Source organism: Engystomops pustulosus, chromosome 7 (genome assembly GCF_040894005.1).
Source record: "Engystomops pustulosus chromosome 7, aEngPut4.maternal, whole genome shotgun sequence".
Taxonomy (NCBI): Eukaryota; Metazoa; Chordata; class Amphibia; order Anura; family Leptodactylidae; genus Engystomops; species Engystomops pustulosus.
The window spans coordinates 113028667-113150562 of NC_092417.1; the positions used below are offsets into that span (position 1 = coordinate 113028667).

Sequence of the window (121896 nt, forward strand, 5' to 3'; positions counted from 1 at the left end):
CCAACAATGTCACTATTGTGGATCCTTGGCTGTGTAACCCCTCCAGCTCTGCATGCAGTATAGCAGAGACTTCCAGACTGCAAACACATCCCCCAGCTCACCTGAGCTTCCTGGCTTTATCTCTCAGCCAAAACCTGGCCTGGATATGTGGGAGTAGTCACCCACCCTGCTCTTGACTACTCCAATGAAAGCCGGCCCGGATCAACTGCATTAAAGGCCACCTACCACCACAAATCTACCTATAAAGGTAGATTGGGTGGTAGGTGGATCAATGGGACGTGAGGATAGCCCTTTTTTGATAACTTTTATTACACATATATTCAAATTTACTTATGTGGCTACTGGGGCGTGGAGTAGCCGCATCTGAGGTTACACGAGGCGGCTACTCCACGCACCGGTAGCCACTTTACCCCTCCTACTCACCCATCTTCGGCACGCAGCTCTGCGTAGCTGCGCGCCCTCGTCCGGCGATCCTGCCGTCTGCGCATGCGCAGAAGAGCAGGCCCGCGCCTGTTTTGGAGCAGTGACCGCGCAGGCGCGGTCATGCTCTTCTGCGCATGCGCAGACGGCAGGATCGCCGGACGAGGGCGGCAGCTACACGGAGCTGCGCGCCGAAGATGGGTGAGTAGGAGGGGTAAAGTGGCTACCGGGGCGTGGAGTAGCCGCCTCGTGTAACCTCAGATGCGGCTACTCCACGCCCCAGTAGCCGCATAAGTAAATTTGAATATATGTGTAATAAAAGTTATCAAAAAAGTGTGGGGACGTGAGGATAAGCCCTTAAAAGAGCTATCCTCACGTCCCATTGATCCACCTACCACCCAATCTACCTTTATAGGTAGATTTGTGGTGGTAGGTTTCCTTTAAGCAGCTTTGCTACATTAACAATTGTCATAAACCTAAGGTTCCTGACCAAACATTAACCGGCTCACTTCACTGAGGCCAGGCACCTCGGTGACACATATCTGCCATCAATAATGGCCCCTTGTACCTTCTCACAGTGGATATTGTTTTGCACAACTATAGTAACAAAATTGCTATATGTCAGTTTGCATTTAACCCTTTTATTGGCTTTGCAGCTTTGAGGGCGGCAGGTATACTGTGTATAACATGTACTACTTGAACCATATATGTTTATGATTGTTATGATTATGCCACGTAGATTTCAGGCCTTGTTGCAAGGAGTGGATTGCAGGACATGACACCACACATTTCCTAAGAAAACAGTTGGTTTAAGGGTGTTAGCTACCAACTAATTTGTACCTCATTTATGTACCTATTCCGACACTAACCCTGGTGCCTGTAGCCAGGACCGTGGGCAGTTTGTCTCCCCTACACTGCACATAACCAGCACTTAAAATGTAACCATCATTCTGAGCCAAAAAAAACCCTAAAATACATAATCCTGCTCCAGGTGTCCCTGGGAATCATTCCTCAAAGTATTTTGCCGCTCAGTCCTCCTTTAGTACCTTTTTTGTCCCATAGCAACCATGGTTTCCAGCTCTCAAAAAACTACAATCAACAAGATGGACCTGCCTCCTGTGACCTCATCACAAGCACACGCTACTGACCCATGATGCCATATCTATTTATCTATCTATCAAAGTGAAGAGGCAGCACTCCAAGCAGTGTTGAAAGGGGGTGAACCATGAACCGCAACGTTTCGGTGTGAGTTTACACCTTTCTCAAGCATGCTTTCTCAAAGTGTAAACTCACACTTGTGCCCATTTGTATATGAATTATGCTGATTTCTGGAATACCCCTTTAAGTGAGAGGGGCAGCTGGATATTTTATTAGTAGGGGGAGGCTGCTACTGGACATTTTATAAGTTTAGGGAAACTGCTGCTGGACATTTCATTGATGAGGGGGCTGCTGGACATTTAATTAACCCCTTAAGGACATTGCGCTTTTTAATACATTTTTCATTCTCCACCTTCAAAAATCTATAACTTTTTCATTTTGAGCTGGGTGAGGGCTATTTCCTGTGAAAGAAATTTTACTTCTCAGTTATTTATTATTCCATGCTGTGTACAGGGAAGCTGGAAAAAAATTCCAAATGTGGTGAAATTGGCGAAAAAACGCATTTGTGTCAGTTTTTATGAATTTCACTGTGCGTTTCAAATGATAACTCTACTTTATTCTTGATGATACTAAATTTATATAGGTTTTATTGTGTTTTACTACATTTTCAAAAACTAAAATGGTGGGGTACATTTACTTACCTGTCCCTGCGCGATCCCCGATCCAGGCTGTCTGACGTGGGTTAACTTAAATCCCTGTCCCAGCGGCGCAAAACGGAAATTGTCGGGATGTCCTACAAAAGTGCGGTCTGTGGGGCCCTTAGTAAATGAGCCCCGATGTGTATGAAAAAAAAATTCTCCTGTATTGCATTATATGGCATTTTTCCATAGGATATTTACAAATCTCCAGAAGAAATACAGCCTTGGGTCTGACATGTATGGCACAGAGGGTGATGGAGTAAAGGAAAGATTGGAGGAGTATAGGAAAGATTAGCGACTGCGTTAGCAGCTGCATTTTCCTTCGGCTTAAACTTGAGTCAATAAGTTTTCCCTGGTTTTTTGTGTTAAAATTAGGTGCCTTGGCTTATACTCAAGTATGTGCGGTATGTTTTTTTTTTTTTCCGCATAGACAAACGTACATTATAAGTGTGTGGATGCTATAGAAAAAGGTATTATAATATCCTTCTTTCTGTAGACCTCTTCTTGTATAGACAGACAACAGAAAAAAAAGCATCAGGAGGCGGCTGAAGAAAAGGGGGAAGCTGCAGGAAAGACAGGGGCTCCTGGAAATGGCAAATTATATGGGTTGGGGTTAGATATATGGGTATATGGGTATTTGTGGGGCAACCAATTTCTTTTCCTAGGGAGCATGATAAGGGGTTACCTGACGGTCATTGAAACAAAAAAATTAGGTGTTGCTGCTCCCCGTATACAAAAAAGTTGGAGACCACTGATTTGGATTGCTACAGTCTTTAATTAAATTATGGCAAACCTTTGAACTATAAAAATTATTTATCTCAAGCGAAAAAATGACTTCTCTGCTCAATTACTTTAGAGATGATTTTTAATGGTTCAACAGGCAAATTTTTACATAAATGGGGAATTCTAGAAAGCCTCATTCACACCTGAGTTTGCTGTTAGTTTAGTGTAAAAGCTGGTCCCCTTTAAGCTACACAATTAAGCAGATCATGAAAAGTATTTCTGGTACATTAGTGTACCAATGTGTAATAATTATGTGGACCAGACAAAGAGCACAGCAATAACTAAAATGACTATAACCAGGAGGTACATTACAAGGACGATCCGATCCACTACAAGGGCTGCGGCATGCCATTCTGTCTTGATGTCATCCATTTCCTTAGACTCAACAATTTTCTTGTGGATCTTCAAGACCTCTTGCATCAGCATCTTCATCAGCTTTACCTCCATACTGTCATCCTTGGTACTTTCAATCTTATTTTCTGTTTGCAAGCTTTGTTCTTCCAGTGCTCTCTTATTAACATCTAAGAAATATACAGTCTGTTAGTCTGTGAGATACTGGTGGTCATTTACTAAGGGCCCCTATCGCTATTTTTTGTCGGGTTTCCCGAATATTACCGATTTGTCCCGTTTTTCCCTGAATTGCCCTGGGTTTTTGGTGCATGTGATCGGATTGTGGTGCATCAGTGCCGGCATGCATACAACGGAAATGGGGGGGGGGGGGGGGGGCATCGGAAAACAGGACGGATTCGAAAAAACTGCAGAATAAAAAAAAAAATGTGTTGCTTGACACGTGCTTACATGCACCCAGGATAGGATGGTGAACTCCGGCAGACCTCGGTGCAACAGGAACACCTGGTGGACATCGGATGCACTACCTTCGCAACAGGACCGGGTAAGTAAATGTGCCCCACTGTGTTATCCCTTCCCTTTACCAATATATAACTACTCACATGTTTCTGTTGATGAAAGGTTCATCCCAAACTTCAAAAAGGATTTTTCTTTAAAGCATAGGGCACGTGACAAGAATCTCAAGATCCAGAATTTTATCCAGGGAGGCATGGAACATTGAGATTCAGAAAGCACCAACATATAGGAGACAGCAATACATCCCAATATACTGAACACCATCACAGCCATACACACACAGCAAAATATGCCTAAAAAGAGAGAATTCCTCATTCAATAGAAATAGAATAAAAATAATGGAGCGCTTATGTTTTAGAATTGATAATATGAGGTTTCTTAGCCAGAGCTACTATTTCACAGTTTATTTTCAGCCTATTTTACCAATTACAAACTGAACTTTAATGACCAAATATGGACAATAAGGAAACTACACCAATTACTAGTTCATTGGTTCATAATCATTCCAAATGCACATGTGGAGCCAAAATCCTCAGGGCAGGCAATTGCTATGTTAATCTATGCATGCCAAAGTTTTGAATGGGTGGTCAAGGGACCCATTTCAATCTGTAACAAGACCATCATATGCTTGTGGTGGCCCCTCTAGGTTAACAAATAAGTATCAAAATGAAAGCATACCTAAAAATGGAGGGTCCGCAGAGTTTGGAAGCATGGTGTTAAGGATTAGAAGGAGCACAGAGAAGCCCAACACAATGATTATTTTAAAGCCAAGTCTTTCTCCAGAATCCATCTGTATGAACATACTGATGATATCCAAAAGAACCATAAAGCATGCTGGGACAAGTAGTGTAATGACATAAACTATAGGTGATCGCTTTACAGTGATCTAAAAATGAAAAATAACAAATAAGTACAAATAAAACTGTATGTCCAGTTACATGACCTTCTGTTATTGTAGCCTGTTATTATGCTGAAGGATTGTTCTCTCATGCTACATGCAAAGTGATTCTACTAAAAATATAAATTATGAATCTCTCACTTACTGCTGTATACTGCTATGATCACTTTTACATACTTCACTAATTACTTCACCAAATTAAAACATTTACAACACAAAGTAAAAATTCATAAGCACTTATGCTGCAGATTTCAGCCTCCATGATATACACTCACCAGCCACTTTATTAGGTACACCATGCTAGTAATGGGTTGGACCCCCTTTTGCCTTCAGAACTGCCTCAATTCTTCATGGCATAGATTCAACAAGGTGCTGGAAGCATTCCTCAGAGATTTTGGTCCAAATTGACATGATGGCATCACACAGTTGCCGCAGATTTGTCGGCTGCACATCCATGATGCGAATCTCCCGTTCCACCACATCCCAAAGATGCTCTATTGAATTGAGATCTGGTGACTGTGAAGGCCATTTGAGTACAGTGAACTCATTGTCATGTTCAAGAAACCAGTCTGAGATGATTCCAGCTTTATGACATGGCGCATTATCCTGCTGAAAGTAGCCATCAGATGTTGGGTACATTGTGGTCATAAAGGGATGGACATGGTCAGCAACAATACTCAGGTAGGCTGTGGCATTGCAACGATGCTCAATTGGTACCAAGGGGCCCAAAGAGTGCCAAGAAAATATTCCCCACACCATGACACCACCACCACCAGCCTGAATCGTTGATACAAGGCAGGATGGATCCATGCTTTCATGTTGTTGACGCCATATTCTGACCCTACCATCCAAATGTCGCAGCAGAAATCGAGACTCATCAGACCAGGCAACGTTTTTCCAAACTTCTACTGTCCAATTTCGATGAGCTTGTGCAAATTGTAGCCTCAGTTTCCTGTTCTTAGCTGAAAGGAGTGGCACCCGGTGTGGTCTTCTGCTGCTGTAGCCCATCTGCCTCAAAGTTTGACGTACTGTGCGTTCAGAGAGGCTCTTCTGCCTACCTTGGTTGTAACGGGTGGTGATTTGAGTCACTGTTGCCTTTCTATCAGCTCGAACCAGTCTGCCCATTCTCCTCTGACCTCTGGCATCAACAAGGCATTTCTGCCCACAGAACTGCCGCTCACTGGATGTTTTTTCTTTTTCGGACCATTCTCTGTAAACCCTAGAGATGGTTGTGCGTGAAAATCCCAGTAGATCAGCAATTTCTGAAATACTCAGACCAGCCCTTCTGGCACCAACAACCATGCCACGTTCAAAGGCATGAGTAGAAAAGCATCAATTCTATCCTGGATTTTTAACTTTTTTTTTTTGGTGCTCACCATATAACCTAATAATCATGTTATTTTTATACTATGTGTCAATACGATTACGGGGATACCAGACTTGAATATTTTTTCTTATGTTTTACAAAATTTGCCAAATAAAACCATAATGTGGGAAATATCATTTTTGCATTGCCATCTTCCAAGTGGCATAACATTTTTATTTCTTTGGCTAGGGAGCTGGTTAATTGCTTTTTTTATGGGACATATTGTACTTTGCCTGGTATCATTTTGGAGTACATACGTTTTTGCCCCGGGATCCGGCCTTAAATTGGAAGTCTAGGGTCAGGTAGGACATATTGTTCTCCTGTGTGATGCTGCAGTGAGCTCCTCTCTGTACTCCAGCCCCCACCCTTGCATTCCTAGATGAGCTCACAGAAACAGACTTCCTGCCTGAAAAAAGCATTGTGAGGAGACTTACTCTACAAACTACAGATAAGATGAGGTCTTTATCCAGGGTAGGGGGTGTATGTTATGGCTGAGATAGCAGAGCTGAGAATGTCATTGTGCGTTATATGCATCTCATGGATCTCATCATTTCTCATCTGTCTCATCTCTCTTTCTATGTGTCAGATACTAGTGAATGTTCAGAAGCTAAATGAGAGTGTAGATAAACATGTACCCTGATAACCTAACCACATTGTCAGCATACATCTCGCAGCACTAGAGGGATCATGAAGTGTCTGCTTAGAGAGACTCTGGGATCTTACACTGACCAGCCTAGGGAGTGATAGGAGCTAAAACAGCAATAAAACTGTAAAGTAAAATTGTAAAGTAAGGGGTTTAAAATTATCCTTTTTGTATAAAAAAATCTCTAGGGGATTGCAATTTGAAAATTTATTTGGGCGAACCCCTTTAATGGGACATTTTCAGGTTGGTGTGAAGTCACCAGTGGGTGCCATAGCAAGTTTGGTTACCACTGGGGTGCTCATAGAGGGTTTACACTGTAGAGTTTCAATATTTGCAGATACATAGCTCTGTAATGTAATTAATACCTAGGCCAACAGTATAACATTACAGAGGAATTTGTGGAAGCCGAAGGCCTAGGCTGACAAATGGCTAATGAGGTTTAATGTAGATACATGTAAGGTAATGTACTTAAGTTGATTAAATGCAAATTATAATAATGTTTTTAATGGTACATTTCTAAAGGAGAAAAAGACTTGGGGGTGGATGGTAAACCTAATTTTATTGATCAATGCCAGGCACCTGCTACTAAAGCAAATACCATTATAGTGCACCGTTGTATAAAAAAGAAATAGGTTCAGGTGCAAAGGGGCTTATGAAGGATATGGAGGGACTGGAATACAATGACAGATTGCAAATATTGGGGTTATTCAGCTTATTTGTATATTTTAACTCCTTAGCGCTCCGCGCCCTAGCTGTACTGCCCTCAGCGCAGTACAGCTACTGCACGGAGACAATACCGGTTCAGCTCTGCACAGGAGCTGAACCGGCATCGGGGGTCGTGGGATGTCAGCGACCGCTGCATTTAACTTGCCTTCCAGAGGTCTTTCCCCCACGATCAGCACCCCCGTGCCATTTGCGGGGGCGCCGATCGTTGCTATGGCATCTCTGGGGTCTGATCGGGACCCCAGAGATGCCTGAAAGTTGGCGTCAGTGAGTATTATCATGAACAAGCAATCAGATGTCCAATGGTGGAACAAGTAAAAAAGTGAAAAAAAAAAGTTTTTCAATAAAAAATAAGTTTATAAATCACTAAAAATGCCCATAAGCCCCAAAACATATAAAGAGACATATAATGCAAAAAAAGTCTAAATCATAACACAAACCCCACATATATGGTATCACCGCATCTGTAACAACCCAAAGAATAAAAGTAAATAATTATTGAACCCTTGCGATGATTAAAAACTCACCAAAAAATATGATTTTTACCTATTAAATCCCACAAAAATGCAATAAAAGGTGATCAACAAAACATATGTACTCCAGAATGATACTGTTGCAAAGTACAACATGTCCCACAAAATACAATCCATCAACCAGCTCCGTAGCCAAAAACGTAACAATGTTATGCCACTTGGAAGACGGCAATGCAAAATGATAGATTTTCCCCCACATTAGGGTTTTATTTGGCAAATTTTGTAATAGGTAAGAAAAAATTTTCAAGTCTGGTATCCCCGTAATCGTATCGACCCATAGAATAAGGATAACATGATTGTTAGGCTATATGGTGAACACAAAAAAAAAAAGTAAAAATTCCAGTACAGAATTGATGTTTTTCTATTCGTGACCTCAAAAAAAGTTCCTAAATTTTCAACAATAGGGGATACCAACCCCAAAATGGTGACACTGGAAAAATGCTGTCACATGGCTCAATAAAGAAAAAGTGAAAATTGTATAGCCTACAAAAGTAGCCAATGAGGAAACTAAATCTTGGCATCTGCGGGTCCCTCCTTCCCTTCTGTGCCTCGCCGTGCACCCAGAAAACAAGTCATGGCCACATGTGAAGGGGGGGGTCTCTGTAGTCAGGAGAAATTTCATAACAAATTGTATGGTGGGTTTTCTCTTTTTATCTTTTGGAAATGTGTACATTTTAGGGTTAAATGAACGTATAACAGACACAATTTGACCATTCTAAATTTCACCTAATTTTGATTAATTTACTATGAAGATCTCAAGGGGTTAATAATCTTCCTAAAAGCTGTGTCTGATAGTTTGAGGAGTGCCGATTTTAAAAATGGTCAGTTAGATAGGGGGATTTGATGTTAAATATGTAAAATTTCATTCAAAACTGTATTTATCCCCAAAATAGTCAATTATGAAAATCCGGAAAAGCGATATTCGATAAATTATCCAGACATTTAAAATATTATGAAAATGTAAAGTAAACATATGGGAAATGTAATTCAGAAAGTTATTTAGGTGGTAAATCTATCTACCTGAAAACGTGGTGATTTCGAATTTCAAAAATGGTAAATTTTTAAAATAATTCATCATTTTTTTCTTTTTTTGTATATAAATGCAAAACTTATCAGCCAAAATTTACCACTAAAATGAAGTACAACATGTGAAGAAAAAACTATCTCAGAATCGCTTTGATAAGTAATAGTGTTCAAAAGTTATAACCATATAAAGTGACGCAAGTCAGAATCCAAAAAATGGGACTCAGCCTTAAGCTACAAAACGGCTGCGTCCTTAAGGGTTTAATAAGACAGAAAAGCCTTATTGGTCAGGCCTAAAACTTAACTTTTATTAATATTCCCCTAATAAAATATACATTTCTGTAATTCACTCAATAAAGAATGTTAGAAATACGTGCTGGGGCTGCTACACATAACAAATCCCTTTAGGGGGAATATTTCCCCTCAAACTATTGTATTAGATTAGTGTATCTCCAATTGACACTGTTAAGCAGCCTCAAACAAGACACCTTAAAACACATTCACGGGCCCCCCCCATACATGTTTCGCTGGAGCACCTGCGTCATCAAGGGATCTTTCTACGGAATACGGCGCCATGCGCTGTATATTCCTATAAAGAGGGTCGGGGGTGAGCAGAGCTCACCTCCTCCTCTCCCTGGGGCCGCTGCCGTGTGCTAGCCGTGCTACGGTATGGTGGGCAATGGCAGTGTGAATCGTCCCTAACACCAATAATACAATTATATTTAATCTATTTAATAAGGAATTAGAAATAAAACAATGGAATATACAAAAAAAAAAGAAAAGTTGTGCGCATAAGATGGAAGAGCTTAAACCAAACTTCTGAACAACATTTAAAGACCTGGGGACCATTGCTTGACTTCAGGAACTCTACGGATTTCCTCGAATTTGGGTAGGTCTGTAAACACACCCGCTATTGAGTGTGAACCCGAGATGTTGCTTATTGAAACCCACACCCTTTCCTAACCTATATCTTTCCTCCCCCTTCCGAAGTCTCTCTAAACTGTGATGGGGTCCAACCCCCCACTAGTAAAAGGAGATAACTACCTTATATACATATCTTGGCTTCCGATGTGCCTTAAGTTGATGATGAGAACTAAGGTATTGTACACGCTTTTCACTAGACCAGGATTATTTTATTACCAGCTAACTCCCTTGCTGTTTGTTTCACTAAATGCTGTTATACTGATAGTTTAATTAAAAGCTTAAAGGGGTATTCTCATCTAGGCATTCACATTCAGTTTCACTAATCTTCCATATATAAACATTTCTTCAATTGGATGTTATTAAAAAAATGTTCCTGTGTGAAGATAATTTCCTATAAACATAGCCATGTTGTCCCTTAGAAACGAGATCAGCTTCCTCGGTTATGACCACGTGACACTCTGGCAGCAGTGGCCAGATGTGTGCTATAGAGTCCTGTCTGATTTCCTGGATTCAGCAATCATTACCACAGGACAGCTGTGGGTCTTGCAGTAACTCCAGGACACTTCATATACAAAACCTTTTTTGTTTATTTGTGCAATCTCTCAGGCAGAGGTGGCCGTATCCGAGGAAGCTATCTCGTTTCTAAGGGACAAAATGACTACATTTATGAGAAATTATCTTCATAAAGGAACATTTTTTTTTAATAACATCTAATTGAAGAAATGGTTATATATGGCAGATTTATCAAACTGAATGTGAATGCCCAGATGAGAATAGCCCTTTAACCTTGCTTAATAATTTACTTCCTCAAGCTTTGTATAAGCTGATACATCTTTCTCTTTACCCTTGCGCCTGCGCGCTCTAGGGGCTGTATGTATGATTTGTTGAGAATGTTCCCATTATCATACTGTACCTGCCTTTTATCTTGCTCAATAATGAAGAATGATATAAAAAAAGAAGTTGGGAGGTCTGGACAAATGGTGCAATTATTATATTTCTTACCTCAAAGTAAACAGTACTGTAAGGTGTCTCACTAGCTATAATATTATTTTTTTTCACTGTGATATTTAACAGGTTCCAATCTCCCTGGTTTACAAACACATCAATTGTATCTTTAAAGATCATCGAGGAATTCATTCTTGTAATCATTTCAATCTCTTCTACTGTAAGAAAAAAAACATAAAAAATCATTTAAAAAATCATGTAATCATAAAAAACTTTTACAATTCAACTTATTGGTCAATAGTTTTCATCATTATGTAGTGAAAATATGTAAAAAAAACACAGATGCAGATATCTTTCCATTGTCAGTGTTCCACTAGCTTTGGCTGATATTATTGGTGAAAACTGCAGCAAGGCTGATGCTTCATTTATTCAGGTGAATGGCTCCCCATGCCATACTTGTAAGGTTTATTAATTCTACCACCACTTTTTTCATGTACCATGAGCACACATGATGCAGTATGTGCCAGTATTTTGTGTATATGTTTACATATAAAAAGATGCTTGCACATTTATTTATTGTGAAACACAACTTTCGACAGAAAGTTGAGAGAACGCACTGGGCGGTGGCAGTATAACAGGGTCATTGTTATTTCTGTGGAGCCAGAGCCCTGCTTATACCCCCAGCGGCTATCCACGGAAAAGGGCCTAACTTTTGTCCTTGGGAAAACCCCTTTCAGTCTGCCCCAGCCTCTTTTACACAATTGTGGTACCCTGCACAGTGACCACAGACAAGCACTAGGCTGCTCTCTGCCAGCCATTCAGGTACCTAAGTGATCTAGCTGCATGGAGCACAAAATATATACACTCGCCGGCCACTTTATTAGGTACACCTGTCCAACTGCTCGTTAACACTTAATTTCTAATCAGCCAATCACATGGCGGCAACTCAGTGCATTTAGGCATGTAGACATGGTCAAGACAATCTCCTGCAGTTCAAACCGAGCATCAGTATGGGGAAGAAAGGTGATTTGAGTGCCTTTGAACGTGGCATGGTTGTTGGTGCCAGAAGGGCTGGTCTGAGTATTTCAGAAACTGCTGATCTTCTGGGATTTTCACGCACAACCATCTCTAGGGTTTACAGAGAATGGTCTGAAAAAGAAAAAACATCCAGTGAGCGGCAGTTCAGTGGGCGGAAATGCCTTGTTAATGCCAGAGGTCAGAGGAGAATGGGCAGACTGGTTCGAGCTGATAGAAAGGCAACAGTGACTCAAATCACCACCCGTTACAACCAAGGTAGGCAGAAGAGCATCTCTAAACGCACAGTACGTCGAACTTTGAGGCAGATGGGCTACAGCAGCAGAAGACCACACCGGGTGCCACTACTTTCAGCTAAGAACAGGAAACTGAGGCTACAATTTGCACAAGCTCATCGAAATTGGACAGTAGAAGATTAGAAAAACGTTGCCTGGTCTGATGAGTCTCAATTTCTGCTGCGACATTCGGATGGTAGGGTCAGAATTTGGCGTCAACAACATGAAAGCATGGATCCATCCTGCCTTGTATCAACGGTTCAGGCTGGTGGTGGTGGTGTCATGGTGTGGGGAATATTTTCTTGGCACTCTTGGGCCCCTTGGTACCAATTGAGCATCGTTGCAACGCCACAGCCTACCTGAGTATTGTTGCTGACCATGTCCATCCCTTTATGACCACAATGTACCCAACATCTGATGGCTACTTTCAGCAGGATAATGCGCCGTGTCATAAAGCTGGAATCATCTCAGACTGGTTTCTTGAACATGAAAATGAGTTCATTGTACTCAAATGGCCTCCACAGTCACCAGATCTCAATCCAATAGAGCATCTTTGGGATGTGGTGGAACGGGAGATTCGCATCATGGATGTGCAGCCGACAAATCTGCGGCAACTGTGTGATGCCATCATGTCAATATGGACCAAAATCTCTGAGGAATGCTTCCAGCACCTTGTCGAATCTATGCCACGAAGAATTGAGGCAGTTCTGAAGGCAAAAGGGGGTCCAACCCGTTACTAGCATGGTGTACCTAATAAAGTGGCCGGTGAGTGTATATATATATATATATATATATATTAGACACACACATACACACGTTTAGGATGACCAAAATTACATTTGCTCCACAACTAGAAGAGCAGAAGATCTATTGATAAAATGGGGATGGATGCATGAATCTCAACGCACACCAAATAAGGAACTACATATCCCCGAGAAATTAAAAGCTGACGTGTACGCCGCGGAACTCAGCTCCCAAGACAGGAAATTGATGTATAAAGATAAAAGACATAGAAAGGAAAAAAATGGTGATACCCATTTTTGCCATGATTTATTGTGTCCTGCCAGTCTCCATAAAATATTATTGTAAATTGTTTTTTTTAAAGGGAACCTGTCACCAGGAGACCCATTTTTAGCACTTCCCCAGTACCCACAGAGTATAGTACATACACTGCCAAAGTGTTTTTGTATTAAAAATTGGTTTTACAGAAAAAAAGATATGTTATATTGTACCTTTCATTAGCATCTGCTGTGTGACTAGGCAGTTGCCAAAAAGGAGGGACTGGAAAGGAGCAGCTCTCCCCCACCCTTAGGGAACAGCTACTCCATGTGACCTTTTCAAATATATGAAAACACCCATCACTTGGCTTAGCGACGCCCCCTGCTCCTCTACAGCCAATCCCTAGTGTGAGGAGTTATTCATATATTTGAAAAGGTCACATGTTTCCCAAGGGTGGGGGGGGGGGAACTGCTCCTTTCCAGCCCCTCCCTTTTGGCAACTGCCTAGTCACACAGCAGATGCTAATGAAAGGTACAATATAACATATCTTTTTTTCTGTAAAACCAATTTTTAATACAAAAACACTTTGGTAGTGTATGTACTATGCTCTGTGGGGGCTGGGGGAGTGCTAAAAATGGGTCTCCTGGTGACAGGTTCCCTTTAACCACCCTCCAAGATGCAATTGGAACTCGATGCAATTCCGCATAGGCTCTCTACGGATTTTCATCTTCCTCACCAGCCATTTCACTGCCGGTCAGGAGTATTACCGGCTAAAATGGTTTAAGTTATTTTGGATATTGACTGCAAGTTTAATTTTCTTTGAAGAGTATGTTTTTTTTTTCGTTTTTTTTTGTGTGTTTTTTTTTTTTTGTTCCTCGGTTTATGTTTTTCTGTGGGCCAGTACGTTCGTACAGCCCGTCACGGAAAACAGAAGGAAAGTAAAAAATGTATTTTATAAATAAAGATGGTGTATCTAGATCTGATAAGTATAAACGTTCGAGAGGTTAACTTTCCAGCTAAGAGATTTACAGTATGGAACAGTATAAAATCTTATTCCCCAGACGTTGTTTTGTTGCAAGAAACACACTTGCTGGAACAAGATCAACATAGATTTACGGATAATCTCTATAGATTAATATACTTTGCTTCAGAAAAAAATAAGAAAAAAGCGGGTGTGCTGATTGCAATCAAAAAAACGCTTCCGATTGCAGAGGTGAAATGTGATCAGGATAGTCAGGGAGGTGTGTCCTAATTCACTGTCTTATCTATAACCAACCATATACGAAACTAAATATTTATGCCCCAAACCAAGGACAAAAGAAGTTTATCAGAAACATTATAAACAAAACGACCAGTTACTATAATGGAAACATTATTGTGGGGGGAGATTTTAATGCAATTATAAACGCACGCTTAGATACCACGAGTAATCCACGAGTAATGCTCCACGAGTAAAGCAAAAGGAGACCTTGTATTGACGAAATCATAAAAGAGGTGAATTTGCACGATGTGTGGAGATATGAGAATGTAGAAAAACGAGATTACACATTCTTTTCTAACCCACACTCGAGCTATTCACAGATAGACTACTTCCTGGTGAGCAGATCATTAATAGATAAGACGGTGAAGCGGATATACTCCCAATGATACTCTCAGATCACTCCCCTATAAAACTGAAAATTTCCGTCAAAGGCACGATAGTGCTCGGCAGAACATGGAGGCTAAGCCACACAGTACTTAAAAATTTTAGTGAAAGGCTAAAGGTAGATTTAATAAACTTTTTTGAAAAAAACTTAGAGGGGTGCAATTCACCAACACTTTTATGGTGTGCTCATAAGGCTTTCTTTAGGGGGCATCTTAGAATGTTAAACTCCCATATGAGAAAGGAAGAATGTAAAGAACGGGATGTTCTCATAAAATGTATTAACACGCTAGAGAAATGTCACAAATTAAACCCAAATAAAAATACTGCAGATATAATTACACATTTACGGCAAAAGATACAGTTGTTATCCCTTAAAGAATAAAGAGAGACACCGCGCAAACAAAAACAACACAAATTTGAAATGGACGGTAATAGAAATAAATTGTTAACACACAAACTTAAGGAAGAAACAATAAATAGTAAACTAGAAAAAATCATAACACTCGACGGGTCAGTTACTTTTGACCCTCAAAAAATTGTAGCCACCTTCCAAAAGTATTATTCAGGCTTATATAATCTGGAGGCCCAAGGCGCAGTCTCTAAACCAGACGCACACCTCATAAATGCCTTTCTTGACTCACTATCTTTACCCAGCATAAATTCACAGCAGGCACAGCAGCTGACAGCAGATATCACCTTAAACGAAGTCCAGACAATAATAGGCAATTTTAAAAAGGCTAAGGCACCAGGTCCGGATGGACTAATAAATGAGTATTATTCCCAGTTTAGCGATATACTATCTCCATACTTAGTTGAGATGTTCAACGAAATCAAACATAAAATCTATATACCAGATGAAATGCTAATAGCTAAAATAATAACGATTCCAAAAGCCTGGGGTTTTGCTCTGAAAAATTTGCAATCACTAACGGTGTCCAATAGGGCTGCCCGCTCTCCCCTCTTTTATTACAAAAAACTTAGCAGAACTAAACAATAAAGTAAATAATATAGTAAGTTACCTGCAGAAATGCCACCTGACGTGGCTAAACAAAATAGCAGCGGTTAAAAGAAAAATAATTCCCATAATATTCTATTTTATGAGATGTATCCCATTAATGTTTTTTCTAGGGAGGAAATAAAAAGGTTGCAAAAATACATTGACAGGTACATCTGGAAAGGGAAGCCCCCGAGGCTCCCCAGAGACACGCTCTTTGCCCCTAAATTTTTAGAGGGCACGGCCTACCCGAACCTGTTGCGATATCAAGATGCCATATGTATAGAACCAATTAAACTTTTTTGGAAAGATACAAGAAAAAAAATGGATAAACATAGAAGAAGAGGTGCTAAGGAAAACTTCTTTAAAAAGTCTTATAGTTGTCGAGTGGCTAGGGGGCTCAGTTAACTTACCTATCCTAGACTCCACAAAAGCAATGTTAAAGGCATGGCATTTTTATCATTCACAAAAAAAGGGGTTGTCTATGGGGAGACAAGGGGTTAAGATAGAAGTTTTAAGTCTATGTATCCCAGACCTGTCATTTCTTAAATGGAATTAAGGAAACATTAAGGAACTAAGGAAACATCAGTCGATGACATTTTTAAGGAGGGCACTTTAATGACCTTTGAGGAGGTCCACCAAAAGTATAACATTCCCAAAAGCGAATTCCTCAGTTATAAAAAAATAGAGTCATTCTTAAAATCAGATACCATACGAAGAAAACTATATATGGATAACCAAAATCTACTGAACTTTATAAAATTTTTGAATGCAGGGAATAAATACAAAGGGGGAATTTCAATAGCATATAAAGATATAATTACCACTAGCTATTCAAATAATAAGCTAACCTATATGTTAAAGTGGGAATTGGACATAGGGAAGACTTTCCTGTTAAAAGTCTGGTTTTCTTCATTAAATGAGGTACTAAATAGCCTAAACTTTCTGAACCACAACGAAGGTTATTATAAGATAATTTCAAGATGGTATCTGGCCCCTAACAAGCTAGCAGAGAAATTTTTATGTGCAACGGCGATGTAATAAGTAAAAAGATACCATTAAAATGCCGGGGATAGACATCTGTGACGGGGCAGTTCTAAAACACTGGAGGAACATTTTAAAGACCCTTTTTTTCTCTCCTTTTTTGTATTGCAGTCTTAAAGCATTGAATGACTTGTATGAAATATGTTTTTTTTGCTTTATGCATGTTTTCTTCTGTTTTGTAAAAAGAAAAAATTAAATTAAAAAAAAAAAGACACACACACACAAATATTATGCTCATTATATAGATAATGTATTATGTAATATGCAGTTCTAAATAAACATACCTGGGTGGTTATAGGAACCAAATGTCAGGTTACACTTTTGGGTATCAAAAGGGAATTTGAAGATGTCTTGCTTACAGGAACTAACAATCAGCAATGGCATAGAAATAGTTATTTGCCCAGTGTAGGTAATAGCATAGCATGGCACAACAGGAGGCTTATCTTCACCTTGTATCCTGGATAGTACAGAACAAGCATTCAATTTACAAATGAATAATCAACATTTTCATATATGCATTGTTATATTTATTACTACATTATGTGGTATATACTACAAAATTGCATTTAAATGGGTTAAGGGTTCCAGGGTTTGCCAACAAGTACAGAGGGACAAGGTTAACCTGTATATCCCTTCCATGACTTTGTTGGATTGTTAGCAATGTACAGTAGTATGGAGAAAAGTCTGTATATCTTTCCAAACAGAAGTGATGGCATATGACCAATGTGGACCAAATCTTTTTTGATGCAGTTATTACATGTTAGCACAACTCCATAGAAACAACAAGTGCCCAAACTACAGCCAAATTCGGATTGTAATTGTATTTTCCCTCCACGGTCCCCTTGAACAGAAAGAATCCTGAGGCAGGAGCTACAATGATAATCTGCCCTGTCTGCACCTTGTTGCTCCTCCTGTAGTCCAGGAAAGCTCAAATGTTATGCTATGAAAGAAAATCTATCACCAGATCAAGGATTGTAAATAAAACATACAGACTTACTGGTGTGTGCCCCCTTTGGCAGGATATGTTGTTCTTTTAGCTTTTTATGCCCTTGTTTTTTAAGAAAAAAGGGCTTTAGTGATAAATGTCCTTTAAATAGTGATGAAAAGAGCACATCCTGGGCTACCCTGGATTGCAAGAAGATGCCTAGAGTCACTCAACTCAAGTCTGGCAAACTATGTGCTGGGATGATGGCCTTGGTGCCCACAGACCTGGTACCCATACCTTAGGTTCACCACCACTGCTATAACGTATTAAATACAACACATATAACATGTGCATAACTCTCACCACTTGCAAGATTAATCACACTGTAAAGGAAATTCACCAAACTGTGTACAGAGGATGAAAGCAGGTAAAGGTTTGTTTAGATAAAATTTTGCAGTAAAAAAGAAGCTTTGGGGGAATACAATTACAATGAGGAAATAAACAGAGAAAATGTATACCTTGGTATACAAAAAATGTATACCAAAATATATGAAGACTGAGTAAAAACTCATCATCTGAATTACTGGGTGGCTACAGTTAACAACAGCTTGTTCAGTTTTCAGTACTGGCATCATGGACAGGTTACCCTTCCTTCTGTTTTGGAACTTCCAAGGCATGAAAAGATGTTGCCTAGCTTCTGCTGACCTACCCGAAGTCCTATGCCAGCTCTATGAAGTAGTAAGTATTTGCTCATAGAAAAAAATATGTTGGATAGTGTGAGGTAAAACCAGTAAAGATCACTCTAAACCTTTTTACTGGGGGAAAAGAAATATACACTGTGCCTCCCTTTTTGTGTAACCCCCATCATGTTATAACTCCATTTCATTAACCCCCACACCTTATGCATCATTTTCCTTAGCACCCCCACCTTATGCCTTCCTTTCTGTAGAACACATTCCCCCGCACACATACACATGCATGTGGTTGTTGCAATTAGCGTCCTCTCCATGTTAGGAGCTATTAGGGAGACTGTTAGGGACATCACCTCTCTAGGAGGTTTCTTATCAATAGAGAACTTTGTAATTGCAGCTGTAGCCACTGCCTGGTAAGGTAGGAAGCAATAGGCGAAACGCGCGTCAGGGCGCGGGGTAGACAAACATCCATAGCAAGAAGGTAATAACCTGTACATTACTTACCATAGAAAGAGATGTTTTTTATCTGATGCATTGTTCAAAATTGTAACTAACTTGCTACAGATGAGCTGCTGAAGTCTCCCCCATTATCTTGGGATCATTTTAGTCTTTGTATAAATCAATGTCTGTATTAGTTTTAATATATATGAAATAAAAATTTATAATGTTTTTTAAATATACTATTCTCGAGTTCCCCTTATTATTTAGATTAGAGTTTAAGGGGGGAATTTATCCTAACTAAACTGAAGGACGCACTAAATTTGGGTTATAGGAGTTAAAGGAAACCTACCAGTTCAAATGGTAGGGGTAAGCTGTAAATACTTTTTAAAGTTTATAGCTATAGCTGCTTCGGCACTGCGTGGGCCTCCTGGTGGGCAGGAGCGATGAGTCAGACCTCATGGTCAGAGTGAGAGACTTCCTCTTGGAGCACATGTCAGTTCCAGTAAGCAGAGGAGAGAGCAGAACATGTCTGTTCTGCAACAGCCAGTGTCGTAATACCAGGAAGCAGAAGTGTCTCGGCCACTCCCCAGAAACAATACAAGGAAGCAGACGTCCACCATCTGGACCCGGCTCCATCTTTACCAGCCCAGCCTAAAGCTCTGCTGAATACTGCTACTGTTAAGGCCGTTGCCTACCGTTTGAATACCGTTGCCTACCGTTTATAAAGAACTATAAAATGATTTGGACAACATCCCTCCGTGTTATCCCTGAATCAGGCTGCATCACCATCACTGGCTTCCCATCCTCCATCATTCAGGGATTCCTACATACATCTCTGGGGTCGCCCCAGGGAGAAACCTATTGCATCAGCCTCTCTCTCAATATTTCTTACACACACCATCTGTTGTAGACCTGCGAGGTTGAAGACCTGTCCTCCGGTCCCAATACCAAGCACTGTGACCATAGCGTGCCCAAGGCCGCATAAGCCTTCCACTCTGGTATTCTTGGCACCTTGTTGTCTACAGCCACAGAAGAAGGCTTGGGTGGAGGATGTTGCACACACACACCTTATGGTTTTCTTCTTGTAGCTCATCAACCACATATGTCATGCCTCCTATAACCCCAATCATACAACCAATAATGCAACCCCCACTCCTTTTCCACCAAAGTTTTGGACCTTTTTCTTGACACCCCACCCCCCTCTATTTTTTATTTATTGAATTTTGCTATTTGGTGTCTTATTTGGTGTGTGTATGCATGTGAGCCCTCTCCAAACACCTGTAGCCGGCATGTGAGGTAATAGTACGTCACATGTAGGTAAGGGATTAAATAATATGGTACAAATTATATATTACCTTGGTAAACTGCAAGTCCAATTGTACAGGTTTTCATGCAGTGGGGAAAAAAAGGATTGTCAGCCACCAATTGTGCATGTTCTCCTTCTTAAAAAGATGAGAGAGGTCTGTAATTGACATTATAAGTAGACCTATGTAGAACTATGAGAGACAAAATCTGAAAACAAATCCAGAAAATCACACTGGGGCACATTACCCGGTCCGACAACAATGCACTGTGCTGCGATTCAAGAATATTGTGCGCCCCATTTCCTGCATGTGTCACTTCCCCGCTCAGGTCCGCCAGAATTCACCATCTTCCTCCCGGTGCATGTAACTGCATGGCTTGAGACACAATTTTTAAGTTAAATCCTGCGTTCTGTCCGAATCTGTCGGATTGTCCCCCTATTTCTGTTGCATGAAAGCCAAAATCTGACACAATCCCCTTCTAAATTCCTGTCCCAGCGGCGCGATCCCCGAAAACGTTGGAAAACCAGACAGAAATGTGGCCGCGTGACCCTTACTAAATAAAGCCCAACTGTCTGATTTTCAAAAAATCTATTTGCAATTTATGGTGGAAAATAAGTATCTAGTCACCTACAAACAATCAAGAATTCTGGCTTTCACAGACTTATTACCTGTTTGAACTTGATATCGATATAAAATACACCTGCCCACAACCTTAACCCCCTTCCCGGAGTGACTTAGCGCTCAGTGGTGGATATATCCGCCGTTGAGCTGATGCCGGCTCAGCTCTGGATCGGAGCCGAACCAGCATCGGATACACGGGGTGCTAGCTGTAACTAACAGCCAACACCTCAGTGTAACACCCGCTCCTATCATGGGTGTTTAACCCGTTAAATGCAGTGGTCAGGAAAGACTTCTGGGGGTCTTTCCCCCACTTTCGCCCCCCGCACCGTCTTCGGTGGACGTGATGACTGAAATGGCAGCCCTAGGGTTTGATCAAGACCCCAGAGTTGCCTGCTGGCAGTTCCTGAAAGATGGCGCCGATGATGCACTTGCGTAGGCTGACACTGCTAATACCCTGCAATACATCAGTATTGCGGATATTATCATGAACAAGCAATCAGATGATTGCTTGTTCATGTCCCATGGTGTAAACAGCAAAAAAGTAAAAAAAATGTTATTCAATAAAAAATAAATTAACAAATCAATGTGGGTTTTCTCTTTTTATCTTTTGGAAATGTGTCAATTTTAGGGCTAAATGAACATATAACCGGCAAAATTTGACCATTCTAAATTTCACCTCCATTTTGATTCAATTACAATGAAGATCTCAAGGGGTTAACAATCTTCCTAAAAGCTGTTTCTGATAGTTTGAGGGGTGCAGGTTTGAAAATGGGTTGATTATATAGGGGGTTTTGATATTAAACATGTAAAATTTCATTCAAAACAGTATTTATCCCCAAAATAGTTAATTCTGAAAATATGGAAAATCGTTATTCGATTTGTAAGCTGCGTAACATCAAAATAAATTATCCAGACATTTCAGAAATTATAAAAATGTAAAGCAGACATATGGGAAATTTTATTTAGCAACTTACTGAGTATTATTTGGTATATTTATCTGCCTGAAAACGCAATGATTTCAAATTTCTAAAATGGCCAAATTTTCAAAATAATTCATAATTTTTTCTTTTTTTGTAAATAAACGCAAAACTTATGGGCCACAAAACAATCTCAGAATTGTTAAGATAAGAAACAGTGTTCAAAAGTTATAACCATATAAAGCGACGTAGGTCAAAATACAAAAAATGGGGCTGAGCCTTAAGCTATAAACTGGCTGCGTCCTTAAGGGGTTAAACAAGGAGGGTACGTTCACAAGTCAGTTTTTCATATGCAGTATTTTATGCGGAGTTAAAAAAAAAGGTGGAGTTAAATAGAGAGCAGGTTCCTCTCAGTTATATGTGCTCACCCATTAAGATCAACATCTGCTTTTGGTTTCAAAAACTCTATTTGAAAAACTGGACGCACCCTCACACTCCAAACTCCAAACCATGGTGAAAACCTGCACCATGCTTGGAAGACTAAATCTGCAATAGGCATGCAGCTTGGTGTGAAGAAATCAACTGTAGGAGCAATAATTAGAAAATGGGCTACATACAAAACCTCACCCCATGGGGGTCAGAATGATCACAAGAATGGTGAGCAAAAATTCCAGAACCACAATGGGTCTAGTGAATGACCTACAGAAAGCTGGGACAAACGTAACAAAGGCTACTGTCCCTACTCCACTAGGGAAGTGTCCCCCCGCTTAAGCCAGTACATATCCAGGCCTGTCTGAAGTTTGATAGAGAGCATTTGGATATTCCCGAAGAGTATTCGGAGAATGTCTTATGGTCAGATGAAAGTAGAACTGTTTGGTAGAAACACAACTTGTCATGTTTGGAGGAGAGTGAATTCTCAGTTGCATCCAAAGAACACCATACCTGCTGTGAAGCATGGGGGGGGCAACATCATGATGAGGGTCTGTTTCTGTGCAGAGGGACCAGGAAGATTGATCCATGTACATGAAAGAATGAACAGGGCTATGCATCATGGTTGCAAACCTCGTTCCATCAGCAAGGGCATAGAAGATAAAACGTTGCTTGTCTTGGTCTTTCAGCATGATTTTGATCCCAAGCACACCACCAGGGCAACAAACGAGTGGCTACGTAAGAGGCATTTGAAGGTCCTGGAGTGGCCTAGAATCTCCACATATCAACCCCATAGAAGATCTTTGGAGGGAGCTGAAAGTCCATGTTGCCTAGCGACAGCCCAAAAACATCACCGCTCTAGAGGTGATCTGCATGGAGCAATGGGCCAACATACCAGCAACAGTGTGTGCCAACCTTGTGAAGAACATTTGATCTTTGTCATAATAAAGTATTGAGATGAACTCGATCAAATACTTATTTTCCACGATTATTTGCAAATAAATACTTTCAAAAACAGACAATGTGATTTTCTGGATTTGTTTTCTCATTTTGTTGAGGTCTTCCAATGATGTCAATTACAGGCCTCTCTCATCTTTTTAAGAGGGATAACTTGCACAATTGCACACTTTTTCCCCTACTGTATATCTGGGCCTTTGCCTCACAGGAGAACTAATGAAAGCAGCTTTAATTTATTTAGAAGTGAGGTTACAGTAAAAAAAGAGGTGGTATGAGAGAGTAAAATTAGAAATGAATGAGAGGAAAAATAATTGGTTTAGAGACTGTAAAAATAATTAACCTCTTATACTCAACTCTCTGAGCTCCCGCTTATCCGTTGCACAGTCCTTCACTGCTGGTCTCTATTTGCAAACAAAGGCCAGGGGATCTGTCCCAAACACATTACAGCACCTTCTATAGCATAAGTTTCAGGCTTGGTTACACCAGCTTCTTTATACAAACAGAGCGATAGTAATGGGTAGTGAAGTGGCTCACAGGTAAAAAAGTTTTATTATTTTTTATATCCCAATCTCCCCTAGCCATATAGAATAAAACTTTGATTCCTGACAGCCGCATTAAGCCTTATGTGTGGTTATTTACCAATGGGTAGTCTCCTTACAACTGCAGTACCAACTGCAATTTTTGCAAATTTACATCAAACCTGCCCTTTTTGGGAAGTCAAGTTTAGATACTGACATATCACAGTAACACATTAGCCATTCATCATAATGTGTACAGCATTCTGCATATTTTAGACATACCTCTCATAGATATACAAGTCTGGCTTCCAAAATGTTTCATTAGATACAAATATTGTCTTAATTAAACAAAATTGTTTTGGGTCCCATTCTATAAACTCATTATTCCATGTCTGTAACAAAAAATATAACTTTTATTATTATTTATTAATAAGTGTATGTCATAATTCAAATAAGACAGTTAATAGGATCACATATAGATGAATTGTCATTTAAGGTTTTAGTAGAAAGACATTGTAAGTGCCTTTGTAGGCATACTTCGTTAAATTCGATGGATGCGTTTATTTCTTCGCCAGGCAGGGCCATGCGTAAAAATTAAACGCTGCGCAAGACCCCGTCGGATACATCAAGAGATTTAAACCATTCAAGATTCAATAAAATCTTATCAATAAACTAATGACCCACTGAAGTATTTGTAAAGTGCATCTCATGTCGAGAAAATAAGCCCTTTTATGTCCACATTGCCAAAAAAATAAAGATTGTAAAGCCAATAAAAAGTGACAGTGCATAATCTGCTCTGAATGACAGTTTACCACCACGTATGGGGTATTGTTGTAATCTGGAGAAATTGGGTATCAAACTTTGTTCAGCGTTTTTGGTATTTTATCCACTGAGAATATGTACATTAATTAAAAACACATGAAATTTTAATTTCATAATTGCACACGGTTTTGTTTTAACCCCTGTAAAACAATTAAAGGGTTAACAAATTTCATAAAACTTGTTTTACATACATTGGGGCTTTGTAGTTTGTATAATGGGGTAATTTATGGGGTTTAACTACTAGTTAAGCCCCTCAAAGTGAAATCTGAGCAGGTCCCTCAACATGATTTTGCGTTTTTTATGAAAATGTGAAAAATCGCACCTAAAGTTCAAAGCCCCATTACCTCCTAAGAAATAAGAGGATGCATAACAAAACAAGTCAAAATAAAGCAGACATATGGTTAATGTTAGTTATCAAGTATTTTTGCTGTTACAACTATGGGGCAGATTTATCAAGCAGTCTGAAAGTCAGAATATTTCCAATTGCCCATGGCAACCAATCACAGCTCCCCTTTAAAATATTCATGAGCACTGGTGAAATGAAAGCTGAGCTGTGATTGGTTGCCATGGGCAACTGGAAATATTCTGACTTTCAGACTGCTTGATAAATCTGCCCCTATGTGTTTTTAAAATCAAGAATTTTTCACCAAATATTTAAATAAATGCAAAACATATCACAAAAATATTTCAACTAACATGAAGTAAAAAGTGTCCAAAGAAAATAATTCCAAAACTTTGATATGTTGAAGTGTTGCAAAGTTATAACCACTTATAGTGACAAAGAGCAGATTTGAATAAATGTGGCGTACTCTGCACACCCCACAGGCAAACTGAACATAGTGCAGTTTGCACTACATTGGCTAAATGTTACCCTTAGTCTTTTTAGTGCTTTGCTGATCATCAGATTTATGAATGTGACTTTGGCTACTTGATAAATCTGCCTTTTAATATTTATTGTTTTGGTGCAATTTAGTTTAGTTGGCATCAAAACTCCTATATGACTTTTTGAGAGAAAAAAGTCGCAAAAACCACTATGCAACTTTTTTGGAACTTTTTGCCACCATAAAAAGCCAGTGGAAATCTAATAACAAATCTTTCCTTATGTGCCTAATTGCCTGTAGAAGGCCCCTACTTTGTCAATAGAGTATTACATCTGTGCCTGGGTGTTCTGTCAGGCTGTGAAGGTGCTGAACTCATCTGCTATTTTCTCCATTTGCTGGCTCTGCAATGCTTATTCTGAACCTCTTAACATTCTCAAACTTTTTGTGCTCTGCCGCTCTCAACTGGAGCATATGTTATACTCTGAAAAAAACATGTGTACCATCCTCCATGGCTGATTAAAAGTTTATCTTGATAGCTTTCCAGTTGGTGTTTTGCTTGCAATTTGTACTTCTGTGTTTATGATATTTGGCTTAAGTTCTTGACCATTCTGTGTATATGATTCTGTACTTTATATGATATCTCAGTTGTGACCCAGATTGTTGACCTTCCCTTTGTGTTATTTGTTTGTATGTGTTATTACGTGTCCACACTTTCATGCAAGGAGGGACCAAGGATAGGCAAAGGCAAGTGGGCAGAGTTGTGGGGGGCTGGAGTTTTATTTTGTTCTGTTGAATTAAATGTTAGTTAGCATTTCGGGGGTTAAAATGCTCACTATGACCCTAGATTAAATTCTTTGAGGGTGTAGTTTTCCAAATGATGTCACTTCTTGGGAGTTGCAATTGAACTGGTAACTCAGGGGCTCTGCTAACATGTCATGGCACCCAAAAACCAATCTAGTGAAAAGTGAGCCACAAAAGCTGAATTTCTATTCTTCCCTTCTCAACCCTGCAGTCTGTTCAGCCTGTGTATTATCACCACATTAGGAGATTTTGCCGGAAGAACCTGCACAATTTGACGGGTTTGTTCCCAGTGGCAAAATATATTTGCCACTAAAATGGCATATTTGAGAAAACTCTGCACAATTCCCTTTGTATTAAATGTGGGCCAGCACCTCTGTGGTTAAAATGCCTACTGCAATCCTAAATAAATCCTTTGAGGGGTGTTGTTTCCAAAAAGGTGCCACTTTTTTGGGTTTCTATTGTACTGTACCTCAGGGGTTCTGCTAACACAACATGGTAACCCAATACGAATTTAGTGAAAACATAGCTCCAAAAGCTAAATTAGGTCCTTTCCTTCTAAGCCCTGCCACTTGACCAGCCTGTAGATAATTGCCACACATGGGTTAATGCCATAACAGCTAGAACCAGCATAATGATTTTGGTGTGTCTGTCTAAAATTGCATGTTTGACAAAAAAATACAATTTTTTCTCTGCATTTGCGGGGTCACTGCAACCCTAGATAATTTCTTTCATTGGTGTAGCTGCCAAAATTTTAGTAGTTTTTTTATTGTAATGATACTTTAGGGGCTCTGCAAATACTTTGTGGCATTTGAAAACATTTGTAGCCATATCAACCTGCCAAAAACCCATTAGCACTCATTTCTGTCTACACATTGCTGTGCACTGAAACAGCAGTTGACATCCACATGTGAGGTATTACCATACTTGGGAGAAACAGATAAAAATAATGGGGTGTATTTTTACCTTTAATACCCTCAGAATGTCTACATTTTAGTGCTAAATGAAAATATTCTTATAATAAAAATTGAAATGTAAAAATTTTCACTCCATTTTTGTTTGGAGGGTTAACCGGTTCCCAAATGTTCCCAAATGTTGATTTGAATAGTTTGAGATTTGAAGTTCATAAAATGGTGTTACATGTGCGGGTTTATGGTACATAAGAATCTAAAAGGCACTTCCAAACTAAATTGGTCACCAAAAAGATAGCTTTTTCGAATTCTATTTACCCTGTATATACTCCAATATAAGCCAACGCGAGCATAAGCCAAGACACCTAATTTTAGCACAAAAAAAACATAGGGCCCCAGTGCCCTCGTATAGCCTCCAGTAGCCCCCGCCCCTGGTATTTAGCCAGCAGCTTATGTCCCCCAGTATATAGCCAACAGCCCCCTAGTATATAGCCAGACTGCTGCCCCCTAGTACATAGCCAGCATCCCCCTAGTATATAGCCAGCAGCCCCCTAGTATAAAGCCAATGCCAGCCCCACTGTATATTGCCAGTGCCAGCCCCACTGTATATAGATAGCAGCCCGCTGCCCCCAGTATATAGTCAGCAGCCCCCATGTATATGACTAGCCAGTGCCCCCTAGTATATAGCCAGTGCCTTCCCCCCAATATATAGCCAGTGCCTGCCCCCTGCTAAATTTCAAATTTGGGGCTCTTTAAGTAAATAATACATTAACTTATCTTACAGCTAAGCCCTAAATGTGTGTATTTAGTGTGTGTTGGGATGATTTGCTATTGAGTGATCTTATTCTTATAAATGAGCATATCTTACCATGCTGAACCAAATAAGTGTAGTAAGAGACTGCAAGCTTGTGTCCTAGAAAGAGAACATCAAATCAAATTATTTCTTTAAATAAGATATAAGAAATTAATATGATATTGGCAAACTGTCATTTTTTCACATCACTAATTGTTCACTAAAGTCATTTTGGCTAAGGGCCCTTTCATTTTGGCATTGATGTTCAGCTTCAGTTGTGCATCCACTGCATCTTGCCTCCTTTGTGTCTCTGTGTTATTTCCATTTTTTTTTTTTGGCGCATGCATTTTGTCTGCGTGTCCGCACAAAAACAAAGGGCTTAAAGGGAACCTACCACCACGAATCTACCTATAAAGGTAGATCGCGGGGTAGGTGCATCAATAGGACGTGAGGATAGCCCTTTTAAGTGCTAATCCTCATGTCCCCGTGCTGTTTTGTGAACTTATATTATCGCTTTATGCTAATTTTGATATGCGGCTACTGGGGCGTGGAGTAGCCGCAGCTGTGGCTACATGGCGCGGCTACTCCATGCCCCAGTAGCCACTTTACCCCTCCTACCCAGAATCTTCGGCGTGCAGCTTTTTGCAGCTGCGCGCCCTCATCCGACGAACCTGCCGTCTGCGCAGGCGCAGAACAGCAGGCCCGCGCCTGTTTCGGAGCAATGACTGCACAGGCGCGGGCCTGCTGTTCTGCGCATGCGCAGACGGCAGGTTCGTCGGATGAGGGATCGCAGCTGCAAGGAGCTGCGCACCTAAGATTGTGGGTAGGAGGGGTAAAGTGGCTACTAGAGCATGGAGTAGCCGCGCCGTGTCTCAGGTCTCTTTTCGGAGACGTAACCTTAATATTGACAGAGCTAGTTTAGGGCTTATTTTTTACATGTTGAGTTGTCCTTTCAATTGGTACCATTTTCTGGCACATAACTTTTTTTGATTACTTTTTAAAACATTTTTGTAAAGGGATTTTATGAAAATTAATATTTTTGGCGAGTTTTTCGGGTTTTGTTTTTACGGCGTTCACCGTATGGGTCCAATAATGTTTCTGACTTATTGTACAGATTGTTACGGACGCGGCGATACCAAACATGTGGGGGGTTTTGGTGATTTTCAGGTTTTTTCACTTTATTAGACTTTAACTTTATTTAATTAGTTATTTTTATTAAAAATTGTGTTTATTTAGTGTTTTTAACTTTTTTTTCTTTACTTTTACAGGTTAGCTTGAACAAGTGATCCACTGATCGCTTGTTCAAGCTACTCTTCACCTAATACAGTGTAATACAGATGTATTACACTGTATTATGTGACACACTGAGCATGCTGCACATGCTCAGTGTGTCACAGCCGGGTCCTGCCAGAAGGCACGGACCCGGCACCCGGAAGAAGATCGCGCAGCCCCGGGCACTGGCAGTCCCGGGGCTGCGATCGGAGCAGCGGGACCCCTCGGTAGGCGCCGCAGAGGGGGTCCGAATCCAGTTAAATGCCCCTAGCACGCCGCGGTCAGAAATCTCTGATCGCGGTTGTTAGAGGCAGGTGTCGGCTATAATATATAGCCGACACCCGGAGCTTCTGGCCCCGGCTCCATTCAGGAGCCGGGGCCAGAAGTTTGACGTACTATTACTGCATATTGCGGGAACGCACCTCCCGCCATGCAGTAATAGTAAGTCAAATGTCGGGAAGGGGTTAAAGAGACCCTATCACCCCCAAAAAGTCACTAGGAGCTTCTTACTAAAGTAAGCAGCATCTAGCACTACCTTAGATGCCACAGTGTTAAACTGCTAGCTTTATTGAAATCCCCAATAAAGCTAGAAAACTCTGCAATGCCAAGGAGGTGGTGACTGCCACATGGAATGAGAGGGCTGGTCCAGGAAGAAGCAGCGTCACGGACCACCCTCTCACAGCGGTCTGGTGCTGCAGTGTTAGCTAGCATTATCAGAGGGTTTCGATAAAGCTAGCACTTTAACACTGCTACATCTGAGGTAACTCTATGAGTTGCTTACTTTAGTGGGGTGACAACTCCTCTTTAACCTTGCTTTGAACACATCACAGCTGGTTTTTTAGCCTCATCTGTGAAAAAAAACGGATGTTTCATCCGTTTTATTGCGGACCCTTTGCCTACCGTGATCCACATCAATGAAAAGAATAGGACATGTTTCATAATGTTTCATAGAAATTAATGGCTATGTGAGGCATCTGTGGAAATCACTGAACCACGGACGTGAAAGTGAAAGAGCCCTTTTGGACACGTGCAGATTGTTTTTTTTTTTCCTGGTTTAAGTGATTTTTCACTGATGTTTTACTGAACCATTCTTTTCAATGTGCCTTTTCAGACTTCATTGCATTCACTGAAAAAAAAGCCAACGTGAAAGAGCCCCTAGTCCCTAGTCTGAGTTCCACGAATGCCTCACAAAGCCTTTGATTTCTATGGGTGTTTTCACATTGCGTTGTATTTTCACTTATCCGTTACTGGTGGAAAAATTTTGAAACATGTCCTATTTTTTTCATTGATGTGGATCAAGGAGGGAATATAAGTCTTTGGGTTCACAAAAAACATGATGAAACATCCATTTTTTTTCACTGATGAGGCTGAAAAACTAGGTGTAATGCTTTCAAAGCAATGTTAACGCTTAAGTTTTTTTTTTGTGGACACAGAAACAAAATGGAATGAAAACTGAGATTTAACAGAAACAAAACAAATTGGATGCACAACTGAAGCTGAGCCTCAAGAACAATGTGAAAGAGAACTGTATGTGACTTATTCAGAAACTTGTAACTTGAGATGATAATTCAGTCAGTTAGATGAAACATGTTAGCAGAAGTAGATTAACAGCTTAAATTATTAATCACTTAATAGATTAAAAACTTCCAGATCATGTTTCATGGCTCAGCATGTGTGGCTTCATCCAGAGAATTAACATTAAAGTCACAGAGGTATAAGGACCTCATCCCTGCTGAACTGAAGTCCTCCCCATCTGAGAACATGCCTTCTAGTGTGATTAATGCACCTCTGCCCTTCAGGTTAGCTTGCTTTCAGCTCTTAAAAGGAACCTATCATCCCCTTATCCCCCATAAGCCCACCACCAACCACCAACCATCTAACTTACAACTCACTTCAAAGTCGATTTTCTGGATAATGTCATCTTTCTGGGCCATTCAAGAAACATGACCTAGAAGCTGTTCAACTGCTTGACAACATACTGATAGTAGTTTATTAGGTCAATTTCCGATGACAGGTTCCCTTTAATTCTACGTGCCAGCAGTTCTGAAAAATCATCTTTTATTCTTATGTAAAATGCAGTCAAGGAAGTAGGGCTACTCGTCCAGACAGTCAGGTAGCCACACCTTCAAGCATGATGGGTGCCAACCTCCTAATGCCCGCTTATCATTCTCCTTAAGTGCCAAGATATGTAGAAGTTTCCCTTGATTAACAAAAGTAAACCAAAGCCACCTCAAAACTGATTGCGGATGCAGTTTCAAATGCACAGTGTCTTTGCACAATCAGGCTGAGACCACACATTCTGCTCGCAATTTGTTTTAAAATGCAATGCAACCAAAAAAGGGAGGGGTCTGTACCAATCACATCTGAGCGGAAATAAATCGTATGCATTTCCTCTGAAACCCAGATACGATTGGCACATGCCCCTCCCTGTTCCAATTGTATTGCGTTTCAAAACACATTGCAGGCGGAATGTGTAACCACACCCTCAGGCAGAGACATTGCTCTAACTGTGTACTGTCTGAGCTGAATGGTGGGTGGGCATCTATCTTCTCTGATAGCAAGGGCAAGCTCAGTCTGAGGCTGCATTCACACGTGGTGTTTACATTGTGAAACACTATGCAACAGCGGTGTATTGTCTAATTACATTGCTGTTAACATTTGCGTTTTTAAAACACATTGGTGCACAATTACTAAGGGCTTTACAGGTATTTAAAAAGTGTCTGCACCACAAATTAAGGGGCGTTCCGGGGCTCAGTTGGACCATTCGCCAGATTTAACATGCAAGTCCGAGAGAAGTGTGTCGCACACCCCATGTTAAAGATAGACCAGAAAAAAAGTGGTGGACTCTGTTGGGCCACTTCTGGGAGCCCTCTACACACGACATAGGAAAACTGCATTTAGTTCAGTTTGAACCATTCTTAGTAAATGTGCCCCAATGTCAATGTGATGTTAACTCATGTATTCACATTTCATAAACACTGTGTTTGCAAAATGCAAATGGTAACACCATGTTAACATCACCTGCAAAATGGAAAAACATTTCGTAAGAAAAGTTTCCATAGTAAAATTACCAATTCAACAATTGTGTAGAGGGTCATCCCAATATCTACTGTAGTTGCAGTTGTCCAGTTTTTCACTGGTCGAATATTTTGGCTTGGAAAGGTCAAATTCTGAATCAGGTTATTGAAGCTACAGTCATCCTGGCAGTAATTTGCACCTAGGAAACAGAGAAAGAAAACTGAACTGTAATATAAGAAGCAAAAAGGCAGGTTTTACCACAATCTAATGAGGAAAATTAGAGGAAGGAAACTGACTTAACTGTTTATGCCTCATAGCTGACTGATGAGTAAAATAATCTTTGTTGGTGTAGCAGGAATCAGTCTGCAATTAGATAGAAAACTCCAAACTCCAAATGGTGGATCTTAAAAGGTAACTGTTACTAGATATACAATTAAAAAAAATTATACAATCAAAAATCTGTGTTACCAATGATAATGTATGGAGCCCTCTCCATACAAGGTGGGCGTTTGTTGCATACACCCACCAGTAACACCCGCAGGTGTTACCCCTGTAAATGCCTCCGGCACAGCTGTGGTTAATCCCCATATACTGCTATACAGTAGTATGGCAGTATATGGTAGGATCAATAAGACAACCTAGGGTTAAAGTCTAAAAAATAGTAAAAATAAAAAAAGTTTTAAAAAATTGTATTAAAAAACCTAAAAATTCAAACCACCCCCTTATATAAATATAAATAAACTGTAAAAATCATAAACATGTTAGATATCGCCACGCCCCAAAATGCCTGATATATCAAAATAAAATAACGGTTATTACTGGCGTTTAACTCCATAACGGAAAATAAAACACCCAGAGTCAAAAATATCACTTTTTGCCATTTTGAAAAAAATGTTAAAATTCTATAAAAAGTTATCAAAAGGCCTTACAGTCTTAAAAATGGTAGCATTGAAAATTTAATCAAAGGTTGCCAAAAATTACACCACACACAACTCCGTTTACTGAAGTATAAAAAAGTTATTAGCACCAGCCCCATGGCAAAATTAAGATTATTTTTTTGTACAGGAGGATTTAATTTTTGTAAATGTATGAAAGCATTGTAAAACCTATACAAATTTGGTAAATTTATGATTTCACCCTCACAAAAAATCAAGTAGATATGTGAAAAGCCGTAAAATCCAAGCAAGAAAATGGCGCAAATGTTTTTTTCACTGCATTCAAAATTTTTTCCCACTTCCCAGTACATGGCATGGAATATTAAATACTGTCACTCTGAAGTTCAATTTGTTATGCACAAAACAAGCCTTCATACAGCTCTTTAGATGTCAAAATAACAAGTTATAGATTTTTGAAGGTGGGGAGTAAAAATGGGAAACGCAAAAACAAAAAAAGGACCTTGGCGTTAAGGGGTTAAAAATCCTCCAGTAGAACACATAAGCAGGAAATATCATCCCTATTACATTGCTGCAATAAGTGAAGCCTAGATATAGATAGCTTGGGCATTGTGATAATCCCCCTGGTGCTCAGATGCGTGTGCGGAATCGCTTTGTGATTATTACTAAAGTCCTACAATGCATTAAAGCCTGAGTGCAGCTAAACAGAACATCCACTAGGGTGAACCAAATCACCATGTATTGGCAAAAGTGTTAGCTTGACACTGTCTCTTCTGTAAAGCTTAACAGAAGACAACACTTAAATGTCTAATTTACCATTATTATTTATTTTTGCAATTTTGCCTCCAATACAAATTTTAATACAACAGTGATCAAAGGGCCATATACTTGTCAAAATGGTAGCATTAAAAAGGGTTAAATTGTCAGCTTACACCAGTCCATACACTGAAGTACCAACAATTTGTGAGTTTCGGAATATAGCAATGCAAGGTGTTTTTTCTATGCAAGTATTTTAAATGTTAGTATTGAGAAATAACTAGACTATATAAATTTGGTATCTTTGTAATTGTACTGATCCAAAGAATAACAGAGAGGTGTTGTCCCAACCGCACAATGTAATACACAAGCACAATGTAATTAAAGCCCTTCAGAATATGGCACAACTGTGTTTTCTTGCTAATTCCACCACATTTGGATTTGTTTTTCTATCTTCCCAGTACATGCCACAGAATATTAAATGGTGCCACTTGGCCGTTTAATAATGGGCAAATATTTATTAAGGAATGTCATACATATTTAATATACTATACATACGTATCTTATGAGGTATTGTCAAACCTTTCTAATGGTTTACAACTAAGGTGTGCAGACAAAAAGCACATAAGTAACCAATATTTCTTACTAACATACTCATTAAGACCACTTTTTCTCCAATTTTACATCACCATATTGTGTAAATGACCAGTGGCGTAACTAGGAGAGACAGGGCCCCATGCAGTAACCCTTCCCACTTATATAATATACATATTAGTATACTCACACATGTGAGTTACAATCACTTATAAATACACTCATGTGCACACACAGCATATACACACACATACAGTGCCATATGCAACATACTCACATACAGTGTATGCAGACACCATAAACACATCACAGATACTGCATATATACATCACAGTATATGTTAGATACATATTATGCTGGACATGTGCAGTACAATATAGATATAATGGTGCGCATCCTCCATTCTTTATTGTGTCAGGTCGGATGACAGGCCCCCCTGACACTGCGGGCCCCCTGACACTGCGGGCCCCTATAGCTGCTACCGCTGTAGTTACGCCCCTGTACATGACATGACTGGGTTAGTTACTTGAGGCACATCTATGTTATCTATGTTTCAATACCCAAATAGACCTATAAAAAAACATTGCAGACCATATGCAGGATAATAAAGTAGATTGCATATGAGGGGCAACTGTTAACTAGAACAGTAATTGTAAATGTACAAGTAGAATACTGCTGTTCTCATCCCATTATCAGAACCATTAACAAATGCAAATAAGCTAATTATAATAGAAATGTTAAGTATAAGGCATAGAGAAACCTACCAAACAAGGTGCATGTAAGCAGGAGAGCCAAGCCGCTGGGAAACATTCTAAGACAAGAAAAAATACATGATCTTCTGTCACCAAGGGCACTTCTATAGCTGGGAGGAGATAGACTTCTCTTTCTGAGACACATGCTGGTTACAAAAAGTTGATAAACTTGTTTAAAATAGTGATTACCACTTAGGGTTAATTACATAAATTGTTGGAAAGGTATAGATAAAAATTAAAGGATAGAACAGCATACAAAATATTTAATGATATCATTGAAGCAAAATGATTGTGCTAAGTTTTTAGTATACAGACTGTTTTGCATACATACTCCACAGATATCTTTAGTCCTTCTACTTTCTACTTCAGGGACCTTCCCCCACTTCAGCAGGCTCCTGTAGCACAGGAATGGCCAAAAGATGGCACTGTGCTCCGTGCTTCTCTCTAATGTGTACCTCTGGTTGCTATTTTAGGGGAGGAGGTTCAATACTGGGACTCCATTTATAACCAGAAAAAGGAAAGCCCCCACTAGGTTCCACCAAAACTGTTGTTCAGGGGAACTAACTGCTTCACATATGTAACTTGTGGCAGCAAAAAATGGAAGATTTCAGCTCCCTGCTATACTATTGTACAGGTCACAGGCCACCAGTGTGCAGCCTGTGAGATGCAGGAGATACAGTGCCACTGGCTCCCATATCCCTCCAGAGAGAAGTAGAAGAAGAGGAGTGAGGTTATTATATATATTTTTTTATCACTGGGGGTCAGTGTAACTGTTTGGGAGGAGCAATTCTATGATAAAAAACAGGGGGCTTTGTGAGTAGCATACTGTGGGGTCTTGGCTATTGTGGGGGCACTGTGACTTGGGGGGCACTATGACTATTTGCTACTGTAGTGGCAATTTGAGTATTGCCTACTGTGGGATAATGAGTATTGGCTAGTATAAACTAACATTATTATTGGCTACTGTGGTGCAATGTGACGGTTGGCTACTGTGTGAGCACTTAAACTATTAGTTACTGTGTGGGCACTGTGACTATACAAGCTAGTGCAGGAGCACTGTGACTATATAGACTTTAAAGCATCAGTGACTAGAGGAGAGGTAATTCTACCATCATCAAAGAGAGGGAATCTTTACTGTAAGAGCAACTACGTGGTTGTAATGTCTGGTGATCACTGTAGGCAGAGGAGTAACAAGAAGAGCAGATCAGGGTTCAGTACACCCACATTAAACAGCCCAATACAAGCATATAAGATAGAAAAGAGGCTTCATTCACAAAATAAGATTTCCATGTTCTTTATTAAACACTAGAGGTGGACACAAGGATGCCAGATGCACTGCAGCCCATTTCATGGAATTTGGACTTTACGAAGCTTGTAAAGCCCGTGAACGAAGACCCAAGACCCTCCAATGGGTGACAGCCTTTTTGCGCAATCTGTGCTTTTTCAAACCTGGAAGATTTCATAAAGAGCAGACTGCATAAATCAGGACGCAGTACATCTGGCGTCCTTGTGTCTGCCTGAAGTGTCTAATAAAGCAGATTGAAGTTTTAGATACACCACCAAAAAGATGGTGAACTCTGTCGAACCTGAGTGGGAGAAGCGACACATTCATGATATCAGGCTTACAATCTTAGTGAATCAAGGCACCGTGCATTATAGTCAGACAATGCACTTTCTGTGAACTCCGGTGACCCTGTAAGTAAATGTGCCCCATAGTACTTAAAAGTAGTTTAAAAATTGGGATGGTATCTTTTGTGTTTAGTTATTTTAAAAAAATGGAAATTTGGGAAAAAATGTTAAACATTCTTTATTTTCAAAGTTCTAAATTCTCTACATTTGAAGCAGATAGTCATAGCACCTAAATTAATTCATTGCTTACATTTCCCAAAGGTCTGCTTTATGTTGGCATGTTTTTTAAGATTCCAAGTATTTTACTAGAATGTTATGAGGCTTAGAATATGGATGCCATTTTTGGAAAATCCCCAAAACCTGTATTTATAAGGACCTGCATAACTTTCAATTGACTTGCTAAATAATAGCAAGAATAGCAAGCTTGACCAGTGTAAGGGATTAACACTCTCGAGTGTCAGAATGCGGTGTCAGCTGTAATATACAGCTGATACCTGCTGCTTTAGGTGCCGGCTCTATGTGTGAGACGGTGCCAGAAGCTGGGCGTAATAGAGTGTCCCATTCTATTACGGGAAATCTTTCCCGTAATGTCCCTGAGGGAAATATCTTCCCACAGGGACGTACTATTACGCCCTGGTGTGCGTAGGGGTTAAAAGGCTGCTGTCATAAAGGTTTAGGCATAGCCAGCTACAATATTTGAAGATACAAGTTGAGGGACAGTGATGTCACCATCACGATCAATAAAGGTCAAGAGTATTAACTCCACCTTGTAAACTGTTATTGAATACTTGACATGCTGTACTCACCACTGCAGTCATCAATATTTGAGTTACATTATTTACAATTTGAACCAGTTTTGACACTTTACTGGGAACATTAGCAACATAAGATTCATGAAAAACAAGTGTTTTTACCTTTTGCTATGTTTAGAAAACGTGAGAACCTTTCCCATTAACATTCCAGAAAACTGACGTCATGACTTCAGACTGCAATCAAAAGGCAGACCATTTATTGGGCCAAGTTTTCTCCACTCTAATCAAAACAATAGAGCACATTTACTAAGGGCTTTGCGCCGCTCTTTAGTTGCACTGTGCACGTTCTTCATGGCTAAAACAGCATGCACAGGTATTTAACCCCTTCCCGCTCTGCGGTGGATATATGAGCAGGGGTGCCGGCTGTAACATATAGCCGACACCCCAGTGTAACACCCGCGGTCGGAGTGGGCTCCGATCGCGGGTGTTTAACAAGTTAAATGCCTCAGTCACCCCGACCGCAGCATTTAACATGCCTTTGGGGGGGGGGGGGGGGGTTCCTAGATCGCTGCTATGGCAACTCTGGGGTCCAATTAGGACTCCAGAGGTGCCTGCTAGTAGTGCCTGAAAGATGGCGTCAGCGACGTCTTCTTTCAGGGACAGTGTCAGCCTATGTATGTGCATAGGCTGGCACTGCTAATACCCTGTAATACATCAGTATTGTAGAGTATTATCATGAACACGCAATCAGATGATTGCTTGTTCATGTCCCATGGTGGAAACTGTGAAAAAGTATAAAAAAAAATGTTATTCAATAAAAGATGAAGTAATAAATCAATAAAAATGCCCATAAGCCCCATAACATATAAAGAGACATATAACCCAAAAAAGTCTAAATCATAACAAAAACCCCACATATATAGTATCACAGTGTCCGTATCAACCCATAGAATAAAAGTAAATCATTATTGAACCCGCACAATGAACGCCATTAAAAAAACTGTTAAAAACCTGCCAAAAATTATCATTTTTACTTATTCAATCTAAAAAAAATGCAATAAAAAATGATCAAAAAAACATATTTACTCCAGAATGATACTGGTGCAAAGTACAACATGTCCTACAAAAAAACAAGCCATCAACCAGCTCCATAGCCAAAAAAGTTAAAATGTTATGCCACTTGGAAGACGGCAATGCAAAAATGATAGATTTTTCCCCACATTAGGGTTTTATTTGGCAAATTTAGTAAAACGTAAGAAAATATATTCTGCTATCTCCGTAATTGTATCGACCCATAGAATAAGGATGACATGATTATTAGGCTTTACAGTGAACACAAAAAAAAAGTAAAAAATCCAGTACAGAATTTATGCTTTTCTACTCCAGCCTTAAAAAAAATGGTAACAATGGAAAAAGCATCTCATCCCGCAAAACAAATGCTGTCACATGGCCCCAATAACGAAAAAGTGAAAATTTTATAGCCTACAAAACGAGGCAACGAAAAAACTAAAATCCTGGCAGCTGCAGGGTACTCCTTCCCTTCTGCGCCTTGCTGTGCGCCCATAAAACAAGTAACGGCCACGTGAGGGAGGTCTTTTTACTTGGGAGAAATTGCAGAACCAATTGTATGGTGGGTTTTCTCTTTTTATCTTTTGGAAATGTGTAAATTTTCGGGCTAAATGAACGTATAACCGGCACAATTTGACCATTCTAAATTTCATCTCCATTTTGATTCAATTACTATGAAGATCTCAAGGGGTTAACAATCTTCCTAAAAGCTGTTTCTGATAGTTTGAGGGTTGGAGATTTGAAAATGGGTTGATTATATAGGGGGGTTTTGATGCTAAATATGTAAAATTTCATTCAAAGCGGTATTTATCCACAAAATGGTCAATTCTGGAAATACGGAAAATCGATATTTGATTTGTAAGCCGTGTGACGTCAAAATAATTCAGACATTTAAAAAATTATGAAAATGTAGACTAGACATATGGGAAAGGTTATTCCGCAACTTATTTAGGTGGTAAATCTATCTGCCTGAAAACACGGTGATTTTGAAATTTTTCAAAAAATTCATAATTTTTTCTTTTTTTTGTAAATAAATGCAAAACCTATCATCCAACATTTACCACTAAAATGAAGTACAACATGTGGGGAAAAAACTATCTCAGAATCGCTTTGATAAGTAACAGTGTTAAAAAGTTATAACCATATAAAGAGACGCAAGTCAGAATACAAAAAATGGGGCTGAGCCTTAAGCTGCAAAATGGCTGCGTCCTTAATGGGTTAAGAAGTGTGTGCACTGTGATTGTGGCGCACACGACCCTTGTGTGGCACAGCTGCACTAGCCTCCATGCAACATAAGTCAGAGGCCGTGTCGTCAGTCGGACCAACAGATTCGGACTGAGCATTGTATTTAAACTTGAAATTGTGTTGACCGCCCCATGTTCAAGATGCATCACAAAAAAAGATGGTGAACTCTGTCCGACCTTCATTGTGATACCAAGGTTGTTATTTGAGATAATGTTGTGGTAAAGGAGATGTAAAACACAGCTATTGTAGTGTCTATAAAGGGGTGTTCACATGTTCATATAAACAATTGGAGTAATGTAAGACCACTGTTTATATAATGGGCTGTATAATTAGCCCACCCTACTGTCACCCTGTGAATATCACAGTAATAAACTGCTACCTGAGCCAGCCTGCGAACCTTGAGATACCAGTACTGTGGAAATATTTCCTAGTTGATGAGTAAGTTGAAACTCAAAAGGGTCAGAGAGCATTTCGTACATTCATGTCCACCCAACTCCGACACTCTATAGTGCATGTAATGTTACTTTATACTACACAGAAGTTGTAACCAGGGGGATGCTGTATACATTATATGTGGCCATAATTGTTTTATACAGTGTGGGGGGGGGTATATATTATATGGGGCCCTAATTGTTGTATACTGTGTGTGTGTGTGTGTGTGTGGGGGGGGGGGTTGTTGTATACATTATATGGGGCCAGAATTGTTTTATACTGGGGGGGGGGGTGCTGTATATATTATATGGGGCAAGAATTGTTTTATACTGGGGGGGGGGGGTACTGTATATATTTTATGGGGCCAGAATTGTTTTATACTGGAGGGGATGCAGTATATGTTATATGGGGCCAGAGTCATTTATACTGGGGTGGGGGTGCTCTTTATATTATATGGGCCCAGAATAATTTTAAACTGGGGGGCTGTATATATTATATGAGGCCAGATTGTTCTTTTCCTGGGGGGGGAGGGGGTTATATGGGGCCAGATTTCAGCTGGGGGGTAAACAGTATATTACTAAGCTGGGGCTGTATATGGGATACAGTATATTACTAAGCTGGGAGGTTGTATATGGTATTCAGTATATTACTAAGCTGGGAGGCTCTATATGGGATACAGTATATTACTAAACTGGGGGCTGTATATGGGATACAGTATGTTACTAAGCTGGGGGGCTGTATATGGGATACAGTATATTACTAAGCTGGGGCTGTATATGGGATATGGTATATTACTAAGCTGGGAGGGCTGTATATGGGGTCCTCTGCGGTGGATTCGGGTCCGGCAGGGATTCAATAAGGTAATTCCTCCACCGTCCACCAGATGTCGCTGCTGCGCTGAAGTCCGCCGAGACCCCGCTGGAATGCCCTGAAATTCACCGGCCTATTCCTAGTGAAGGTAAGTGCAATTTTCGCGACACATGGTTTTTCCGAATCCATCGGGTTTTCGTTCGGCCACGCCCCCCCGATTTCCGTCGCGTGCATGCCGGCACCAAAATGCGCCAAAATCCGATCGCGTGCGCCAAAATCCCGGGGCAATGCAGGGAAAATCGGCGCAAATTGGAAATATTCGGGTAACACGTCGGGAAATCGTGTGTTAGTAAATGACCCCCACAGTGTCAGAGAGCTGCCTGTGGGGATGTTAATTGTTAGTAGAATGGGCCCTGGTTGTAACTACAGCATAGTATATACACATGTATTTCAATTTTATTAAATGACTATGTGTATGCCTTTGTACTTTTAAAGGATCAATCAGTTTTGACAAATGCGTTGGTTTTCTGTAAGGAACATTGCCACACATGTAAATGGAAAATCTTTACACAAATAAAAACTGTTGTAAACATAATCACACAAAATTATCCTAAAGATATTATACTTCTTCTTGACAGAGGTGCTTGAGTAGACACTCAATCTCATTAACATAATAATAAAAGTTGATTTTAGAAGGAAGGAGGCCATGGATAACAAATATAAGAGGATTACCACAGTCACTGTATCTGGTGCCCCTGGTTTATCCATGCTTGATTTTGAAGGATGATTACTAGAGATGAGCGAGCACTAAAATGCTCGAGTGCTCGTTATTCGAGACGAACTTTTCCAGATGCTCGAGTGCTCGTCTCGAATAACGAGCCCCATTGAAGTCAATGGGAGACTCGAGCATTTTTCAAAGGGACCATGGTTCGGGAATAAAATGTGTTAATTAATGGAAAAAGAATGTCTTCTGATAAGTTAGCAGATGTATGCAAACATCTGCAATCTATTCTTCACTGTTCCGCGCGTATATTATCTCCCGACAAGTTAGCAGATGTGAAGAACAGTGAAGAATAGGATCATTTAAGTGAAAAACACAGTGAAGAATAGATTGCAGATGTTCGGCACATCTGCTTACTTGTCGGGAGATACGCTGTCTCCGTGCCCCGCTGTCTCCGTGCCCCGCTGTCTCCGTGCCCCGCTGTCTCCGTGCCCAGCTGTCTCCGTGCCCCGCTGTCTCCGTGCCCAGCTGTCTCCGTGCCCCGCTGTCTCCGTGCCCCGATGTCTCCGTGCCCCGATGTCTCCGTGCCCCGCTGTCTCCGTGCCCCGCTCTCTCCATGCCCCGATGTCTCCGTGCCCAGCTGTCTCCGTGCCCCGCTGTCTCCGTGCCCCGCTGTCTCCGTGCCCCGATGTCTCCGTGCCCCGCTGTCTCCGTGCCCCGCTGTCTCCGTGCCCCGCTGTCTCCGTGCCCCGATGTCTCCGTGCCCAGCTGTCTCCGTGCCCAGCTGTCTCCGTGCCCCGCTCTCTCCGTGCCCCGATGTCTCCGTGCCCAGCTGTCTCCGTGCCCAGCTGTCTCCGTGCCCCGCTGTCTCCGTGCCCCGATGTCTCCGTGCCCCGCTGTCTCCGTGCCCCGATGTCTCCGTGCCCCGATGTCTCCGTGCCCCGATGTCTCCGTGCCGCTCCGTGCCGCTGCCTGATGTCTCCGTGCTGCGCTGCCCCATGTCTTCGTGCTGCCGCTGCCCCATGTCTCCGTGCTGCTCCCCGGTGTCTCTGTACTGCTCCCCGGTGTCTCTGTGCTGCTCCTCGTTGTCTCTGTCCTGCTCACCGTGTTCTGCAATGTGTTCTTCACACATATATATTGTTCTTCACATAGTATTTTGTTCGCACCGTTCCGCGCGTATCTCCCGACAAGTAAGCAGATGTGCCGAACATCTGTAATCTATTCTTCACTGTGTTTTTCACTGTGTTTTTCACTTAAATGATCCTGTGTTCACTGTTTTTATTCTATTCTTCATTGTTCTTCACTGTGTTTTTTTAATTAAATGCTCGATCTCGAGCAGGGGAAATACTCGTCCGAGCAACGAGCCGTTTCGAGTACCTTAATACTCGAACGAGCATCAAGCTCGGACGAGTATACTCGCTCATCTCTAATGATTACATTTAATACATTTCAACTTTTTAAATATGTTTAGTGAAGGTGTTGTGGTATAAAAATCATCAACAATAATGTTTTTTTTATTTCTCAAAGTTATATTACATGGTAAACAGAAAACAAGATCAGATTGGAAGGCACATTTGGAAATGATATACTACAACAGAAATCTGCAACAGACCATCTGCAAAAGGAGAAACAGAAGCAAGAAGACTGGAAAAGCCTGATGTGAAAAGAGGAAACTTGAGTCCTGGGAGCCCCCGGGCAATATTTATGACAGTGCCCCCCTATTTACAAAACTTTTGCAAGCATGAAAAGTTACCTTTGATCATGCTTCCGCTATAGCAAAAAAAAACATAACGCCACAGTTTGTTAATTATTTTACATTATAATAGTAAAAGAATGACAAAAAGGAACCTTCAATGCATTCACATCTATTGTAAATTATGGCGAAATATTTGATTTCTTTTATACTCCTCCATAGTCGAAGAGAATAACCAAAACCAAAAGTGTTGATGCAGTTAGTCAGTCCTGCCCTCTCCCCATCACAGCGACATTACAAATTACCATTGTACAGCATATGACACATCAATGCTACGCACATTAGGAGGTTCGTCACAGCACAAATCAGACGCACGTAGCATCACACAAGTGGCATCTAGTAACTTACAGGTGATGATCTGCTACTCTGCATTCAAAACATAGTGCCTCTTCTTGATAGTAAGTTATTGCTCCGGTATTCACCCACGACCCCTGCATCTTCAGCTCCTCTGCAGCACATCCTCCACACTTCACAACTATAAACATGACATTAAACTATGCTCCTAAATAATGCTTCCCCCTCACACCACAACTGACCACACTGTGCTTCTAAATAATGCTTCCCCCCTCACACCACAACTGACCACACTGTGCTTCCCACAAGTACACCTCACACAGCTGCATACACCAAAGTATGAAAAAGTTATTAGTGTCAAAATATGTCAAAATTGAAAAGAAATCATACAAAAAGATTTAGATTTTTTAAAACCCAAATAAATTTGGTATCCCTGTAATCGCATATCTTAGTATTTCCCTAAATGCATACGTTTTTCTAAACTGATAATTTCCCCCACAATAAATTAACCCCTCCACCACCATAACAAACAAAATGTTACTGCAATGTATATACATATACTATCTATATATGTGTATATAGTATATGTATATACAATATGTATATAAAATGCTTTATCATTTTGTTTATGATGGTGGTGGAGGGGTTAATTTATTGTAGGGGTAATGGCCTTTTTAGAAAACCTAAAGCATTTACGTAAAATATATATATATATATATATATATATATATATGTCACGTGATGTCACCATCACGTGACTTGCTTCTGAGAACAGCAACGTGGGAGGGGGAAGTCCCTGCTGTGCTGCGCCCTATCATATTACATCATATATAGTTATTATTAATCGATCAAGTACCAGTGACAGGTAGAGGGGGCCCCGGATCGGGCCCCAATTCCTTAGTGCTGTGCCTGGTGTCCGAATGGCAGTGAGAAGTGTGGGCCCCTCCCCCTTACTGGCCCGGTTGATCGTTACGCCCTTGTCAATAACCAGAGGAGAGAGAAAAAAAAAATAGAGCAGAGGTTAAAAAGAATTTAGTCTAAGTAAAGATAAAATGGAAATTTGTTTTCATTTTATAACCTTTAAACTTAAAGGATTTCTACCACCCTTGCACCCTGCAAGTGAGATCAGCAATGCTTAGAGTACTGTATAAGATTTTCAGACATTTTTGTACCTTTTCTAGTGATTCAGTTTTTCTCATTAGGGAAGATTTGAACAGATAGTTGATCACTGATCTCAATATGTGGCAAAGCCAACACAGCAATTATTACAGTTTCAGCTTTGGTACATATCAAGGAAGCAGAAACTTTGTGTGTTCCTTCCCTAGTGGTGCGGTCAATTTGTGACTTGGTACTTTTCAAATTCAGTGATCAAGGACTGATCACTAACAGTTTTAATTTGACCGTAAGAACATGTTACTTAAAGGGGTATTCCCACAAAGACAAGAGTCTTTAATATACTCAGTATAACAAAATAGCACATTCTCTAATTCACTGTTATTAACAAATAAACAGCATTTAACAGATATAATTCCAACCTGTCCTGTCAGTCCTGGTGTACTCAATTTCAGTTACCCTGGGATCCACCTGTAAATCTTCTTATCTTTATGGTTGGGCACGGCAGATTCTTCTCATGAATAGCTTCTCCTGTCAGCACTGGTTTGATTAGAACTATAAGAGTATGATTATACCTATTGTTTCATAATGCAGACCCTAAGGACACATTCACAAAATGCCTTTCAACTGTGTTCTGGAATGCAAAGGGGAAGAGCTTGGCCATGGTCAAATATTCATATCCACTGAAGTGCATTAATTGTTAAAGAACCCCAGGTGTTTTACATTATTTACATGCATAACACTTATTCGTGTTGCAGAGAAGACTCATATCTCTGTTGCATCTGAATTGCATTTCAGATTGGACACAGCTGGATTCCGCTTTTACCTTTAGCATATGCAGCACCCCTACCAATGCACAGGCAGGCTGGTAGTTGCGAATTGCGCCCTCCTCAGGTCTGAAGCTGTTAGGGAGATTGATCACCTCTCTAGGAAGGTTCTATAATAAGAGTATTGCTGTAGATACTGCCTGGTAAGGCAACAGTTAACTGGTGTATGCAATTATCCAATGATGTGTCTGGTATGTAAGCTGCAAGGTGCTACCATCTGACCAGGGGGAGTATAAAAACCCTGCTGGGTGAGAGCACGTGGTGCAGTCAGGAGAGTGAGGAGCACACCTTATAGGGGTATTCTCATCTGGGCATTTACATTCAGTTTCATTAATCTGCCATTTATAAACATTTCTTCAATTAGATGTTATTAAAAAGAATGTTCCTGTGTGAAGATAATTTCTCATAAATGTTGTGATATGGTCCCTTAGAAACAAGACTGTGTCCTTGGCTATGGCCACCTCTGCTGGAGTGATTGTACAAGGAAACAAAAAGTTTCTGAATATTAAATGTCTGGGAGTTACTCCAGGTCCCACAAACGTCCTGTGGTAATGATTGCTGAATCCATGTAGTCAGGCAGGGGTCAGTAGAGCATATCTGGCCACCGCCTAATTGTGAGGTGGTCGTATCCGAGGAAGCCATCTCGTTTCTAAGGGACAACATGGCTACATTTATGAGAAATTATCTTCACACAGGAACATTTTTTTAAATAACATCCAATTGAAAAATGTTTACATATGGCAAATTAATTTAATTAAATGTGAATGCCCAGATGGGAATACCCCTTTAAATGCTGCCAGAGCCAATTATCCCAGGAACTTCTAGTGCCTCAGGCCTTCTGCCCTGGCACACAGGGCAAGTCTGGAGACTTAAGCCCAGGACTGCAGCTTCCACCACTTGGGCTCAGTTCCCTGTGTACCTAGCCTGAACCTACTACCAGGCTGCGTGCACCTTTACTGTGGACCAACTCTCCATGACCATTGCTTACCACTATGGGCTTCCACCATGGGCTTCGACATCCATCACTCAGGGACACATCCTACAGACACTCAGGGGTTGCCCCTGGGAGAAACCACTGCATCAGCCTCTCCTTTCTTGCACACACCACCTGCTGGAGACCTGCTAGGCAGTAGGTCAGCCCTCCGGTTCCCATATTAAGCACCGTGACCACAGCGTGCCCAAGGCAGCACTAGTCAGCCAGTTGGGTATTCTTAGCCGTGGCTGTCTCCAGACTACAAGAAAAGGCTAGGCCCCGGTGGGGGATGTCGCACATACAAATCATATATCCCCAAAGAGTATAAATACAATGAGAAGGATTCATTTTCATCTTACCAAGTTTTCTGACGCTCCGCACACCATTCTTCTTATATTTGTTATCCTTCTAAAATCAACTTTTAAAATTGCTATGGGGGTGTTACCGGAGCCCCTCCATACTCTGTCCTCACATGCTGGTACACTGTGCAGTATCATTTACCCCCTACCACTGTGTGAGATTACAGCATGCAAAGGGAGTGGGAAGTGCCAAGGGAGCAGGGGGAGGTGAGACATTCTCCTACACAATGTAACAGTCAGTGTAAACAGAGAACAGGCCAGAAGGGCCTGGACCTATGGGTGAATCCCTGGTTCACCATGCTTCCTTTTGATGGAGGACTTCCTTTAAATGCCGCAGCTGGCTTGGTGTGCTTGGAATGCAAGCTTGATTTTTCTAAAAGGCCTTTTTAATCCTTATTTTGTGTGTAAAATATAATAAAGCTCTTGATTATATCATGTGGCTATCTTTTTCTCCTATAGAGTAACAGTGCTCAAATTATATTTGATCCAGAGACCATGGGACTGCTGGAGGAGTAAAGGGAATCAAAAATACAGGTAGAACAAAGAAATATATGCACATTACAGATAAATGTTTACTGGCAAATGCAAAAAAACCCATAGAATCCAAAGCAATAAGTAAGGCTAAAACAATATAAAGTGCTTGTACACTAATGCAAGAAGACTCACAAATAAGATGGAGGAACTGGGAATTTCCATGTTCAATGGTAAGCACACCCGGTATCCTGGTATGGTAGTGACTTTCTAGTATTGTTTTAGAGCCGTTCATGTTAGCAAGCTAAGGCTTGTATATAGCTGTTTTCTACCTCTAGTTACTAGGTCTCCTACTCCATACGGATTCGTTTTATTCCCTATGACACTTTGCTTGTTCTATATGTGGCTATGCACTGTTTTTAATCATGTATTCCCATTGTATAACTACCATGCTATGTAAATTTGCTGTTATTAATAATTTTTTGCATAACTAATAAAATTTATTTAATATTTACAATTGTTTGTGAGCATAGTACCAATTTGTACTTTTTGATACTTACATTTTGGGGCACAGGATTTTGCAGTGGCATTTGGATTTGGTGCCCATATTCTTAGCTCCCCCATCTGTTGGATTAAATTTTGATAAGGGATAATGTTAACTAATGTTCATTTTATAAACCTTCTACTACCACAAATCATCTGAGAGTACACTTGCATATATTGCAAGATGAATTTTTACGTTAATTGAGTAAGAGGATGAACATTCCATCCTTCTTCACCCAATCTGGCTACATATTAACAGGTGCGACCCATTACTTATCCAAAAAGAAAAACATAAACATTCCTGAATAAAGTTTTTATTTCACAACATCCCTCCATTATTTATACCTATGTTATGATGTTCTTACATAAATTCTTATGAACCTTGGAAGGTTTCATTATTGCGCTGCTATTACAATAGCATACACATTACCCCCATCTTAAAGTGTCCATTGTTATCTTAGTAGCTTGGTTTGTGGATATATGGGTTCATGGGTTACTGTTGTGTAATGTAATAAATCTTTGTGAAGCTTAGTGAAAAAGTTTGGTACATCCTGTGGATTTAACATGAACTTTGCTGCATATTTTGGTAAATTTAGACACATGGGGTATGTATGAATTCCTCACATCTTACTGTGTTTAGGAAAGTACCATATTTTTCGGACTATAAGATACTTCTTACTATAGGACACCCCCCAAATTTAGGCTTACAAAAAAAGGTAAATTGCATTTTACACCAATTAAAATATCCCTGTTGGTCACACCAAAGCACAGCACACACATCTGTGTGCATCATCTGTCCACATACACACTCAGCTCTGCATCATCCATCCGCATACACACTCAGCTCTGCATCATCCATCCACATACACTCTCAGCTCTGCATCATCCATCCACATACACTCTCAGCTCTGCATCATCCATCTACATACACACTCAGCCCTGCAGCATCCATCCACATACACTCTCAGCTCTGCATCATCCATCCACATACACTCTGAGCTCTGCATCATCCATCCACATACACTCTCAGCTCTGCATCATCCATCAACATACACACGCAGCTCTGCATCATCCATCCACATACACACTTAGTTCTGCATCATCCATCCACATACACTCTCAGCCCTGCATCATCCATCCACATACACTCTCAGCTCTGCAGCATCCATCCACATACACACTCAGCTCTGCATCATCCATCCACATACACACTCAGCACTGCATCATCCATAGACATACACACTCAACTCTGCATCATCCATCCACATACACACTCAGCTCTGCATCATCCATCCACATACACACTCAGCTCTGAATCATCCATCCACATACACTCTCAGCTCTGCATCATCCATCCACATACACACTCAGCTCTGCATCATCCATCCACATACACACTCAGCTCTGCATCATCCATCCACATACACACTCAGCTCTGCATCATCCATCCACATACACTCTCAGCTCTGCATCATCCATCCACAAACACACTCAGCTCTGCATCATACATCCACATACACACTCTGCTCTGCATCATCCATCCACATACACACTCAGCTCTGCATCATCCATCCACATACACTCTCAGCTCTTCACCATTCCACATACACACTCAGATCTGCATCATCCATCCACATACACACTCAGCTCTTATTCATCATCCATCCACATACACACTCAGCATTGCATCATCATTCCACAAACGCACTCAGCTCTGCATCATCCATCCACATACACACTCCGCTCTGCATCATCCATCCACATACACACTAATCTCTGCATCATCCATCCACATACACACTCAGCATTGCATCATCATTCCACATACACACTCAGATTTGCATCATCCATCCACATACACACTCATCACTGCATCATCCATCCACATACACACTCATCTCTGCTTCATCTATCCACATACACACTCAGCTATGCATCATCCATCCACATACACACTCAGCCCTGCATCATCCATCCACATACACACTCTGCTCTGCTTCATCTATCCCCATACACACTCACCTTTGCATCATCCATCCACATACATACTCAGCACTGCATCATCCATCCACATACATACTCAGCTCTGCATCATCCTTCCACATACATACTCTGCACTGTATCATCCATCCACATACACACGCAGCTCTTCATCATTCCACATACATACTCAGCACTGCATCATCCATCCACATACACACTCAGCTCTGCATCATCCATCCACATACACACTCAGCTCTTATTCATCATCCATCCACATACACACTCAGCTCTGCATCATCATTCCACATACATACTCACACTGCATCATCCATCCACATACATACTCAGCTCTGCATCATCCATCCACATACATACTCAGCACTGCATCATCCATCCACATACACACACACACACACACACTTCCCCCATTTCCCTTCTTCTTACCCTGTCCCAGGGCAGCATGGCATTATCTTACCTGTGGTGATGTAAGAAGCATGAAAATAAGCCATAACACAGCTCTGTACATAGAAAAATAAAAAAGTTATAGATTTTTTAAGGTGGGGAGTGAAAAATGAAAATGCAAAAACAAATTGGGCATTGGCGGGAAGGGGGTTAAGCAAATTATTTTTTGTTTGTTTGGGTTAGTATAATTATTTATACTGTCATTTCAGTTTTATTTGTACATGTCAAAACTGTCCATAAAAACCTACATTCCCAAGAACGTCTGGCATGGAAAGGGTTAAAATGTCAGAAGACGCACAAGATGATGACTCTCTGCTCCTGGGAACACATTGTGTGAGTTGCTGTACGCTATATACTGTATTTGGGAAACTGTACGTTAGTTAACGTTTCTCTGTAGTGAGGAAACTACTGCATTGTACAGTCAGTGGCCATTGTTGTCATTTTACCTGCTTCAAAGTAGCTAATAAAACTGGTTGTGGCCATACTTCTCTGGAGTGTACTGTGTCTGTTATGTCCAAAAAAGTGCTTGTCTTTTCCAGGAGACGGCAATCCCAGACCTAAAGGCCTATCCCTTTTGCTACACATACAGGCCCCGGGTTAAGTACACGATAGGTTCTGTAGGTTTGTTCTTAAGTTGAATTTGTATGTAAGTCAGAACTGTATACTTTATTATTGTAACCCCAGTCAAAATTTTTTTGGTCTCTGTGACAGTTGGATTTTAAAAATGTTGGGTTGTCATAAGAACCAGGATTATCACTAAAGCTTCATTACAGGCACCTTTAATAACTGTTATAGCTGTTTATTGTAACCTGGGACTAAAGTACAATAAATTACCAATATCCAGAGGTCCGTTTGTAACTAGGGGTCGTCTGTAAGTCAGGTGTTCTTAAGTAGGGGACTGCCTGTACTGTATATATATGTATATTTATTATCCATACATTAGATATATATTTAGTGATTTTTTTAAAGATGTTTTTATTTCTCCCATTAAATATAGTTGATACTTGGCAAACTATGTACATTTCATTTAAAATGCTGTAATTATTACAATTGATATTCATTCACCTCTTCAACTAGTTTTTGTTTCTCATTGTCCAAAACTTTTTTCTTCTCTCTTCTTCACTCTAGTCGCTCTACTCACCATCAGCAAAGGGAACCTGCCATTTAAATTAATCCACCCAAATTACTTTATAAAAACTATGATTAAAAAGCATTGCGCTTATCTCTAAATTGTTCCCTCCCATGGCTGCAATGTTAAAAAATCAGTTTGTAAACTTATATGCAACTCACCTGATGTGAGTCCAATGATAGTAATGTGGTTTGGTATTCCATGAACAATGTCCAATATAATGACCACACATATAGTTAGGCAAAAATAGGTTTCTTTACTTCAAACATTTCAACACATAAATTCAAAGTGTTTTTTTTCTGTTCCATAGTAGAAGACATCATAGTAAATACAATTTCTCAAATTCAGCTTGTCACAATAATAACTAGGACCCGAGGAGTCTATTCCATCTTCAAGGTATCTTATGCATCATAATTTCATCGATCTGGATATATTCAGTAGAATTTAGACTCACGATTTTAGTTGGATCCCAGGGCAGAGACACTAGCTCCTTTAGACGCCGAGCAGCGGCTCGGCGTCTAAAGGAGCTAGTGTCTCTGCCCTGGGATCCAACTAAAATCGTGAGTCTAAATTCTACTGAATATATCCAGATCGATGAAATTATGATGCATAAGATACCTTGAAGATGGAATAGACTCCTCGGGTCCTAGTTATTATTGTGACAAGCTGAATTTGAGAAATTGTATTTACTATGATGTCTTCTACTATGGAACAGAAAAAAAACACTTTGAATTTATGTGTTGAAATGTTTGAAGTAAAGAAACCTATTTTTGCCTAACTATATGTGTGGTCATTATATTGGACATTGTTCATGGAATGCGTTTATATGGGAGAAAAGGAGGTTCTCCCGTCCTAGACCACTATATCCGAAGTGACTATAATACTCCACATACTATTTCGTATTTTTGTGAATGTGGTTTGGTATATCATTGCATTTCCCTGGCTCTCTGATCCTTATTGACAGGTCTCACTGTTACCACCATGCTGCTGGTATGGAACAAGTACTAAGGGACTGTATGCCAATATTCAACTACAAACATATATAGAAAGACATAATAAGGTACTGTGTGTGTTATTTGGTCACAGGTGACAAGTTCTCTGAAAATTTTATGTGGAAATCCCCCCCTTCCCTATGTTTCCTGTGATATAATATATACTTGGTATTGCCTGTGGGCTTTCATTTGCAATTGTTTACTTAGTTTTATGTTTATACTTATTTTGTTTTCCCATTTCAGTGTCTAAAAAGCTTTCAAACAACTCTTCCACAGCTTCTCTATAACCCTTTCACTGCTGTTTCTGATGCACATTGCTAAAATAAGGCATTGTACCACATTTTATAAATGCAATGAGTTTGTTTATTACCTACCATCAGATTGGAAAAACTGACAATAATGGGAACACAGTCTGGGGGTTAGTTATCATTAGATCAGTTCCTTGGGATAGTTATATGTATATTTTTGGAGCTCCGCTGCCCATCAGATTAATTAAAGTGGCTTTGGCCCTTAAATAAATGTTCTTATAGAGGGATATTTATATGGGCCTCTGTGCCATGTCAGTGGCATAGAAGCCCTGAAATAATCGCAAATGCTAGCTTGCTAGCTTATTGCTAGTACTTGCGATTATTTTCCCTAATCCGCCACCTTCAGCCCAGTGAGGTGCAAAGGGGCGTGAAGGGGGAGGGGCGTGAATGGGGGGGGGGCGGTCTGGAGTGGGCTGGCTCAGGGCGTTATTGTCCCCGTGCCTGAGCACTCGCCGGCTGTGTTTATTTCCATGCCAGGCAGGGTCTTGCATAGAAATAAACACTCAACTGGCTGAAGCCTCTTGAAGTATTGAGCTGTGCCAGAGCAGCGGCATATCATACGCCGATGCACAAGCATATGTTAAATATCTCCCATAGTCTATTTTCTGCCTGGGATTTTTTTCAAAAAGTCCCCAAAAAGTCTCAAAATGCATAAAAAGTGGTGTATATAGTCCTGTGAGACTTTTTAGCAGTGAAAAGTCCTAAAAATACTCAATGTGACGACTTTTCTAAAGTAAATAGAATAAATTCCCCTGGAGGCGTAACGGCATGACGTAGACGCGTCACGCTGCGCAGCCGCCCCGCCAACTCTCCCTGCTCTCCCCTGCTGTCCTGGCCGCCGCACGCTGGATGATGGGTGACTCCGTGGAGCGTTGACTCCGCGGCGCCCTTGCTGGATCGGGTTGCGGGTGATTCCGGCGCTGTCATCTCCCCTCCGCGGTGTTTCGGCAGTATGGGGGCTGCCCCGCTGCAGCGGCGTGCGGTCACCATCTGATGGGCTCCCTGCTCCGTACGCATGAAGGTGGATGGCTGGAGGTGTATCAAGGAGACAGGATCTCTACTGCGAGGTGGATCGTGGTCTCGGAGGACGCGCTGACCTGATTCGAACTGGGCTCGGGTATCGCTGCTGAGGCGGCGTGGCCGGGGCTTTCTTCTTGGTGTTGGCGTGGTCGTGAGTCGGATCCTGCAGTCTTTTTCATGCCTGGTTTCCATCTTCCTCCACTACGTGCCTACCAATTGCTGGAATTTTTTGGAGCCTTTCTACAGGATGGGTGAGATGTATCTGGATACGGTTTCCCCTCTGCTGTGCTTTAGGTGCTACTAACTGGTATTAACTGAGACTGTGCTGTGCTTTAGGTGCTACTAACTGGTACTAACTGAGACTTGTCGCTTTGCTAATATAATACTAGCATTAAAACTCTTTTTCCCTCTCTAACCGAACTTTAACTACGAAGACTTGCTTCTCTGCCGTCATTTCATCCGATACTAACCAGCTTCCAATATATGGATTTCAGTTTCATACTAACCTTTTTTTTTTAACCACTGTCGCAGGCTGTGGGGATATTAGTAGGAATTGTACAGAACTCTGTCAGCATTTATCGCCTCCTTTATTGGGTCTGTGTAACATGGTTAAAAGGCCCTCTTTTTCTGTGAGACAAATTTTTGTGGCCTTTTGCCGTGTGAGGCGTGTATATGTCATAATTGTACTGTTACCAGTTTGGTGTTAAATATTGAAAACTTGTTACATTTGTTGGGATTGGTAGAAGAGGTTATAGATCTTTTATGATGCCACCCAAAAATACCCTGGGTACAACATCTCCTAGGGAGAAAGATAAAGGAGGGTCCAAAGGGGATAATTCCACGAAACTAGACAAATTATGGAAGTCCCCCTCAGTGAAAACACGTACTGGTTTGATAACACAGAAAAATCCTGATCATGAGGGTCAGGACCCCAAAAATAGACCACAGGGGTCGAGATTTGCAGTCCTTGAGGGGGAAGAACAGGAGAGCGATGAGGCAGGAGTTGGGGGAGAAAAAGCTATGCTCAGAGAGATTCTTGACTCTATAAAAACCTGCAACTCAGCCATTTTGGATCTTACAGATCAAGTGGGCGCCTTGAGAGGAGATGTCTCTCTGTTGAGAGAGGACTTGAATAAAGTCAGAGATAAGCAGAAAATTTTTGAGGATAAAATTGTTAATATTGAGAAAGAGATAAGCACTCTTAAAAAAGTTACGTCCTCATTAGAAAGTGAAAACAAGGGCCTTAAAGGAAAACTGGCCGATATGGAGGATCGCGCAAGGAGAGCTAACTTGAGGGTTAAAGGGATACCAGAAAAGGCTGAAGGAGAAGACCCAGTTACCTTTATTAAAGAATGGCTTGTGGAAAAAATAGGGAAGGAGTATCTCTCCCCTAGTTTTGACATAGAACGTGCTCATAGAATTCCTTCAGTATCGTATGTTCCTGGTAATAATCCCCGGACCTTCATTTGTAAAACAGTACTCTCTAGAGATCGGGATATTATATTACGAAGAGCACGCGATCTTAAAGATCTATCGATTCAAGGTGTAAAAATATCGCTCTATCCGGATTTCTCTAGGGATACCCTACAAAAAAGGAAAAGCTTTCTTGAGGTGAAAAAAAGGTTAAGAGAGAAAGGTATTATTTATTCACTGATGTTCCCGGCAAAACTAAAAATTATTTTTCAAGGTCAGTCCCAGTTTTTTAGCACACCAGATCAAGTCTCTGACTGGTTAGATCTTAAGGGTCTATGAAGTGCATGACACAGATGGGCAAGGTATATCAGCTTCGGGGGAGCAGGGGTTGGATGGGTGTGGGTAAGTGGCCTAAGTAGGAAGAGTTCTACCATGGTAGGACATGTGATTGGGTTTGGGGGGGAGGGATGCCTTGTTGCTGGAGATGTTGATTGGTTGTTCGCTTTCCCATTTACCTTATTCAATGGGCACTAGGTTTATATCCTGGAATATAAGGGGACTGAAGGACCGTCTGAAGCGTTGTATCATTTTCGACTACATTATCAAGCAACTTCCTGCTATTGTGATATTGTTAGAGACACATCTTGACAAAGACTCCTTAGCCCTAGTAGACCGGAGGTGGGCTTGCCAGGTATATAATTCAGTCTACTCATCATTTTCTAGAGGGGTATCTATTCTGGTCCATAGAGCTATCAGTTTTCAAATCTCAGATGCCTGGTGCGATGGAGAGGGCAGATTTGTCTTTCTGTGTGGTATTTTAGAAGGCATTAAATGCGTTGTAGCAGGGATATATATTCCACCTCCCTTCAGATATGACGTTTTGATAAGTCTGATGCGGTTCCTGGAGAGGGTTGGAGACTGTCCCGTATTGGCTCTGGGGGACTTCAACGCTGTTATGTCAGAGAAGAAGGACCGACTAGGGAAAAGAAAGTTGGTAGTTACAACCGCGATGGACACCCCCTTCTCCAGATTTTGTCAGGAGGTGGGCTTGAAGGACGTGTGGAGGTCTTTAAATGGGGATTTATCAGTATTCTCATGCTATAATCGCTCTTATAACTCCTTCTCCAGGATTGATCTGGCATTGGCCAATGATTACGCCATCGGCTGGGTGCGGAAAATCCGTTATGATAATCGGTCCATTTCTGATCACTCACCATTGGTTCTTGAGCTGTCCGCCTCAACTAAACCTGCTATGAGGTTTTGGAAACTTAATGCGCACTGGTTGTCCCTATTAACAGATGAGGATAAAATTAAGAGAGAATTATGTAATTTTATATCTGCTAATAGGACCTCTGATAATGTGGGTTTGATCTGGGATGCCTTGAAATCCTTCCTTAGAGGGATAATAAATTCAGAAATTATATTTCTCCGTAAACAATGGGCCAGACAAGAGAAGAATTTAAAAGAGGAAGTGGAAAAAAGAGAAAGGGATTATCAGGTAAATAGCTCACTAGATGTATATGATAGATTTAATAAAGCACAAGAGGAGTATAACAGATTTATTACCAATAAGGCTTTGCAGAAGTTATTCTTCCTGGATCAGAAGTCACATTGCGAGAGTGGCTCTCCTTCAAAAGGGCTATTACACAAAGTTAAAAAACAACAGGAATCAAATAGAATTACTATGATTAAAAATCTACATGGGGAAGCAACTGGCAACGCTCAGGAGATCAGGGGTATCTTTTTGCAGTTTTTCCAAAATATTTATTCCTCAGATCTGGAGGTGTCAGCGGAGGACATAGGCCACTACCTAGATAATATCCAGTTCCCTAGACTATTGACAGACAGAGCGGACAGGTTATCTCGTCCAATATCTATCTCTGAACTCGAGGAGTCTCTCTCATCCTCCAGACGTAACTCCTCACCAGGGTTGGACGGGCTACCTCTAGAAATTTACAATAGATTTGGTGCTATTCTTCTTCCCCTTATGGTGGAGATTTGGGAGGCGGCACAGAGGGTGGGGAGACTACCCGAGTCTTGGTATGAGGCATGTATAGTTTTATTACCCAAAAAAAATAAGGACCCTTTGGAGGCAGAATCCTACCGTCCGATCTCTATTCTCAATACTGATGCCAAATTGGTGGCCAAATTGCTTTCGAATAGATTAAAAAAATATGCGTCAACCCTCATACATGAAGATCAATGCGGCTTTGTGGCCGGTCGCCAGGGTAGGACTAATGTAAAACGGTTGTTTGCGGGCCTTCAGCTGGGACAGGGGGAGTCCCGCTCCATCCTGTCATTGGACGCTTCCAAAGCCTTTGATAGGGTGGAGTGGGACTTCCTCTGGGAAGTTTTGCTGAGATTCGGGCTGGGCGGCAGATTCGTTGACTGGGTTAGACTCTTCTATCAGGCCCCCAGGGTTTGTATTAGAATAAATGGTGACTACTCTCCTTTCTTTAGTCTGTCTAGGGGCACTAGGCAGGGATGCCCCCTGTCTCCCCTATTATTTGCTTTTTTTATAGAACCATTGGCAATAAAAATTAGGTCAGATGGGGAGATTGGGGGCGGAGGACTGGCCGGTCCTACAGATAAGATAATGTTGTATGCCGACGATGTCTTGCTCTGCCTAAAGGACTCTAATACATCTGTTCCAAAAGCCCTGAAGGTGATTAGGGAGTTTGGGAGGTTTTCAGGTTTTCAGATCAATACTCACAAATCTATTGTGGTCCCACTCGATAGCGATTCTCGGCTTAATTTGATCCAGGCGGATCTAAAGATTTCATCTTCATGTGAATATTTGGGGTTAAAGATTACATCAAACGTAGCTGATTATATATCTTTGAATTTGGCCCCGCTATTAGCAAAATTGAAAAATAAGGTGAATACATGGAATACGCTGCCATTAAATCAAGCTGAGAGAGTTGTCCTCACAAAGAGTATTTTGCTGCCTCAAATGTTATACGTACTATGCAACTCTCCCTGTTGGATTGGTAGGAAATGGTTTGGTTTTATTCGGGCGATCATAAATAAATTACTATGGGGGAGGAAAAGGGTACGCATCAAACAGGAAACATTAATGGTTAACAAGGAGAGGGGTGGTCTGTCAATCCCCTCCTTGTACCACTATTTTCTGTCGGCACAGATTCAGTATATCCTTGAAAATAAATGCTCCACATTATTTCAGGTGATCAGTGACCGGGTGGGGCATAGATTTATGTCTATTCTCGCCCTATTGGAGTCAGGTATATTGAAAGGCTGTGCTAGTAAAATATTTCCACTGGCAGTATTATTGGAAAACACCTGGAGAGACTTTAAGAGGTTGTATGGGATTAATGGGGGTTTTAAATTCACCCCGTTATGGGGCAATCGTAACTTTTTAGAACTATATAAAATGGAAGATGTCGGATTTTGGAAGAGAAAAGGGATTCACTCTTTGGAGCATCTGGGGGTACAGGGGGGGTTACCCTCCTTTCAGTTTTGGTGCACGAAGGGGATTCTGGAGGAGAAAGATTATTTTAGGTATTGTCAACTAGCACATGCATTTAGGAAAGAAATATATCACGATAAGTTCACGAAACACGAAGGTGGTTATTGTTCTGAAATTTTAGGGTTAGAGACGTCACTTCTGAAATTGTCTAGGATCTATCATTTGATAAGATCGGACATAGATCAGAACTTCAATCATATAAGTCAAGTAAAATGGATAAATCAGCTTGGGCCTATCACAGCAGCACAATGGAGAGATATATATAAAAATGTTGTTCGATCCACAATTAATTTAAATCACAGATGCACTCAACTTAATATTCTATATAGAATTTATTTTTCACCAGCTTTGATGTTTAAAATTGGGTTAAGTGAAAACTCCAATTGTAAGCGATGCAAAAGCACACATGCCGACATCTTACACGTTTTATGGGATTGCCCTAAAATCCGTTTATATTGGGAGGAGGTTTATAAGATAATAGAGTCTCAGCTTCAATGCTCCCTGACACGAGATGCTACTTGCGGGATACTCGGCCTCCATCCGATTGTTATTGAATCTAAAGCAAAAAGTCATCTAGCGTTGAAGCTACTCTTTCTCGCCAGACTAATATTAGTGAAACATTGGAAAGATGACAAATCACCAGTGGTGAAAGAATGGAGCAACCTTGTGGTACGCACTAAAGCGTATGAATGCGCATACGAGAAGCGCTATAGGAATGGTAGCAGATTGAGTGGGTTATGGGACCAGTGGATAAATTGAAGAACTGTGTCCCTTTTTAGTCCCGGGAAGACCTTTTGATGGGTCGATAGGGATAAGCTAGTTAAATTTTTGGCTATCTTTCACATCTCCAGCACGGGCAGAGGGTGGTAGGGTGGGAGTGGGGGGTTGGGGAGGGAGGGGCAGGCATTTGTTTTTTGTATTTGTTAGACATTTCTAGGGGGAATGGAGTCCTCATAAGGTGGCCATTTATGACATATATTCATCTTCCCCCCTATATATGTTGTTTAGGTATTACTGCATTTTTCAAAGGGGAAAAAAAAAAAAAATTTTTTTCCTTCTTTGCAAACAAATTCTACTGTTCAGGCAGACTCTTATGTATATTATAGGATTTATTTGCATATTGGATGTTTGATGCTAGGAGAAGGCACCTGCGCGTTCCTGATCTCCTAATTTTTCTCTTCTTTGAATTACTTGTATTAACTGAGTCTATTTAATTAAAAAAAAAAAAAAAAAAAGAATAAATTCCCCTTAATGTGTATAAAACCTTAATTTACAAAGACAAGACAGCAATGAGATTTAATTAAAAATATATAAAATAACTCTCAAACACTTTAGCCAGTTAAATAGTATTTTATTTCATATTACAACAGTTTACTAATAAAATCACCCAAATCAACATAGGAAGAAGCTACGTTATGTATCATTAGTAGGGTAGAGGAGAATCCAAAAGGAAAGTATTACTTATCAATGAATATCCACCTCTAAAGTCTTCTCCTCTCTCTGCTATTTTATGTGCATTGCAAATGTTATTTTTCTTAAAGTATTAAATTAAAATTTAATCCCCAAAATACATATGCCAACATGAAGTTTTAATGCTTCTAGATTGCACTTTACAAGTTGGATGTCTTTTTGCACATTTTTTTTTATTTTTGTGAATATTTTTTTTGCACCTACACCAGGGTGCTAAGAAGTTCATCTGCGTGTGTGTCTGTTGCTATGTTCTTAATGGATCTTTGCAAGACAGATGATTTGCGCCTTCTTCACCTCCATATTTTTGACACTTTTTAAGCGCAAATAGAAGTACAACTGACTCATACTAACAGTCATATATATTTTAAATTCCTCCTAAAAAGGCACAATAATTGTTATAAAGAATCTCAGACTGAGATACATAAGAACACACAAGTGAGAAAGCCGAATTACAATGACACCTTTGACTTGCTGACGGAGATTCATTATGCCTTCTTTGATAGAATTTCCCCCTCTGTACCTGTTTTCGATTCTCTCCAGCCCGCATGCCACTTTGGACATGAATGCCCAGCCCATCACATTTAGTATATGTGCTTAAACTAATTTGATGTGCTTTTAGTGAAACAAACTTGTTTCAGTACATAATGTTGGAGTGGTTAAGATCCAAGAATAAAATATTTTTTGTAGGTATAACATTCAAAATTATAGATCTGTATTGATTTTTTAAATACCTTATATACTCGAGTATAAGCCTAGTTTTTCAGCACAAAAAATTGTGCTGAAAACCCAAACTCGGCTTATACTCGAGTAAAAAATATATAGGTTTTACCAGGTTTTTGTGGTAAAATTAGGGGCCTCGGCTTATACTTGGGTCGGCTTATACTCGAGTATATACGGTAATAAAATAATGATAACATTAATAAAAGTTACTTACACTAACAAAAGGCTAAAACTGAAAATATGTAAAAGACCACCTACAGACTAACCTGTGGAATCGGGCCTGTATATTGGCCATATCCCATGCACAGGATGGGAGTCCTTCTATTTTGTAGAAATAAGGTGCAAGGACATTTCGTTCAACCAGTTAATACAGTGCAGCCCAGCCAGCAGATGGGAAGTCTTTGCATCTTATTTCTACATAATACATGGACTCCGGTCCTTTGCATTGTGTGCAATCCGTGGGATTGGGCCAACATATGGCCATTTCCATGGTCTTACTTACAAAATAACCTCTCAGACATAATGTAGATTATTTTGTTATTAAGACACTGGAAATGTCCTGTATGTTAGCCCAATCCCTTGGACTGCACACAATTCACAGAATGGGAGTCGTTGTATTATGTAGAAATAAGATGCAAGGACTTTCCATATGTCGGACAGTTAATACAGTTCAGCCCAGCCAGCAGATGGGAAGTCTTATTTCTACATAATACATAGACTCCGGTCCTTTGCATTGTGTGCAATCCGTGGGATTGGGCCTACATACGGCCATTTCCATGGTCTTATTTACAGAATAACCTCCCAGATACTAACCTGCCCAAATGACAGTAACATAGATACATAATGCAGTTATGAGAAGTACATATAGAATCAAAAATATGCGGTCTAAAACCTTGGCGGTCTGGTTCCACACTGTCTTGGCGTTATTTTGATTTGCATTGTCATGTAATAGATTTCGGATGTTTATAATACTTTCCAACAAGTTCTTCAGCTGTATCACTCCTTCGCTGACAGTCTCTTGTTTTGCAGATGCTGAGTCTATTTTCTCCAGCAAATTCTTGAATCTTGCATCTCCAGTCTGCACATCTGATATCATTAGAGAAAATACTTTCTAAGTGACTTTTGGCTTCATACATCATGCATGATAATAATGCAGCAAGTCATCATTTTGATAAATCTGTACATGTGCCTAGATATGCATCTGCCTAAATATGTAATGTATATCTATGCTTTAACATGAAGGAGAAGTTTACACTGAGTGATGGATTGGCTGTGAGTGTCCATAGATCTGTGCAAGGAACCAAGAGGATGGACCGATTTGAGATCTCATAATTTGGCCACTGCCAAGGGTAGATGTACATGCCGTCCAGCTACACTAAAGCAATACTTTTTGATGGACCAATGCCCACAGTGATTATTTCAGTAGAGTGTTATTTAAACATGTCGTGGGCAGCACTGTTTTCACACTTTTGGGGTCATTTACCAAACTTTTTTTTATCCTTTATTTGTGACTTTTTAGCATAGTTGCACTTAAATTTGGGACTTTTACACCCATCTTGCAAAGTTTTATTTTTCATAAAAATCCAGATGTGGACATCTGAAAGTCTGAGAAAGTTGCACATTTTTGTGCAGTCGTGGTAAAAAGTCGCCTTTTTATCGAATAACCTGCAGTGCAGAGCAGACATAGGCCAGCAGTTTCTTAACCATTTGAGACTTTTGAGCGACTCCTTAGACAAAAGTCTCAAAAAAGCAACAGACTCCCAGGCCTCTTTTATGGACCACAAAGATAAATCGGGCAAACCCAAGACCTTACAAAAAAATCTTAAAAACTACAAACAAGTTTCCAGACTTCCAGATACATTTTCCCTATTGACCTATTTTTTACTGCCAAGAATTGAATCATTCATGTTCATATGCTAGCGTTCACAAATGGCGTTAACATTGCATTTCGAAACAAAATGCAAAGGCTGTGGGGAGGAGATTTTTCTAATTGCATTGCGTTAACACTATGTTAACATTACAATTACGTAACTGCAATTAGACCTATCTCCTTCAAACAGGCTCTACATTGGGGCACATTTAGTTACCCGGTCCCTCGGAGTTCCCGAAAAGTGCATTGTCTGTCCGGAATGCAGTGTGACGCGATTCACTTAGATTGTGCGTCCAATTTCCTGCATCTGTCGCTTCTCCGCTGAGGTTCGCCAGAGTTCACCATCTTTCTCCCGCTGCATGTAAGTGCTTGGCTTGCGACACAATTTTGAAGTTAAATTCCGCGGTTTGTCAGAATACGTTGGATCGTCTGACGGCTCCCCCCCCCCATTTCTGTTGCATGAAAGCCGGCGCGATTGTGACAAAATCAGATCGCGTGCTCCAAAAAACCATGAGGCCCTTAGTAAATGGCAGAGTTACTTACCCGGTCCATTCGCGATCCAGCGGCGCATTCTCTGCGGTGGATTCGGGTCCGGCCGGGATTCACTGAGGTAGTTCCTCCGACGTACACCATGTGCCGCTGCTGCGCTGAAGTTCCCCGAGGCCCGCCGGAATGCACTCAAGTTCACCAGCCTTTTCCTTGTGAAAATCAGGGAAAATCGGCGCAAATCGGAAATATTCAGGTAACACGTCGGGAAAACACGAATCGGGCCCTTAGTAAATGACCCCCATTGTGTTTGAAACACACAATGTAAACACCAAATTCACATGTTCACACATGTTGCATTGTACCAAGAAAGGCCAATTAAACTACGTACCTGAATCCACCATGTTGCTCGAATCTGAAATTCTTTGTTTTTTTAAACAAAGGATTCTTGATAAATACTTAACAAATAAAATCTCTACCCAGTGGGGGGCATTTGTTTGAGAGTCAGACAACTTTAGAATATACGATGTAAATATAGAGCCAGTAATACTCATCACCATGAGAGCCATACACAAACCACAAAAAGTACCTGTTAATAGATAAGACAAACGTAAAGGTAAATGCACAACATTGCTTAATGTAAATGTAGAAGTAAAGGTAATGTAATAATAGGAAAATAACAATGCATCTTTTGTTTGTGAACACTTATGTAGCATTACAAACTAATAGAGATGAGCGAACATGCTCGTCCGAGCTTGATGCTCGGTCGAGCATTAGGGTACTCGAAACTGCTCGTTACTCGGACGAATACTTCGCCCGCTCGAGAAAATGGCAGCTCCCGCCGTTTTGCTTTTTGGCGGCCAGAAACAGAGCCAATCACAAGCCAGGAGACTCTGCACTCCACCCAGCATGACGTGGTACCCTTACACGTCGATAGCAGTGGTTGGCTGGCCAGATCAGGTGACCCTGGGATAGACTAGCCGCTGGCCGCGCTGCTCGGATCATTCTGTCTCTGGATGCCGCTAGGGAGAGAGCTGCTGCTGGTCAGGGACAGCGTTAGGGTGCTAGTAGATTACTGTTAGGCAGGAGTGATTCAACAAGAACCCAACAGCCCTTCTTAGGGCTACAATAACGTTCTACTTTTTTTATTTTAATTTGCATCTATTACCATTTTGTGAGGAATTAGCAGGGGGACTTGCTACCGTTGTGTTTAGCTCTTAGTGGCACACATATCCATAGCAAAGGCCGAAGTGGGAAAATTCAGTAGGGGTTGGATTTCTATTAGGCACTAACTCAGTGTCATCTCATCTGGCATAGTAGTGTGCTTCCTTTGATACTTGGCTAGAAAATAGCCATAGGAGAATACAAATAGCTTCTTGAAGCCTACAGTAGCGTTCTATATATTTGATTTCTGGTTGATCTGCTGGTGGCTTTAGTTTCTGCAGTGCATGTACTTGCCAATTCTGAGCAATTTGTAGTGAGACTTGCGACCGCTGTGTTCTGCGCTTAGTGGCGCACATATCCATAGCAAAGGCTGAAGTGGGAAAATTCAGTAGGGGTTGGATTTCTATTAGGCACTAACTCAGTGTCATCTCATCTGGCATAGTAGTGTGCTTCCTTTGATACTTGGCTAGAAAATAGCCATAGGAGAATACAAATAGCTTCTTGAAGCCTACAGTAGCGTTCTATATATTTGATTTCTGGTTGATCTGCTGGTGGCTGTAGTTTCTGCAGTGCATGTACTTGCCAATTCTGAGCAATTTGTAGTGAGACTTGCGACCGCTGTGTTCTGCGCTTAGTGGCGCACATATCCATAGCAAAGGCTGAAGTGGGAAAATTCAGTAGGGGTTGGATTTCTATTAGGCACTAACTCAGTGTCATCTCATCTGGCATAGTAGTGTGCTTCCTTTGATACTTGGCTAGAAAATAGCCATAGGAGAATACAAATAGCTTCTTGAAGCCTACAGTAGCGTTCTATATATTTGATTTCTGGTTGATCTGCTGGTGGCTGTAGTTTCTGCAGTGCATGTACTTGCCAATTCTGAGCAATTTGTAGTGAGACTTGCGACCGCTGTGTTCTGCGCTTAGTGGCGCACATATCCATAGCAAAGGCCGAAGTGGGAAAATTCAGTAGGGGTTGGATTTCTATTAGGCAATAACTCAGTGTCATCTCATCTGGCATAGTAGTGTGCTTCCTTTGATACTTGGCTAGAAAATAGCCATAGGAGAATACAAATAGCTTCTTGAAGCCTACAGTAGCGTTCTATATATTTGATTTCTGGTTGATCTGCTGGTGGCTGTAGTTTCTGCAGTGCATGTACTTGCCAATTCTGAGCAATTTGTAGTGAGACTTGCGACCGCTGTGTTCTGCGCTTAGTGGCGCACATATCCATAGCAAAGGCTGAAGTGGGAAAATTCAGTAGGGGTTGGATTTCTATTAGGCACTAACTCAGTGTCATCTCATCTGGCATAGTAGTGTGCTTCCTTTGATACTTGGCTAGAAAATAGCCATAGCAATAGGATAGGATTGTTTGTTTCTAAAAACTCAAAAAAAAACAAAAAACACAAAAAAAAACAAAAAACACAAAAAAACACAAAAAAAAACAAAAAGAAGTAAAAAAAAAAAAAAAGTTATAACTCTCATTTTAAAAATGTTTAACCCGAGGGCTAGGGGTAGAGGACGAGGGCGGGGACGTGGGCGTCCAACTACTGCAGGGGTCAGAGGCCGTGGTCCTGGGCGGGGTGAGACACCACCTGCTGATGAGGGAGCAGGGGAACGCCGCAGAGCTACACTCCCTAGGTTCATGTCTGAAGTTACTGGGACTCGTGGTAGAGCACTGTTGAGGCCAGAACAGTGCGAACAGGTGATGTCGTGGATTGCTGACAATGCTTCGAGCAATTTGTCCACCACCAGTCAGTCTTCCACGCAGTCCACCCATGTCACCGAAATCCCCACTCCTCCAGCTCCTGCACCTCAGCCTCCTCCCCCCCAGTCTGCCCCCTCCCAGGAAAATTTGCCATTTGAACCGGCATACTCTGAGGAACTGTTTTCTGGACCCTTCCCACAGTCACAAACCACTTGTCCGGTTGCTGCTGAGCAATTTTCCGATGCCCAGGTTTTCCACCAGTCACAGTCTGTGGGTGATGATGACCTTCTTGACGTAGTGGAAGTGTGTAAAGAGGTGTCCGACGATGAGGAGACACGGTTGTCAGACAGTGGGGAAGTTGTTGTCAGGGCAGGAAGTCCGAGGGGGGAGCAGACTGAGGGATCGGAGGATGATGAGGTGACAGACCCAAGCTGGGTTGAGAGGCCGGGTGAACACAGTGCTTCTGAGACGGAGGAGAGTCCTCGACCTGAACAGGTTGGAAGAGGCAGTGGTGGGGCCAGACGGAGAGGCAGGGCCAGAGCTGGTGCATCAGCGCCACTGTCAACTAGTGAAGCTCCCGTGGTGAGGGCTCTTGCGGCGAGGGCTAGATCTTCAGAAGTGTGGAGGTTCTTTAAGGAAACACCGGATGACCGACGGACTGTGGTGTGCAACATTTGCCAAACCAGGCTCAGCAGGGGTTCCACCACTACTAGCTTAACTACCACCAGTATGCGCAGGCATATGAATGCTAAGCACCCCACTCAGTGGCAACAAGCCCGTTCACCTCCGGCCGTGCACACCACTGCTCCTTCCCCTGTGTCAGCTGCTAGTCAGCCCCCTGCCCAGGACCCTGGCACAAAAACCCCATCGTCGCCTCCACGATCCTCCACAGCATCCACCAGCGTTCAGCTCTCCTTACCCCAGACGCTGGAGCGGAAACGCAAATATAGTGCAACCCACCCGCACGCCCAAGCCCTTAATGTGCACATCTCCAGATTGCTTAGCCTGGAGATGCTGCCCTATAGGCTAGTAGAGACCGAGGCCTTTCGCAACCTCATGGCGGCGGCCGCCCCTCGGTATTCGGTCCCCAGCCGCCACTACTTTTCCCGATGTGCCGTCCCAGCCCTGCACCAGCACGTGTCAGACAACATCATCCGTGCCCTGACCAACGCCGTTTCTGACAAGGTCCACCTGACCACGGACACGTGGACGAGTGCTGCCGGGCAGGGCCACTATATATCGCTGACGGCACATTGGGTTAACTTGGTGGAGGCTGGGACCGAGTCTGACCCTGGGGCTGCTCATATACTGCCGACGCCGAGGATTGCGGGGCCTACCTCGGTCCAGGTGTTTCAGGCCTACTATGCCTCCTCCTCCTCCCACCCCTCCTCCACCTCCTCCTCCGAACTACCATCCGTGGGCACGGCGCCATCAGTCGGTAGCTCTAGGCACAGCAGCAGTGCCGTCGCTAAGCGACAGCAGGCGGTGCTCAAACTGCTGAGCCTAGGCGACAAAAGGCACACCGCCCAAGAGCTATTACAGGGCATCACGGCGCAGACTGATCTGTGGCTGGCACCGCTGAACCTCAAGCCGGGAATGGTTGTGTGTGACAACGGCCGTAACCTGGTGGCGGCTCTGCAACTCGGCAGACTGACACATGTGCCATGCCTGGCCCATGTGTTAAATCTGATAGTGCAGCGTTTCCTCAAGACATACCCCAATCTGTCTGATTTGCTCACGAAGGTGCGCCGCATCTGTGCGCATTTCAGGAAGTCCAGCCCAGATGCTGCCACTCTCAGGGCAGCGCAGCGCCGCCTCCAACTGCCCGCTCACCGACTGTTGTGCGACGTGCCCACGAGGTGGAATTCAACACTGACCATGTTATCCAGAGTTTACCAGCAGCGCAGAGCGATTGTAGACTGCCAGATGTCAACTTCCACCAGAACTGGTAGTCAGGTCAGTCAGCTTCCTCAAGTCTACAATGAGGAGTGGACGTGGATGTCTGATATCTGTCAGGTGCTGAGTAACTTTGAGGAGTCAACACAGATGGTCAGTGGCGATGCCGCCATCATCAGCCTCACCATCCCGCTGCTTGGCCTGTTGAAAAACTCTCTGGTCAGCATGAAGTCGGAAGCTTTGCGCTCGTCACAAGAGACGGGGGAAGAATATTCCCTTGTTGATAGCCAAAGCACCCTGAGGTCTGTTTCTCAGCGCATATCGGAGGAGGTGGAGGTGGAGGAGGATGAGGAGGAAGAGGAGGAGAATGTTGGCGAGACACAAGAGGGGACCATTGTTGAGTCCTTCACTGTTCAGCGTGTATGGGCAGAAGAAGAGGAGTTGGAGGAGTTGGAGGAGGAGGAAATGGACAGTCAGGCCAGTGAGGGGAGTGAATTCTTACGCGTTGGTACTCTGGCGCATATGGCAGATTTCATGCTAGGCTGCCTATCCCGTGACCCTCGCGTTCAAAGAATTTATTCCAGCACCGATTACTGGGTGTTCACTCTCCTGGACCCACGGTACAAGCAAAATCTTTCCACTCTCATCCCTGCAGAGGAAAGGAGTGTGAGAATGCATGAATACCAGCAGGCCCTGGTGCACAAGCTGAAACAGTATTTCCCTTCTGACAGCGCTAGCGGCAGAGTGCGTAGTTCTGCGGGACAAGTAGCGAGGGAGAGTAGGCGAGCAGGCAGCTTGTCCAGCACTGGCAAGGGTACGCTTTACAAGGCTTTTGCCAGCTTTATGTCACCCCAGCAAGACACTGTCACCTGTCCCCAGTCTCGGCAGAGTAGGGCTGATCTTTACAGAAAGATGGTGAGGGAGTACGTAGCTGACCATACCATCGTCCTAAATGATCACACAGCTCCCTACAACTACTGGGTTTCAAAGCTGGACATGTGGCACGAACTGGCGCTGTACGCCTTGGAGGTTCTTGCCTGCCCTGCCGCTAGCGTCTTGTCCGAGCGGGTTTTCAGTGCAGCTGGTGGCATCATCACCGATAAGCGTACACGCCTGTCGACTGACAGCGCTGACAGGCTGACGCTTATTAAGATGAATAAAGCCTGGATTTCTCATAATTTCCAATCTCCACCAGGTGAAGGAAGCTCAACCTGAATAATTGATCCACTCCTCCTCCTCATTTTCCTCCTTCTCCTCCTCTTTGTACAGTAAAGCAGAGGAAAATGGCTATTTTTTGACAGGGCCCACTGGCTCTTGCTATAGTACTTCATGCATTTAATTTTTCTGGAGGGCCACCTACCCGGTCCTCTGTTTGAAACAATTTTTGTGAGTGCCACATACAGGCACTCAATCTATTCCATTTTTCTGGAGGGCCACCTACCCGGTCCTCTGTTTTAAAAAATTTTTGGGACTGCCACATACAGGCACTCAATCTATTCCATTTTACTGGAGGGCCACCTACCTGCTCCTCTGGTTTGAAGAATTTTTGGGACTGCCACATACAGGCACTCAATCTATTCCATTTTACTGGAGGGCCACCTACCTGCTCCTCTGGTTTGAAACATTTTTGGGACTGCCACATACAGGCACTCAATCTATTCCATTTTACTGGAGGGCCACCTACCTGCTCCTCTGGTTTGAAACATTTTTGGGACTGCCACATACAGGCACTCAATCTATTCCATTTTACTGGAGGGCCACCTACCTGCTCCTCTGGTTTGAAACATTTTTGGGACTGCCACATACAGGCACTCAATCTATTCCATTTTACTGCAGGGCCACCTACCTGCTCCTCTGGTTTGAACAATTTTTGGGACTGCCACATACAGGCACTCAATCTATTCCATTTTACTGGAGGGCCACCTACCTGCTCCTCTGGTTTGAAACATTTTTGGGACTGCCACATACAGGCACTCAATCTATTCCATTTTACTGCAGGGCCACCTACCTGCTCCTCTGGTTTGAACAATTTTTGGGACTGCCACATACAGGCACTCAATCTATTCCATTTTACTGCAGGGCCACCTACCTGCTCCTCTGGTTTGAACAATTTTTGGGACTGCCACATACAGGCACTCAATCTATTCCATTTTACTGGAGGGCCACCTACCTGCTCCTCTGGTTTGAAACATTTTTGGGACTGCCACATACAGGCACTCAATCTATTCCATTTTACTGCAGGGCCACCTACCTGCTCCTCTGGTTTGAAGAATTTTTGGGACTGCCACATACAGGCACTCAATCTATTCCATTTTACTGCAGGGCCACCTACCTGCTCCTCTGGTTTGAAACATTTTTGGGACTGCCACATACAGGCACTCAATCTATTCCATTTTACTGGAGGGCCACCTACCTGCTCCTCTGGTTTGAAAAATGTTTGGGACTGCCACATACAGGCACTATCCAAATTAAATTGTCTCCATAGCAGCCTCCACACGTTGTCTCCATTGCTACCTCCAAAAGTCGTCCATATAGCTGCCTCCATACATCGTCCCTTTATCAAACGAGGTGTGTCAGGCAGAAATTTGGGTTGTTTTCATGGATTCCACATCAAAGTTGTTAACTTTGTCGCCACCCTGCTGTGTTATCCACAAAATATACTGGCAAACTTTTACCATTTAGGGATATTATTTCAGCGCTTCTTGCGCATCTGTTTACATTCCCCTCACCCGGCATATCCTAAACTTATAAGAACGCTACTACACTTGATCTTATACAAAAGGTTCTTAGAAGTGCTGTTTGGGGAGTAGCCTAGAAACAGGGGCTTGGATTGGCGAAAGCTCGCCTGGCTGCAGAGCGCCAGCTCCATCACAAGATCCAACTAACATAGTTGCAGCACCTTTAATCTACTACTAGTTCACTGCCTCCATAATAATAATAATCTTTATTTATATAGCGTCATCATATTCTGCAGCGCTTTACAAATCATAGGAAACAAATACAAATGTAATGTAACAGAGCACAACATTTGTATGGAACAACAGGAGTGAGGTCCCTGCTCGCCAGAGCTTACGGTTTATGAAGATGATGGGGTAACACGAGGTAAAAGAATATTTAATGGTCAAGCCATTCTTCTTAGGGAATAGAACAAAATATAATAAATGGATTTGCTGTCGCTTGAACCACTCAGCCGTCATCTTATATACCAGGTCCAGGGTGAATGGGACTGCAGAGAAGTCTGGTGCCTGTTGGTTGCTGGATAACAGATGGGAGGACGACACAGGACGGGTTAGTAGAAGAGTTAAAACTTCATGCAGTTAATGAGTGTTATAGGCTTGCCTAAAGAAATGGGTTTTAAGAGCACGTTTGAAACTTTGGAGGTTAGGTATTAGTCTGATAGTCCGGGGCAGAGCATTCCATAGAATTGGTGCAGCTCTAGAGAAGTCTTGTAGACGCGAGTGGGAGGTCCGCACTAGGGTAGAGGTTAATCTAAGATCACTGGCGGATCTAAGAGCACGGGTTGGGCGATAGACTGAGATAAGAGAGGAGAGGTAGGGGGGTGCAGCATTATACAGAGCTTTATGGATGAGGGTTATTATTATTTTAAACTGTATTCGAAAGGAGACTGGCAGCCAGTGCAGCGACTGGCATGAACTGTAAGCATACATGGTCCCCTTATCAAACGAGCTGTGTCAGGCAGAATTTTGGGTTGTTTTCATGGCTTCCACAACAAACTTGTTAACTTTGTCGCCACCCTGCTGTGTAATCCACAAAATATACTGGCAAACTTTTATCATGTACCGATATTATTTGAGCGCTTCTTGCTCACCTCCTTTGGTTCCTCTCTGCCACCCATTGGTTTGAAGCCTGAGTCCATTTAGGGTATGTCGCCATGACACTCTCTAGCCTGCTGCCGCTGCCTCTGCATGCCGTCCCCTATAGTGTCAGGGTCAATTATTAGATGTTTTAGATGCTATCTAGCTTCATTCTGTCACTCTGTCATGGCCATGCTGTTGCCCAAAATTTTGTTGCGATTATGCAGCCTCAGAGGCATCCATGCATGCTGCCCCTGCTGTTTCCTGTCCATTTCCGTGGTGTTTCCATCCTTTTCTGAGGTTCCCAGGTGTTTGGCCAAGCTTCCCTGTGCAGAGCCTTGGTCCCCTTGAAAAATGCTCGAGTCTCCCATTGACTTCAATGGGGTTCGTTATTCGAGACGAGCACTCGAGCATCGGGAAAAGTTCGTCTCGAATAACGAGTACCCGAGCATTTTAGTGTTCGCTCATCTCTACAAACTAACCTTAAAGTAGCGCTTGAGTTGTGTTTACAAAGCATTAACATTGCTTTTACAACAGGCGAATGTCACACTTACATAGCATGTACATACACAACACAAATATAACACAAATGTTAACAAAAACATAAATTGAGCCTACCATGGATGGGAACATAACCTGTGGCACTATAATTGCATTTACATCGTATTAACATTGCATTTACTTAAATACAATGTAAATGCACATAAAATGTAAACAATGTAAATGCAACTGCAATGTTGCATGTGGATGTCGCTAAAAAGTGTGGCATTTACATTGCATTTTGAAATATAAAGGCTGTTTGGTAGAAATTTGCGTAATTGCATTGTGTTACCATCCCATTAACCCCTTTCCGATGTGCAATGTATTAGTATGTCACACGTTGGTTACGGGATAGGTGTTTGCTGCATATTGAATCAAACACACACCGATTACACCATCGATTCCAACTTGCAGTAATTGCGGGTGCTAAAAATTTGCTTGCCGCAGGCATATAGTACAGCGTACAGTCCCGTGAACAAGACGTAAAGAATATAGAGCATCTCCTATTTTCTCCAGTATTTTTGTTCCATATGCCCTGGAGATGTCTAGGGGAACATATAAAATACAGGTTTCCTTTGTGCTGCATACGGTTCTGCACCGTATGCTGCCGTATATCCGAGAAGTATCCAGGGAGACTAGAACCAGTAGGTTCATTTTGTCTGCCACCCAATAGTCAGCTATCCACCATTTGCCAGCCCACTGCATTTATAAGGATACTGTGCTGTATGTGCTCAAACTGGTGAAAAATGTCCTGTATTTACCACTAGAATACAGCTGTATATACAGTACAGGAAAAAACATACAATTGTGTGTATGAGGCCTAAAATGTATCAAGCAAAATAGAATAACATCATATACTGGACACATTCAAAACTGGTTTACGACCAACGACAGCCAGCAAGCACAACAAAAAAAAACATGATAACTTCCCCTGCCACTGAACTTGAGCTACAGCTGAAAGCTGAGGGACATGTGTTCACTTTTCCAGCTCTGGATTAACTATACTAGTTCTCTTCTCATCTGGTGAAGTCATAGTGATGTCACATATCACAGAATTCACCCATATCTTTAGTTCAGATAGTCCATTGTAGGAACAGTCAACATCGACTCCCACAAAGTTTTGCAATGCAAAGGTGCAAAACTGCGAGAAATCGGGGAGATTTATGAATGTGTTGCAGACTAGACAATTGCAGAGTTGAACTAGGCCAGTTCAATCAGTTTTCAGTCAGAGTTTGTTCAGTGTCTCAGTTTTTCACACACATTTTTTGCAATTTCAATGCAATTTTAATGTGTTTTTCACCCGCATTTTTAATCTACATTATTTCTTACCTAGTAATGGTGGGTTATCCGATAAAGGAAGGATGTCATTCAGAATCAAAAGAAGCATTGCAAATCCAAGCAAAATGCTGATCTTAAAGCCCAGTCTGTCATTTTTCTTCATTTCAATGAACATACTTGCAATATCCATCATTACCATAAAGCAAACTGGCAAGATGAAACTCACAATGTAATTTTGTGGAACTCTTTGTATGGTGATCTAATGGTTGGAATGAAAAAGAAATTAGTATAATATGTATTATCTATAAACACAATGAGACAGATTTATTATTAGGCAGCGTTCAGAAGTCTTTTACACATTAGATTTACTAAAGTGGCTTAGACAGATTGATAAATGTGGAACATAAGGTTTTCACGTCTAAAGTGGATTTGTGAAACTTTAAATAAAAAGTTACTAAAAAAATGCAAATTAGGAAAGTATGTTTTATCCTGGACTAAGAGGGACTGTAGTTGCTTAACGTCCAAATTAGCGACTTTTTGAAAGGTTGCATTTTATAAATATGTCTACTACATCTGGAGTAAGTTGTCTGAATGGAATTAGTTTTTACATTCCTACAAAGTTTGAAATTTGGTGCAGATGAGACAACAGACCAAAACTTATGTAACTGCAATAATACTGTCAGGATCAGTGGTCGTGGATCCTCTGGACCACTGTGGACAATGACATAAGCCGACACCTGGGACCGGAGTCTAAGTGGCACCCGGTGTTCACCAAAGCCCGCCGCAAAGCGGGTTGGACTTGCTGTGGCGTGGTACCACCAGGTCGTTCCACAGGTACGACTTTGCCCACGGTGGTGGCGAAGGCAAGGTACAGAATCATCAGGTAGAAGCGTGGTCGGGGAGAGGCAGGAGATCAGGACAGGCAGCACAGGATCCGAGTCAGGGACCTAGCAGAAGGTTAGGACGGGCAGCACAGAAGCGAGGTCAGGAACGGAATCGAGGTCACAACATGAATTCAGAACAATCGCACAGGGCATCAGGAACAAGCTTTCTCTAAGACTATGAGGCACAAAGATCCAGCAGGGAACTCAGAAAGAGGCCGGCTATTTAACTTTTTTGGCAGCCGGACAGTTCCCATTATCGGCGTGCTGGTCTTTTAATTTTACAGAGCCGGTATGCACGTGTCCCCATCTCCCAGGGTAAATGGGATGGGAATGCCTAGGGAAGAACAATATAACACATTCTTATTGCCCATCGGTATGCTACATGATTTACTGAGGCTTCTTAAACCCACCAGATAAAACTATTCTGGGACCCAAGGTCCATCAAGCCCTAGGAAATACATCCTAGTAGCCTCCAAATTGGGTTTTCTTCTACTGGATCCCCAAGGCCCGTAGTTATTTGAAGCCTTTGTACACTGGAGGATACTTATGATTTGATATGTTAAAGATCATCACAAAGAGGCACATATTTAATCTGAGACGCTCTATTCTTCTTCTTTGAAAGCACAGAAGACTTGTATTGACCTTGCAGCCTTTCATTTTGACTGATCTTTCATACATTTTGTGCTGCAATTGAGAGGTGGTTGTGGAGTTATCCCTGGCTGTGTACTCAAACACATGAGATGAGCCTATACACTTTTCAAGAATAAAGAAGACTTTCTCTATGGGGATAGCTCTCATGATGGAGAATGGCCAAAACGATTGCAAGCAACCGAAATGTTTGAAGAAAAACTTGTAGCTTAGGTGTGGTAAATTGCATGTAATTCTGTAAATCACATTATTACTACTTTATTTCTGTTGGTAATTTTGTGTATATGTTTACATATGGCACATCTGGAGGAACCGCATCTTGAGCTCCCAGAAGTGTCCACGCCACATATGTGTCAAACATAACTCATTTGTGTTGAAGCTGCACTATGCCCGACATGACACAAATTTCTGCAGTCAAACCACTTGACACATTTATAATGCAGAGTCCAACCCTATGTTAAAGGTGCACCAAAAAAAAGTTGGTGCACTCTGTCCGGGATGTCCGGTGTGTACCAGATTCACACAGAACGGGCGCCACAATTCCTGAATCTGGCGCACCCTGTGCAGTTTGCACTGTTTTTGATAAATGTGCTCCAGTTGGAATGGTAGAATGTTGAGGTTCTGGATATAAAATGGTAAGTTTGATGATTTATTTAAAGTCTGAATTATAGGTACTAAATGTGACAGGTATGTAAGTAGTTATGCTCAAGCTAATCTGCTTTGCTCTTGTGAAATATGTTCCACATGTAAAGGTGTAGCATTTAATAAAGTATTTTCAGACATGGATCTTGAAACAACTTGGCATAATTTTTTATGAAGAAAAACTAAATAGTAAGTTGAATATTTTGTCCTTGAAATAGTGTTTTAAAGAGGCTACGTATGCAAAAGATCCTTTCCAATTTATGAGACAATCGTCAATGTAATGATTAGATCATGTAATGTGAGTGTAGAAAGGGTTTTATTTCTAATTAATGTGTCTTTATTGTCAGTTTTTGCAGCATAAAGGGTGTAAGAAAAAGGTGGGAGAGGGGAGTATGTAACATAATGAAAAAACTGAACAGCCCACAAACAATTGTGCAGGGAAATCAATAAGAAATATGTAAAAAAAAACTGTATCATTTGACCACCCACTATGTTTATTGAGCTAGGGGAGGGAGTACCAAGGGAAGAGGTTAAGGAGAAGAGCAAGTGGGGAAATATTAAAAGAAATGGTCAAACAGGCTGTCATCTTCTCTATGGCTACACAAAAAGCGGGTGATCCCTTAAAAGTTATTCAAGGTTTCCAGATTAAAAGATTTTAAAAGAGCCATAACCTTCTGCCATCAGTTCCTCCATCTTACTGAGATGGGGCCAGGGAGAAGAGATGGCAAGCCCTGCTTGGGGCAGACTGTGTAGCCGCTCATTTGTTCATAAATATAAAAAAATTGTCAAAGAGATTGTAACCCTGAACAGCTCCTCTACATGTGCAGGTTAGTTCCTCTCTCAGCATCCAGTATCCACAAAAAGTCCCTGTGCAGCCTACAATCAATTGTCAAACAGATGCCACGGTTCTCCTTGTCAACAGGATGTGTCTCCAATGATGCTTGGATTCTGTCGGAGTGTGGATTAAATACAGCCCTGTTACATGAAAAATGGTAATACCCAGTTGTCAATTAATTGTAGTAAAACGATTGCAGCATAACAAACGATTAGGTGACATCAGGCAAGGTACTTTAATCAACCAAGATTATAGTGCAGTTAGTCACTTCACACAATGACATGTAGTTAGGTCTTGGTAGGTCTAGAAGTCATTGATGGTTTAATTCCTTACCGATAAAACAACTCTGCTGTAGACTGTTTCTCCTAATATATAATTGTCCTCATTTAATGTAATATTTACTAGTATCCAGTCTCCTTTACTCTGAAAGGTCTCTTTTGACACTTTATACGAATTTGTAGAGTTTGAATATGAGACAAAGATGATGTCAGAATCTGAAAAGAAAAAGTGTCTTGACTTTTTAAAAATCACTAATTATATGTTTCAGTAACTGCATATGTTGCAAAATGTGCTATATTAATAATGTTTTTGGTGAACCAAGAACTGCTTCTATCATTATGTACAACTTCATAAAATATATCATGTCAGAAGGTTAAACACAATATTGAAATCACTGATCAGATCACACATGGAATATTTTATACAATTTTGGGCACTAGTGTAGTATATGAATACAGTATATATTTGAACAGAAATGAACAACAGCTGGATTTAATGGATTAAGCACAGAACATCAGCACCAAACTGTAATATTAATTACACTTCAATGTGGTTGTTTTCCAGGGTAACAGGGACTCAAGACCATATTTTACTTTGATGCGACCAAGTCCAATTCGTGGCACTGTGCATTGTTAGTGTGCATGTAACTCAAGAATTAGATGTTTATTAACCATTCAAAAATATTCAGAGATACATCTTTTTGGCTCCAAAGTTATTTTGGAGCAGAACAAATTACAGGCATTTGCATCAATAACTTTCTTCAGTCCAAAGAAGAATAATATTGATTTGAATGAAATTTGTCTTTTGTTCATTCAGTTTGAATTTTTGTTAATAAAGAAACATAAACAAAATTTCATATTAAATGACATTTTATATTTTGTATTCTTACTTTGCTACTTTTTAAAATAAAACTGAAAAGTTTTGATGCACCAGGGGACATTTATCAATAGATATTTACAAGAATGGAGGAGTCTAGCACAATAGCTACTAACTGTCCTGTGCAAATGCATCACAGCACAGACAGTCCCACATAATTGATCTGCCTCTTGGCCAGTCCACGCAGCCCTTCCCGCAGCACAGGATGGAGGAATTTATCATATGCCAACGCTTCTGCCACACTACTCCTGAAATGGTGGATACATAAAGAGGCATAGGTCAGGCCTGGCGTAGTTGTGAGTAAAACCCTGAAAACCACATGCCTGCACACTTGCTTCCCTCCACACCCACATGGCACGGGGTTGCAAAAATATGTACAGAAACTGGCATAGAAGCACTGGTAATGTCCCCTGATGTTTCAAACTCAAAACTATTTTTAAGATGCAGGTCTAAATTTGTGGTGGTTAGTGATGAGTATAACTCAACCGGAAAGGTTTGGCTCAAATCAACCTCCCCCTTAGTTAATGCCATCATTGATTGCAGAGGTTAACTTTTTAAATGCTGCTGGCAAAGTCGCTAGCCATTGAAGTTGCTGTGGCAGGGCACCGCCATTTTGGGGAGGATCATCGCTAATTGGTGCTCTCCGATGATGTCACGGGTCTCCAATTTTAAGTGGTCTGCTCATCTGCACTACTTCTGAATTATCTTTCTTGCTATATAATGTTGACCTTTAAATTGTTAGGAACTTATTTGATAGCACTTCCAAGAATGATGTTCATTGCTAATGTCTTTCCTACTGTGCCTGAATACTGCAGATTAGCAGACTTCCAAAACTTCTGCTACAGGGACGTACTTCCTGATGATCAATTAAAATCATCAGCACCTGGATGCTAAATACCCTCTTAAAGGACATCTACCACCAGGATTAAGGATTTTAAACCAAGCACACTTTAATGTTGTTGTGCCCCCCCCCCTCTGGCAGGATCATCTCTTCGTTTAGCTTCTTATTCCCTGGATTTTACCACAATGGCTTTTAAAATCATGCAAATGAGGCTGAGGGGCTACAGGCTCCTTAGCTGTTCATTTGCATAATATTTTAGGTCTTCTTAGGTCTTTTTCTTAAAAACAAGGGCACAGCTAAGATCCTGTATTAGTTTGATATATATATATTATTTTGATATATGCATATGTGATTGGTAGGGGTGGGATGTTGGATCTTTAGTACATTAATATTTTAATAAAACTGTATTTCATTGAAAAACATATTCTGTGTGTTCTAGTTGCAACTGTAAATGGGTGTACCTTAAACTGGTGCTCTGGACACTTTATAAACAGCTAAGATCCTGTTAGAGCAGATCCTGCCAGAGGGGGCATACACCAGTATGTCAGTGTGCTTGGTTTACAATCCTTCATCCTGGTGGTACATGTCCTAATAGTTATGAATGCAGTATGGATGTAGTGAGGTTTAAGATATGGCGTTTTTATTATGTTGCAAATGCAATGCAAGCTCCAGGGATGGGGCTCAATTTTGATTGCATATGCATGTTCCATAACCAGCACTCAATGTTTTGCATTGTTTAAATGCAAGGCAGAAGGTGCTGGTTACCAATCACACTTATGAATCGACTGTTATTTCACCCCTTCCCGCCAATAGACTTTTTCTGTTTTCCGTTTTTGTCTTTCCAACTTCAAAATTCCAGAACTTTTTAAATTTTCCATGTACGTAGCTGTATTAGGGCTTATTTTCTGCATAATAAATTTTACTTGCTAAAACCCTGTTTTATTATTGAGCAGAAGCTGTCATGCATTTTTGTAGCATGTCAAATAGACGTGCCTTAAATATTTATAATAAAACTATAGCTTTTAACTCCTATGTCATTTTAACTCATTTTGGACTTCACATTTTTTGAATATATGTATCATCATATATACAGAATATAACAGGACATTTTGATGTTACAAACCTGGATAATTATAGGAACCGAAAGACATATTACATGTCTGTCTGTCAAACGGAAATTTGAAAATGTTTATATTGCAAGAAGTTACTAGTCTCATCATTTTAAAATCAAGCACATATCCATCCGAATAAAGTAAGCTGAAGAGAAAAGACTGTGATTTATCTTCTGTGTCAGTCCTAGAAAGATAAATATACAGTTACTACGTACAAATATTACAGATCAGTTAAAGGTTATTTAAATCTTTTGATTAAGATTAATCATCAGCAACCAGGCAAGCATGGAAAAATTTGTGTATTAAAACTTCATTTTATTTAATCTTTATTTTCATTAAAAATGTAATCTTTACAGTATTTAAATATTTAAAGTATATATATACCGTATATACTCGTGTATAAGCCGAGATTTTCAGCACAAAAAATGTGCTGAAAAACCTCGCCTCGGCTTATACACGAGTCAATGATAAAAATAAATACATTAATACTCACCCTCCGTTGTCCCCGATGTTCTTCGTGGCTCCCGGCAGCTCCCGATCCCTGTCGCGGCTCCCGGCGGCTTCTTCACTGGCCGGTAGATCGCGCTGGCCGTCGCACACTGTGATGCGACGCTGTCGCCGCGGATGACGTCATCAGCGGCGACAGCGCGCCATCACAGTGTGCGACGGCCAGCGCGATCTCCCGGCCAGAGAAGAGTGAAGAAGCCGCCGGGAGCCGCGATGGGGATCGGAAGCCGCCGGGAGCCGCGACGAACATCGGGACAACGGAGGGTGAGTATTAAGTTTATTTCTTTATCTGTATAGGGGCTGCTGTATACTACTGAGGGCAAACTGTATACTGATGGGGACAAGCTGTATACTACTGGGGGCTGTGCTGTGTACTACTGGGGGCAAGCTGTATACTACTGGGGGCAGGCTGTATACTACTGGGTGCAGGCTGTATACTACGGGGGGCAAGCTGTATACTACTGGGGGCAAGCTGTATACTACTGGGGGCAAGCTGTATACTACTGGGGGCAGGCTGTATACTGCAAGGGGACAAGCTGTATACTACTGGGGGCAGGCTGTATACTACTGGGGGGCAGGCTGTATACTACTGGGGGCAAGCTGTATACTACTGGGGGCAAGCTGTATACTACTGGGGGCTGGCTGTATACTACATGGGGGCTGGTTGGCTGTATACTACATGGGGGCTGGCTGTATACTACACCCTCGGCTTATACTCGAGTAAATAGGTTTTCCCAGTTTTCGGTGGTAAAATTAGGGGTCTCGGCTTATACGGTATATACTTTAACTCATTTCTTTGGTTTCAACCATATGGTGCTCTAGTTTTCATAGTTAAGATCCAAAAGGCTTATCTATTTTGTAGGGCTGTAACCAAATCTTCAACTCTTTTTGGGTAGAACACTCATTCTCATGAAGTATCACCATTGTGTATTTATTTACTGTGTCTTGATACTGCTGAAATGTTCTGTGTATAACTATTAATGTTTAAAGTGGACTGGTCAGGACGTGCTCCCAAAATGTGCACCCCAATTCTAGTTTTAATGCTGCCTATGTTTTGTAAGGAACAGGTTATTTACATGCAGCGCATTATGGTAAAGCACATTTAAAACTGCCCAGAAGTGGCTGAATTTCTTGCCAAAATAGGGCAGCCAATTTTCAATATGTCAAAAGTAAAGTCCTGGTATAATATCAGAAGATGTCTTTTTATAATCTGTATGACCTGATTATATTGGCATGTATAATCAATGGGAAAAGTGGCTTGATTTACAGTTTCTTTGGATTTTCTGTATGTAGATATATCACTATGCAAAAGTCCTTGTCTAGCTTTGGATTGTAAATTTTCATTATAAATTGTAAATTTTAATTTCATTTATTTGTTCATTTTAAGTTTCGTTTGTTACATCCTCTATAGTATAGGTTTTTGGCAATGTGTTGGTATTGTATTTCTTGAGTGCATATGTGTTTGGCTCGTATAAATTATCCTTTAAAGGTGTTCGCCCATGAAAGAAAATTCTCACATTTCAATCCCCTAGTGATGTTAACACAATAAAGATAATTTTTAACCCTTTACTGCAGAGACTCTCTAAGCAGACACATTATGATCAGAGATGAGTGAACATACTCGTCCGAGCTTGATGCTCGTTCGAGCATTAGCATACTCGCAACTGCTCGGTGCTCGGACAAGTATTTCACCCGCTCGAGAAAATGTCATCTTGCAACGTTTAGATTTTTGGCGGCCAGGAACAAAGCCAGTCACAAGCCAGGAGACTCTGCAGTACACCCAGCATTACGTGGTACACTTATATGTCAATAGCAGTGGTTGGTTGGCCTGATTAGGTGACCCTGGAATAGACTAGCCTCTGCCCGCGCTGCTCGGATCATTCTCTATCTGGATGCCGTTAGGGAAAGAGCTGCTGCTGGTCAGGGATAGCGTTAGGATGCTAGTAGATTACTGTTAGGCAGGAGTGATTCTACAAGAACCTTACTGCTAGGCAGGAGTGATTTTCCAAGAACCCAACAGCCTTTGTTAGGGCTACATTAACATTTTTCAAAAGTTAAAGTGACACACTCAGTCACAGCACAAAATCCTTTTGTGTGCTGTCACTGTCAGTGAAACTATCCATAGCAATCATGTTCTGTGGCTGCTGTCTGATTTCTTCTGCACGTTTTGTTCTATAAAAAAAACAAAAACACTAGAGATGAGCGAACATGCTCGTCCGAGCTTGATGCTCGGTCGAGCATTAGGGTACTCGAAACTGCTCGTTACTCGGACGAATACTTCGCCCGCTCGAGAAAATGGCAGCTCCCGCCGTTTTGCTTTTTGGCGGCCAGAAACAGAGCCAATCACAAGCCAGGAGACTCTGCACTCCACCCAGCATGACGTGGTACCCTTACACGTCGATAGCAGTGGTTGGCTGGCCAGATCAGGTGACCCTGGGATAGACTAGCCGCTGGCCGCGCTGCTCGGATCATTCTGTCTCTGGATGCCGCTAGGGAGAGAGCTGCTGCTGGTCAGGGAAAGCGTTAGGGTGTTCTATTAGCTTACTGTTAGGCAGGAGTGATTCTCAAAGAACCCAACAGCCCTTCTTAGGGCTACAATAACGTTCTACTTTTTTTATTTTAATTTGCATCTTTTACCATTTTGTGAGGAATTAGCAGGGGGACTTGCTACCGTTGTGTTTAGCTCTTAGTGGCACACATATCCATAGCAAAGACCGAAGTGGCAAAATTCAGTAGGGGTTGGATTTCTATTAGGCAATAACTCAGTGTCATCTCATCTGGCATAGTAGTGTGCTTCCTTTGATACTTGGCTAGAAAATAGCCATAGGAGAATACAAACAGCTTCTTGAAGCCTACAGTAGCGTTCTATATATTTGATTTCTGGTTGATCTGCTGGTGGCTGTAGTTTCTGCAGTGCATGTACTTGCCAATTCTGAGCAATTTGTAGTGAGACTTGCGACCGCTGTGTTCTGCGCTTAGTGGCGCACATATCCATAGCAAAGGCCGAAGTGGCAAAATTCAGTAGGGGTTGGATTTCTATTAGGCAATAACTCGGTGTCATCTCATCTGGCATAGTAGTGTGCTTCCTTTGATACTTGGCTAGAAAATAGCCATAGGAGAATACAAACAGCTTCTTGAAGCCTACAGTAGCGTTCTATATATTTGATTTCTGGTTGATCTGCTGGTGGCTGTAGTTTCTGCAGTGCATGTACTTGCCAATTCTGAGCAATTTGTAGTGAGACTTGCGACCGCTGTGTTCTGCGCTTAGTGGCGCACATATCCATAGCAAAGGCCGAAGTGGCAAAATTCAGTAGGGGTTGGATTTCTATTAGGCAATAACTCAGTGTCATCTCATCTGGCATAGTAGTGTGCTTCCTTTGATACTTGGCTAGAAAATAGCCATAGGAGAATACAAACAGCTTCTTGAAGCCTACAGTAGCGTTCTATATATTTGATTTCTGGTTGATCTGCTGGTGGCTGTAGTTTCTGCAGTGCATGTACTTGCCAATTCTGAGCAATTTGTAGTGAGACTTGCGACCGCTGTGTTCTGCGCTTAGTGGCGCACATATCCATAGCAAAGGCCGAAGTGGGAAAATTCAGTAGGGGTTGGATTTCTATTAGGCAATAACTCGGTGTCATCTCATCTGGCATAGTAGTGTGCTTCCTTTGATACTTGGCTAGAAAATAGCCATAGGAGAGTACAAACAGCTTCTTGAAGCCTACAGTAGCGTTCTATATATTTGATTTCTGGTTGATCTGCTGGTGGCTGTAGTTTCTGCAGTGCATGTACTTGCCAATTCTGAGCAATTTGTAGTGAGACTTGCGACCGCTGTGTTCTGCGCTTAGTGGCGCACATATCCATAGCAAAGGCCGAAGTGGCAAAATTCAGTAGGGGTTGGATTTCTATTAGGCAATAACTCAGTGTCATCTCATCTGGCATAGTAGTGTGCTTCCTTTGATACTTGGCTAGAAAATAGCCATAGGAGAATACAAACAGCTTCTTGAAGCCTACAGTAGCGTTCTATATATTTGATTTCTGGTTGATCTGCTGGTGGCTGTAGTTTCTGCAGTGCATGTACTTGCCAATTCTGAGCAATTTGTAGTGAGACTTGCGACCGCTGTGTTCTGCGCTTAGTGGCGCACATATCCATAGCAAAGGCCGAAGTGGCAAAATTCAGTAGGGGTTGGATTTCTATTAGGCAATAACTCAGTGTCATCTCATCTGGCATAGTAGTGTGCTTCCTTTGATACTTGGCTAGAAAATAGCCATAGGAGAATACAAACAGCTTCTTGAAGCCTACAGTAGCGTTCTATATATTTGATTTCTGGTTGATCTGCTGGTGGCTGTAGTTTCTGCAGTGCATGTACTTGCCAATTCTGAGCAATTTGTAGTGAGACTTGCGACCGCTGTGTTCTGCGCTTAGTGGCGCACATATCCATAGCAAAGGCCGAAGTGGCAAAATTCAGTAGGGGTTGGATTTCTATTAGGCAATAACTCAGTGTCATCTCATCTGGCATAGTAGTGTGCTTCCTTTGATACTTGGCTAGAAAATAGCCATAGGAGAATACAAACAGCTTCTTGAAGCCTACAGTAGCGTTCTATATATTTGATTTCTGGTTGATCTGCTGGTGGCTGTAGTTTCTGCAGTGCATGTACTTGCCAATTCTGAGCAATTTGTAGTGAGACTTGCGACCGCTGTGTTCTGCGCTTAGTGGCGCACATATCCATAGCAAAGGCCGAAGTGGCAAAATTCAGTAGGGGTTGGATTTCTATTAGGCAATAACTCAGTGTCATCTCATCTGGCATAGTAGTGTGCTTCCTTTGATACTTGGCTAGAAAATAGCCATAGCAATAGGATAGGATTGTTTGGTTTTAAAAACTCAAAAAAAAACAAAAAACACAAAAAAACACAAAAAAAAACAAAAAGAAGGAAAAAAAAAAAAAAAGTTATAACTCTCATTTTAAAAATGTTTAACCCGAGGGCTAGGGGTAGAGGACGAGGGCGGGGACGTGGGCGTCCAACTACTGCAGGGGTCAGAGGCCGTGGTCCTGGGCGGGGTGAGACACCACCTGCTGATGAGGGAGCAGGGGAACGCCGCAGAGCTACACTCCCTAGGTTCATGTCTGAAGTTACTGGGACTCGTGGTAGAGCACTGTTGAGGCCAGAACAGTGCGAACAGGTGATGTCGTGGATTGCTGACAATGCTTCGAGCAATTTGTCCACCACCAGTCAGTCTTCCACGCAGTCCACCCATGTCACCGAAATCCCCACTCCTCCAGCTCCTGCACCTCAGCCTCCTCCCCCCCAGTCTGCCCCCTCCCAGGAAAATTTGCCATTTGAACCGGCATACTCTGAGGAACTGTTTTCTGGACCCTTCCCACAGTCACAAACCACTTGTCCGGTTGCTGCTGAGCAATTTTCCGATGCCCAGGTTTTCCACCAGTCACAGTCTGTGGGTGATGATGACCTTCTTGACGTAGTGGAAGTGTGTAAAGAGGTGTCCGACGATGAGGAGACACGGTTGTCAGACAGTGGGGAAGTTGTTGTCAGGGCAGGAAGTCCGAGGGGGGAGCAGACTGAGGGATCGGAGGATGATGAGGTGACAGACCCAAGCTGGGTTGAGAGGCCGGGTGAACACAGTGCTTCTGAGACGGAGGAGAGTCCTCGACCTGAACAGGTTGGAAGAGGCAGTGGTGGGGCCAGACGGAGAGGCAGGGCCAGAGCTGGTGCATCAGCGCCACTGTCAACTAGTGAAGCTCCCGTGGTGAGGGCTCTTGCGGCGAGGGCTAGATCTTCAGAAGTGTGGAGGTTCTTTAAGGAAACACCGGATGACCGACGGACTGTGGTGTGCAACATTTGCCAAACCAGGCTCAGCAGGGGTTCCACCACTACTAGCTTAACTACCACCAGTATGCGCAGGCATATGAATGCTAAGCACCCCACTCAGTGGCAACAAGCCCGTTCACCTCCGGCCGTGCACACCACTGCTCCTTCCCCTGTGTCAGCTGCTAGTCAGCCCCCTGCCCAGGACCCTGGCACAAAAACCCCATCGTCGCCTCCACGATCCTCCACAGCATCCACCAGCGTTCAGCTCTCCATACCCCAGACGCTGGAGCGGAAACGCAAATATAGTGCAACCCACCCGCACGCCCAAGCCCTTAATGTGCACATCTCCAGATTGCTTAGCCTGGAGATGCTGCCCTATAGGCTAGTAGAGACCGAGGCCTTTCGCAACCTCATGGCGGCGGCCGCCCCTCGGTATTCGGTCCCCAGCCGCCACTACTTTTCCCGATGTGCCGTCCCAGCCCTGCACCAGCACGTGTCAGACAACATCATCCGTGCCCTGACCAACGCCGTTTCTGACAAGGTCCACCTGACCACGGACACGTGGACGAGTGCTGCCGGGCAGGGCCACTATATATCGCTGACGGCACATTGGGTTAACTTGGTGGAGGCTGGGACCGAGTCTGACCCTGGGGCTGCTCATATACTGCCGACGCCGAGGATTGCGGGGCCTACCTCGGTCCAGGTGTTTCAGGCCTACTATGCTTCCTCCTCCTCCCACCCCTCCTCCACCTCCTCCTCCGAACTACCATCCGTGGGCACGGCGCCATCAGTCGGTAGCTCTAGGCACAGCAGCAGTGCCGTCGCTAAGCGACAGCAGGCGGTGCTCAAACTGCTGAGCCTAGGCGACAAAAGGCACACCGCCCAAGAGCTATTACAGGGCATCACGGCGCAGACTGATCTGTGGCTGGCACCGCTGAACCTCAAGCCGGGAATGGTTGTGTGTGACAACGGCCGTAACCTGGTGGCGGCTCTGCAACTCGGCAGACTGACACATGTGCCATGCCTGGCCCATGTGTTAAATCTGATAGTGCAGCGTTTCCTCAAGACATACCCCAATCTGTCTGATTTGCTCACGAAGGTGCGCCGCATCTGTGCGCATTTCAGGAAGTCCAGCCCAGATGCTGCCACTCTCAGGGCAGCGCAGCGCCGCCTCCAACTGCCCGCTCACCGACTGTTGTGCGACGTGCCCACGAGGTGGAATTCAACACTGACCATGTTATCCAGAGTTTACCAGCAGCGCAGAGCGATTGTAGACTGCCAGATGTCAACTTCCACCAGAACTGGTAGTCAGGTCAGTCAGCTTCCTCAAGTCTACAATGAGGAGTGGACGTGGATGTCTGATATCTGTCAGGTGCTGAGTAACTTTGAGGAGTCAACACAGATGGTCAGTGGCGATGCCGCCATCATCAGCCTCACCATCCCGCTGCTTGGCCTGTTGAAAAACTCTCTGGTCAGCATGAAGTCGGAAGCTTTGCGCTCGTCACAAGAGACGGGGGAAGAATATTCCCTTGTTGATAGCCAAAGCACCCTGAGGTCTGTTTCTCAGCGCATATCGGAGGAGGTGGAGGTGGAGGAGGATGAGGAGGAAGAGGAGGAGAATGTTGGCGAGACACAAGAGGGGACCATTGTTGAGTCCTTCACTGTTCAGCGTGTATGGGCAGAAGAAGAGGAGTTGGAGGAGTTGGAGGAGGAGGAAATGGACAGTCAGGCCAGTGAGGGGAGTGAATTCTTACGCGTTGGTACTCTGGCGCATATGGCAGATTTCATGCTAGGCTGCCTATCCCGTGACCCTCGCGTTCAAAGAATTTATTCCAGCACCGATTACTGGGTGTTCACTCTCCTGGACCCACGGTACAAGCAAAATCTTCCCACTCTCATCCCTGGAGCGGAAAGGAGTGTGAGAATGCATGAATACCAGCAGGCCCTGGTGCACAAGCTGAAACAGTATTTCCCTTCTGACAGCGCTAGCGGCAGAGTGCGTAGTTCTGCGGGACAAGTAGCGAGGGAGAGTAGGCGAGCAGGCAGCTTGTCCAGCACTGGCAAGGGTACGCTTTACAAGGCTTTTGCCAGCTTTATGTCACCCCAGCAAGACACTGTCACCTGTCCCCAGTCTCGGCAGAGTAGGGCTGATCTTTACAGAAAGATGGTGAGGGAGTACGTAGCTGACCATACCATCGTCCTAAATGATCACACAGCTCCCTACAACTACTGGGTTTCAAAGCTGGACATGTGGCACGAACTGGCGCTGTACGCCTTGGAGGTTCTTGCCTGCCCTGCCGCTAGCGTCTTGTCCGAGCGGGTTTTCAGTGCAGCTGGTGGCATCATCACCGATAAGCGTACACGCCTGTCGACTGACAGCGCTGACAGGCTGACGCTTATTAAAATGAATAAAGGCTGGATTTCTCAGAATTTCCAATCTCCACCAGGTGAAGGAAGCTCAACCTGAATAATTGATCCACTCCTCCTCCTCCTCCTCATTTTCCTCCTTCTCCTCCTCTTTGTACAGTAAAGCAGAGGAAAATGGCTATTTTTTGACAGGGCCCACTGGCTCTTGCTATAGTACTTCATGCATTTAATTTTTCTGGAGGGCCACCTACCCGGTCCTCTGTTTGAAACAATTTTTGTGAGTGCCACATACAGGCACTCAATCTATTCCATTTTTCTGGAGGGCCACCTACCCGGTCCTCTGTTTTAAAAAATTTTTGGGACTGCCACATACAGGCACTCAATCTATTCCATTTTACTGCAGGGCCACCTACCTGCTCCTCTGGTTTGAACAATTTTTGGGACTGCCACATACAGGCACTCAATCTATTCCATTTTACTGGAGGGCCACCTACCTGCTCCTCTGGTTTGAAGAATTTTTGGGACTGCCACATACAGGCACTCAATCTATTCCATTTTACTGGAGGGCCACCTACCTGCTCCTCTGGTTTGAAACATTTTTGGGACTGCCACATACAGGCACTCAATCTATCCCATTTTACTGGAGGGCCACCTACCTGCTCCTCTGGTTTGAAACATTTTTGGGACTGCCACATACAGGCACTCAATCTATTCCATTTTACTGCAGGGCCACCTACCTGCTCCTCTGGTTTGAACAATTTTTGGGACTGCCACATACAGGCACTCAATCTATTCCATTTTACTGGAGGGCCACCTACCTGCTCCTCTGGTTTGAAACATTTTTGGGACTGCCACATACAGGCACTCAATCTATTCCATTTTACTGCAGGGCCACCTACCTGCTCCTCTGGTTTGAACAATTTTTGGGACTGCCACATACAGGCACTCAATCTATTCCATTTTACTGGAGGGCCACCTACCTGCTCCTCTGGTTTGAAACCTTTTTGGGACTGCCACATACAGGCACTCAATCTATCCCATTTTACTGGAGGGCCACCTACCTGCTCCTCTGGTTTGAAAAATGTTTGGGACTGCCACATACAGGCACTATCCAAATTAAATTGTCTCCATAGCAGCCTCCACACGTTGTCTCCATTGCTACCTCCAAAAGTCGTCCATATAGCTGCCTCCATACATCGTCCCTTTATCAAACGAGGTGTGTCAGGCAGAAATTTGGGTTGTTTTCATGGATTCCACATCAAAGTTGTTAACTTTGTCGCCACCCTGCTGTGTTATCCACAAAATATACTGGCAAACTTTTACCATTTAGGGATATTATTTCAGCGCTTCTTGCGCATCTGTTTACATTCCCCTCACCCGGCATATCCTAAACTTATAAGAACGCTACTACACTTGATCTTATACAAAAGGTTCTTAGAAGTGCTGTTTGGGGAGTAGCCTAGAGACAGGGGCTTGGATTGGCGAAAGCTCGCCTGGCAGCGGAACGCCAGCTCCATGCGCATCATGCGCTTCTTGCGCATCTGTTTACATTCCCCTCACCCGCCATATCCCAAACTTATAAGAACGCTACTACACTTAACTTGGTGCAGGCTGGGACCGAGTCTGACCCTGGGGCTGGTCATATACTGCCGACGCAGAGAATTGCGGGGCCTACCTCGGTCCAGGTCTCAAAGGCCTACTATACCTCCTCCCACCCCTCCTCCACCTCCTCCTCCTCCGAATTACCATCCGTGGGCATGGCGCCATCAGTCGGTAGCTCTAGGCACAGCAGCAGTGCCGTCGCTAAGCGACAGCAGGCGGTGCTGAAACTGCTGAGCCTAGGCGATAAAAGGCACACCGCCCAAGAGCTATTACAGGGCATTCCACATCAAAGTTGTTAACTTTGTCGCCACCCTGCTGTGTAATCCACAAAATATACTTGCAAACTTTTACCATTTAGGGATATTATTTCAGCGCTTCTTGCGCATCTGTTTACATTCCCCTCACCCGCCATATCCTAAACTTATAAGAACGCTACTACACTTGATCTTATACAAAAGGTTCTTAGAAGTGCTGTTTGGGGAGTAGCCTATAGACAGGGGCTTGGATTGGCGAAAGCTCGCCTGGCAGCGGAGCGCCAGCTCCATGCCAAGATCCAACTAACATAGTTTTAACTGCAGCACCTTTAATCTACTACTAGTTCACTGCCTCCATACATGGTCCCCTTATCAAACGAGCTGTGTCAGGCAGAATTTTGGGTTGTTTTCATGGCTTCCATGTTAACTTTGTCGCCACCCTGCTGTGTAATCCACAAAATATACTGGCAAACTTTTATCATGTACCGATATTATTTGAGCGCTTCTTGCTCACCTCCTTTGGTTCCTCTCTGCCACCCATTGGTTTGAAGCCTGAGTCCATTTAGGGTATGTCGCCATGCCACTCTCTAGCCTTCCGCTGCTGCCGCTGCCTCTGCATGCCGTCCCCTATAGTGTCAGGGTCAATTATTGGATGTTTTAGATGCTATCTAGCTTCATTCTGTCACTCTGTCATGGCCATGCTGTTGCCCATAATTTTGGCATAATGGTGCGATTAGGCAGCCTCAGAGGCATCCATGCATGCTGCCCCTGCTGTTTCCTGTCCATTTCCGTGGTGTTTCCATCCTTTTCTGAGGTTCCCAGGTGTTTGGCCAAGCTTCCCTGTGCAGAGCCTTGGTCCCCTTGAAAAATGCTCGAGTCTCCCATTGACTTCAATGGGGTTCGTTATTCGAGACGAGCACTCGAGCATCGGGAAAAGTTCGTCTCGAATAACGAGTACCCGAGCATTTTAGTGTTCGCTCATCTCTAAAAAACACACAAAAAAAACACCGTTGTCAGACAGTGGTGAAGTTGTTGTCAGGGCAGGAAGTCCGAGGGGGGAGCAGACTGAGGGATCGGAAGATGATGAGGTGACAGACCCAAGCTGGGTTGATAGACCGGGTAAACACAGTGCTCGTGAGACGGAGGCGAGTCCTATTCGAGAACAGGTTGGAAGAGGCAGTGGTGGGGCCAGACAGAGAGGCAGGGCCAGAGCTGGTGCATCAGCGCCAAATGTTTCACGTAGTGAAGCTTCCGTGGCAAGGGCTAGATTTTCTGAAGTCTAGAAGTTCTTTAAAGAAACACCGGATGACCAACGGACTGTGGTGTGCAACCTGTGCCACACCAGGATCAGCAGGGGTTCCACCAGTACTAGCTTAACCAACACCAGTATGCGCAGACATATGAATGCTAAACACCCCTCTCAATGGAACCAAGGCCGTTCACCTCCGGCCGCGTCCACCACTGCTCCTTCCCCTGTGTCATTTGCTGCCTCTGCTAGTCAGCCCCCTGCCCAGGACCCCGGCACAAACACCTCCCGGGCGAAAAACACATCTTCGCCACCACGATCGTCCACAGCGTCCACCAATGTCTCCATGCGCAGTGTCCAGCTCTCTATACCACAGACGCTGGAGCGCAAGAGGAAATACAGTTGCACCCATCCACACTCCCAAGCCCTCAACGTCTACATCCAAATTACTCAGCCTGGAGATGCTTCGCTATAGGCTGGTAGAGACCGAGGCCTTTTGCAACCTCATGGTGGCGGCCGCCCCTCAGTATTCGGTCCCCAGCCGCCACTACTTTTCCCGATGTGCCTTCCCAGCCCTGCACCAGCACGTGTCAGACAACATCATCCGTGCCCTGACCAATGCCGTTTCTGACAAGGTCCATCTAACCACGGACAGGTGGATGAGTGCTGCCGGGCAGGGCCACTGTATATCGCTGACGGCACATTGGGTTAACTTGGTGGAGGCTGGGACTGAGTCTGACCCATAGACTGCTGACGCCGAGGATTGCGAAGCCTACCTCGGTCCTGGTCTCTCAGGCCTACTATGCCTCCTCCTCCTCCCACCTCTCCTCCACCTCCTCATCTGAATTACCATCCGTGGACATGGTGCCATCAGTTGGTAGCTCTAGGCACAGCAGCAGTGCCGTCGCTAAGTGACAGCAGGCGGTGCTCAAACTGCTGAGCCTAGGCGATAAAAGGCACACCGCCAAGAGCTATTACAGGGCATCACAGCTCAGACCGATCTGTGCCATTCCTGCCCCATGTGTTAAATCTCATAGTTCAGTGGTTCAGTGGTTCCTCAAGACATACCCCAATCTGTCTGATTTGCTCACGAAGGTGTGCAGTATCTGTGCGCATTTCAGAAAGTCCAGCACAGATGCTGCCACTCTCAGGGCAGCGCAGCGCCGCCTCCATCTGCCCGCTCACTGACTGTTGTGCGATGTGCCCACGAGGTGGAATTCAACATTAACCATGTTATGCAGAGTTTACCAGCAGCGCAGAGCGATTGTAGACTGCCAGATGTCAACTTCCACCAGAACTGGTAGTCAGGTCAGTCAGCTTCCTCAAGTCTACAATGAGGAGTGGACATGGATTTCTGATATCTGTCAGGTGCTGAGTAACTTTGAGGAGTCAACACAGATGGTCAGTGGCGATGCCGCCATCATCAGCCTCTCCATCCCGCTGCTTGGCGTGTTGAAAAACTCTCTGGTCAGCATGAAGTCGGAAGCTTTGCGCTCGTCACAAGATACGGGGGAAGAAGATTCCCTTGTTGATATCCAAAGCACCCTCAGATCTGTTTTTCAGCGCATATCGGAGGAGGTGGAGGAGTATGAGGAGGAAGAGGAGGAGAATGTTGGCGAGACAGAAGAGGGGAGCATTGTTCAGTCCTTCACTGTTCAGCGTGAATTCTTGCACCTTGGGACTCTGGCGCATATGGCAGATTTCATGCCAGGCTGCCTATCCCGTGACCCTCGCTTTCAAAAAATTTATTCCAACACCAATTACTGGGTATTCACTCTCCTGGACCCACGGTACAAGCAAAATCTTTCCACTCTCATCCCTGGAGAGGAAAGGAGTGTGAGAATGCATGAATACCAGCAGGCCCTGGTGCACAAGCTGAAACAGTATTTCCCTTCTGACAGCGCTAGCGGCAGAGGGCATACTTCTGCGGGACAAGTAGCGAGGGAGAGTAGGCGAGCAGGCAGCTTGTCCAGCACTGGCAGGGGTACGCTTTACAAGGCCTTTGCCAGTTTTATGTCACCCCAGCAAGACACTGTCACCTGTTCCCAGTCTCGGCAGAGTAGGTCTGATCTTTACAGAAAGATGGTGAGGGAGTACGTAGCTGACCATACTATTGTCGTAAATGATCACACAGCTCCCTACAACTACTGGGTTTCAAAGCTGGACATGTGGCCCGAACTGGCGCTGTACGCATTGGAGGTTCTTGACTGCCCTGCCGCTAGCGTGTTGTCAGAGCAGGTTTTCAGTGCAGCTGGTGGCATCATTACCAATAAGCGTACACGCCTGTCGACTGACAGCGCTGACAGGCTGACGCTTATCAAGATGAATAAAACCTGGATTTCTCATGATTTCCATTCTCCATCAGGTGAAAGCAGCTCAACCTGAATAATTCTCATGCATGCACTCCTCCTCCTCCTCCTCATTCTCCTCCTCTTTGTACACTAAAGCAGAGGTAACTGGCTATTTTTTGCCAGGGCCAACTGGCTCTAGCTATTGTACTCTATGTATTTAATTTTTCTGGAGGGCCACCTACATGGTCCTCTGTTTTAAACAATTTTTTGGACTGCCACATACAGGCACTCAATCTATTTAATTTTTCTGGAGGGCCACCTACCTACTCCTCTGTTTTGAAAACTTTTTTGGACTGCCACATACAGGCACTATCCAAATTTAATTGTCTCCATAGCAGCCTCCACACGTCGTCTTTATAGGAGCCTCCAAACGTCGTTTTTTTATAGCTGCCTCCACACATTGTCTCCATTGCTACCTCCACACGTCATCTCCATAGCTGCCTCCAAAAGTCGTCCACATAACTGCCTCCATACATCGTCCCCTTAGCAAATGAGCTGTGTCAGGCAGAACTTTGGGTTGTTTTAACAGCTTCCACATTAAAGTTGTTAACTTTGTCGCCACCCTGTTGTGTTATCCACAAAATATACTGCCAAACTTTTATCACTTACCAATATTATTTCTGTTTACATTCCCCTCCCCCGCCATAACCAGGCCAATTGCTTATAAGAACAGTACTACACTTGATCTTATACAAAAGGTTCTTAGAAGTGCTGTTTGTAGCCCCCGCCTGCTTTGAAAATTATAATTTTTTCAAACTAAACGCTTCTGGCCCCCAGGTCCATTTTGGGTGGGGAGGAGCCGAGAGACAGGGGCTTGGACAGGCGAAAGCTTGTCTGGCAGCGGACTGCCAGGTCCATCCCAAGATCCAACTAACATAGTTTTAACTGCAGCACCTTTAATCTACTACTACCTTACTGCCTCCATACATCATCCCCTTAGCAAACGAGCTGTGTCAGGCAGAATTTTGGGTTGTTTTAACGGCTTCCCCATCAAACTTGTTAACTTTGTCACAACCCTGCTGTGTTATCCACAAAATATACCGCCAAACTTTTGTCTTCGACCAATATTATTTCAGCGCTACTTGCGCATCTGTTTACGTTCCCCTCCCCTGCCATAACCAGGCCAATTACTTATAAGAACAGTACTACACTTGATCTTATACAAAAGGTTCTTAGAAGTGCTGTTTGTAGCCCCCGCCTGCCTTGGAAATTATAATTTTTTCAAAGTAAACGCTTCTGGTCCCCAGGCCAAACAAGCTGTGTCAGGCAGAATTTTCGGGTGTTTCACCAGATACATAATGGAACTCGGCCCATCTGTCGTCGCCATGCTGAAGACCTGAAGTTTCAATAATAGCAGTGCAATATGGATGCCCCATACTGTCGCTCTTAATCATAGAACCATTTCCAAAAAAAATAGAACCGCTATGCTATTCCATTATTCCTAGATGAAATATTCAAACGACCCCACCTGCTTTGAAAATGATAATCTTTTCAAAATAAATGCTTCTGACCCCCAGGCCCATTTTGGGTGGGGAGGAGCCAAGAGGCAGGGGCTTGGAAAGGCGAAAGCTCGCCTGGCAGCGGACCGCCAGCTCCATCCCAAGATTAGGCAGCCTCAGAGGCATCAATGCATGCTGCCCCTGCTGTTTCCTGTCCATTTCGCCTCCACGATCCTCCACAGGGTCCACCAATGTCTCCATGCGCAGTGTTCAACTGTCTATACAGCACATCGTACCCTTAGCAATGAGCTGTGTCAGGCTACATTTTCGGGTGGTTTACCGGCTGTGATTTTCTGGTGTTTTATTTGGATAACTCATTTTGATAATGGATGCAAAGCTGTATGACTGAGTGTGCGCCCCCCCCCCACATGCCTCCAAATGTCGTCTCCATAGCCGCTTCCAGACGCCGTCTCCAGACGCCGTCTCCAGACGCCGTCTCCAGACGCCGTCTCCATAGCTGCCTCCAAAAGTTGTCTCCATAGCTTCCTCCACATGTCGTCCCCTTAGCAAACGAGCTGTGTCAGGTGTTTCACCAGATACGTTATGGAAGTTGGTCACTATGTCGCCACCATGCTGTATTATCAACTAAATATACCGTCAACCTTTTGTTCACATAGGAAATCACCTCCTTTGGTTCCTCTCTGCCGCCATAACCAGGCCAAAAACTGATACGTACAGTGCTACATGTTATCCTCTCCAAAAGGAATTTTTTAAATTGGTTTGAAGCCAAGTCCATTTGGGGTATGTCGCAATGCCACTCTTTAGCCTGCCGCTCCTGCTGCTGCCTCTGCATGCCATCCCCTATAGTGTCAGGGTCAATTATTGGGTGTTTTAGATGCTATCTAGCCTCATTCGGTCACTCTGTCATCGCCATGCTGTTGTCCATAATTTTGGCATAATGGTGTAATTAAGCAGCCTCAGAGGCATCCATGCATGCTGTCCCTGCTGTTTCCTGTCCATTTCTGTGGTGTTTCCATCATTTTCTGAGGTTTCCAGGTATTTGGCCAAGCTTCCTTGTGCAGAGCCTTGTTCCCCTTGAAAAATGCTCGAGTCTCCCATTGACTTCAATGGGGTCCGTTATTCGAAACGAGCACTCGAGCATTGGAAAAAGTTTGACTCGAGTAACGAGCACTCGAGAATTTTAGTGCTCGCTCATCTCTAATTATGATCCATCTAGTTCTCTGAGCTGAAAATGTGATGAGATTATCAGGATACAGTATTTACACTCACCGGCCACTTTATTAGGTACACCTGTCCAACTGCTCGTTAACACTTAATTTCTAATCAACCAATCACATGGCGGCAACTCAGTGCATTTAGGCTTGTAGACATGGTCAAGACAATCTCCTGCAGTTCAAACCGAGCATCAGTATGGGGAAGAAAGGTGATTTGAGTGCCTTTGAACGTGGCATGGTTGTTGGTGCCAGAAGGGCTGGTCTGAGTATTTCAGAAACTGCTGATCTACTGGGATTTTCACGCACAACCATCTCTAGGGTTTACAGAGAATGGTCCGAAAAAGAAAAAACATCCAGTGAGCGGCAGTTCTGTGGGCGGAAATGCCTTGTTGATGCCAGAGGTCAGAGGAGAGTGGGCAGACTGGTTCGAGCTGATAGAAAGGCAACAGTGACTCAAATCGCCACCGTTACAACCAAGGTAGGCAGAAGAGCATCTCTGAACGCACAGTACGTCGAACTTTGAGGCAGATGGGCTACAGCAGCAGAAGACCCCACCGGGTGCCACTCCTTTCAGCTAAGAACAGGAAACTGAGGCTACAATTTGCACAAGCTCATCGAAATTGGACAGTAGAAGATTGGAAAAACGCTGCCTGGTCTGATGAGTCTCGATTTCTGCTGCGACATTCGGATGGTAGGGTCAGAATTTGGCGTCAACAACATGAAAGCATGGATCCATCCTGCCTTGTATCAACGGTTCAGGCTGGTGGTGGTGGTGTCATGGTGTGGGGAATATTTTCTTGGCACTCTTTGGGCCCCTTGGTACCAATTGAGCATCGTTGCAACGCCACAGCCTACCTGAGTATTGTTGCTGACCATGTCCATCCCTTTATGACCACAATGTACCCAACATCTGATGGCTACTTTCAGCAGGATGATGCGCCATGTCATAAAGCTGGAATCATCTCAGACTGGTTTCTTGAACATGACAATGAGGTCACTGTACTCAAATGACCTCCACAGTCACCAGATCTCAATCCAATAGAGCATCTTTGGGATGTGGTGGAACGGGAGATTCGCATCATGGATGTGCAGCCGACAAATCTGCGGCAACTGTGTGATGCCATCATGTCAATATGGACCAAAATCCCCAAATCTCTGAGGAATGCTTCCAGCACCTTGTTGAATTTATGCCACGAAGAATTGAGGCAGTTCTGAAGGCAAAAGGGGGTCCAACCCGTTACTAGCATGGTGTACCTAATAAAGTGGCCGGTGAGTGTATATACACTTTCATTTACCTTCTGAACATTGCACTAGTATCTGGCACACACATAGAAAGAGAGATGAGGCAGATCAGAGATGGGAGATGATGAGATCCATGTGCAACACCCCTGCCAATTTATTGGCAAGGGGAGTAGTTACGAATAAGGCCCTCTACCTGTCAGGATCCATTTAGTGAGTCTGATCAACTCACCAAGGGATAATGCACGTAAGTATAAAGTAATCAGCATAAAGTATAAAGCTGTAGATTCTGCTTGAACAGGCAATAGTTGAGGATGGCAAGGTGGCTTAGTGGGTAGCACTTCTGACTTGCAGTGCTGGGGTCCTGGGTTCAACTCCCACCCAGATCAACATCTGCAAAGAGTTTGTATGTTCTCCCTGTGTTTGCGTGGGTTCCCTTGGGTCCTCCGGTTTCCTCCCACACTCCAAAAAAAAAAATACTGGTAGGTTACTTAGATTGTAAACCCCATGGGGACAGGGACCAATTTGGCATGCTTTGTGCAGCGATGCGTAATCTGTGTGCGCTATATAAATAAAGAATTATTATAATAGTTAAGTGGATGTGAGTTATTGACCAATGATGTTGCTGCAATGGTAACTTCAGTGTGATTGGAGAGGTGCTACCACCCGACCAGGAGAATAAAACACCTGTGCTGGGAGGAGCACAAGGTCCTTACTACCAGCTTTCTTGGAGAGCACATGTTCTTTTACCAGCAGTCCATACCACATGGTCTAATGAAGAGAGAGACAGCGTTCAGCACACCTTCAGTACTGAAACTTAACCTAATCCCAGGATCAAAGTCAGGAGACTCAAATCCAGAGCTGCATCATCCACAACTTGGACACAGCTCCATCCCAGCCTGCATCTACTACCAGGCTGGTGCACTATTCCTGAGGACCCTCTCCACGACCACTCCGGTACCAGAATCTGCTGTTAACCATTTAGGCCCATTGTCTGCTACCTGTTAAATAAAGAAACATTGCCTCCATCTGATCCCTGGATACGGCTGTTTACCACCACGGGCTTCCCCTTTCCATTACCCAGGGACTTATCTTACAGACACTTTGAGGAGAACTCAGGGAGAACCATGTACATCATCCTCTCCCTCCATATTTCTTGCACACAGCACCTGCTGGAGACCTGCCAGGCTGTAGGAACCTATACCGAGCACCGTGACATCAGCGCACCCTTGTCCACTACAGAGAGCCACTCTGGTATTCTAGACCCAGCTGCCTCTAGGCCCCAAGAAGAGGCTAGGTCCCGGTGGGGGATGTTGCACATGGGATGCATACAATAACACTCTCCAGCTGTGCTACATCTCAGCTACAAACACTGTTAGATATCATATGCCTCACTTCCCCCATATAAAGAACTTAACTGTTTGGAGCATGTAGCTCAGGATGTGATGTACTGTTTGTGGGCAGGATGTATGTGAGTGTGTATGTGAGTGTGATCTCATCCTGGAATGCAAGGGGAGGGGTTAGAGGCAAAGAGCAGAGAAGAGCTCAGCCCCACAGCCTCAGACAGAAAAGCAAGATGGCTGCCAACCCCGAAGTCAGAAGATACAGGGTCGGAAACCGGGGCAACTGAAATTGTGTACACCAGGACTGATAGAGACAAGTTGGAATTATATCAGTGAAATGCTGTATTCTTGTTAACAACAGTAAATTAGAGAATGTGTTATTTTGTTATCCTGAGTACATTCAAGAAACTTGTCTTTCAAAAACATGAGGATGACAGCTACTGGCATGTAGAAGTGTATTGCACGCAGTGGGTTTGTGATACAAATCATATGCTACACTATGGTTGTCAGGCTTACCAGTTTAATATAAATCTAAAAAGGAAATAGTGGTGAAGGAAAAAGTAAAAGTGAATTGAATGTTGTCTATACCATTAGGCAGTCGCCAATGAAATGACCGTACAATTCAATACATTGTTTAAAAGGGTTATGGACAGAGAAGATAAATTCCTCTTCATACCACGCCATGAATAAATTGGCTAGAGATGCACTGTGTTGCTTTTACTCGTCATGCATTCATAACTCATGATTTCCAAAATGCAGCCTCCTCTACATACAAAGTTTTGGCTGTGGAGAACTAACCCTGGGAACATGTTATCTGCCGTCTGTTCACATATAGTGAACTAATACAGTAGACCTTGTACCCTGCCCCACTTTTTCATAGCTACCATGTCAATAGATGATGCACAAGCCTCTTTCCCCTCTTCTCTGAGTAAGGCTACATTCACATTGTTTTTTTTATTTAATATATACTTAGCATATATGCTAGAAACACTTGCAGTGTATACACTGAACATATCCATGGGCATATATTGGCAGATGGAGACATCCTTTTTGCCTTCGTCTGCACTGTAAACATTGTATATTTTAGAATACAGGATACAGTCAGGGAGGTCCCCAGTGATGTAACAGTCCATAAAAGGACAGTTACATCATGGAAGGAAAACCCTGAACTTCTGGTTATGTTCACTCATCCTCCTGCTTTCAGGGAACAAGATGATGTTTCCCCTTTGTTTATGCATTCAGTGGCATAAGTCCTAAACTTCCATTGTAAGAGTATGTTGGGAATCCTCCTGACATATCCTTACAACTGAGACAACATGATGTGAACCTAGTCTTACACTAGCCTTACAGAGTCTGAGGAAGAGATATATTTCTTTTATCTATTGACACTGTGTGACATGGGAGAGGAAAGATTTAGCAGGGAGTAAATGTTACAAATGGAGGGCTAGTCATGGCTGAAGGAGGGGAGCAATGCGACCTGTGGGAGTTTGTAACAGAGATTCACAGTCTGAATTTTACCCTGGCGGAATAAAGGTAAAATACTGTATATACTTGAGTATAAGCCGTCCCAAGTATAAGCCGAGGCCCCTTATTTTACCACAAAAACCTGGTAAAACCTACATTTTTTTGTATCAGACGAGTTTGGGTTTTCAGCACATTGTTTTGTGCTGAAAACACAACTAGGCTTATACTCGAGTATATATGGTAATTAGAGAGACTTTGCTCTCTAGCCATCGATGGAAACTGCTTGGCACTGATTAGTGTATTCCTATTGGTAACATTATTTTAGCCTCTTTATAAAGTTGGTAAAGGTGTACACCGTCTTTAAGGTTAACTCGAAACAGGCTAAATGGGTTTTATAAAATTACACGAAAATTATCAGTGCAGTAAAGAAAAAACAGAGAACCTTATTCATTAAAAATAATGCATAATGCATTAAAAATAAGAAAACTACACTTAGGGTACCTCTTCATCCATCCAGCACAGTATTTCACTTATTTGTATTCTGTTAACTGCTGCTCACTATTGTTTCAGAAACTGCATGGGGTGTGGGCAAGGCTTATTGAAGGGGGGTTGGCACTTTGTGCATAAATTACAGTTTCTGTTGCACATAGGGCAGAAAATATGCTTAATTTGATATGAAGCATGTGCCTCATACAATTCACCATCTTTCCAGCACACAGAGAATCAGTACTCATGTAGGAAACACAGGGCATGAAAGACAGGGCATGAAAGAGAGACACAAAATGTTGAGGATACACAAAGACATTTTGACCCTCCAAACATTTTCAAACGTGCCACTCTTCTCAGCTATATCTGCCCCTATGTTACCCTCTTTCCTCCCACATACCCTCATATAGTCACCCCCATGTTTCCCCCTCTACCTATACATTTTCCCCCATGTTTGCCCCTATCCTCACACTGATCCTCATACTCATTCGGGTAGCAATTCTGCAATAATGCTGTCCTCAAGTGTTGTATAACTAAGTTTTTCACCGACAGTAATCTTGATAGGCATCCATTGTTTGAAGTTCTTGGGGGACATGTATCACTCCTATTGCTTCCTTTTTTGTTTTTTTTGTGCGACTTTTTGAGTGACTTTTTACAGTTTGTGACTTTTAAGGCACAGAATCAAGCAGCATTCCAAAGTTAGCTACCTCAAGGATTTAACCCCTTAGTGACCACCCATTCAGATTTCTCCGTCGGTCACTAAGGGGTCTTAGGGTAGGCCGACGGGTTTCTAAGGGAACCTAAGGTCTGCACAGGCTACCTGAGCAATGCAATGCGTCCCCGTGAATCCGGGGACCTAATGAATATGCAGATGCATAGGTTGATACTTCTAATGCATGTTATTGCAGTGCATTAGTATGAACTAGTGATCACATGATCACTAGTTCATATGATAGTAATGTGAAAATAAAACAGTAAAAAAAAAACACAAAAAATAAAAAATTAATAAAAATGAAAAATAACATTTATAAAAATGTCCCAAAATCCCCTAACACATATAAAACAATAAATAATTAAAAAAAAGTTAAAAAAAGGAAAAAATCATGTTGGGTATCACAGCGTCCCAAAATGTCCAATCTATAAAGATAAAAAAATGGTAAATCCCTGTGGTGAACCCCGTAATGGAAAAATGCGCTCAAATGTCTGAATCAGCACACATTTCACAACACATAAAATACATAATAAAAAGTGAAAAGGTTGCACAGTCCCCAAAATGGTAGCAATGAAAACCGGAAAAAATGACACCTTAGCCAACTCCATACTCCCACGTATGAAAAAGTTATTGGAGGCAGAATATGGTAAATGTAATCTTTTTTTTTTTTTGGTACATAAGTTTTTAATTTTTGGTAATATAATAATAACATTGCTCCAGAAGAAACAGTGTTTGGCGAAATCCAGGGTCGGACGGTTGTATGAGGCTGATGTCCCATTTATGCTATATGCGCATTTTTATTTCATGTTTGTAAGTAGATCTTTTTATTAAACTTTCATCTGCAAGATATACTACACGATTTGTACATGTATTTCTTCAAGTGGTCCACTGTGGTGAATGGTGGAAACAGAGGAAGAATCTTATCGTGTTGGCCTGAATGATGGGCTATTCTTATTGGAGGATCTATGGATTTGTGCCAGTGAGAGAAACAAATGATAAGTGAAGAAGACTGTTTGAAATATCCTTGAAGGAAAGCAAAACAGTAAAAAACATTTGGAGCTCCGGTCAGATAAAAAAAATGTAAAATTATTATTTTTATGTGTTTTTACGGTTGGGATGTGTTATTAATTTCTGGATCAGTCCTGGACTGTTGTGAAGCTCTTTGAGTGAAGAGTGCAGCACGCTATCATAGGAACGTCGAATAATAACAATAATTCTTTATTTATATTGCGCCTACAGATTACGCAGCACTGCACAGAGCTTGCCAAATTGGTAAAATCTATTAACACCTAATAAAACCTATGTAAATTTAGTATCCCTGTGATTGTACCAAAGCAAAGAATATATTAGAGATAGTATTTGGAATTTGAATTGTATTTCCACTTCCCAGTACAAGGGATGGAATATAATATACCGTCACTAGGAAGAACAACTTGTTATACAGAAAATAAGCCCTCACACAGCTCTGTACATGGAAAAATAAAAAGTTATTGATTTTTGAAAGTGGGGAGCGCTAAACAGAAAGTAAAATGTAAAAAGCCCATCAGTGGCATTGGGTCAATATGTCAATATGCCCCCTATACCACATGATAAAAAGTTTACAAATTCTGTGGTATGAAGGTTTGTGGTACATGAGGCCACGTTCACACATGGTATTTTAGTTACGTTTGGAAACACAATCCAAAGGCTCCACTGGTGATAACATATTTTGGTATAAATTAATAACCGGATAAAGTGACACATGCTGGTTTTAAAAAAATAGGTCTTAGTCATCAAGGCGCAAATGAGCTTAGTCACTAAGGGGCTAAGGCAGTGTGACAAATTTATCTTTTTAGCCCAGATGTTTGTTCAACTTGTGAGACTTTTCTGCTTGGAATTGTCCCATTCTTGCGCCTAATAAGTTACAAAACAAAGCATGCTAGACCCAGACTTACTTTTGCAGCTTCTATTTGGGACTAACCACAAAACGTGAGTAAAGTGAGACTAAACAGGCAGCTTATCACATGTATCACAAAGCGGAAAAAACTTAAGAAACATTGCAAAGATTAAATAGGCCAACTTCAAGAAACTTGAAAAAGTTGAGTTGAGTGCTTGTCAGGACTAATGTCAGGACAGCAGCCGATGTTTATGCTGCAGGGGGCCGTTGGGTAACCCCCTTAACTCTGTCTTTTTAGATGCTGGGATAAGCCACTATTGCAGCAGTCAAGGGGTTTAACTACTGTGAATGTAGATTTCTCCATTCAGGGCTGATCCAGCAGGTACCAGCCTGCTGACAGCCATCTTGCACAGATGATTATGCAGATACAGTTACAGTACCAGCGCAATCATCAGGAGGAGTATATTTGTACTGATACAGGAAATGATTGCTAATCAGGGTGATCATACTCGCATCCCGAATGTGTTTCATAGTGGTCAGGTAAACTAGGAGTAGAATTTGGGTTTGGAATACATTTATTTAGTGTCCTATATGTATTGCACATTATAAATATTAAAAGGAATATCCTAAAAAAAACTTACATTTCATAAACATAGATGTCTGGCTTCCAAAAATGATCCTTTGTCAAAGAAAGATAACCAATGTCACAATATTCTGTTTTATTCCATTGTATAAACTCAGTATCCCAGGCCTGTGACGAAAAAAAAACTTCATGTTAACGTCATACGTTAAAGGCAGGTTCGGGACAAGGGATTTTGGTCAAACAAAGTTGTGCCCCCACCCAACTATAAAAAAACAGATTCAGGAGAAAAATAAAATGGTGCTGCCCTCCATAACAACTCGTAAGAGAGAAATACAGTATCATTAACAATTAAGGCCAAGTAATAAATATAGCACTCATAAAAATGTGCACCTCCAGTGAAAATACTGCACACATAAATATGTACCTAAAATGAATATACTATATAAAAATATATACAAATATGTATGTATTTATAGTATATTCATTTTAGGTACAAAAAAATTACTTGGCCTTAATTGGTTTGTATGTATATATATTTATGTATATATATATACATATATGTATGTATATATATTTATATAGTATATTCATTTTAGGTACATATTTATATGTGCAGTATTTTCACTGGAGGTACACATTTTTATGTGTGCTATATTTATTACTTGGCCTTAATTGTTAATGATACTGTAGCAGTTGTCCTATTTATAAATATATACATACCATCAATGATTATACCAAACAGATCTTCTTATCTATGGCCTCTTTCCTTTTAGGCACAAATCATAGAAAGGATAGAAAGATTTCTGGCATTGTTATTACGCACTGACACATAGAATGATAGATGAGACAGATCAGAGATGATGAGATGCATGAGATACCTATTGCACAGAGGCTGACAGACTTTTACACTGTCAGCTCTGCTACATATCTGTTCTCACAGATATGTGCCTTCTAGTGATGGGAATTACGGCTTTTTTTAGTGAGCTGGCTCATTAGGCTCCACTCACTAAGAAGAGCCGGCTCTTCTGGCTCCTGAATGGCTCCCTACTAAATATATAATAGGGTGCCACAGGCCAGTCAATCACCCCACACCACTAAAAGGGGGCGTGGTGAGCCAGTTAAGGGCAGAGTTAAACTCACCTGCTCAAGTTGTTCGCGAATGACACATTACTAGTGCCTGCCTGAAAAGCCCGTAGGCACATAGCCGTTGGGCTAGTGACTGCATGCAGCCCTAGGGGTCACTAAAAGTTCAGTGGCCTGTCCCCTTGCAATAAGGGGTTAAGTTGGCTACGTGACTAGGGGCTGGGATAATTGTAGCCACACCTGGTGGGCTGGGACTTAGTTTTTATAAGGGGGCTGGTGTTTCCGCTCACCCTCTTTTCCTTGAAGAACTTTTATCGTTGAAGAAGTGTTCCTGGAGAGAGTATGGCCTCCGATGACGCGATCCGGCAGCGCCTGCGGGACGAAGGTTCCGCCTGGCTGGCCTCTTTGTTGGCAGAGGCTCAGGCTGGAGCGTCGGCGTCGCCTCCTGCTCCAGATGTTCGGCGATCCGGTAGGATTTCGCGGCCGCCGCAGCGCCTGTCTCCGTCGGCGCAGGCGGCCGCGTGCGACACTTTAGTAGGGCCCCCTGCTAATGTTAGGCGGAGCTCGCGGGGAGGAGAGAGGAGTCTCCGGACTTCATCCCCCCCACGCCGGTGTCGGCTGCGTCTGTCGCAGGCCGGCGCCGGCTGCCTTTAGTTAGTACTGCCACCGGGAGGCGGGGAGTTAAGACCCCCGCTTCCCGCGTGGCTGCCTCGGGTCGCGTAGCAACCAGCACCGCGACCAGCGCCAGGGTGTCCCGTACCCCCGTTCCCCTGCAGCGTGCGGCCCTAGTTGACAGGCCAGGCATGGGGGCAGCTGGCTTACATCTGCCCACCCAGACCCCAGCCTCGGCCACTAATCCCCTGCCATGCCTTACGGGTAGAGATCATGCTAATCCATTTCCTCCCTCCTCCATAGGGGTTGCTGATCTTGAAGACGCCGCTTCTGATGAGGATTTGTTGCAGAATGATTTGCCACCGCTTGACCCCCATACCTTGGTGGTCCCTCCCCCTCTGGTGGCTCCCATGATGGCTGGGAATCTGGGACTGGGTTACATGCTTGCCCAGGGTCCGCCGCGGGCCCCGTCCGTTACATCCAGGGCCGGGTCGGGTCGCAGTCGGCGCTCCGTCTCCTCCGGGCGCCGGGCGGTCTCCCACTCACGGTCTGAGAAAAGAAGACGTCGGCGTTCCCGGTCTAGCAGATCCTCGTCCAGGTCCGAGTCCCCCCGCTCGTCTCGCCGCGCCTCTTCTGACTCCTCCAGATCTCCATCGCCAAAACGCCGTCATGGCGGCAGCAGGTCTCGGCACGGCTCAACTAGCTCCCTCCGGTCATGAAGGGATGCGGCTCAGACAGCTCCAGCGGCAACGGGTGCACCAGGGTTGTCAGCAGTGATGCCTTCATCGTCCACTGCGGTTGGTGAGTCCGCCTGCTTGCAGGCCTGGGGTGGGTCGGGTTCTGACTCTGCTATTTTGTCGTCTATTAGATCAATTTTAGGGTCAACCGGGGGGACGACTCCTGTCGCCCCCCGGGTGAACGTTCAGGAAAAACCTACGGCAGAAGCCTCAACATCTACGTTCACCCCAGTGGTACCCGACTTTAGGGATACCTATTTCTGTGGGGTTTCCCCCCTCGGCTCTCGTCTGTCCGAGGACACTAAGGATAAGATTTATCGCAATGATTACATTTATATGTGGTCCTTGGTGTCCGTGGATTCGGTGACGGTCGACAAGGAGCGCCGTTTCGAACGTGGTGTGGAGCGGAAGGCGAAGGTTGCTAAGACTTTTAATAATTGGATTCAGGCGTTTGCTGTGCTTGGTTGCGTAATCACTCAGAAAACGCCTGAAAAAGCCCCCCAGCTTTTTGTTTACTTGGACATTATTTTTAGCACGTTTCGGTCCCACGGGGGTTCCGCGTGGTGGCAGTACGATGAGGAGTTTCGGAGGCGGCTGGCTCAGAGGCCCGAGGTCCGGTGGGACTCAAAAGCCACAGATGTGTGGCTTCGCCTGATGACTAATACGAAGCCCTTTCAGCCGGCCGCCTCCTCCTCCTCTTTGCCTTCCACTCCAGCGGGATCCCTTGGGCCGGGGGCGGCTCGCAGGTCGGGGACATGCTGGATGTTCAATGACGGCCACTGCCGTTTCTATGGATCGTGCAAGTTCAGGCACGAGTGCTCTAACTGCGGTGGAACTCACGCAGCCATCCGCTGTTCCAGACCGGCATCTGCGCACCCGCGAGCTCAGGGTGTTGGTAGAACGGAGGACACCGGTTCGCATCAAAAAGATGTTGCCCTGGTTAGAAATGTACCCCAGGAGAGCGGAAGCCGCGCTACTTAGGACGGGTTTTACTTTCGGTTTCTTTATACCATTCTCCCCTAGCAACTTCCCTGTTTTTTCAAAAAATCTTAAGTCCGCTTTTGAGTTTCCGGAAATTATACGTTCAAAGATTGACAAGGAAGTTGAGTTGGGGAGAATGGCCGGCCCTTATTCGTTGTTGCCCTTCCATAATTTGCGGGTTTCCCCCCTCGGGGTGGTACCCAAAAAGGAGCCGGGAAAATTCAGACTTATCCATCATCTATCGCATCCTCAGGGGGCCTCGGTAAATGATCGTATTGGGAAGGATTTGGCATCGGTAGCATATGTATCGTTTGATAGGGCTATTGATCTGGTCCGCGCGGCAGGGCAAGGGGCATTGTTGGCGAAGTCTGACATAGAATCTGCGTTCAGGCTGCTGCCGGTTCACTCCGATTGTTTTCATTTATTGGGTTGCCAGCTGGACGAGAAGTTTTATTATGATATGTGCCTCCCTATGGGTTGCTCTATCTCCTGTTATTATTTTGAGGTTTTTAGCACCTTCCTGGAATGGGTGGTAAAACACGAAACTTCCTCCACGCTGGTAACTCATTATTTGGACGATTTTCTTTTTGTCGGGCCCCGGGGCTCTGGCCATTGCGCTTACCTGCTGGCTTCTTTTCGTTACCTGGCGCAGCATTTTGGGGTGCCCCTGTCCGCAGAAAAAACTGAAGGACCTTGTACGGTTCTATCCTTTTTAGGGATTGAGATTGACTCTGTCGCTATGGAGTTTCGACTGCCGTCAGATAAGTTAGCTAAGTTGCGCGTAGCATTGCAGGTATGCTTGGCGAGCCAAAAGGTGTCGTTGCAGCAGGTCCAGTCGCTGCTGGGTCTGCTGGTGTTTGCTTCTCGTGTTATGCCCATGGGTCGGGTTTTCTCCCGCCGCCTCTCGTTGGCTACTGCGGGGGCTCGGGCCCCTCATCATCGGATACGCATGACGAAAGGGATGAAGTCAGATTTGCGGGTATGGGAGGTTTTTCTAGCCGATTACAACGGGCGGACCTGCTGGCGTGAGGCGGAGGTGGTTAGCCCTGATCTTCAGCTGTACTCCGATGCTTCAGGGGGGATGGGTTTCGGGGTGTTGCTGGGTTCGGCATGGTGTGCGGAGCAGTGGCCTACGCATTGGAAAGACCGGGGGTGGTGTGTTAATCTAACTTTGTTGGAATTTTTCCCTATAGTAGTGGCGGTGGAGTTGTGGGGCAACCAGCTGGCAAATAAGTCGGTGGTCTTTTGGACCGATAATATGAGCGTTGTTCATGTAGTGAACAGCCTGTCGTCATCTTCCCTCCCGGTGTTGTGCTTGTTGCGGCGTTTTGTGTTGCGGTGTTTACAGTACAATATCTCCTTTAAGGCGCGACACGTCCCCGGGGTTGATAATAGGGTAGCTGACGCTCTCTCACATTTTCGTTGGCAGGTGTTCCGGTCGCTTTGCCCTTTGGCGGATGCGGAGGGGACCCCGTGCCCAGGTTCCCTATGGTCAACCCTGGAAGCCAGCTTCTACCGTTGATCCAGTCTTCACTGGCCCCATCTACGTGGTCCGCACATGGTAAAGCATGGCGGGAATGGTGCGAGGTGGCGGGGGCGGGGTTCGAGGTTGATGCGGGTTCCCGGCTAGATGTTACCATGCGTTACCTGGAAAAATTGAGGTCCCAGGGTTTGTCTGGGTTGGGGGCGCAGCGGCGGCTATCGGGCATTGCCTTTTTCTTTAGACTGCACGGTTGGGCGGATGTTACGCGTAGCTTCTTTATTCGGCAGGTGATTAAGGGGTGGAAAAAGGAGGCGGTGCGTCGGGAGTCGTGTCGACCTGTCTCTTTTTCGGTTTCGTTGCGTTTATTGCCTGCATTGGAATGCGTATGTCGGGATCATTTCGAGACACAGTTATTCCAAGCAGCTTTTGCCATCGCCTTTTTCGGGGCCCTTAGGGTTTCCGAGTTGGTTCCTCCAAGTGCGTCCAGGCCAGGGGGGCTCCTGTATGAGGACGTTTCGGTCTCCGCCGCGGGTTTACGGTTCCGTATACGGCGATCAAAAACTGACGTTTTTGGTCGCGGTTGTTGGGTGGCCTTGCGTCCTATGGGTGGTTTGGCTTGCCAGGTGTCGGCAGTGCAGAGGTTCTTGGGTGTAAGGGTGGGTGGATCCCAATTTCTATCGCATGCGGATTGTTCCCCACTCACGCGTTTCCAATTCTCTGTGGTGTTTAAGAAGGCGCTTGTATCTGCTGGTCTTCCACCGGGCGAGTTCGGCACGCACTCGTTCCGGATTGGCGCTGCGACTACTGCTAGCGAATTGGGCTTATCAGATGCTGAAGTCCAGAGGATAGGGCGGTGGCGCTCCGACTGTTTTGCTGGATATATTCATCCTGACTTACTGATTGATTGATTTTTCCTTCTTTTAGATTCCCGCCCTATTGTATGGATTCTGGGTCACTCCTTTATTTTCTGGGCTGAGCAGAGGGCATTGCTGCGGCCAGGTGGACGATCCCTCGGCTTCTACGACGCAGACATCCGCTGGAGGGGAATCAAGGGTCTGCGTTGGCTGCAGGCGTTACCTGAATTAGTCGATATTAGTCGTTACTCCGGAGCCCCTTCCATACTGGTTCTGCACTTGGGGGGCAATGATCTTTGCTCTGTTCGCCTGGGTGAATTGATCTCTTTGATACAGTCAGATTTGGAGAGGTTTTCTTCATTCTTTTCTAAATTTGTTTTAGTTTGGTCCGAGATCATTCCCAGGGCTATATGGGAGGGTGCGAGAGACGCAGCGGGGGTTGAGAGGAGTAGAAGGTTGTTAAATACTAAGGTTTCCCGTTTTGTAAGAGAGAGAGGCGGAGTGGTTGTAAGACACAGGGAGTTGGAGGGGGACAATCGGGGCCTGTTGCTGCCCGACGGGGTACACTTAAATGATATCGGGCTGGATATTTTCCTGTCCGGATTGCAGGATGGTATTGAAAGGGCATTGTCCCTGATGAGTGGGGGTCGGAGGGACATGTAGGTGAACATGTCCTCCTCCGTGGCGGTGTGGTGTTGGGGTGAGGACCTACATGCCCTCCCAGGAGGCTGGCATTTCAGGTGCCCCTTTAATTCTTATTGTTAATCCTGGAGGTTATACGGTTAAAAGTTTAAGTTGATACTCTATGAGTACATGTTAGAATGTTATATCAGTTTAAATAAAAGCTGTGACCGACTCCCTGATGTCACTCCCCAGATCACTTATCTCCTTGTAGTTTGCAGCTTCTCTTTCCTCACAATGTGCTGGCAGGAAGTGAATCAGTGAATGTCTGTGAACTCTGTGCTGTACTGCAGGGGGGCAGGCTATAGGCACAGAGCAGAGAGACAGAATCTCAATAGCACCAAGTCACACAGGAATCCAAGATGGCGGCCACCCGGCCCTAAGTCAGAAGTTACAGGGTCGTGTCTAGGGGCAACTAAAATTGTGTACACCAGGACTGATAGAGACAGGTTGGACTTATATCTGTGAAATGCTGTATTTTGTTAATAACAGTGAATAACAGTTAATAACAGTGAAAGAATGTGTTATTTTGTTATCCTGAGTACATATAAGAAACTTGCCTTCGTGGGAATACCCCTTTAATTTTCACAAAAAGGAAACACCTTGCTACACATTTCTGAAGACTTTCAGACCATTTTTCCCATTATCCAACTTGTCTGACAAAGGTTTGTGGTATCTGGAAAGGGGCGTGGTGTCTGGAAAAGGGGAGTGGCCAGGTGAAATATAGAATATAATTTGTGTCCCCTCTGGCAGGACCCTCTCTTCTTTTAGCTTATTATGCCTAGGTTTTTACAAAAAAAGGTTTTTGAAATTATCCAAATGAGCCTGAGGGGCTCCAGGCTTCATAGCTGTTAATGGAGCCCCTCAGGCTGCTCATTTGCATAATTTTAAAGCCTATTTTCTCAAAAAAAGGGCATAAAAGGTGGTAGACTTCCTTTAGTAAATTCCTCTCACTGTTTTTGATAATAGTAGGACATGATTGATTTGCATAACCCAAAAACTGTGAAAAACAATTACAAGTAACAAATAAATGATGAAAAATATTACCTACTACCCCCTCCCACTGTGGGAGTAACCATTACTAATCCTAATAAACTGGACAATAAAGGTGCTCATGTTAGGCCCCTCTGACTCTCTTAAGATGGATGCTTTTTAAGGACAGAAGAATGTGGTATGGTGAAATCCAATATCACATTTTCTCCTTTTATCATTGTTATTTGATAAGACTTAATGGGAGCCTATAAAAGCTAAAAGCTTTGGATGATCCTCAGTATTTTGGAGATTTTCCTATAATTGCCAAATATCTCTTAATTGAAAATTTGCAGCTACATGATAGAGTTTGAAAGGTTGAGAAATGGTCCTTACCAGTACGGTCTGTACAAGAGTAGTCAAAGACTTTTTTTTAGTGTCCTTTAAAAAGAGAAGAAATATTTTATTAGCTTTTTTAAACTTAAATATCCCAAGTAACTTTGACATGACAGATGAGTAGCAGAACCCCTATGATTGAGCTGACAATGCTCTCTGATATACCTGGAAGGGCTATAGACTTTGTATGGAGCACAACAGACCGGAGCTGTGATCGATATCACAAACCCCATTTTTGAAGGATTGTCCACAGCGACACAGTGGAGCCATAATTAACCTCTTAAGGACACAGTCCTTTTTATATTCTGTAGTTCCATTCTTCATTCCCCACTTCTAAAAATCCATAACTTTTTAAAACTTTTAAAGAGCTGTACACAAAAATGTGTGCCATTTTTTTTTGGGCCCTATTTTTACGGCTTTACCTGTGAACTCCAAATTACACATCCCATTTATTCAGTGGCATTGTATGATCATAGAGATACCAAATTTATAAAGGTTTACTATGTTTTACTAGATTTAAAAAAATGAAATCTTAATATTTCCTTATTCTGACGCCAATAACATCAGTCTGTCTGTGTAAAGGGTTATATTTTTAATACTACCATTTTGGGGACTGCATGACCTTTTGATCACTTTTTATTCACATTTTTTTCCGCAAAATGTCATAAAAGTGGCAATTCGTACATTACAGGGTGTACAGACTAGAATAACAAGTTTTATATTTTAGCCCCTTATCACCGACGCTTGTTTTCAGCTCAATGACCAGACTCAATTTTTTCGAATCTGACTTTTCTCACGATAATTGGTTATAACTTTGGAACGCTTTAACATACCGTATATACTCGAGTATAAGCCGACCCGAGTATAAGCCGAGGCCCCTAATTTTACCACAAAATACTGGGAAAACCTATTGACTCGAGTATAAGCCGAGGGTGGGAAATGCCTTGGCCACAGCCTCCCCAGTATATAGCCAGCCAGCCCCTGCCCCAGTGTATATAGCCAGCCAGCCAGCCCCTGCCCCAGTGTATATAGCCAGCCAGCCAGCCCCTGCCCCAGTGTATATAGCCAGCCTGCCAGCCCCTGCCCCAGTGTATATAGCCTGCCAGACCCTGCCCCAGTGTATATAGCCTGCCAGCCCCTGCCCCAGTGTATATAGCCTGCCGCCACTGCCGGACAGATCGCACAAAAGATATACAGGGGTCGCCGGAAAGGTGAGTTTAGATATATTTATTTTTTTGACTCGAGTATAAGCCGAGTTTGGGTTTTTCAACACATTTTTTGTGCTGAAAAACTAGGCTTATACTCGAGTATATAAGGTATTTGGTGATTTTGAGATTGTTTTCTCGAGACTCATTGGGGCACATTTACGTACTCGGTCCATTCGCGATCCCGTGACGCGTTGTCCGACATTGATTCGGGTTCTGCCGGGATTCACTAAGGTTGTGCGCCCAATGTCCACTAGGTGTCGCTGCTGCACTGAGATCCACCAGAGTTCACCTGCTTCTTCCTGGTGCATGCTATTATTGCGCCACAATTTTAAAAAAAATTCTGCAGTTTTTCCGAATCCGTCGGTTTTTCCGACGGCCACGCCCCCCGATTTCTGTCGCGTGAAAGCTGGCGCATTCCAGACAGGAAGAAACACTTCCCCAAAAGCTAGATAACTAACATTTCCAGAATGTCTGATTTATGTTAGAATGATATTTTATCCATCCTCTCCTTTTTCTAGGATGTTATGAGGCTTAGAACTTTAGGTTATTTTTCAAATTTTCATGAAAATCGCCAAAACTCACATTTTGAGGGGCATCTCAGCTTTCAAGTGACTTTGAAAGGCCTAAATAATAAAACCCCATAAATTACCCCACTATATAAACTACACCCCTCAACGTATGTAAAACAACTTGTATTAAGTCTATTAACCCTTTAAGTTTTTCACATGGGTTAACACAAAATAGAAGTGTGATTTAGAAACTTGATTTTTTTTTAAAAAAGATACATTAATTTAGGCCAAAAATGGCACTCGCCGGACCCCGGGGCTGTGGCAGGAGGGATCGGATCCCCCAGTACGGACACCGGGAAGGGGGGGGAGGGTCTGATCCATGGTGGGAACACTTACACGCCCCGCGGTCATGCTTAAGGGGTTAAACACCCGGGATCGTAGATTTTCCGATCCCAGGTGTTAGTGCCGGGTCTGGGCTGTGACATCATAGCCTGAGACAGCACCAAACTGACCCGATGTCCCGAAATCTTCTTCTGACGCGCCACCATAGAAAGGCGTCGCGTCAGAAGAAGTACTCTTAACCCCTAGGCGCACCTGGGAGTTATAGTACGTCCCTGCGCGTAGATGCCTTGCGCACCGGGACATGCTATAATGTCCTGCTTCTGGCACTGGCTCACGAACGGAGCCCTCAACTTACAATTTATGGAGTTCTATGGAAAGGGGGTGATTTTTCGTAATTTTAAAAATTTTTTGCCTTTTTTATTTTTATTTATTTACTGAATTTTAGGTTCCCTAGGGTATGTGAACCACAGGAGGTCTGATTATTTCTAACATAGGTTCATGGCAATACTACAGTACTATTAGTACTAATTTTTGGTTTTATTGCATAGAATAATACTTACCACATTAATTATATTGTAAAGAAACATGTAATACACTTCTATATAAGTGGGTTCTCTCCAGTCTTTTGCAGGGCGGACAGAGGAACTGGGAAACTTCAAGCTGTTCACAATAGCTTCATAACTGCAGTTTTGACAAGAGTATGAACCTATGAATAAAATGACACACACATGATTAACAGATTAGGAGGGAAATATATTGTCGCATCTGTGTCGATTTTGTGGTGCACAACTGAATATGATGTCACTTGGTCCTGAATATGGGAAGCCTCCTTCAGGTCAACTGCTACATTTGAGAAAGATCAGCATTAGTAGTGACATGATCTGTGTCTTCCCATAATTTGTCTGTATGCATACCACTGCTGAATATTGTCTGTGGTTTTCATATAAATTAATAATATTTAAAAATAATTATAAATACTGTTGCTGAAAAATAAACTGCTTATCCACCCAACTTGCACCTCCTAGGACAGTGGTGGCGAACCTGTGGCACGAGGTGGCGCTCATAGCTTTTTCTGTGGGCACCCAGGCCTTCACCCCAGCACAGAATTTGCTAGACGTGACTCAAGGCTTCCTCGTGTGGTCCAAGACGCCTATGGACATGCTATGCGGTCCAGCCAGGATTCATTAAGGCAGTTCCTCCGACGTCCACCAGGTGGCGCTGCTGCGCTGAAGAGCATCGGAACGCACTCAAGTTCACCGGCCTATTCCTAGTAAAGGTAAGTGCAAGCTACGCTACACTTTTTTTGTTTTAAATGCGGCGGTTTTTCCAAATCCGTTGGGTTTTTGTTCGGCCACGCCCCCCGATTTCCGTTGCGTGCATGCCAGCGCCGATGCGCCACGACCCGATCGCGTGCGCCAGAATCCTGGGGCAATTCAGGGGAATCGGCGCAAATCGGAAATATTCGGGTAACACGTCGGGAAAGCGCAAATCGGGCCCTTAGTAAATGACCCCCATAGTGGTTGTTCACAATTGCAAGCGTTTCGGTGGTAATGCTTCTGCAATGAGGCCAAGCCCCTCTCACAGCCTTTGAATGGCCACTAGTCAAACACTGTGGGGCACATTTACTAAGGGTCCGCACACAGCATTTCCGTCGGGTTTCCCGACTATTTCCGATTTGCGCCGCATTTAACAGCAGTTTTTGTCGCACGCGTTCGGATTTTGGCGCAATCGCATACACCTGGAAGAAGATGGTGAACTACGGTGGACCTCAGCGGGGAAGCGACACATGCAGGATATCGGGCACACGATCTTTGTGAATCATGGCATCCTCATCGGACAACGCATCTCGGGGTTAGCGACATGACTGGGTAAGTCAATGTGCCCCTGTATGTCAACACAGCCTTATAATAAGAGAGGAGCCATCTTTCAGAGTTCTCTTTATGCTGCTTTTCACATCACAGGCTCTTACCGCTCTTCTTCTCTCCAACTACATGATCTGTGACCTCTAGTCACAATGTTTTTACATGAAACATTGTATAATCTGATAATCAGCGGGTTCTGGTTCAGGGCTTGAGGGTGTTCTCAGTGTCCTGCTTCACACGGAGCGACACAAGGCAGCACACGGAGCCCTTCAGTAATCAGCAGTCCCCTGTTTCATTTAACGGACAGCAGCACTCTCCACCTGCCCTGCAACCCGGGAAAATGCCTTCCTGTTTCCAAGTGATCTGCCATTTTACATAAAATTATAATTTTTTGACTTTATATAAGAAGCTTATTTACATGAAGATTGGAGCTTTTCTAGTCTAGTATATCATAACAAAAAGGAATGCAAAGAAAATTCTGAGTAATTACAGTAAATGGTGACTATTTGATGCATTTGAAGAAAATATGCACATATTCATACCTCCGAACCGTCCTGGAATCAGTTGGCCAGTCCTAGTTTTTTGCCTCTGTCCTGCCGCCCAGGGTGGTTGGGAGACTGTCCTGATATGTCCCGTTTGGCCCCAGATCCTGGGACAGAGTCCTGCACATGCAGCTTTTATGGGACCAGGAGATGGGAACAGCCCAGCTGCTGTAGTCTCCTCACACAGGCAGCCAGCACTCAGCATGGGACCCTCCTCCCTCTCCCCCGGGGCCCCGACACCCAGTGCATGTCGTGATGTCTCCCAGACAGAAGAGGTGAAGATCACCACGAGCCACTGCACCAAGAGAGCAAATTAGGCCTCACACCATGAACAAATTCATATCTCCAACTGACCAGATTGGTGTGTAAGAATAACAATCAAAAAATCTAAATAAATAACTTAAAATTTTATCTGTACACCAGTTTAAAAACACATAAAAAAGCATGCATAAAGATTTGTGTGTATCTGGGAAGTGGTTACAATATTACCAATATACCCCCCCCCTATACCACCCCACCATTCCTATAGGGTACAGGTAATGATATGAAAAAAGCATTCAATAGCATCTCTAAATATTGGGGCACATTTACTAACAACAGTATATGCAGTTTGTCTGTGTAGTGTGCAGTGGGCCCCAGATTAAGGATTTCTGGTGCACGTTCTTCTTGAATCTGGCGCCCTGTACTGCTCTGACAGAGGACGCCACTTTTTAGGTACACTTTTAACATTGTGGGGGGGGGGCACAATTCTGTCAGAATTAGCATTTTAAATCTGGCGCATGGTCCGACTGAGCACCGGAACGCCCCCTAATTTGTAGAGTAGAGCGTGGATGTTGTTGGGAGGGGTTAATAGGAGATGTGCACTCCTGATCAGTAGCTGCTAGGTGCAGGAAAATATCAGTCCTGGCATGTAAAAAGCTCTAAGTGATATCATAGTCATGTGACTGATCATATGCTTCAGGCCATCCCATTACATAGCAGGAATGGTATGTAGCATTGTTGTTTGTATTTGAAAATTTGAATGTTGTAGAGTTGTATATGTGTGAAAGTTTTAACCCCTTACTGACGCGCGCCGTAATAGTACTGCGCATGTCGGGTCCCAGTGCATGGAGATGGCTCACAGGCTGAGCCCTCTCCATAGCCGGTAAGTATTTGCTGCATATTCCAGCAAAGTTTTACCGATAACACCCGGAATTGGTGCTAGCATTGATCGCGGGTGTTTTGCCGCCTATCGCCGCAGGCAAAGCTGTCGGCGGCTTAAAAAAGATGGCGGTTCATGGGCCGCCATCTTGCCAAGGATTGTCGTTCCCCCTGATGTCATCGGGGAGCAGCGATCCGTCGCCATGACAGCCTCGGGTCTTCTGAAGCCTCGGGTCTTCTGACTCGTGTTAAAACTACCATTACAATGTGTTATCAGCACATTGTAATGAATGAAGATAAAAATCCCCTGTAGTATGGCAGTATATGATAGGATCGATCAGGTTAAAGTACCCTAGGTAGTCTGAAAAATAGTAAAAATAAAAAAAAGTTAAAAACAAAATTATAATTAAAAAAAAATTCTAATCACCCCCCTTTCCCTAGAACTGATTTAAATATAAATAAACAGTAAAAATCATAAACACATTAGATATTGCCACATCTGAAAATGCCAGATCTATCAAAATATAATAACATTTTTTCAATGTGTTTAACTCTGTTACAGGAAATAGCCCCAATAGCACTTTTTTGCCATTTTGAAAAATATAAAAAAATCTATAAAAAGTGATCAAAAGGTCGTACATTCCTAAAAATGATAGAAATGAAAAAAAATAAATAATACCACCCACAGCTCCATACACCAAAGTATGAAAAAAGTTATTGGTGCCAGAAGATGGCAAAATAAAAGAAAAAATCTGTACAGGTTTTAATGTTTGTAAATGTATGAAAACATTATAAAACCTATACAAATTTGATATCCCCATAATCCTACCGAACAAAAGAATAAAGTAGACATGTCATTTGGGGCGCTCAGTGAAAGCTGTAAAATCCAAGCCCATAAGAAAACGATGCAAATGCTTTTTTTCACTATTTTCACTGCATTTGAAATTTTTTTTCCTGCTTCCCAGTACACGGCATGGAATATTAAATACCGTCACTATGAAGTGCAATGTGTTATGCAGAAAACAAGCCATCACAGACTTCCTTACGTGTAAATATAAAAAAGTTATAGATGGTTGAATGTGGGGAGTGAAAAATAGAAATGAAAAAAACAAAAAAAGGCCAGGTCATTAAGGGGTTAATGCACAATGAAGAGCTCCGGCTCCCCATCAGTTCTAATGGATGGCATCAAATCCTGCACACAGCACAGCACAAATTTAAGAGAAAAGAATGTAGATAAATTACCTTCAATGTGCACTAAATGGATAAGTTGATATTGCAAAGCACAATCACATTTTAGACAGAGAAAGCAAAAAAAGTAAATATAACAAAATAATAATATAACAATAATTCTTTATTATTAGCGCTGGGGTCCTGGGTTCAGTTCCCACCCAGGTCAACATCTGCAAAGAGTTTGTATGTTCTCTCCGTGTTTGTGTGGGTTTCCTCCAGGTCCTCTAGTTTCCTCCCACACTCCAAAAACATACTGGTAGGTTGTTAGCCCCATGGAGACAGGGACTGGTTTGGCAAGCTCTGTGCAGCGCTGCATAATCTGTATACGCTATATAAATAAAGGAATTATTCTTATATTATTATTTTGACAGACTTTTTTTTCTTTCTCTGTCTAAAATGTGATTGTGATTTGCAATATCAACCTATCTATTTAATGCACATTGAATGTAATTTATCTACATTCTTTTCTCTTAAATTTGTGGCAATGTCTCAATTTTTGACAAAGTTTGGCGCAACAGAATTTTTCAGTGTTGCACCTGATATATCTTTACAATTCAGATGTGGACATTTAAAAAAGGAGCAAATTCTTGTGAAAATAAACTCTTATAAGCAGACATAGGGAAAAAAAGTTTAGACGTGATTGCGTGATTGCAGAAGAATTTTTTATTAAGTCCCAAAACACTGACAGACTGAGGTACCAGGTGTATTAACCTCTAAGATAAGTCACGCAAGCTCAAAACCTCTAGTAAGAATTTTGAGGTCATTGCTTGTTAGTCCCATTGTGACTCAGGGGAGAGTATATGTACATCGTTGTCTACAGTATGTGTTAAGCCCAAGAACAACATGTAAGTGCACAAGAAGTACATTTTCAGAAATTAAATGTAAATATCACCCATTTAACAACTGATGAAAAGCTAAATATATAATATATTACATATAAGAGAATGGCTTACCTATTAGGAAGACGAGAGAAAGAAATATACAACATGCTCCATATACAGCCATGATTGAGTAAGGCTGAAATTCTGGCTTGGTGTGTTCTGCCTCAGGGATTTTTGAAGGGGAAGATATTTTCAGAAGCTTTTACACGACTACAGGTTGATAAACTTGTTGGAAAGATATTTTGCAACGCAGGCGCAAATGTTCAGCTGTAATGTGAAAAGTAGAAATAATGGGAAAAAAAATTTCAAATAGTAATTAATAAGAATCTAAAATATTTTTTTTTGGGGGGAGTCAAGCAGGATCATATGCTTTGGTAGCACATACTATTCTCCATATCAATGTACAGTATGAAACTGTTCTTTAAGAATTTACTCAATAACAGGATACACATATTATATAAAGATCTATTGTGCTAAGCAAAATTCATGAATCAAGTTATATTGCAATCAAACTGCATAAGCCAGTAACCTCTTCACTGTGTACTCATTTTAGTGGGTTCCTACACAATGAGTGCGGCTACACATATCGTCTATTGTTGCCACAAAATAGTACACTGTACCCAGGGCTGATTTTAGTCTAATTTTTGTCTGAGGCGAAAATAGAAATGCCGCCTCCCCCTCTTGTCTGTGTGTTCAGTTGTCCATTTCTAAATATAATAAATCAGTTACTTACTTACCTCAACTCCAGTCACGCTCCCCCACCGCCACTCAGCCCTCTTCATCTTCCCGGCTCCTCTCCTGCCTTCTGCTTTCTGTCGGGACACAGGTAGTGTGACATCATCCCCCAGAGCAACAGAGCGACACAGACAGAAGGATATGTGCCGCTCTGTACATCATTTGCGTCTGTACCTTAAAGATTTATAATGTGGGAGATTGGGGTAGCAATGGCCACCCAAATCACCCACATTGTGATCTCTTTCTTGCCGCCTTCTCTGGGCTTGGACATCTGCCGTCTGAGGCAAGGTTATCATTTTGCCTAATGGCAGATGTGGCCCTGACTGACCACACAGTAGGGACAGGATTCTTTCCATCATATCATTATGTATGATAAAAGAAATCCCTATGTAATGTCCTATTAGGACTCAATAGGACTGATCCCTCTACTGGTTCTGTAACTCAGGTACCTAGCCAGTTAGAGACCCTAACTTATCTTTCCTCAGTACAGATGCATATCAAATCCTCTTGTTTGATTGCATTGTACTGCACTATGGTATAATAGCACCCCCTAGTGACAGAGATAGGTATTAACCATGTACACTATTTCTCATATATGTATGGTTTACTGACAAAGGGTTAATGTGTTTTATTTATGTTAAAAGCAATGTTTGCATATTCCCTGGGGTAAGAAAGGCTGCTTTACCAGAGCTGGGTTAAAAGTCTATAAATATTGGCTCACCAGTAGCTCTGCAGATCATGTAAATTGCTGCTGATTTATCTGATACCTGACCAAGCCATCCACTCCATTCCAAGTCTTTAGCTGTCCACATACACTGTTGGCCCCCGGTGGGGATGTTGCATTTGCTTTGCCCTCTAAACAGCAGCACCAATACTATAATTGTTCCCAGTGTGGCTGCTGCTGTTTAGAGGGAGTAGCGAGGATTCCTAATGATATGATGCATGGAATCCCATCCCTGCACTGAGGTCAGCCTCTGCCACAGGACGCATGATTCATGATCATAGGCTAATCACGCCTTATTTAGCCAAGGTGTTTTTTATTCGGAGTGCTGGAGCCCAGAAATAAATGAGGTGAACGAATTCAAAACGATATCAACATTTGGAAAGGAATAGATCTGGATTGCACGTCTAC

General features: G+C 42.9%; 2 protein-coding genes across 2 annotated transcripts; both read right to left on the bottom strand.

The window, feature by feature from the left end:
* Positions 1-3091: 3091 nt before the first annotated feature.
* Positions 3092-35239, bottom strand: LOC140068934 (5-hydroxytryptamine receptor 3A-like). The gene is made up of 9 exons (XM_072114283.1): positions 35157-35239; positions 32203-32348; positions 27935-27979; positions 23997-24106; positions 17195-17367; positions 10976-11136; positions 4542-4749; positions 3950-4156; positions 3092-3520 (listed from the first exon to the last, which is right to left on the bottom strand). The coding sequence occupies exons 1-9, from the start codon at positions 35200-35202 to the stop codon at positions 3249-3251; spliced, it is 1368 nt and encodes a 455-aa protein (XP_071970384.1). The 5' UTR covers positions 35203-35239; the 3' UTR covers positions 3092-3248.
* Positions 35240-61774: 26535 nt separating this feature from the next.
* LOC140068935 (5-hydroxytryptamine receptor 3A-like) lies at positions 61775-120850 on the bottom strand. The gene is made up of 10 exons (XM_072114285.1): positions 120767-120850; positions 120102-120296; positions 114935-115080; positions 112316-112360; positions 104578-104687; positions 79999-80171; positions 77213-77373; positions 73922-74129; positions 63866-64063; positions 61775-62204 (listed from the first exon to the last, which is right to left on the bottom strand). Exons 2-10 carry the CDS (start codon positions 120151-120153, stop codon positions 61927-61929), a joined length of 1371 nt encoding a protein of 456 aa, XP_071970386.1. The 5' UTR covers positions 120154-120296; positions 120767-120850; the 3' UTR covers positions 61775-61926.
* Between the last annotated feature and the right edge of the window lie 1046 nt (positions 120851-121896).

What these genes read in the sequence shown, in the direction of transcription:
- LOC140068934 (XM_072114283.1), bottom strand. Translation starts at nt 35,202, where the DNA reads ATGTTTCCCAGCGGCTTGGCTCTCCTGCTTACATGCACCTTGTTTG. An exon ending in TGGTTCCTATAACCACCCAG is followed by an intron (nt 11,137 to 17,194) that starts GTATGTTTATTT and finishes TTTTTCTTACAG; the next exon opens with TAGAAGAGATTGAAATGATT. An exon ending in TGCGGACCCTCCATTTTTAG is followed by an intron (nt 4,157 to 4,541) that starts GTATGCTTTCAT and finishes CTCTCTTTTTAG; the next exon opens with GCATATTTTGCTGTGTGTGT.
- LOC140068935 (XM_072114285.1), bottom strand. Translation starts at nt 120,153, where the DNA reads ATGGCTGTATATGGAGCATGTTGTATATTTCTTTCTCTCGTCTTCCTA. An exon ending in GGATAACCCACCATTACTAG is followed by an intron (nt 64,064 to 73,921) that starts GTAAGAAATAAT and finishes ATCTATTAACAG; the next exon opens with GTACTTTTTGTGGTTTGTGT. An exon ending in GAGCAACATGGTGGATTCAG is followed by an intron (nt 62,205 to 63,865) that starts GTACGTAGTTTA and finishes TAATGATATCAG; the next exon opens with ATGTGCAGACTGGAGATGCA.